Here is a 142,492-nt window from a genome sequence, read left to right on the forward strand (position 1 = left end):
CAAATCCTGTGGTGGTGTATACCTGCAATCCCATCACACTGGGAAAGCTGAGGCAGGAGGATTGCCTTGAGCCCGAGGCCAACTTGGTTTACAATAAACAAACGACCCCCCAAACACAGCTTTCTGCCACTGACCCCAAAGTGCAGGGGGGAATCTTGGAACTTCCTGGCACTGAAGGGACCCAAAGACTAAGTTCTCAGCACAAAGGAGATTTACTTGCCTCAGAGGAACAAAGGGCAGGGAACAAGAGACAAAGACAGGAGACCCAGCAGGAGGGAGAAGGGGAAAGGTATATTGGTGGGGGCAGGGAACGGGGACAAAGGACTGCCTCTGGATAGAGAGGACACAGACATAAGCCAACAGGCAAATGGCAGTTTATAAAGGTAAAAGGGGAAACCCCAGGTTAGAATGAGGTGTTTCATTTTGATTGGGCTTGTTAATGGGACAGCCAAAAGGGGACTTTTGGTTGCTGGACTTCAATACTTTGATAGCTGGACCTTAGTAGTCGCCCAGCTTGGGAGGAGGAGGCTGGCTCTGGCTAGCTTATGGCTTGAATGTGAAATGTCCAGCACTGACTCATGTGTTTGAACACTTGATCCTCAGCTAATGGTGGCTTTGGGGTGAGTTGTGGAACCTTTAGGATGTCGGTCACTGCAGGGCAGGTCCAAGAGGTACAGCCTGTCCTGCTGAGCTCTTTGCAGTTACCTCACACTTTTGCTGCCTGAGAAACCCCACAAGCTGTCGGATTCATGATCAACTAGGAACCAAAGCAAGTCCTCCCTCCCTGATGTTGCTTTTGTGTTTGGCCACATAGGCAAGAAGAATAACTAATGTAGGTGGTTGTAGAATATTACATTAAGAAGTGTTACTTTTTTATATGCTGTGGAATATTTGTTTAATGATGCAAAGATCTGTTGCATTCTTTTATTGTTGCATTTGTTTAACTCTGTGAAGCTGAGTTACTTTGCCTGTCTAAAACACCTGCTAGTCTAATAGAGAGTTAAATGGCCAATAGCGAGGCAGGAGAAAGGATAGGCAGGGCTGGCAGGCAGAGAGAATCAATAAAAGGAGAAATCTGGGAGGAGAAGGAGAAAGAGCAAGAGAAGAAGGAGGATGCTAGAGGCCAACCACCCCGCCAGCCACGGAGTAAGAGTGAAAGTAAGATACACAGAAGAAAGAAAGGAAAAAACCCAGAGACAAAAGGTAGGTGGGGTAATTTGAAGCTAAGAAAAGATGGTAAGAAACAAACCAAGCTAAGGCCAGGCATTTATAATTAAGAATAAGCCTACATGTGTAATTTATTTGGGAGCTTGGTGGCAGGTCCCCCAAAAGAGCAAAAGCCAACAACAGTAGGTTCCTTAGAACAATGTTTATTTTCTCTGGGGCAGAGACATAGAATCTGTATTTTTCAGAGCAGCAGCAGAGTTGAGACCTCATAGATTCTCAGGCACAGTGCACATGTGCTGTGGCAGGCCGAAAGTGAGAGGCTACAGGTCTCGGTTGCTAGAAGAGCTTCAGGAGGCCTCCAAGCCCTAAGAGTCAAGTGTCCCAAATTTCTATGCCTAGATGTTGTAACATTAGCTGCTGTAAGAACCAAGGGACTTGACCACCTATGACTCAAAAACTGGAACACTAGCTGTGGTGTCGATCCCAGTACCTAAGGCTTGGGAGCTGCAGCTCCTGATACTGGCTGCTACCGCCACCAGCTCCTGTTAAGAGCAGGGGATTACAACTGCCCCCAATTGCTCAGGGAAGCAAATCACAGAGTAATAAGCTCCCACCCCAAACACCGGGAGCAGTACGTCTCTGGACTGTCCAGCCCATAGCCATACGCCTGTATAGTCTTCTAGACTTGCAGCTATGACAAGCGCTAGAGCCTGTCACCAGACCATAACCCTGTGACACTCAAGGGCCAGAACTAGAGACACAAGAAAAACGACTTCTCCTCCTTCAGTTTCCCATCTGGACAGAAGAAAGTGCTGCAGTCAGCTGACCACGAACAGCGGGCTTTCTGTAGGGCTCTTGCACTTCTGATAAAGATCAGGGTCTGTTGCTTTTTGACACTTTGTCCTGTTTATGTGCTTTCAGATTTTAATTGTTAAGTATAAATTAATTTTATAAACAGAATTGAAAGGGGGAGGGAGGGAGAGAAGAAGGGAGAGGGAGAGATTCCTCCAGAAGCAAGAAGTCCTCTTTTGTAGGAGCGTGGAGGGCTTGACTAAATGATCAGAACGAAGGGACAGAGAGGCCTGGCCCCAAAGAGTCTACAAGCTGGGCATGATTGCAGTACCTGTATTCCTAGCTACTTGAAAGGCTGAGACAGGAGGACTGGAAATTCAAGGCCAGCCTGGGCTACATACATAAGTCTGTGCTTTAGATCTGAGCAGCAATGTGTCTACAGTACCACCTGATGCTTTGACTAGTATCAAGAAGATTCTAGAACACTTCTGAGAAAACCAGAATGTTGAAGAAGTAAGTAGTAAGGTCAAGCAAGCACATAATATGGACTGAAAAACATCACTCGGAGTCCACTGCTGCTGGTTCTTTGATTATTTATTGATCATTATCATGAGACAGTGTTAATAGGGATAAATTTAAAGTTGGGAAGAGTCAGGGTGAGAGTGAAGTGCATCATCTGGTGTGAAGGACATCTGTGACTAGGAGCCAGAACCCAAATTCACTAGCAGAAAGGCACCCAGGAAGGCTCTGGTAGGGTCTTATCCAGAGGGGCCTTGGGGCCTACCAGGGTAGAGATGGCCCTCCCTTCATGCCAGGTAAGGTTTCTGCTCTCAGCCTTCAGAATCCCCTAAGAAAACTACAGGATGGTGTGCCACCAAGGGGGCTAGACAGAAGAGCTTGACAAAGCATTCCCAGCTTGAGAGGAGAGGAGGCTGGGAAGGGAACCAAAGGATCTTGCTACCCATTTCCACTTTCTTTAACTGATCGAGACAGTGAGTGATAGATTAGGACCTTTAGAGGGGTTGCTTTTTTAGATGAATGGGATTGTCTGGATCATCAACTCTAAAATATGACTTCCTTTTGGAATAGATTAGGAAAACTTGATATAGCAGAGGCAGATATTTGGGTAGAAAGATTCTCTTTGACTTAATTTTCAATGCATGTACACGTCTACCACAGAGACCCGTCTGTATACATTCATGCAGAGCTGTTCACACATGCATTAGTAGGGACGCAGGTAGTGTTGCATGCTCTGGTCATCTGGAGGCTGGTGATGGAGTGGAGCAAAGACATTCTTTGTAAAGCATATCCTACTGGGTACGGGTTTGGTTTAGGTACTCCATGATGTCAGACTGAACAGTGCTAACAGGAGTCATGTGGAACCAGCGCATGACAGGGACCCCATCAGACCCCACCAGGAACTTCTCAAAGTTCCAGCGGATGTCATGGACCTTCATGGGATTCCAGAAGAGATATTCTGAAGATCCCAAAAGTTCAGAGGTGGGAGGGCAGGAATTCTGGAGCAGAGACATGAAAAATAGAAAGATGATCTCATTTCTGCTCCTATGTTGTCCAGCCTTCTCTGCTCACTACTGTACATCTTAATGGTTTAAACTCCACATGCTTCTGGCCCTTCCCAGGCCTCTTAATATACTACCACCAGCACATCAAGGACATTCTAAACAGGGTAGAAAGTATGGTAGTCAGTGAAAAGCATCCCACTTTCCTGCCTCTCCCCTAGTCTCATGATTTCATCATGATGAGTAAAAGAACACCTTCAGTGGGGGCATGATGGCATGCACACACCTTTAATCCTAGCACTCAGGAGGTTAAGAAGGCAGATCTCTGAGTTCAAGTCCAGCCTGGTCTACAGAGTAAGTTTCAGGACAGCCAGGGCTACACAGAGAAACCCTGTCTCAGTAGAAAAAAAAAATCTCTTTCTTTCAGCAAGTCATGATTTCTATGGTTTTAGTTTCCATAGGTGAAAAATAATAGGTTGGTTTTAGAATTGTAGTTCCCAGGCTTTGGAACTTCATAAGCCATAAAAGTTCAATAGCTATTTTGGCAATAAGGAAATTAAAAATCTGTTATAACTATAAATTTAAATCTTAAGATATTTTATTTTATTTTTTTTTTTTTAAAGATTTATTTATTTATTATGTATACAGCATGTATGACTGCAGGCCAGAAGAGGGCACCAGATCTCATTACAGATGGTTGTGAGCCACCATGTGGTTGCTGGGAATTGAACTCAGGACCTCTGTAAGAGCAGTCAGTGCTCTTAACCTCTGAGCCATCTCTCCAGCCCTTAAGATATTTTATTACTCACTTTTTCTTTTCTCTAGATTTATCTTATTTTTAAATTATGTCTATATATGTGTATCTCAGGTGGGTATGGACGCCTGTGAGTACAGGTCCTGCAAAATTCAGCACAGGTTGTTGGATCCCTGGCTGAACAAGTGGTTGTTCTGGGAACTGATCTGGAAGATCAGTATATGTTAAAGGCTGAGCTATCCCTCCAGCTCCATACTATTTAGTTATTTAGTTAGTTTCACTCAAAAGCCCAAGATGGTCTGAAACTCAGCGTGTAACCCAAGCTGACTATGGACTCAGCTTCCCAAGCACTAGGATTTCAGGCATGAGTCACCACATCAGACAGGACTTTTAAATATTAGACAGCTCTGTAGAGATGATATCACTGTTTTGCTTGTTTTGAGACAGTCTTGTTGTATAGCTGTGACTTGCCTGGATAGGACTATTTAGACCGAGTTAACCTAGAATTCACAGCCATTCCCCTGCCTCTGGATCCTGAGTTATGGCATTATAGGTGTGAGCCACCATGTTTTGTCATGGTCATCTTTTGTGCTACAAAAAGCAGTTCATGTGGTGTAGCCTGACCATAACTTATTATTGGAATAAATAATTGTTGTTTATATTTAATAAGTAGATCTTTTGTTTCAGTTTGCTGTGGATGAGTGGAAATATCCACAGGGACAGCTTTGTTCTGCAGCCCATCCTCTGGGAACCAGTGACTATGTGATCCTTGTTGGGAAGGTCCTTCTTTCCTGGTCTTCTTCTGCAGTTATAACACACTGTGATTCTTCTCCTTTGGCACTCTCTCCTAGCCATGTCCTCTCCTGACTATGTAATAGATCCTTCAGGTAAGAGACTAACCTATTAGTAACTGTTAACTTGTATTTCACAGTCCCTTGAACAAAGTAGAGATTTGATTAATGATTATCGATCGAATAAACAAATCATTAGCATTCAGCAGGGGAGGTTAATCCACACGAGAGCTATCATGTGTGTCTCCTCTGCTTGGAGTCAAGGCCTCATGTCTGTGAATTTACTCCTTAAGGGGTCCCTCCTCATCACAGACACCAGCCCCATTGCTCCCAGAGAATCCTGTCTGACTGATCCACACCATGTTTGTTCACTCACCTTTAGAAAAGAAAAAAACTTTTGTTCGTTTTCTCCATTCACATCCCCTTTCTCAAAGAGTTGGAAATTGGGGACATAGCCACCTCCTGGACGCACATATCTGCAGCGAAAGAAGGTGTTCTCAAGAGAATCCAAACGAAATCGAGGAGGGGTAGGAACGGCCACCAATGGTCCTCACAAAGGGATGGAAAAGATTATAGAAAAAGAGAGGAGGAAGAAGGGGTTTCTCTGGGATCAAGATTCCAAGTAGGAGGCTTCATAGAATCAGAGCATTTCAAGACACTGGGGAGGGGACATTTTGAGCTCAGATTTCCTGGCCCATCTCCATTTCCTGTGTCCTTCTTTTCCCTGAATGTTGTTTCCTTAGATCTTCCCTGTTCTCACCCTTAAAGAAGACAAGTGTGAAAAAAAAAAAAAAAAAAAAAAAAAAAAAAAAAAAGAAGCCAAGTGTGGAGAGAGAACTTGGGCATTTCCTGCAGGGCTGGCTGGAACTCCAGGCATCATGATGACAGGCTTCAGCCCACTGTCCCATCACCCACCCTAGAAGACTCCGGAATGGAAGGTACCCAGGCAGATGAGGAAAGGGCTCCTCTAGGACCCCACATAGCACTCACTTGAGTCCAAGGAGGATCTCTGAGTTTTTTGCAGGTTCTTGTTTTCCAAACTGGTTGCAAGGAAAGCCCAAAACAATGACATTGAACTGCCTCAGCTCCTCCTGCAATGTGTTCAGTTCTGTGGGTAGAGGGTGAACAGCATGGGTTGACTCCCTGATCAAGTCTCAAAGGACCACAAGGTTTACCTTCTCATCCTGCGAAGACACTGAGGACTATGAAAGGCTACAGACATTCAACAGGCAGAGCAAACAGCTGTAACACAAGTCTCTGGGAACTCATCTCAATGGCTGCTGGTTTTGTGGCACACCGGTTTCCCAGATCTCCTTACTGTTTGCCTTACATGCAAAGAGTTTGGGTTAGACTTATGAAAAAATCATACTTGATTCTGAAAGGCTAGACTCAAAGTGCATTGTCTTCGTTAGCTGGTGGAGAGGTTGACCAGATGTTCCATAAGGAAAAGGCAAATGAAAGGGGCATGCCTCTCCTGTCCTCCCCCACCGCGTCTCACGACGACCTCTGATGCTACAGTCACCTTCCCAGAAGCACGCTTTGCTGTTGCAAATTAGAAGTAATAAAAGGGAACAGAAAAAACAGAGTCTGACTGTAGTGTTCACCTATAATTCCAGCACTTGGAAGATGGAGGCAGGGGGGATAGCCCTAAGTCATAGGTCAGCCTGATCCATATAGTGAGTTCCAGGCCAACCAAGTCTACGTAGTGAGATACTTTCTCAAAAAGAGGGAAAAGTCCAAACCTAACAATAGCATTCTCTACGCTGACCTCAATACCAATAAACTAACACCATGGCCGCCTCAGTAGGATCCCAGGCCACACAGTGTAGACTGTTCTTCATTCTCCAAGAGCCTCTTACGTGTCTGCTCAGACCTGTGCCACTGCTATCTTCAGTCATTTTCGGTTTGGAGTTCCTCCTCAGAACCAGTCACGAAGCTCCTTTAGGACTGCTCTGTTTGCTGTCCCCCCAAGAACCTCTTCCTAGATGAGAGTGTCTTCAAGTTTTAATACATTCCTTGTATATTTCATGTGAAAATATATAATATATATTTATCTTCATAAAATATAAAATTAGAAAATAGAAAATAAATATATATTTAATAAATTTAATATAAAATTTATTTTTGAGTTTCATATGTGACCAGGATGGCTTCCAGCTAATTGTGTAGCCAAGGATGACCTTGAACTTCTGACCCTCCCACCTTCCCCTTCCCCTACCCAGTGCTAGAATTAGAGATCTGCATCACTATACTTGGTTTATGTGGTGCTGCAGCCTGAACCTAGGGCTTCATACAGGCTAGGTAAGTACTCAGCTAACGGAGCTACACCTCCACCCCCTATAAAAATACTTTATATAGTCTTACCCATATCTTCAGTTGCTGCCTACATTCACCCACCTCTCATCTTCAACTTCCTCCTGGTAGCATAAACTCAGTAGACCTCAACTTTAGTCTCTGGCAAGCTCTGAGCCCTCTCAATTTTTTCATCAAGAGTAAAATTTGAGGTGTTCTCCAAAATTCTCACTAAGTAGTTTAATTCAAAATGAGTGAAGTAGCCAGGTATAATGGCTGAAGCCTGTAATCCCAACATTTGGGAGATGGGTCAGGAGGATCAGAAGTTCAAGACCAACCTTGTCTCCTGGAGACCTTGTCTCAAATAAACAGAGAAGTGAGGAAATAGCAGGCACTGATGAGGAATAACATCCATGTATTTTATTATGTAAAAGAGCAAGGTAAAGAATAATTTGTGTATATGTACACCTATCTCTCTTTTACACACACACACACACACACACACACACACACACACACACACACACACACGAGGAGAGAGAGAGAGAGAGAGAGAGAGAGAGAGAGAGAGAGAGAGAGAGAGAGAAAGAAGGGAGAGAGGAGATTGATTTCAGGAAATACATACTATAAACTATTACAAGTTATGTAAAGTAAAGGGGATTTGGGCAGTATGCCTATTAAACCCTTTTGTATCTTTTGAATGCTGTGAGGTATTTTATACTCAACATATGTATTAAAATTAAATTTAAAAAATTCCCTCAGACCTAAACAAATGCTAGTCAAGCATTCTACCATGCTTTTAGCCCTAAAATTAAATTATAACAACTATCCAAATCTACCATATTTTCAACTTTTTGAAGGAAAGAAAATCCCCATTTGTTAACAGATACTAAACTGATTTTTGCCTCTTAAATTTAGGTTCTTAGGTTTTAAAAAAAATTAATATATATATTTTCAGGTTTTCCTTAAAGCTGATTCCATGTAAGAATATAGAAATATAGTAGTTAAGAGCACTGACTGCTCCTCCAGAGTACTTGGGTTCGATTCCCAGTGCTTACATTGTATCTGACAACTATCTGTAACTCAAGTGCCAGAGGATTCAGTACCTCTTCTGGTCTTTGTGGGCACTGCATGCATGTGGTTCACATACACAGATACATACATACATGCATACATACAGACAAAACAATCACATACATAAAATTAAATTTAAAAACAAAAGACAAGAACAAAAAACCTGTAATTTCACCACTAAATTGAAACAAGTCTTTAGCGTCTCTTGAAATCTGAACCAGTTGTTTGGCTATGATTTGTATCATGTGGTAATTTTTCTTTCTTTCTTTCTTTTTTTTTTTTAATTTTCTTGAGACAGGACTTCATGGAGCCTAGACTGGCCTGGAATATAATATGTAACCAACAATGACCTTGAACTCCTGAGTCTCCTACCTATACCTCCCAAATGGGGTTATAGGCTGTACTATTAATGCCTGCCTGAGGAAGTGGCATTTTAATATAACCACAGCTAAGCCAAACATCTTCCTCTGAACCTTAACTTCAAAATAGCAAAATTTGATGACACATGTGTCCTAGATGAGACATTGCAATATACATCAATTTAAGTCATGTTTAAGAAGCAGAAAATTCTGGAATTTGTAATTATTATAGTTGCATTAAAACAAATTGATGGAGTGTAATAACATTGTTCACATGTATAATCGAAGCATTTGGGAGGCAGAGGCAGAAGGATCATGAGTTTGAACGGTGAGATCTTATCTCAAAAGTTATTTTTGAACAGCACCTGATAGTTTTGATTAGTCAAGTAGGTAGCAATGTCTACATGTGGAATTTGTAAAAACTTGTTCCCGCATTATTTTGGTCCATTTATCTGTAGCATTTGATTCAATAAACCTTTAGAAGTTATCGTGGATATTCTTAAAACAATAATGTTCTTAGCATGTCAAAAATTCTATCTATCACTTGTACAATTCATATAGAAATTTATATGACCTTACTTGGATTAACAAAAATATGAAATTCTTTCATGATGAACACAATAGGGAGATGGAACATTCTCCCGTATTTACCACTTGCTCTAAGCAGCCTTCATAGCGGCTTGGATAAAAAACTTCATTCTCTGTCATTTGCGGGTGCCTCCCAAAGATAAAAGACCAGTCTTATTTCCTGTTGTTGTTGTTGTTGGTGGTGGTGGTGGTGGTGTATGTATGTGTGTGTGTGTGTGTGTGTGTGTGTATGTGATATGTACATGTGTGGAGATTGGGAGTAGATGTTTGGTGTTTTCCTCTATCCCCACATTATGTTTTTCTACTTTATGATATATGACATATATGATATTTTTTGAGATCGTCTCTCACTGAACAGGGGCCACTGTTTTACCTAGACTGGCTGGCCAGTCAGCCTGAGGAATCCACCTGCTTCCTCGCCCCTTGTCTCCCAGTTATAGGCTTACAGGCTTGTGCCTCTACTGTGTTTGGATTTTTGTAGGTTCTAGGGAACTGAATACAGGTCTTTGTGTGTTCAACAAGCACTTTATGCATTGAGACATCTCCCTAGCCTCCTAATGTTTGTTTTTGTTTTGATATGGGGGTCTTAAGTAGTTCAATGGTTGAGAATGACTTTGAACTCCAGATCCTCCTGTCTCCCACTCATAAGTGTTGAGATGACAGGTTTGGACCACTGTTATGCGATGCTGAGGACCAAACCCAGGACTTTGTGTATGCTGGGTAAGCACTCTGCCAACCGAACCACATCACCAGCCACATAATCTGTATTATGACTCCCCATTTCACTCTTGGTTTAATGCAAGCCAATCTCCACTATTCTAGGTTCTGGCCTATGAGTCACAGGGAGGCTTTGGTGTTCTGTCAATCAACCCTACAGAACATCAACATCAGAGTATGCAACCATGGTCAACCATGACCAATCAAGACTGCTCTTCAATCATGTCTGAACACACACACACACACACACACACACACACACACAGTGTCTAAATCACAAAATGACCACTCACCACCCTGCCAATATAAATGGTTGCAACTACTTTACCAGTTACAGCTTCAGCCTTTCTGTTTCTCTCACACTATAGATATGATTTCTTAAGATAACCAATAACATAATTGTCCCCTTCTTTATTTCCTGACTGCTTTTAATCCAGAGCAAAGGTTCAGTTCCTTGAATCCTTTCCCACACTACCTGATGCTAGCTCAGGTGACCTGAGTCTTTTTTATCCCTTTCTGAGAAGCCTCCTTATTCCCTGTGGCAGATGGGCAGCAACTCCAACTCGTTCAACCACGGATGTGTTTCTTAGTGGTTGTCCAACACATCTCGGGGAAAACCTTAGTGCTCAAGGATGGAGATAATTCTGGCAGGAAAAGCAGCGGAATAGGAAGGTTTAGAGGAGTAGAGTCAGTGTGCTTATTCATTCCCCAATCCCAGCAACACAGAAACACCTTCTCCCATCAGAATATGGTCAGGGGGCAAGCTAGTTGTGAGAGAGAGCTGAAATTTGAGTTCTTACCGGGATAAGTAGCTGTCAGGCCACAGAAGGATGCCACGTTGACAAAGAGGATGTGCTTCCCTGCATACTGCTGGAACGGGACATACTCCCCACCGTTCAGGGTCTTGGCTCCATACTCATAGATGGTGCCAGCCACCCCTTTGTCACAATCCACCTGTAACACAACACAAGTGACTCCAGTGGTCTGACCTAATAAACAAGAATCCTCAACATCTGTCAGCATTTTCAAAGCACTTAAAGATTTTTCATGCAATATCTTAAAATTGGAAGAACTGAAGGATTTCTGTTTGAGGAACTCCACACTCAGGAAGGCATTGGTGGTGAACACAGACCTGGGTGCCCCTAGAGGGTGCCCTCTCCAGTGGGCTGTGACCTCACTTGATAGTAGGTAACCTGTGACTTTACAGCTGCCAATCAGAATTTTACATGCATTCTTACCCTTCACATGCCCAATAGCAGAGGTCAAAGCTCAAAGGTCAGACTTAAGGACTTGCATCATGGGAGCATTTTAGGCATGTTTGGGCTCCCAAGAAGACATACTGGATCAAAATCTCTAGGAATGGGACCCAATCACCAGTGGGTTCTCAGTTTAGCTAAGGTCTGAGAATTACTGTGCTCTATGATAAGATTGTTCCTTACCTTTTAACAGAAGGGAGCCAGAATTGACAAAAGATATATAAGTAGCTTAAAGCCACAAGTGAGGTTGGGGTTTTCAATGAGTTTCGCTGATTTTAAAGTTAAAATATATTGGTCCCTCAAGTCATCTGCATTAGCCCTATTCTGCCTTCTAAGATGTATGCATGCATTTTCTTTTAACAGGGGTGGCTACTGACTCCCCATGTGGACATTTTTGGATACCAGTCCCTGCTCCTGGTTCCTTGTGAGGATTTTTGGCTACTGCCCTACGGTGTGATGATTGTGCAGCTCCTTGGAGCAGCACCAAGATCTGAGGAGAAGTCATTGTACTGTGCAGAACCCTGTCTTCATGCCTTCCCCCCCAAAAAATCAGCCTCTGTGTCTTAATAGTCACTAAACAAAAGCCCCCCTTCCCCTAACTGGGTCTCTCTCTCTCTCTCTCTCTCTCTCTCTCTCTCTCTCTCTCTCTCTCTCTCTCTCTCTCTCTCTCTCTCTCTCTCTCTCTCTCTCTCTTTCTCTCAGTTTGGTCCAATTGGTCTGAGAACAACCAGCCTCCCAATTCACTTGCTACTTAACCACTCATTTCCCAGAACCCATGGGCTGCTCCAGGTTACAGATCAGCATGGGACAGGGCAGATTCTGAGTTGTCAAGCAGAGATCAAGGAGGAATGGCAGAGGCAGCTGGGGGTGGGGGTGGGGGGGTAGGGGTAGGAGGTGGCTGGCTATATTCTGCTCAAAGGTCCACTGGGTGCAGAGAAGCAGAGAAGATGCGTGGAAAACACGGTAAAGCAGACTGAAGAGAGACAGGAAAGGTGCTGTGGCAGAGGGCATCGGGGGCAGAAGTCTGCAAAGAAAGGCTGCCAAGCAGCCCTCTCCCTTCAAGAACAGGATAGGCCCCTGAATCGCTTGGTAGCCACGTTATTTATCAGATGTTGAAATCAGCTTAGATCCCCGGGCGGGGGGCAGCGGGTCGGGGGTTGCTTACCTTTGTTTTTTGAGGATCCATAGTTCCCTGAGACAAGGCAGCTAGAAACAGTGGGAAAAGACAGGAGGTCCAGAACTGCTTGGCCATGGCTGTACAAGGAACACTGGGTGAGTCTCGAACCTCAGGAACTGTGATCCCTTTTGAGTATCCCCAGCAGGCACCAGTTTGGAGAAGCACAGCCAATCACAGCGCTGCTTTCAGTCTCCACTTCTCTCCTTTTCTCTCTTCTGCTCACCCTTGCTCTTCTGATGCAGGAGACACGTGCGTAGGCACATGCTCTGACAGGTGAAGGTGAGATGAAGGTCTGGAACCTGAGATGCTGCACCTCCCCTCTCCAAGTGACTGGAGGAACTCATGCCACTGAATCGCAACCTACTTTTCCACAACATATTCACGAGGTTTGCATGCAGACTCGAGTTTGAAAAGCATTGGCTCAGATTCTCAACAGTGATGCGGCCTGGAGACACAGGCACTCGTTCCCTGAGGAGTTCTCTTCCGGCTTAGGGACCTTTGCTCCTGCTCAGGTAAAGCCAGATCCTTGACTATGCCCCAGAAAAGAACTCCAGGACCAGAGAGAACAAAGCAGTTAGTACAGTGGGTATTTAGACAAAGAGTCCTGGAGGGAAGGGCAGTGTACAACCCCAAAACATAGCTGTACGTGCTTCTGTGGTTTGCTAAGCCAGTCCTCAAAGCTTGCAACTTACAGCAAGATTAAGTGAAGCTCGGAATGTGAGCAAGGTCTAAAAGTAAACACACACACACACACACACACACACTAGTTTAGTTGGTAAAGACTTACATTTTAATTTAGTATTTGTGTATGGCATGTGAGCGTGCACCGGGAGGTCACAGAACAGCTATGTGCGCTGGCTCTCTCCTACCTTACATGGGCTCCAGAGAGTAAATGCGGGTCAGGCTTGTGAGGCTGACACCTTTACAACTGGAGTTTTCCTGCCATCCCTAGTTTGTTTGGTTGGTTTTTTGTTGTTGTTGATTGGTTGGTTGGTTGGTTTGGTTTGGTTTGGTTTTTCAAGACTGGGTTTCTCTGTGTAGTCCTGGCTGTCCTGGAACTCACTTTGTAGATCAGGCTGGCCTCGAACTCACAGAGCTCTGCCTGCCTCTACCTCCCAAGTGCTGGGATTAAAGGCATGCACTACTGGTTTTTGTTTTGTTTTGTTTTTTAAAGGCAAGGTTTCATGTATCCCAGGCTGGCTGGTAATTGATTTGCAGCAGATGACGACCTTGAACATCTGACCTTCCTGACTCTACCTCTGGGTTTATATAGATGTTTGCCATCATACTTGATGTTCTCTGATGTTGGGGATTAAACCCAGGACTTCTTGCATACTAACTAAGCAAGTGTCTACGAGCTGAGCTATTACACATCCCCAGGCCTATTGTCTTAGTGAGGGTTTCTATTGATATAACCAAAACAGCTTGGAGAAGAAAGGGTTTATTTGGCTTACTCTCCCACAGCACAGTCCATCATCAAAGGAAGTCAGGACAGGAACTCAAGCAGGGCAGGAACCTGGAAGCAGGAGCTGATACAGAGGCCGTGGAGGAGGGCTGCTTACTGGCTTGCTCCTCATGGCTTGCTTATAGATGGAACCCAGGACCCCAGCCCAGGGCTGGCCCCTCCCCCGTCAATCATTAATTAAGAAAATGCACTACAGGCCTGCCTACAGCCCGAGCTTATGGCGGCAGTTTCTCAGCTGTGGCTCTCTTCTCTCTGATGACTCTAGCTTGTGTCAAGTTGACCTAAAATTAACCAGCACACCACCTGCTTTCTTTCCTTTCTCCCTCCCTCCCTCCCTCCCTCCCTCCCTCCCTCCCTCCCTCCTTCCTTCCTTCCTTCCTTCCCTCCTTCTCTAGTCCCTCCCTCCCTTCCTCCTTTCCTTCATTTCTGTATTTTATGGGTATGAGTGTTTTGTCTTAATGTATGTAAGTGCGCTACATGCATGCCTAGTGCCTGCAGAGGCCGGAAGAGGGCGTTGGATCCCCCAGGACTGGGGTTACAGGCAGCTGTGGGCTACCATGTGGGTGCTAGGAATCAAACCTCTACAAGAGCAGCCAGCACTTGTGACTGCCGAGCCATCTTTCCAGCCTCATATTTTTCTTAAAGAGCCCCACCCCCTTTTGTAAAAATGAAGTTAAAGGTTGTTTTTATGAGACTGACTGTTTATATTTAGGGATGAATGCCGAGTACTGACACAATAAAGCTCAGAGTTACAAACATTGTGGCCTTAAGTGAGCAGAATTCATTCATTGCTTTTAACATCCTTGTCTGAGATGTTTTTAGGAAAACACAAATTATTTCTGCAGGCAGTTTGGGATTGATTTGTTGTGATGAGATTTCTTGACTTTCAGGGAGCAGAAAGGGCAAACTGGACCCCAAGGTAAAGTGGTTTCTTTCTCTTCTCATGAACCCTTAATTTTCCCACCTTTTTCATTCTGCCCCAAGATGACTGTCATTTGTTCTGTCTCTTCAAACTTCACCACTTAACAAACAAACAAAAATTGTTAAGATTTTAAAATATGAAGCCAGGCTATTGGTCCTAAGCATTTCTGCTTTGCCCCTCACCTTGGCACCTGGGAAAGAGTTCCTTAACAGAGGATGGACAAACTGAGGGACACACATCCACAGTGGAAAGTTATCAGAGAGAAAGCTTTAGGCCGTGAGTCAGGAATGGCGTGACGGGCTTCAGTCTCCTCCTCTGCAGATACTTGTATTCATCTTTGCCCTGCCTAGTCTAAAAATGTGTTGTTAGGCCGGGCAGTGGTGGCGCACGCCTTTAATCCCAGCACTCGGGAGGCAGAGCCAGGCGGATCTCTGTGAGTTCGAGGCCAGCCTGGGCTACCAAGTGAGTTCCAGGAAAGGCGCAAAGCTACACAGAGAAAGCCTGTCTCGAAAAACCAAAAAAAAAAAAAAAAAAAAAAAATGTGTTGTTGTGAAGTTTTAACAGGATAACAACCAGCATGTTGTGCCAAAATCTTTGAAGTGGGTGAGAATTGTATTTCCCCGCTGCTTCCTCTCGCCTTCTCTCCCACCCACCCGGTTTTGACTGCCAGCTTGGGGTCATGAGAAAGCCTTCCTCTCCATTCTAATCCTCTGTCAGCCAGCCCCGCCACCTGCTCTGCCCCTTCCAAGCTCACACAAAGGGCCTTCTGTGCCTCTGAGAAGTGGGATCTGGATGGAGTTCCAATTCTTGTGAACTCTTAGAAGGCACCCTTTAGGTTATCTGGGACTTCTGTGTTCCTCTGCAGTCCGGGACCTGATCCAGACACCCAGTGCAGCCACACCCCTCTCCGGGGCCTCGAGGCAGCATGCAGAAGGTGCTCCTCTAGTGCACGGCTCCAAAATCTTCAGCCCTCTCCCAGTTTTAGTTTTAAGAGTAGCTGAACCTTAGAGTGAGTGTATTTTCCCACTTTACTTGTGAGCTACTAATAAACTTATAAGAGGTCACATTTACGTTTTTCTGTTTGTTTTTGTTCTTCAGATGCACTAACTGCACATATTAGTAATGTGAAGACTGATATTTATTTATTTATTTAATTTTTAAATTTGTTTCAGGATCCTACTCTGTAACCTTGGACAGGCTGCAACTTACTGTGTAGCCCAGGCTGGTCTCAGAACTCATGGAAAGTTTCATTGTTCCAAGTGCTGGAGTTACAGGTATGAGCCACCATCTGGCTCAACAGTGATACATTTGCTGTAGTTTTCTTTTATTTACATTTTTGTGCACGTTCTGCCTTGTACTGCCTAATGCTTGAGGAAAACTCAGATTCAGGCTGACTGTGGCTCTAATCCTGAGTTTTCATGATGTCCACTGGCCCTAACTTAAAGTCCTCCTGAGACTGTCGTTATTACCAGAAATCCTACCTTCATCTGCTTCAGAAAATAGTTCTAGTAGTTGGTGACAGAAGAGAGAGACTATGTAAAGATGAACATGTGCCTTCCTGGGTACTGTTCATGTCCATTGTTCTCACCACAATGTTCGTCGGAGGACCCACCATGTCCCCATATAACCATAGCAACTGAAACACTGACTGGCCTGGATGGAGATGCTCTAAAGATGTAACCAAAGGACACGAAAGAATTAAATCCCACCCCCACCCCCCGGAATCCTATGCCAGGTAAAGGGAAAGCCTGAGGCCCAGCTATCAACCAGAGGAAACTTGACTCTCAGGTAGAGATTTCACACAGTGCTGACAGCTTGCTCAACAGACCAGAGTTGAGACAATGATGAGTGAGTGATGGGAGGGACTGCACATTAATCGGAATTCTTAGGAAGAACCTCCCCTGCCCTCTATGTAAACCTAACCCCCAGTTCAGTATTCCAAAGACGGCCCTGGGGTCGTTAGACCGCTTTACTTGTCCCTCTCCCCATGTGGCCACAATGAGTAAATGAATCCCTCCCTCTCTGCTTTTCATTGTTGTCTCTTCAATTGGCCTGCTGGGGGGCGGTGGCTGAGTCTGTCTTATCGGGACTGCCAAGGCCCAGGTTTTAACCATAACGACTCCAGTAACGATGTCCATAGTGCTCACAAGAGCTATTGCCTCATTTGGTCACAGGACCAGATGTCCCCCAACAAAGCATAGTTCCAAGGTTGCGGTAACTTAGGTCTACTTTTCTCTTGGAAGGAAGGAGAACACTTATATTAATATGACAGGCTAAATTCCAGATATTTTCCTAGAGCTAAAGATTTGAAACTAAAAGATGATCATATTTACTTATTTTCAATTTTTTTCTTCCCTCCTATACCCCTTTTCTTCTTGATGGGTCTCATTCTCCACACCAGGCTGACCTTGAACTCTTGGAAATCCTTATGCCTCACCTTCTAATACCTGGGCATGCAGGCATGCACTACCACATTTGTCTTCAAAGTCTTAATGTTTTCTCTGATTTTGAGAAATTCAGCTCTTTTGGTCACCTATGTGACCAGGTTTTCTCATCTTGAGGAAACCAGGACCTGACAGTATTGACTCAAAGTCTAGAATCTCAGCATACATATATTCCAGCTTCTGCAATTTATGCATGGGAAGAACAAGGCACAGGAAGTGGAGGGGCTGGCCATCCTGACCTTGCACAGCCCTGGATAAAAGCCGAGTCTGCTTCTGTTGCTGTAGTGATCGAGTTAGGGGCAACTAAGACACTGGAAATTTTTTATTTATATTTGAATCTCTGGGGTTTTATTGTTTGTATTTGGCTTTAGAGTCTCAACCTCACTGTCTTTTTTGATGTGTGTGTATACATATGTGTATGTGTGTGTATATGAATATGTATGAGCATGTGGAGTCCAGAAGACAGGCTTGGATGTCATCCTCAGGACCATCATCCACCTCCTTTGAGAAAGGGTCTCTCATTGACCTGAAGCTACTAAACTGGGGCTAGACTGGTGGGCCAGGGGATCCGGCTGTAAGACAGGATGTCTCCATGTAACCCAGGCTGGCTTCAAACTCACTATGTAGCCAAGGATGACTTTGAACTGCTCCTTGCCTCTTCCTTCTGAGTGCTGGAACTAAAGGATGCAGCACCACACCCAGTCTGTACGGTGCTGGGTATTAAACCAGGGCTACATGCAAAATAGGCAAGTACTCTACCCACTGGGCTATACCCTCATACTTGCTTTCCCTGGTGTGGGATTCTTAGAAAGAGAGACAGGACACCAAAGCTTTCTGCAGGAAATCCATTGGTTATGCCCTGCACTGGCTTGGTGGATTCACATGCATAGGCTGAAGCCTTTCATAACCTCCATTAGTTTCCCCTGTACATTTCAGCACCTTTGTCTCCCTTAAGCAGTAACATTATACGTTCTGGTGGTGTGGCCTGTGTTACAGGGTCATTACAGAATCGATCATGTGCACATCAATACTGATTATGCTACTTAGCTTCTCTTTGTTCTGAGAAGGTCTTTACCCCATCACTAAGTCTGTGGTAATTTGTTACAAGAAAGTAACATGGACTTTAGCAGAAAGTGAGGTGCAACCATAACAAATACATAAGTAAAGTCTTTGGAACTGAAAAATGGTCACAGACTAGAAAAAAAATTGAGGTACATGATAGAAAAATGTATAGTTTGCCTGACTATTGATAGACATATGGATATGACAGATGTTTCTGGTGAGGGCTCAGCAAGAAATGAGGAAAATATTATTAAAAGCTGAAGGAATGGATAAAGGAGCTGAATAGATATGTCTCAAAAGAAGACAGATAAGGTGCATAACTGTAACCCCAGCACTTTGGAGCCTGAGGCAGAAGGACTGTTGAGTCTGAAGCCAGCCTGGGCTACATTCAGAGACCTTGTCTTTAAAAAAAGAGAGACAGAGAGAAGAAATAAGTGACCAACAGTGTATGAAAAAATCAACATGACTGATCAACATCTAATTTCAAGTTGAAACCACAGTGAGGCATCATTTCATACCTATTAGAATGGTTATGTAGAAAGGACTGAAAAGTCCTGGAGGGATGCATTCTCTTAGTGAAAGTGAGCATTAGGATAGCCCTCACCTGCACCTCTCCAGTCTTATGTAGTAAAATGTCCCTCTGCCTCCCTCACGGATATTTGTGGCTGCATTTAGGGATAATCTAGATAATCCAGCGTAATCCTCCATCTCAAACTCCTTATCTTAATCCCTTTTGCAAAAATAGTTGCCCTATAAGAACATTTACAGGTTCCAGAGATTACAACTGTCTTTGTGTCTGGCCGCCCACTCCCACCCCCACCCCCCAAGCCTCCCCTACACACACATACACCTTCCTTGCTTATGTCTTTCTCATTTACTCATCCCCTACGTGGTCCAGAGAGCCCATAGACTTGGCTCCAACAAGGAAAGACTCAGAACTAAGGGACTACCAGTGCTAAACCCTTGACAGGAAGGATCCAGTGGGCACACTGCTTTCTGAGCTCTCTGCGATGAAGTCCTGATTTAAAGGTCTCCTGTAGCTAAGAGAGGTAAGTGAGTCAGCAAACACCAACTTGGTTTTCATTTGTTTGTTTGTTTGTTTTTCTTCCAGATCTTACAGACTAAAGGTTTGTTGCCTCAAGGTTTTCCTGCGTTAGGAGCTAGTACCAAAACCCAAAAGGACCACCTGTGTTTGTGATCAAACAGCAATAAATTTTGGGTTCCTATAATATCGTCAATAGCATCAATGCTTTCTTTAAATAACTCAAGAACTTGAGAAGACACTTTATTCACATTTACTGGGTTATTATAAAAGATACAACAGAGGAGCAGCCGGATGAAAGGACTGTGTAGGGAAGGATACGAGGTAGGTAGATGCAAGCTTCAGTATCTTTTTGTGTGTGCACACTTTTCTCAGCACTCTGAGAACTGGCTCAGAAGCTCTCTATGCCCTGCTGTTTAGGGCATTCTACATTATTAATTAAATTACTAATTACATTGGTCGTTGATGATTGAAGTAGTTCTCAAGTACTATCCCCTCCTTAGAAGATGGCAGAGACCACATCAAGTTTCTAATAATCATGACTCGATTGTTCTAGCAGCTAGCACTCATTTTGAAGAGATATTTGTGTCATCTCATTAGCAAATAAAAGGCACACCTGTCACTCAGGCAATTCAGAGGGCTTCTGGACCTTTGTACTAGGAACAGGGACAAAGACTAAACATTTTCTAATATACTTATAGACATGTTCTCACCAAGTATCTGAGGTTGGCCTCAAACTCACACCCTCCTGCTTGATTACAGGCACGTGTGCCATCACACCAACTACTTCTTGACCTTTTCTTAAAACCATATTGTAGAGATAAAAGAAAAGGAAAAAATCCTCACGTCTGTCACTCTGACTAGCCGTAGCCTGACCCAGTGACTTGTGATGGGCTATGCAAACATTTAGAATCCACTCCCAGTGACTTATTGCCTGACTCAAAATGGCTAATCTCAAGAAAAACAAAAATTTACCACATAATATGATAGCAGAAGTTTGTCCCACAGAACCTGGAGCTCCCATTTCAGCCAGGCTCTCTGACTGGCCAGTGGACTCTTAGGGTCGGCCTGTCACTGTCTTCTATTACTAGAGTTGTAACCATATGCAGTCATGCCTGGCGCTGGGAATTCAGACTCTGGTGATCACACTGGCAGGGCAGGTGCTCTGGCCCCCTGCACCATCTCTTCAGCACCTACAATAAACTAGTTCTAAATGGAGATTTTCAAACTTATCCCAAAGCAGGCGCATTGTCTTATGTGTCTTCCCCATCAGTGCCAGGGTTTTCCCCCTCCCTCTTCATCTCTTCTTTTCTCTCTCCCCTAAATAGCTTTGTGTTTCTCTATTTTCTTCCATAACTACAACATCACCAGCATGCCCTACAAAATCAACAGCAATTGTTTAGTGTTATTTAGGATGCAGCTTAGGTTCAAACATCCTTAGTTATCTCAATGTTGCTGATTCTTAAACAAAAACACCCGAAGCATGAAACAATTTAATCACTGAAGTGTCACATGATGATCAACAATAAATAATACATATGACATACACATATACATGTATATATGACACACACACACACACACACACACACACACACACATATATATATATATATATATATGACAATTTGTTTATTCATTCTCCTGATGCTGGGTGTTTGTTTTATTTCCATTTACACTACTGTGCATAAGACTTGTTTGAACATTCTTACTCAAGCTTTTTTGTAAACACATTTTCATTTTTCATGGGTAAATATTGGGATTGTTGGGTCATTGATTATATGAGTTTAACTTTCTAAAAAATACTAATAATTCCCCAAAGTGATTTCACCTATTTAACTTTTTATTTTGGTTTTGGTTTTTTTTTTTTGAAACAGGTTTTCTTTGAGTAGCCCTGGCTGTCCTGGAACTTGTTCTTTAGACCAGGCTGGCCTCAAACTCAGAGATCGGTCTGCCTCTGCCTCTTGAGTGCTGGGAATAAAGGTGGGCACCACCGCTTGGCAACCTATTTAACTTTTAATGATCCTATTTCTCATACTCACTTGCCCACAGCACATCCACACATCTGAAAACATAAGCATGCTGGACTACATAATCTCAAGATTCTTCCCTGATTTAAGCAGTGAGAGATGCCAAGTCATTCAAAAGTAGAATTGTTAAAGGCCAAAGGTTTGGCTTAGATTTATATTTTGCATTGTCCAGATGACATAAGCTATAGACATTTCAGGGAAGAGGGACCCCGACTTGAGAAAATGGCTTCATCATATTGGTCTGTGGACAAGCCTGTGGTGCATTTTCTTGAATGATGATTGATGTGGTAGGCCCAGTTCACTGTGGGCAGCACCATCTCTGAGAATGTCATCCTGGGTGCTGTAAGAAAGCAGACTGAGCAAGCCATGAGGAGGAAGCAAGTAAGCAGCACTCCTCCATGACCTCTGCATCAGCTCCTGCCTCCAGCTCCTGCCTGCCTTTTCTTACTGATGGAGTGTGACATGACAGTTGTAAGTTGAAATAAAGCCTTTCCTCCCCGAGTTGTTTTTGGCCATGGTGATTTATCACGGCAATCCGAACCCTAACTAGGACATACATCTTGTAGGCAAAAGCAGACTAAGTGTACTGCAGGATGACCATAAAGCTCCTAAGAGGTGGAAAGTAGACTAGAGGGCATTTCCGTGTTCTGTGGGTGCAGAGAGGCACAGAGGCAGCTGCTGGGATGGAGGCGGGGGGAAAGGGACGTTCAGGCCACAGAGGCTGAGATACCGAAGTTTAGAGGTGGAAAGCAGGACTAGAGGGCACTTCCATGTTCTGTGGGTGCAGAGAGGCACAGAGGCAGCCGCTGGGATGGAGGCGGGGGGGAAAGGGGCGTTCAGGCCACAAAGGCTGAGATACCGAAGTTTAGAAAAGAGTAGGAAGGATTGCCAGCTGTGGGGGCTCATGCCTGTAATCCCAGTACTCAGGGAACTGAGGCAGGGGAATTACTGTGACTTCGCCTAGCCTGAGCTACAGGGTGACACTGTCTCAGAAACAAGGAAATGAAGCAGAGTCTGCAGGCAATGGAAGGCCCTGCGGTGCTTTGTTGAGGATAAGACACTCAGAAGCCTCTCTAAGACCGCTGCTCTAATAAGAGGGAGTTGGGGGGAGGATTTGAGATAAACACGGAAATAAGATAAGATAAAGTTGTACTCATCCTAATCCCATTTATTAAAAATTTAAGCTCATAATCACATACTTCTGTGTAATACAGTTCCTGCAGAGTCTTGCACAGGCACAGATTCTGTGACAAGGCAGTGGCTGCTGTTGGACTGTCTGGTGAAGAGTGGCAAACAACATTGGAAATGATCCTATCCCCTTCCGGAAGGGACGGGTTGCCCGTATCCTGTGGGTAGAGCTCATCTCTATCCCATGAATCAAAGGTACACATGCTTACTGCTCTGGATGAAGCGTTCAGGTCCCCACAGACTCAGCATACCTTTCCTGAAATGCAGCCCTTCAGAAGGGAGGTGTAATCTCACCTTCTTTGGTCACTCTTTTGAGACCTGGGAACTCAGTCTACATTTAAAATGCACGCTGAGCATTGTGTGCTGTTCTGACGTAATAAACTGCCTCCTGTGCCCGTGTGTCTTCCTAGAACCCACAACATGGTAGGAAGCTGACTTTTAGCTTGCAATTGGGACAAAAGTTGAATCGCTTCAAATTTCTTTCCAATTTGTCAACAAGGGGAGTTCCTCCTAACACCAGAAGATTAAAAAAACTAACAAATAAAAAAACCACAGGAGCTCAACTACAGAGGTTCCTCAAAAAGCTAGAAATACATTTACCACATGGCCCAGTTATACCACTCTTGGGTGTATACCCGGAAGATTGTATATTCTACTAGATTTACCTGCTTATCCATGTTCATTGCTTCTCTCTTCACAATAGCTACAAAATGAAAACAACCTAAATATCCTTCAGCTGAAGAATAGGTAAGCAAAACACAACAATGTACACAATGGAATTTCATTCAGCTATAAAGAAATATGAGATTTCCATGTAAATGAATGAAAAAATTATACTGAGTGGGGTAACACAGACCTGGACAAACACCACATGTTTTCACTCATATGTAGTTCCCAACTTCCAATCTTCAGATCTGTATGTTTGACTTGGATTGCCTATAGAAGCCAGAAAACTAGAAAGGGGCCTTTCAAGGTGGAGAGATGAAATGCCAAGGGAGCGGGGACACACAGGTGTAGGAAGGGGTAAGGGACAATAACAGGGTGGTGGTGAGGAGGGGGATAGGAGGGTATGGCAGAGGAGTGGGTAGGAGTAAGGTTAACACTAAGGATGTTTGGGGAAAAACATAGAAACATACTATTTTATAAGCCTCCTAAAAATAAATATTTTAAAAAGAGTTTAATTGGAGTTCTCCTGCATGGGAGTTAATTCTCCCCCTAGAAACCACAGGTTATTAACAAAAAGTCCAGTACCAGGTGGAGTTGGAGGGTGGTGGAGTACCAGAGACCCACAGCACAATGCAAGGACTGCCATTCCTCTTGGCTGTCCACAGAATTTGACGGTAAAACCCTATTGGTGAAGACACAGCATATTTTTTCAGTATGTTGTTGATTTCTAAACTTTGGGGCTCTGGGACATGCATTTCCTTTTTTTAAGAAAGTTATTTCTTTGTCACATGTTGAGAGAATACAATCCCTTTGTTCCAGGAAACAATCCTATCAAACACCTGTCAGACCTTGAAAAGCAAAAAGAACCAAATGCACCCGAAGCTCCTAAATCAGCAGTGTTGTCCAAAGGTCAGAACAGTTTGCACTGCAGCACTGGACTGCTCCAAACCCTTCTCTCCCGTTCTCCCTCCCTCTAGCCTTCTCTCAAATAGGGGTCAGAATGGTGTGGGTTACTTCAATTCCTGCAGTTAGACATGGAAACAGCATTCTCTCCCCCACAGCCTCCTCCAGCCCACTAAATTGGGTGTAATGGACAAGAACAAGGCCTCAGGAAGAACACATTATTCCTCTCACTACCTCCCTACTGCAACCTCCAAGAAGCAGACTTCCTTTTGGAGCCAGTTGGAGGAGGACACTTGGCACTAATGACAGATCCATCAGGAAGTCTGTACTCAGTCAGCTGCTTCAGTGAACACTCAAGTTTAAGGCACAGATTCTGCCCAAACTTTATCAAGTTGGGCAGGTGGGCAGGGGAAGGGGGTGCTCAGAAGGTTTAGAGTACATGAGCTTGAAGATCAAATACCCAAGTTAGTTTGATTCCTGAATCTCCAAGAGTGCATTATGGGGAAGTTCCACCAGGTGGTGGAGGGACAAGTAGATTTGAATAAGAAATCAAGTTTATAGTCTGGATTTGTCCCACTGTGAGACTTCAGTCAGGTCATTTTGCCTCTCAGAACTTGCTTTTTCCACTGCAAATTTGAATAGCGATGTCTACCCCGTCTCTAACTGGCTGGCTGTGAAGCTGAGTGAGATTATTAGCGTGCAGCATGTTCATGAACTATGACTTCTGTGCAAATGTAAGTGGCATTCCTTTACAGTGGCAGATTGGAGTGAGTCCTGCGTTTCACTCTTGCATTCTAGAAAATAGGAAGACCCTGAATGGGGATCTACAAAAGCAACAGAAGGACCCAGTTCAGAGTAGCCAAGAAAACAGGAAGGGAGGATGGAAGTGCCTGAGCTGGACATGGGTAGCTGCAGAAGATGCCGCTTGACTCTGAGATGGAGAGGTACACTCCATCTCAAAAATGTTGTTGTGTATTCCCTTTGTGTTCAAAGGAACTGAAACCAGAAACCTAGCATTGAACTTCAGGTAGGATTATGTCATGAACAAAGACTACAATCTAGACTACCGTTAGCTGAGTGTGTGACCGTGAGCAAATCCCAACTTTCAGGAAGACCATAGTCTGACTGGGAAAAACAGACTGAGGTTGGGATCTGGTTCTTCACACTCTGGTCCCCCACCACATTTAAGATATTAGGAGTTTTAAAGTCAGGAGATTTTTAAAGATTTTTTTCAAGACATAGTTCAACTTAGTGTTGGATTGGCTTTTTACAGACTTAATATAAGGCACATGTCCAACTATTCCCAGCTAAAATCTTATTTGTTAAAATTATATTCCTTGTCATTTCAGTGGAAACTTCCAGTCCCTTAAAATGTTTGTGTGCATACATGTAAGGTTGTCTCCATCAATGGTGGGCCATCTGTGTGGAGTGTCCTCACAGCTGGCTGGGAGTCCTTTGCTCTACCCAGATAGAATTGGTGGGTAGGCAAGGACAAGTTCAAGAGCACTTCCCTAGCAGTGTGTTTCTCTTTGTGTTGGGAGCCAGCAGGTGATGGCTGTGGGCCAATGGGGAGCCAGCAGGTGACAGCAGTGGGCCAATGGGGAGCCAGCAGGTGTTGACTATGGGCCAATGGGGAGCCAGCAGGTGCCGGCTGTGGGCCAATGGGAGTGGCAGCAGGTAGTGCCCTCCAGTGTCGCAGTTACTCTGCAGGTCTTGGGTGTTGGGACCCTTAGCCCTTAACACTGGCCAGGGTTACTGCTCTTGGCCCGGGGTCTGAGACCCTTGTCCTTAAAGACATTACAGTCCTCTAGAACCCCCTGACAAGCAGGCCTGCAGTTCTTCTTCCCTGGCTCTTTACAGCCCTTTATTTTCACTCATCTCTCCGCCCTCCTTTTACCGTCTCTGTCCTTCTCCACATTCTTTCTTCCCTGGCTTCATCTTAACTGTTCAATCGCTTCTTCAGCTGTCAGACGTTGGGGGCCTTGCTCTTCTGCAAGATACTCGTTCACAGGCACGCCTACTGCCCTCACTGTGCTGGTTTTCTCTGTTACCAACTCAGCCCTCACTACAAATGTGTGCAAAAAAAGTTCACTCAAGAGAAGCCTTTTATTGGATCTAATGCTACAGTACCAGGACAGGCAGTGCAGAAGAATGTCTCCCAGCCAGCTCACTGAGCTCGACTATAACTCAGGAAGGGAAATCTGGACCAATCACAGCCTCTTGTTTGGGCAAATCACAGCTTTGCCTCTTAACATCAGCCACAATCACTGAAGCTTCTGCTCCAGTCTGATCACACAGCCTTTTTTTTTTTTTGGACCAATCATAAGCCTTGCCTTTTTATCATCAAGCACAGTAGTCCCTCTGCTAGGCCATCGGGAAAAATACCCCTCTGGCCCCTCTGGCCCTCCTGGGACAGGGAGAAATGGTTGCAAGGTCACCTAGAATTCATCAAGGCTTGTCATAGAAAAGTCTGGTACAAACTGTTTCAAACAGCCGCGGCTGAAGATGTGCCTTTCAGGGCTGAGACAAACAGTTACCATATCAATAACTATCATCATGTTTCCAAGATGTCTGTAGCGTGTTCTAGGTGCTGATGTTGGTAAGGATCACCTGGCTAACTATTAGCCCTTTAGCTCAAAGCAGCCATGGCAGCATGGCAGAGTCCAACAACTGCTAATTAGAGAGTCAGGTGGCCTCATGATCACTCCTTCCCTTCAATTCTGATGAACATCAGAAAGAGTGCTTATAGTGAGAACTTACGCTAACAATGATAGTGATTTTAGTGTGTTTCGCCAGTGTTTTCATAGTGTTTAATACTCACCCAGTACCCCAGAGGTTCCATCTCAACTGTCTCAAGAGATGTCCCTTAAGATTTATCAGCAAGTGATTCCATGCCTATCCTTGTATACAGAACTCGTGATGTTGAACTTGGACTCTGTGATGTTCCCATGGTGATGCTATTGACTAACAGCAGATTTCTTAGAATGCATCCCCGTCAATAAGCGAACAAAAGTCTGTGCTCAAGATTGAGAATCTAAATCCAAAAGAGTGCTTTGGGGCATGAAACTTACCTCGTTTCACTGGGAGTAAAACTAAAGGAAGCTGAGAGCCCCGAAAGGCATCGTGGACCACGCTGGGGTGCCAGTCTGGAGATCAAGTACACTGGTTAACATGCCTGGCTGGGTGTCAGTCAGGTTATCTTCACAGAAGTTTTTAGAATTTCCAGTTGACATACATAGGGCATAAGAAAAAGGATTGTAGAGAAAGAACCCAAAAGAGAGAAGGTGATTCCACCATCTGGAAAGGAAATAATAAAGACTTGATAACTGTGTCTGGTGGGAGGTGTGAAGAGAATAGGCAGCAGCTAAGACGGGCAGTCTGGCAGTTGGTAGGCAGTGCCCTGCCTGTGGCCACCTGCTGAGTCTGGGCTCCCAAGAAAAAGAGAAGACCCTGCAACTTTAGTCAAATCATTTTTTCTAGTTAGGCATTACTTTCTTCAGGGTCTGTTAAATTAGCAACCTGCGAATCTATTTATTTCAGGCTAAAAGCAGAAATGAATTGTGTCGCCTTTATTTTTTAAATTAACCCCTCATGCTAATTAAGTTTTGTCAGCCTGAAAAATCAGAGTCACCTGGGAAAAGGGAACCTTGACTGAGGAGCTGCTTCCATCGGATTGGCCTGTGGACAATGATTGATGTGGGAGGGGCCGGCCCACTGTGGGCGGTGCCAGTCCTGGGCAAGTGGTCCTGGGTTTTGTAAGGAAGCAAACTGCGAAGAGCAAGCCAGTGACCGGTGTTTCTCCGTGTCTCTCTTTTGTCTTGGCTTCTCTCAGTGATGGACTCTAAGCCAAATAAACCTTTTCTCCCCAAGGTGCTTTGGTCAGGGTGTTTTATCTCAGCGACACAGAAGCAAACAAATACACTACATGAAGTTTATAATCCCCCAGTTCAACAGATAAGGTCCAAAGGTCCAGAACACAATTTAATCAAAGTCTGGGTGATTGGGAAAGACTGAGAAATCAAAGTATGCTGTTCCAAGATTTATTATTCTAATCTTTAGGATTATCTGAGCTAAGACCTAGGGGGAGGACAGGACTGTCAGTGTCTTTGGGCAGGGAGGTGCCTCAAAGAATTTGAGGAGCTCTGTAGCTGGACCAGCCTGTCTTTGTTTGAGGCCCCTCCCCGCAGATTAGAGGCTGCCAAGAAGAGATCCGAGGTCTGACATGAGGAAAGACTTCAGTTTCCCAAGATAAATCATGAACACTTGGGCTCCACCAGCATCGAGAGTAATTCCCACTCAAATTTCCCTTTGGGACAGGAGGCGGCTGCTTTGGTGTGAACGTGAGGAGAGAACTGCAGAGGGGGCCGTTTGGGAAGAAGGCTTAGAGCTGGAGAGACATCGTTTCTCATCTGGTAACCATGCTCCTGTGGTCCCCAAAGCTGAGCAGACGGTGCAGATCCCACGGGTGGAGCGGCCAGAGTTCAGTGTGGGAAAGGGAAAATCTGAGAACCTTTTGTTAGTCAGAATACTTTTCAGTGTCTTTTTGTTCGTTATCTCATCAGAGTCTGGTTAGTTGATGAATTTGCATCATTCTTAACAACTCCAAAACCTTGCCAAGCAAGTGGTGCCCGCCTTTAATCCCAGCACTGGGAAGGCAGAGGCAGGTTGATCTCCGTGAGTTCAAGTCCAGCCTAGTCTATAGAGTGATTTCTAGGACAGCCAAAGCTCTCTCTAAAAAAGAAAAATAAATAAATAACATAATATAATTCTAAAGCATCTTGAACAGCTAGCACAGATCAATAGCCACCCTTCTTTATTTTATATCTTTTCACCATCTCAGTCAACGTAGGCAACAGTTTGACCAAGTGTCTTGTTGCAGTATAACCAGCATTGTTATCTTCCCAGAGTGTAGTAGTGCTGTGGGATGGTCTGTATGTCAAATGTGTTGCTGATTGGTCAATAAATAAATCACTGATTGGTCAGTGGCCAGGCAGGAAGTATAGGCGGGACAAGGAGGAGATAGAGCTGGGAAGTGGAAGGCTGAGTCAGAGAGACACTGCCAGCCGCCATGATGAGAAACAGCATGTAAAGATACTGGTAAGCCACGAGCCATGTGGCAAGGTATAGATTAATAGAAATGGATTAATTTAAGTTGTAAGAACAGTTAGCAAGAAGCCTGCCACGGCCATACAGTTTGAAACCAATATAAGTCTCTGTGTTTACTTGGTCAGGTCTGAGTGGTTGTGGGACTGGTGGGTGGCAGAGATTTGTCCTGACTGTGGGCCAGGCAGGAAAACATTAACAACAAATGGCGTCCAACGTGGTGGCAAGAGTTTCCACCTAAAAACTGAGAGAAAGGATTCTAAAACGGAGCTTAAAACAGCTTCCTAATTGTCTCTCTTAAATGAGCAGCAGCTGCCAGTTTGAGCTACTGGTGGGTTCCTAGCGTACGTGCTCGACCTGCAGTATGGTGGGAATGAGGCCTCTGCAAGTGGCACATTAAGCTGTGTGGTGGATTTAGACTTTGCTAGTACAAAAAAAAGAGGTTTCTGGGCTACATGCTGCGTTGATAGAAGCATAGACCCACTATTTCTGAGAGTTGATGGCTCCCAGAGCTGGCGGAAAACGTATCACCGCCATGTTGGGAAGCTGAAGTGGGCGGAGTCAGCAGCGCCAGCACCATTTCAGGCTTAGAAGGCTGCAGTTCAAAGCAATAGGCTCAAGCTAATATAAAAAAATAAGCCACGTAAAGATGGCTACCACACAAAGAATCTGGATTATGTTCTCTTTGATATTCGTAACTAAAGAAAAACATTTGATTACAAAAGCTGTTGAGTTATGCCAAAATGTATATTTTAAAGGTACCTTGACTTTAAAATTTGGATATAAGGATATGTTGCTTTGGAAAGGAGATTCTGCTTTTGTTCCCACAGAAAGCCAGACGCTATGGATTTGTTCCAGATTAAGATACATCAGGTTTGACCAGCCAAGACCCCCTGAAAGGTGACACCAAGGCCCAGATGATCCAACATCCAGAATGGTTTCAAGGCAACTGGCTCAGACGATACAGCCTCACGGACTACTCCATGACCCTAAAATTTTCTTTGTTTCCCCAGAAGATACAGTGCCCCCCTCCAGCAGGAAGTAGTAAGAGAAGCTACGCCCAAATTCCCAAATATACTAAGCTGACTTTGGAGATGTGTAAAGGTTAAAACCTTCCTTTTTAAGAAAAGAAAAGGGGAAGTGCTGTGGGATGGTCTGTATGTCAAATGTGTTGCTGATTGGTCAATAAATAAATCACTGATTGGCCAGTAACCAGGCAGGAAGTATAGGCGGGACAAGGAGAGAGGAGGATTGAGGAAGGAGGAAGGAAAGGGAGACCAGCTGGTGCCACTGCCAAGACAAGGAAGATGTAAAGTACTGGTAAGCCACGAGCCACGTGGCAAAGTAAAGATTAATAGAAATGAGCTAAATATAAGAGTGAGAGCTAGACAATGATAGGCCTGAGCTATGGCCAAGCAGTTTAAATAATGTAAGAGTCGGTGTGTTTGTTTTATAAGTGGGCTCTGGGACTGCGGGACTTGGTGGTGAAAGCTGAAGAAAAATTCTCCAGCTACAAGTATCTGTTTCCTTGATACAAAAGTGGGTGTGGACTAGAGATAATATTTTTTTAACTAATGCAGTAATGTGATGCTGATGGAGTTAAACCAAAGGCCACAACTTTGAAATGATTGCCCTAGGAGTCCATTAGCCATGCTGTTTCCCAAGCTTTAACTCCTAAGCTTTAACTACTGCCTCTGTGAGTCTGATATATCTAGGGGGAAGCAAGAAGACTGCTTTTGCCTCTCAAATGTCAGCAGAGGGGGTGCTTGACAAAAGGCAGTGCGTTCCACAGAGGGCCAATCAAGAGGTCTCTGCTGCTGCGGCTGCGTAGCGCTATTACGAAGCTCTCTAGTGGAGCACCAGAAACTTCTTCAGAAGCAAGAGTCCTCCAAAAGTGGTATTTGAGATTAAGCCCATCCACAGCAGGCCACCTAATGAGCTCTCCAAACGCGACCAAAGCGATGCCCAAACTGACGGAGACGCAAGTTTTATCACTGAAACAAAATAAATGTGAAATAGCAGGGCAGCATGACCCCAAAGGACAAAACTTCTCCAACCACGGAATTCAAAGAAACTGAAATAGGCGCAGTGCTGGGTGAAGGTTTCAAAGTTCACCAGTAGAGCCACCAGTTGCCTGAAAGAAAATGGAAACAAGCAGATGAATTCAACTGACGACCTAGAAGGAAAATCAGCAAAAATAGATGAAAAAATCAACAATATGGATAAAAATGGAAGTAATATGGAAAAAAATTTTAGCAAGAAAATTGAGATTTGGGGGGAAACCCAGACAAATAGAAGTGTTGGACATGAAAAGCTCAGTGCATCAAATAAAAACAGTGGAAAACATCATCACTTGACTCAACCAATCAAAAGAGCATAAGGGCTGGGGGACAACGTCAATAAAATACTATATTTAAACATCAATTAAGAAATAAAATGAGGCCAGGTGTGGCAATCACACACTTGGAAGGCAGAGGCAGGCAGATCTCTGTGAGTTCGAGGCCAGCCTGGTCTATAGAGGAAGCTGCAGAACAGCCAAGGCTACACAGAGAAACCCTGTCTGGAGAAAACAAAGAATATAAAATGAATGAGCATTGCCGCAGCATCCAAGATATCTGGAACACAATTGAAAGACCAAATCTACAAGTTCATGAGATAAAAGAACTGAGATAAAAAACCAGAGGCAAGAGAATCTATTTAATGAAGTTATAGCAGAAATTTTCTCAAATTTAGAGAAACAAATGGACACCTCTATTAGTCATGTTTTGTTGCATTGAGACAACACCATGACCTAAGCAACTTGTGGAAGAGCGTCTATTTTGGCTTACAGTTCCAGAGGGAAAGTTCATAGGGTATGAAAGGCATGGCAACAGGCAACCAGAGCAGGAAGCTGGAGGTCACCTCCAGCCACATGAAGGAAGCAGAGAGAACAAATTAGTGAGTCAAGGCTAGGAACTCTCGAAGCCCACTTCCAGTGACATATTTCCTCCAGCAAGGCCACACTTTGTAAAGGGTTCATAAATTCCCCAAACAGTGCCACCAACTGGGGACCAAAGGGCCCAAATATGTGAGCCTGTGGGGGACATTTCTCATTCAAATGCCACAACATCCAAATACAAGAGGCATTTAGAACCCCAAAGAGATATGACTAAAAAAAGAATCTCTCTACAACATTCATAGTCCAATTCCAAAAATATAAAGCAAAGAAATGATATTAAAGGCTGTAAGGGAAAATGTCAACTCATGGCAAAGGCAAACACATCAGTAACATCAGCTCTCTCACCAATGTCTATAAAAACCAGGAAAGCGTGGAATCTCAAGTCCTGAAAGTCACTAACTTCCAATCAAGAGTATCTGTCGTGACAACCATGCCAGTACTACAGAAGACACTCAGAGGAGAGCTTCAGTTATGAAAGCACAGAAAACAACACATTTAATGGGAGGAACCTGAACAAAGGAGAGCTAAAATGGAATCTACCATGTCCCACATGGTAAGCCAGCAATCTTTCATGGTAATGCAGAGTGAAGCTAGGAACAATTACCCAGAAGGCCAGAAAACTGCCAGTAAAGTAGTAGGAATTAGTAAATGTCTCTGGCTGATAATTTTAAATGTAAATGGCCTCAATCTAGGAGCAAAAAGAAGCAGACAGGCTGACTCTACAGCAAGAATGAAATGCAGGCTGGGTGTGGTGCTCCATGCCTTTGATCCCTGCTCTTGGGAGGCAGAAGTAAGCTGACTTCTGTGAGTTCGAGGCCAGCCAGGTCCACACAGTGAGTTCCAGGATGTCCAAGGCTACCTAGTGAAACTCTGTCTCAAAACAACAACAAACCAAAATCCAATTCCTGTCTCTAAGAAGCAAGTCTCACTGATAAAGACACTCACAGGCCAACTCGAAGGATGCTGTACAATCTACTGAAGAAATGGAAGCCGAAAGCAAGGTGTTCTGGAATCAGATAACCTTCAAACTGCTGTTAGTAAGAAGAGATGAAGATAGTAATATTACATGTTAATAAAGTGAAGGATTCATCAAGAAGACACAACAATGTTAAGTATATATGGATTAAACATGGAGGCTCTCAATTTCATAAAGTGAATACTAAGGGAAATAAAGTACCTGACAGATCTTGACACAGTAATAGTGGGAATAGTGTCACCAAAAACAGAAGCTCATGAAACCTCCAAAAGAGATCACATCCTAGGTTACAAGTCTTTTCTTTTAAAACAAAATTAAAACCGTATTTTTTGTGTAACAATGTAGTTCACAAATTAATAACACCATGATAGTATGATTTGGTATAGTTTCAAACAGAAGAAAAGTGGATGGCTTTATAGACCCTTGCATTTTTTTACATTATAAAGACTCTTGCAATTTTTTTAAAACATTTTTTTTTATAAGTGGGCCAATGTAACAAATATATTCAGTGACTCATCATCTCAAACTTCTTTCAGGTCATCCTCTAATTTACACACACACACACACACACACACACACACACACTACATGAAATGTAATTTTTAAAGGTATTTTTTAAAGCATATTCATTGCTGAGTGTGGTGGCCCACTCCTGTAATCCCAGAATTTTGGAATTGGGAACAGGAAGAGTTCAAGGTCATCCTTGGCTACATAGGCATTTAATTCAGTCTGAGCTACACAAGATCCTCTCTCAAAACTAAAATAATAAGTGAAAATGTTCAATATACTTAGGCATTAGAGAAATACAAATGGAAACTACTGTGAGATTCCATCTGATCTCAATCAAAAGGGCTAAAATCAGCAAATGCTAGTAAGGACATGGACAGAGAGGATACCTTTTATTTGCCCATCGTAAAGACTGTAAACCAGTGCGGTCACTATGAATCTCAGTATGGCCTGGCGGTGGTGGCACACGCCTTTAATCCCAGCACTCGGGAGGTAGAGGCAGGCGGATCTCTGAGTTCGAGGCCAGCCTGGTCTACAAAGCGAGTTCCAGGACAGGCTTCAAAGCTACACAGAGAAACCCTGTCTCGAAAAACAAAAACAAACAAACAAACAAACAAAAAACCCTCATTATGGAGGTTTCTTGAAATCCAAAACCAGACTCACAATGTGACCCCCCCATCTGTCCTGAAAATATCCCTAAAGAACTAACCCCTACTACAGAGCTACTCACTCATCCATGTTTATTGCTAGGAAATAGGTCCAGCCTCTAGATGTCCAATAACAGACACATAGGTAAATAAAATGTGGTACATACACATAATGGAATTTTATACAACCATAAAGAAAAATAAAATTGTGACAGGAAAATGAAGGGAACTAGAAATTACTATGTTAAGCAAAGTAACTCAGATTCAGAAAGACAACACCAGATTCTTTCTCTCCAATGGATCCTAGGTTTTCTCTTCTATATATGCACGTGTGTGTTTATGTGTATAGAGGGTTAATATAGGTCATGAAAGGGGAAAGAGGGATCTTAGGAAATGGGGAGAGATTAAAGATGGGTAACAGAGCACATACATCATGCAAGTGGGATGGGGACTATTGAGAGCAGGAAGTGGCTGACAAAGGCAGGGGACAGGGAGTGTGGAGGGGCATCAAGAAAAACAGTGTATGCCTGAAAACGTGATCCTGAAACTCATTGCTTTATATGATAAATTAAAAACAAACCCCTAAATGAGTAAGTTCAAAAATAAAAAGCACTGCTTTCAATGGAGCCACCTAAAACGTTGAGAGTTTTCTTATTTCCCCCTCACCCATCTAGTGTGCAGGAGCACCGAATGCCAGGCTGTGCCCAGGCTGGGTCCCACCAACACTTTTAATTTGTGCCAATCTGATAAACATGGATGTATCTCTTCTTATTCATAACTCTTTGATTATTGTTGGGAGAGAACATTGCATCCTACCACAGATACCACTGGGTTTCCTGGGCTCTGACCATTTCTCTCTTGATCAGATAATCTAAAAATTACTGATTTATAAGTCCTTGAGAGCATTTCTAGAATGAGCATATCAATGTGCTGTGGTTTATTTTCAATTCCTGCCCCACTTCCCGCCACCAAATTCTCTTGAGCAGATCAAAGGTGGGGCTATCTTTTAGGGTTTTTTTTAAGTTTATTTTTTAAGATTTTATTTTACTTATGTATGTGTATGCGTCTGTCTGTACATCTGAGCATGTGTATGTGGGTACCCTCAGAGCTAGAAGAAGGATTGAGATACTAAAGCTGGAGTTATTGGTAGTTTTGAGCCACTAGATATGAGTGATGGGAACCAAACTCAAGCCCCTTGCAAAACCAGCAAATACTGTTAACACTGAGCCATTTCTCTGACTTCTATTCTTTAGTTTTTTAAAAGCTAAACAATAGCCAGTGCTTCTTTTACTGCCCAACTCTTTGTATTATAGCAGTGCAATAAACAAATGTTTCTTTAAAAAAAAAAGCTAAAATCGCAATGTTAGGTAAAGTACTTGATTGGTTGTGTTTGCTGTTGCATTTTTATGCATTGAACTCAGAGCCTTAAGCATACTAAATATACAGCATACCACTGAGCTATATATCTCCAGCCCTAGAAATGGTATTTAGAACATCCACACCAACTGTTTGGCAAGAAGTCTGTCTTTATCTCAACATTCACATCCACTCAGGAAAAGCAGCTAAGGCTTCCAGGATCTATAAGGGCTTGCCACAACATTTTGATATTCCTGCCAGGATTTATATGTGTTCCAGGTCCTCACCACACTAGTGAATTCTAATGCTCATGGGGGCGTGTGTAGGAAGGATATGACTTAAAAGCTCTAGGTTTGCTGGACTGCAATACTTACTGCCCTTTTATTGGTCTCAACAGGTGTGGGCTGGTCTTTGTCAAGGTATCAAAAAACTGGGGAGATACAAAGACCTCAGGTGCTCAGACCAGCGATCTACAATACGAGTCATGACTATGCAGTTAAGAGTCTTCTATCTTGTCCCACTTCTTCTGGCCAGTTACGTGCAGACAACCCCCAGGCCGGAGAAGATGAAGGTGAGTAAAATCCATAGAGAGCACAACAGGACTGAACACGGTCGCAGCTTGGGTGAGAGATAAAAAATTACAGGGATGCACATAATTTGTTCTATAAAAGGCAGCTCTGGGAAGATTTTTATCTCTCTTTGAACCTGACAAGAAAAAGTTGCTGGGTAGATAGGGTTTTTGTGCACCCAGAGCTGCCTTATTATATGTGGAGACTCAGAGTTTAATAAAAAGCTGGTCTGGAGGCATGGAGATCTAACATTCAGACTCAAAAACATTTGGAAGAGCAGAACAATCAACATCAACACCTAAGTGGAGGGGCTGGTGAGATGGCTCAGCAGTTAAGAGTGCTTACTGCTCTTAAAGAGGACCAGGGTTCAGTTCCCAGCACCTCCATGGTGGAATGCAACTACCTTTAACAACTTCTTCTCACCTCTGCAGGTTCCTACGTATACACAATGTACATCCATACACACTCAGGCACACACACGCATGCATTAAATAAATAAATACAATTTTTGGAAGAAAAAATAAACTGAAATAGATAGGCATGGGGGCTCATGCCTGAACTTAGCACTCAAGGAGCTGAAGCTAGAGAGAATTGCCATGAGTTTGAAGGCCAACCTGGTCTAGATAAAATCAGACCATACCTCAAACTCTCCCTCACCCAAATAGATAAGATGGACTAAAATGAGTCTTCAAGTACAGAGTCTCTCTAAGATATTGCACTGTAGTACTCAACATGATTTTCATTGCTGTAGCTCCCTGCCTGCCTCCTCAAATAGTATGGCTTGGAAGTAGGCATCAGGAAGGTGAGAATGAATGCTTTTTATATGTTCTGTATATATACTTGAGTATTGCTGGTGCATGAGTGTGTGTGCGTGTGCGTGTGTGTTTAAAGAAAGGCTCAAAAGCTTACACAGAGAAAGTGCCTTGCCCCTCAGAGTAGGACCTACAACCTCAGGTGCTAGTGATGGCATCATCAGTGGTGTAGGATTGGAAATGCTGGGGTTTGTTTTTCAGTATTCCTTCTGGCTGGGAGCAGATGGTGCTGACCACATCCTTCCCAGCACTGCATTTCCAGGAAGTCTGGTTGACCCTTGTCTAAGCTGATCTTCGTCGTCTGATAAGGAAAGCCCATTTTGATTTTTTTTTTCTAGCCAGCTCAGCAGGGCTTTCTTGGTTGATGGCATGTAGCTTTCTTTTCTACTCTTTGTATTCCATGAGCAATTTATAGCTGCCTCCCCAGCACAGTGAGTGGATCTGGTTGTGCTGGTGAGCATCTATTCATCCACCTCCTCCTTGCAGGGACCGAGCCAAGGCAGAGACAGAAATAGAACCTAAGACTTTCCTTATAGAAAAATTTAAAATGAGGATGTGCAATGAGAATTTCATGTAGAACTTATTTCTATTATCTGGAAATCTGCTCCAAATTCTTCAGATATGACAGGCTGTTTTTCTCAATCTGAGATAGGCTTTAAGGCTCTCCATAGCCTTTCTTGGTACATACCCATAGTTTGTTTTCACGGTGTTGGCATATAAGACAGCCATATGAGTAAGAGAGTGATAGAAAGAGAAATCCCATTACCTGGGAACGTCTGTGTTCTGTTTTACTTTGGGGGAGAGGAGCTCAGAGGCCCAGGGACGAGAGCTGCCCAGATTCACAGACACTCTAAATAGTAGATCTTATTCCAGACTAGAAATCTTTCCATTCTACCATGTTCATGAGTAGAGAGAGAGGCCAGAAGACCTAGAAAAAGAGAAGCAACTAGGCCATCTTGAAACATTCAAACAATGAAATCTGGCCCGCTTGGAGAGCAACCAGGCAGTGTGCATTTAATCCATGGCTGTTCTCAGCCTCATTTTCACAAAAGCCAGGGTCCCTTTCTTTTTCATGCCATTTGCCCTCAGTTCCCCTCAGTCAGGTTCATCCACACATGGCCTGGTCTCCTGCCATGTCAGGACAAGAGAGGAGTGACAGACAAGCCGCCTGCCACTCCTTTCTCCACAAAAGCAATAGATTTCACATCAAGCCCCACTCATCGGTTTTCTCACCTCTTACACAATTCCTGTTTGTTTTCTGAATCCTGGTTAACACCTTCATTGTTCGCGTGTGCTTTGAATGATCAAACAGACATGGGGTACTGTCACTCATAACAAAGCCCTCAAAAATTCTTCCAGATGAATTGCTACAAAGACGTGAAAGGCACCATCTATGACTATGAGGCTCTCGCTCTTAATGGGAAGGAACGCATTCACTTCAAGCAGTATGCAGGCAAGCACGTCCTCTTTGTCAACGTGGCTACCTATTGTGGTCTGACAATTCAGTACCCTGGTAAGAACTCAGAGCCATACGACTTCATGACAAAATTTTTTCAGCTGACTATATTCTAAATTACATTGGGAATTTGCTGGAGAGATGGCTCAGAGGTTAAGAGCATTGCTTTCCCTTCCAGAGGTCCTGAGTTCAATTCCCAGCAACCACATGATGGCTCACAACCATCTCTAACGAGATCTGGTGCCCTCTTCTGGGCTGCAGAGATATGTGCAGATAGAACAGTGTATACATTGGGAATTCTATTCCACGTCTATGTGTCATAGTAATTTATTTCATTCTCTGATGTCTTAAATCGGCAAGCAATGGCCCACATGTCAAACCTAGCCAGTTTATTTTTTTAAAGGTTTTATTGGAGCACAGCATATCCTTACCTATGCCTGCTAAAGCAGAGGTCAGTAGTTATGTGGACAGCATACGATCTGCAAAGCCTGAAACACCATTTGGCTCTTTACAGAAGAAAACAAAACTGCCAGCCCTTTCCTTGGGTAGGCCTGGTATCTGCTTTGCGATTGCCACTGGAATCAATAAGTATCAATGAATTTGATACTTCTCAGAAAATTCCAGAAGTGTCCTTGGCAAATACAGGAGAGAAGATCCATATTTTTGAGACTTTTGTGGGGAAATCTACAATGTCCATGAGAGGAGCTCGGGGGCTTTACACCTGGTGTAGCGTATGAGGAGAGTAGAACCTGGTGGAGGAGGCTGCTGGCTACTTGAACTAATAAGGCCTCTTGTGAATTATATGGTGTGCAGTGTGCTTTGCAGAAGTAATGTATTCAAAAGGAACAGAAAGTCATAGAGTGAAAGGCTTTTTCCCTTTGCCGCTCTGGGAATACTATCATGTTTGTGAAAGACGTTCTTTCTTCTGAAGGCCCCATCGTCAATAATGTAAACACTATTTGATGACTTCTAACTTAATAAAGTACATTTGAAGCCAGTCCAACCCCTCATTCTTTTTCAATTGAACAAAAATTCATCTTATCCATTTATAGAGACCTTAAGAGTGAATTATATCCTGGCATGGTGATGCATAGCTGTGACTCCTACACTCCAAAGGCTGAGGAAGGAAGGCCATGAGTCTGAGGCCAGCCTGGGCTAATAGGGTGACCGAATCTCAAAGAGAAAAAAGAAATCTGCTTATTTAATTTCCACTTAGCATGTAACAGAAAAGTAATCCTGGGAAGAGCTGCTAAAGGGCTGACGGCAGGCTTCCTAATTCCGTGTCTCTTTCCTGGAGACAGGGATTGCCTGGTAAAGATAAGACAGGGAGGGAAAGAAAGGAAAGTGAGTGGAAATGGGGAGGCAACGTCCAACTTTAGAAAGGGGCTTTGAGAGATGCTAATTGGCCAAGCTGAACCTAGTGTGACAGAAGAGTGTTTATCAGGGGACTAAAGGCATAGAACCCAGAAAGGGTTAACAAAGAGCAGGGCAATTGGAACACTCCATGGCAGTGGACAGGAACATTGAGGTTTGTGCCTTGGTTCAACTCTGAGGACTTTTTTTAATGGTAGAATTCGTCTTTGACTTCCCCAGGACGGTTGCTAGGTATCAGAAAGTTCAGCTTGAAACTCTCAGCTCCTGTTAGCCTGTACCCAGGAGAGAACCTGCTCAGCATGAGCTATCCTGTACCCAGGAGAGAGCCCCGAGTCTCATCTATGCCTGTTCCTTTAGGAAAAGAATGGTCCATTCTATCAGTCAGCCAACAAGGAGGGCTAGATGATGAGCTGTGGTATTCCTAGCTGGCTTTGTTTAAATAGTGTCAGGGTTTTAAGCAACGAACATGGGTGGGCTCCATCTCAGGGGAATGGAATTGGAAATGGAACTTAGGAATCCCTGTTTGTAAAAAGGACTGCATGTGAGTATGAGTATGAGAAGTGTTGTACCATAAAAAGGGGGCTCAGAATGCACATCTAACTTAAGTCAGGATATTCAGCCTTTCTGATCTACAGATGGTTTTTCTCCTTCTGTTTCATTGTCTGTAAAATGACCAACCCATGGGGTATTCCTCCGGTCAGCCTGGGCTGTATAAATGTCCATATGTTGGTTATAGTAGAAACATAGCTAAAGGATCCTTTCTGGATGTGGGGTCTCCAGGTCAGGTCATCGTGTTGTCCTTTTTCTAACCACAGAACTGAATGCACTCCAAGAGGACTTGAAGCCATCCGGCTTGGTTGTGTTGGGCTTTCCCTGCAACCAGTTTGGAAAGCAAGAACCAGGAGAAAATATAGAGATTCTTCCTGGCCTCAAGTAAGTACCTGCCTAAAGCCCCTCAGAGGCCTTGTCACCTTTTCTGTCTCAGAGGCCCTTCAGGCCCTCTGAACCTCCTGGGAGGGTGCTGATTCATAGGCTCAGGGGCACCTACAAGCAGACTTTAGTTGATGAGAATCTGACGAGGTCCATAGGGCTTCTATTCACTCCTGACTGAGACCCAGATGGATAGTGGAGAAATCAGAGACCAGCTCCTCCTAAGACAGAAGCAGTGAAGTGAGAGGAGACAGACAAGAATCTAGAAATATAAAGGGAATCAGAGACCAACATACAAAACAGGCCTTTGACTTCTGCATACCACCACCACCACCCTACCAGATCTCCGCCTCTTTCTGTCCTTCCTCTCTCTGCATCTCTACTGTCCTGCCATAACGTTTACCTTCATGTCCCAACCTTTGACTTGTTGCAGGTATGTTCGTCCAGGAAAAGGATACGTACCTAATTTCCAGCTTTTTGCAAAGGGAGATGTAAATGGTGAAAAGGAACAGAAAATCTTCACCTTCTTGAAGGTGAGTGAAGTGCTTGAGTGTGTATAACTCCTTTCCCCTAATCTTCCTAGCATCACTTGGGGCTTAAAATTTCCATTAGATGGTTATGGGAGAAACAGACCCAAGGAATTATTCCTGCAAAGGGGTTGATCTTTCTGGATGAAATCTCCTGCATAGCATGGAGATGTGAGCTAGTCTTTAGCATCTGCAGGACTCTGGTTTGGGGGGGAATCGACAGCTGTGTGCAATGGTAGCTTTTACTTAGCCCAGTGCTCATTGGCATTCATTCTCTCATCCACCCAAGGTATTTTTTGATGAATGCCTGCCACCTATAGGGCAGGCTACTTAGTAACAACATAGAGAACTCAGAGCTGGAAAACTGCTGCATGGCTCTCCCTGTACTGATGAAACAGGACAGTGTAAGGGGCTTCATAAATTCCATCCAATTTTTAAAATTGTCCTTTATTTGAAGGTCATGGGCCACATGCAAGTTATTCTTATGGTGGTCTTTTTAAAATTAAGTGACAAAATGTGGTTTTGTCTTTTTTCTTCACTGATAAAGGTTTAGTAGCCCAAAGTTGTCCCCCAAAGGTATTTTTTGAAATTCCACTGGTCCGTAGAACTCTAGACCTTAGAAAGAATATCCTAGTCCAAGCCATATACTTTGCAGAAAAGGAAAATGAGCCTACACGGTGGTATCTATCTGTCATCCCAACACTTGGGAGGTAGAGTCATGAGGATCAGGAATTCAAGGTCATCTTCAGATACATATTACGTTTGAGGACAGCATGGGCTCCCCAAGACTCGTCCCATAAAACAAACGAGCAACTAGAAGAAACGAAAGTTTGAAAGTCAATACATCTTAACCCACGTAACTGAACGTGAGGTAGACTGAGAGAGTACACTTGGACTACGGTATCAGCAACATTCTTGGTGATTGGCAGGATGGTGATTAGGAGAATATGTGGGTTTTTGCAGGAACCACAGGAGGCTAAGATGTCTGGGTCTCACAGGGAGGGGATCACCTGTGAGTGACGATGTCCAGGATCATCTGGGAACAGAAATACTGTGTTTTCTTTTCTCTGCTTCTCTGCTGTAGCGCTCCTGTCCTCACCCCTCAGAGATTGTCAGCACACACAAACATATCTCCTGGGAGCCGGTAAAAGTCCACGACATCCGCTGGAACTTTGAAAAGTTCCTGGTGGGACCCGACGGAGTCCCTGTCATGCGTTGGTTCCACCAAGCTCCGGTCAGCACTGTCAAGGCTGACATCCTGGCGTACCTAAAGCAATTCAGAACCAAGTAGGAAGGCCGGTCTTCACAGCCCATCCCACTTCTCCCTGCAAGCCCTGTTCTGAAAAACATCCATCTTCCCACCACACTCTTTACTTAAATGGACTCTACCTGCCCAAGTCACCCCTAAATTGACTAAACCCTTCCCCTACACAAATTGGGTTTATGTTTGGAAGCAGCAGACATTTTTCCTTGTAAGATATATGAGTCAAAGAACAAAAGAAAAGGAGAAAGCTAAATCCAGAGACCCCAGTTACAGATTTTTTTTTTTAAGCTGGGTGTCTCAGTTCTCACCTGAATGTCAGCACTCAATGGGTAAGACAAGAGGAACATGAATTCCAGGCCAGCCTGAGCTACAAGAGACCTTGTCTCAAAGAACTCTCAAAAATCCATCAACAACAACATAACTATTTTGAACCACTCAAATTCATCAAAGGATATGAGAATGGCTTGGTTGGACATTGTATTCAAGGAGAGAGGAAGACTCTCCTTGGCCATTCTGACTCCTTCTCTTTCCAGCCTGAAGGTGCAAAAATAGTAATGGAGGATGGCGTGACAATCTAGGTTTCTCCTCCTAAAACTGTTGTCTCCTGATACAAATGTGTTGTATGTTCCCGCGTCTTTCTGACTCAGTCTTTACCTCTCACACCATCCCATGAGCCCTTCTGTGGCCGATCTGAGGGAGAATGGGCGCAGATTGATTCACACAGGAGAAGCCATCTCTCTCCTGCCAGGACCCTGAACTTGTCTCTGATTCTACAAAAGTGTTCCTTCCTGTCTTATCTTTGTGGTTCAGCTAGTGCTTCTGAGTGGTGGTGCCTTTCATCATCTGAAGGATAGGATTCTCCCACCCCAAACTGGGACTCCTCAACTTCAGAACTAGACATATTATTTCCAATAAAATGTTTTCTGAAGCATTCAAGATCTCTGGTTCATTCCTAATTGATGCTTATATTTAAATCTCCCTCTTCCTGCTTCCAGTACAAGTGACATCCAGATTATGAACCTCCTCGGAGACAGTATTTATCCTCGCCGATGTTTGGAAAGTTGTCACCCGATGGCTTGTGGTGGGAAGTTATCTTTAGAAACTGCCTCAGGCCAAGTTTGTCCCAAGAAGACTTGGCCACAGAGTTTTAACTGAGACCCCATCAGTTCCAGGGATGTCTGGGGAGTTGGCTGGTATTGCTTTGTCCTTGTCCTGCAGCCCAGTCTTTCTCACTAGTAAAGCCGACTCTCTTACTTGCTGTATGTTCTAATCTTCATTCAGAATGAGCATCAAATTCAGAATACTCATCTCAATGGGAATCCCAAGCCTAGGTGTTGACAATTCACTAATGTCCTAGCAAATTTTTTTTTTTTGAAATGTTGGGTGTCATGATAGGCAGATGCTGTGGACACTGAGTCACACCCCCAGTAATCCAATAATCAGGATGGATTAATATCTCTATTTTAATCCTCACAGTCATCTTTCTAGGAACTGCAATGTGCAATTGTCAACACAGGAAAACAATGCACATCTGAGGAAGAGATGATAATGTAATTTTTTTAGGTTAAATTATCTACCACTTGGTCAGTAATTAGAAAATGAATGTGGCATAACTATGTGATTATTGAGACTTCCCTCCAAGCCGAGTGGTACAGCTGACCATGGAGGGATACACACTAGAAATATGCTGGTACTGAAAGCTGTGTGTGATAATAGAATGGCCATTGATGAAGGAAATCAACAGTTTGGAGAGACACGGTGGGAACAGTTGTGGTGGCACATCATGAAATAAAGCCTAATGTGAAACCATGCATCCTGGATCCTTTAAAGAAAATCTCAGGCCTGATGTGCTGACGACATTTATCATCCCAGTATGGAGGAATTGAGATAGAAGAGCCTCCCAGTCAAGGTCAGCCTGAGCCACATAGTGAGAACCCGTCTCAAAACAAAAGTGTGTGTGTGTGTGTGTGTGTGTGTGTGTGTGTGTGTGTGAGAGAGAGAGAGAGAGAGAGAGAGAGAGAGAGAGAGAGAGAGAGAGAGAAACAGTAACATCTCTCATGCTCTGCTACTCAACAGCACGAGAGAACTAAGTTAAATTCTAAATTTAGACTGTGCTGCCTCTGTGTCAGTTGAGTTGCTGATTGGGAAAGGATAGATCATCTAGACACCAGACGCTTCGATGCCTTGGCGTATCCAACTTCCATAAAACTGAAGTCCCTGGATGCAGGCTTACTCACTGATTTAAGATTCCCAGAGCATTGTTAGAAAGCCTCTTGCAGGAACAGGGAAAGATCCTCCATAACTGTAGTAAAAAATGGTCAGGGCTGACGTGAGAAAGCGGAAATAAGAAATCAGGGGTGAGAAGGTGGGGCACATTAGAACGCACTAGCCAAGCAATGCTGGGGACCCATTGTGGATACGGTTCGCAACAACGCTGATGAATCTTCAGTTTGAAAAATAAATGTGCTGTGGAATAGGTCACTTCAGTTATGTTGTTGAATAATTCTTATGTTTCCATTTTTTAAAATCATTGTGTGTGTGTATCATTGGGGGTGGGGGGCAAGTATATGCTATAGAACCCGTGTGGCTATCGGAGGATAACTCTGGGGCCAGCTCTCTCCTTCCACCTTGACAAGCACCTTTAAAGTGGCTGAACCATCTCCCTGGTCACCAACATTGTTGAATACTTTTAACAAAAAAATTTTTTTGAAAAATGTATCTCTATGTTACGTACATGGGTGTTTTGTGTGCACGTACATCTGCACACTGAGAAGAGGGCATGGGATCCCATGGAGCCACAGTTATGGAAGGCTGTGAGTACCATGCGGGAGGGGGGGGGGGTTGGGATTGCATGTGGGTCTTGGTAATTGAACCCAGGACCTCTGGAACACTAGTCAGTGCTCTTTTGTTGGGGCATTTCTCCAGCCCTAACAAAAAAGTATTTTAAAAAGGTTCGTCTTAATCTGAAAATATTCACAGAAAAAAAAAGAGGGGCACAAACCCGGAAATGAAAATAACAAATGTAGCCCTCGTGGTGCATGCCTGTAATCCCAGAAATTGGGAAGCTGAAAAGGAAGTATTGCTGAGACCAGTCTGTGCTACATAATAAGTTCAAGGATAACCTGGGCTACTGTGGGGCTGCCTAAAAAAGAAAATTAAAATTTTAGAAACTTTCAAAATTATGGTTTTATTGTCTTTCTGCATTTGTTTAGCCACATTGCATGTATTAAGTGTTTTTCTCTTACCAATGATAATGATACTAAGTAGTGGTAGTATTGGATGCTGAGAGTCTAAAAGTGTTTAATGTTTCACGGTAGCAGAGTATCTTCAACAGTCTTAGGTCAAACCTTAAGGAGAGTGTCTGGAGGAGCTGGAGCTGCCACCCATACTGCAGAAGAGAGCTGAGCAGCTGAGGCATATGCTGAGGGGCTGCAGAGTGAGGACCATGAGGACAGGCCACAGTGGACAAGCATCCGTTTCCCAGGAGTGGAACAAACCTCACAGTGACAGACAGGACTGGTTTGCATGCACCTAACCGACTCCATCTTTTGTTCAGCCAAGGTGATTTCTAGGAGCATTTAGAGAATTTAAATGCTGTATTTAAAGAAGCCATAGTAAAAACCAAGGCTCTGGTGTCAGTGGTACGAACTCTTGGGGGCCCCAGTGTTGGTAGGAAAGGCTTAAGATGACAAATTTTGATAGCAACAGATCATGCGGAGCCCAGCCCTAACTGATACATCTATATCTACTACAGCTCCTGTTTCTATGGCTCAGGAAACGTCACTGAAGAGGGGCTGGAATGACGGTGAGAGCCAGAATCCCGGGAAGTCTGCTACGAAACAGTCTCTCCTAGAAATGACTGCAAAGACCAGACTAGAATAACTGGCAATATCAATGGACATGAACATGGAAAGAAAGGAAAGTTTGAGGGTCTCACCCCTAGACAAAGAACTATGGCCAACTAATGACTGCTGGGAGGAGAATTAGCCTCTCCCAGTGGTCAGTCTTGAAACTTTATACACACCAACAAAAATGGATTCAGCAGGTTCCACACACATATACGTACACACATAGGTAACAATAATGGTCGAAGAATGTATATGTAACAATAATAAGAAAAAGATGATATCAACTTGAGTATGGAGGTGGGAACATGGGAGAGATTCAAAAGAGGGTAGCTGAGGGAGACTGGAGGGAGAAAAGTGGGGAAAACAATATAATTAATTCTATTTTAATTAAAAACATATTAAAGAAAAAATAAGAAAATGCCTCTACCACAGTGCCCTATGTGTTCAGAACATTTTCTTTTCTTTCTTTTTCTTTTCTTTTCTTTTCTTTTTTTTGTTTTGTTTATTTGTTTGTTTAGGTTTGGGGGAAGGGATCTAGATGATTGATGTATGCTCCTGTAAACAAGAGGTGGAGGCAGAAAAATCAAGAATTCAGGGTCATCCTTGGCTCTACAAAGAGTGTGGAGAGCAGTATGCCTACAAGGTCCCTATCTCAGGGCGCGCGGGGGGCGGGGGGGGGGGGGGGGGACACGCGGATGTGTGTGTGTGTGACAAATAATCCAATTTATTTCATCACCTAAGACTGTTCATAGTGAACTTGAATGTAAGTTGACTCACCATATTGTTCTAATAATGTGTCCGTTTCCTCTATTCGAACTCATCTGTTCAGATCGGTGTCCTTTTCAGAAGGTCTCTGACTTCAGATGTTTTGGGTTCTCAGACTCCGACACATCCACCTGATTAATTAAGTGGGCGATGCAGCTCCTTTGAAGTGCGAGAAATCTTCCTTTCCAATGGGGCGACCTTTAAATGGACTTGAAAAATAAAATTCTCCAGGCTCATAGAGCTGCATACACGTGCAAAGTATCGACAACTGTGTGCCCACTGCAACCCCAATACACACTTCAGGGACCACATGATGCAGGCTTGTAACCTCCCGTCCCGCCCGTTATGACCATCACACCCCACAGTGCGCGCCAGCTCTGCGTCCGCCACACAGATCGTCTGGACTACCTACGGTTTATTTCCAAACTCGCGGACCCGCCACACCCGAGACTTCTTAGAGAAGCGTGGCTGCCGCTGGAAAGATAAAAGTTGTAAGGATGGTTGTAAAGGGTAAAGCGGGAGGTGGAAAAAAGCCAACCACGAAGGGATTCGAACCCTCAATCTTCTGATCCGAAGTCAGACGCCTTATCCATTAGGCCACGTGGTCCCACAGTAGTACATGGATGAAAAAGTATCCCAAATGTCTAGAACTTAAGCCCCTAGCTGTCTACATTTCTTTAGTTTTAGCTGAATAATGCATTCTTTGCTGTGAACATTACTCCAAAGATGTAATTAACAATCTAAAAATCTGAGTCACTTCTTGGATATAGCACAGTAACAAGCAAAATGCAGATCTCCCACCTTTAATCCCAGCACCCTGGAGGCAGAGGCGGGCGGATTTCTGGGAGTAAGGACCATCTTGTCAACATAGTGAATTTCAGGACAGCCCGGACTACAAAGAGAGACCCTGTCTCAAAACAAACAAAAAACAGCAACAACAACAACAAAAAAGAGTAGATCCCAATGTTCTCCAAACGCCCAAAAGTGCGTAGTGCTCCACGTGCCTCTCAACCGATAAGGATTTTAGTAAGAAACAGAAAAGGGAAAGTATTCGTCATCCCTCTGTAATCCTTGCTACACGTGGTTGGCCAGTTTAGTCAGGTCTGAGACCCTCTGGGAATAAACGGCAATCCTGCAAAGGGAGAAGAAAGACCCTCCCTGTGACCCTGCCCTGCGCGCCTGTCCCCAGCCCACCAGGCGGTCAGTAAACGTTGCTATGTGTTCTCCAGTGTGACCCTTGGAGAGTTAGTACAGTGAAGTGGTTGGTTCCTTGTCAACTTGTCACTCAGAATCACGTGGGTGGGGAGCCTCACCTGAGGAATTATCCTGATTGCCTTAATTGATGTGGGAAGACTCACCCGGATTGTGGACCTTACCTTCTGGTAGCAGCACTGACTTAAAAACAAAAACAAACAAATAAACAAACCTACGTAGTAGAAGGAAGATTCTTCCCCTTGGCTGGTTTGGACCAGTGTTTCCAGGCTTCCATCGTTGACCGAGGACCAAGAATCCTCTAGGTTTTCCATGCCAGACTGTGACTGCTGAGGTTCCCAGCCCTGTGGGCTCTCCGATGGGAGACTGCCACACTGTAGGATGCACCACCGCGGAAGCACCCAGCTTCCAAGCTGATATGTATAGGATATATATTCATCCTATCCGTTCTGAAGCTTAGAGAAATCCAATACAGACCCTCGTCTTGTACTGCCAGCCCCTTGTGCTTCCGACGGCAGTTACAGCTGCCAAACTGCACCAGGAAACACCATGTGATTTCTTTCCCCAGCCAGCCTGGGGTTCCAGTCATCTGGGACTCATTTCAAGGCTTTGGAAATGTGGAAGAAACTTGATTTTCTGAAAAGCTCGGCCAATCGGAGACTGCCTCCCTGGCTCTGAGGTTTCTTTCTCTTGAGCTCTAGGAAAGCAGGGTCTAATACTCTGTGAACACCGGCCATCTTAGTGTCTGTCACCCAGCCTGACAAGGGCCAGTATACAGCCAGGATCCAAACTTACTCTGAGACCTAAAAACATGAGAGTTTTTTGTTTATTTGTTTGCTTTTTAAGGAGCAGATTGGAGTGTATCGATCAACATGAACACTGTTGGAGAGAATTTTGCCCAAATAATTTGAAAATTCAAATGAAATCAATTACGTAAGAAATTGTAAGTTCGAAGAAATGGAAAACATCTCTAAAGCTGCTACATAAATTGAATAGTCAGAATTTCTCAAAGAAAATGTTAAACCCAGATATGTTTAGTGGGATGTTCTTTAAAATAATAGCAGAATAATGATTTCACTAGGCTCAACCGCTTCCGAACACAGCAGCAGAGAGAAGACTTTTCTGGTTTACGAACACCTCCCCGCATCCTAACTCTCAAACCGGACAGACAATGTGTGCCAGTCAGAGAGGGGAGCCTTATTCATGGTGCTTTAACTAGCATTTGAGTGTCCCCCAAAGGTCCACATGTGGTCGGATTGGTCCAGTGTGACATTCTTACTAAGCAAGACTTCTACACTGCGTTGACGAGATAACTGTCACCCTTTGGGGGACTGCTGACATACTTGCACATTTCTTATTTGTTTCAGCTGGAACTCTTAGGAGGAAACGACCTGGTCACTCGATCACCCGGACTGATTTTGTGTGTGTGTGTGTGCACCTGGAATAAATAAACGTAGCATGAGCATTGTCCTCCGTGTGTACTCATGTATGGGTATATACGGTAAATTTCCATTCCTTCTTTGCTGGGCAGGGCTTGGCTTTGCAAAGGACCCTGTGTTTCTTTTCGTGCTGTCGTAAGGCGGTTTCTTCTTCCGTGTCCTTTGGCTGTTTCTCGACTTTGTACTCACCATGATGTGAACTCACCCCAGAAGCTTGATGCTCCCTCCAAACTCCGCAGTGCTGTCTCCACAGAAGCAGTGTCCAACTCGGTCATTGTTCTCCGCCATGTTCATATTTTCTGCTCTACTAAGCATATGTGTATCCACAAACAATAGGAAGTGTTGTCTTTAAATGTACAGAAGGGAAGTCATGCCAGAATACATGATTATTCTGAGTTTTTGTTTTTCCCCTCAGTTTTATGAGAAAATAGAAATACTGTTACTATAAGATTGTTCCGTTCTTGTAAGACAATTATTGTGAAAAACAAACTCCCTGGCCAGATGTGGTGGGGCACGACTTTAATCCCATCACTCGGGAGGCAGAAGTAGGAGGATCTCTATAAATTCAAGGTCAGCCAGGGCTGCACAGAGAGACCCTGTCTCAAAAGCAAACAAACAAACAAAGAACACTCATTTTTAAAAAGCATCCCTGCTAAGGACAGTCTCCTCAGCACAGAAACCTGAGCAGGAGCAGGAAGCCGAGTGGACGGGAAGCCGAGGGACCCTTCTGTACTTGCGAACCCTTCTGCACCGGCGCTGTACGACTAGCTTAAACTAACGCTTCCTAAATCCCCAAGCGTCATCAAGACCTCAGGTGACTTAGACCCAAACCCACTACTGCATCGCAAAGTAAATTAAAAGAAAATTAAAGGAAGCTGGAAGGAGGTGGATGAGAGAGAGGCCTGCCTTTAATCCTGACAGTAGAAAACACAGAGACAGGAGACATCAGTTCGCTCACTCGCTCACTCAACAAACGACGCAGCCGCAGCCTCCGAACTGGGTAGCAGAAAGTGCTCTTTCCGAATTGTTAAAATTGGCCATTGGTCAGGAGTTCCCTCAAGTCTGCTCCAGTCTCCAAGTCCCACAGCACTTCCAGGCTGGCAATAACCCTTTCCTGGCCTGGAACATCGGATGCGGTGTCCCGAGCCCCCTCCCTCCCACTGCCGGGCCACGGTGCGCCCCGAGGGCGCGGGCAAGCCAACGCTCCTAAAAGCGATTTGAGCACGCTCGCTCGGTAGGTACCCTTTTCATTCTCGTACGTTTTGGGGGGCAGCCTCGCTCGGTCTCCTTTTTCAAGAAGGCGAGCTGTTCCTTCAACTAAAGAAATGTTCGGGAAGAAAAGAGAGCTCAGCAGGCCCCACTGGGATTCGAACCCAGGATCTCCTGTTTACAAGACAGGCGCTTTAACCAACTAAGCCATGGAGCCAACTGCTGTGTAGGGTCTCAAAATAAACCTCTATTTAATTTCTAAGGGTCACTTTGTTTAATGTTTTTAAATAATTCGAATGTATTTTTAGGATTTTTTTTAAACTCTAGATTCAATTTCAATTTATTGTGTATTACGTGGAATGTTCTTGAAAAGACCAAGAATAACAATTGCCTATGAAAACGCTCAGCCTTGACTCAGTTCCTGTCCCACAGGGCGCCTCCTCCCACAGAGCGAGTCCGGGCGGGAACGGAGAGAGACACGCGCAGGACAGCTCCCAAGCCTGCAGAAGTCACTTTCTGACTTCTGAATGCTCGCACCAGAAGTCTTTGGGACCAGAAATGTATGAAAACCTATGTGTGTGTGGGGGGGGGGGGGGCGGGGTACATTTACCCTACTCGCTCTCTTCCTCCAGCTTTCCTCTTTGATCCAGGGAGGCTGCTTGCACTTAGTAAACTTATTTCCGTTTTGTTTTGTGTGAAGTAAGGTCTCACTTTGTAGCTCAGACTCGCCTCCAACTCAGGGCAATTCTCCTGCCTCAGCATTGTGAGTGCTGGGGTTACAGGTGTGAGCCATCACACCTTGCCTATCTTCTTTAAACGTTGGGAAAATTCTGTTGATGATTTATTTAAATCTTGACGTACCTTTTCATTTTAAAATCCCCCCATTTACTCTTATTATGCCAAAGTTTAGGTGACTCCTTTATCAAGTCAGTCAACATATAGAAAGGGCACATTTTCAGAATTAGGAGCAGACAATTAAGTTTACACACACACACACACACACACACACGCACACACACACACACACACACACACACGCACACACACACACACACACACACGCACGCACGCACACACACACACACACATACACACAAACTTTCAAGTGGTTTCTGGGGGATCCAAAGATTGCTTTCAGCAGGCAGAATGAGGATAGTCTGCGATTTCCATCCAACACGACTGCATCAATTCTGTTTACATTTCATAATCCCAGCATGAGTCTAGCTGGCTCAACAGATGGCTGTGCAGTGGGCAGAGGAATCTCCTCCAGGGAGAGGCAGCAAATACTTCTGGTAATGGTCTACTCTAATGAGCAGCCACTGATTCAGTTTGCAATACTCAGAGATACTTTGTTCACTTTTCTTTTATGTCTTCCTCTCTCACTGTGTTGAAAATGTTGGGTGTTTTTTGGCTTTAAACTTGTAGTTTTGAACACATGAGCATCAATTCTGTAAATGAAAATTGAATTCTATAGAGGACCGTGTTGTGTATCTATAATCGCAGCAATCAGGAAGCTGAGGAAGGAATATGGCACCAGTCCAGCCTGGGCACTTAGGGAGCTCCAACGTGGGTTACAAATACTCTGTCAAAAAGAGGAGAGAAGAAAGGCGAGGGGGAGGGGGGAGAGGGGAGGGAGGGGGGTAGAGGCAAGACAAGAGAAGCTAGATTCATGTGAGCCCCGTGGGGAATTCAGTCAATACAATCTACAATTGATACCTGCATGTGGCAAAGGGAAGAGTGGAGAGGAAAAAACATCAAGCTGAAGCCAATGAAGAGAGACGAACAAAGGGGGTTCTTGAGAGCCTGGCTGAAAAGGACCCGGTGCAGAAAGGAGAAGATAATTAGGGAGAAATGGAGTCACTTTTGGAGGAAAAAAAGAAAGACGGAAAGGGGGATGGCTAACACAACACACCCTGAGTTACTGCAAGAGCTCTGAGGCAGGAAGCCACGGGAGGGTTTTTGCGTAGAGGAATGAAAAGTTAACCTCTTATCAATTGTGCCGTGGAGAACAGATTGAAGGAGGCTGCCTTGGTTGGTTTATAGCCAAAACAATAGACTGGGTAGCATATAAACAACAAACATACTCCAGCGGTGCGGGTATAAATAACTCTCCACTGTTACCAACATACTTGTACGGTAAGCATGGGTTGAGATGGCCCACACTTGTTGCTTTACCTGTGATTCTTCTCTCGAGCTCAGCTTTTTCCTCTTACTCTTCCAGAGTCTTTTTGGGTGGATGGGATCTCACTCTGTAGCCCTCCGGCGGGTTTGCTTTTTTTTTTTTTTTTTTTTTTTTCAACAGCTGCAGCAGAAATACAAGTGGAAAAATACTTCCCCAAAACTAAAAAATAAGCAACCTAATACAGAGCAAGCCACCGGCCTCCGTGGTGCTGAGGAGTCCCAGCAGCATTAATAAAAGCCGTTCAGAGCTACTTGTTCAGTAAAAGCTTAACAGTTGTCAAAGCTCTCGTGAAGCTTTTGAAAACACTTTATTCTGCCACAAATCACCTACTGTCGGCTCTTTGCCACTGCGATAGTTGATGTTTAAGTTTAGTTTTATCTCTTTTGCTTTGAAATTGTTTTGCAGCTTGTAGATTTGGGACTTATCAATTCCAGAATATTCTGACCATTGATCTTGCTTCTCACCTGTTCTCTCCGCTCTCTGAGCAGGTAACAGACCTCTTCAGCTTCCTCCATAACTTCAATGCTATTCTTCTTCCTTACCTATTTTGCTTTGGGGATAATTCCTGCCAGATTTGAACAAAAGATTAACTGATTCGTTTACCTTATACACACTGTAAATTACATAACAGAATGTATGTGCAGGTCACTTAAAACACAGTGCATGGAATACCCCAGTAGGCAGCATCCAAATTGGGAGCAGAACATGAACGTAGTGACCCTGCCAAGTGGCCATCCCTCTTCCTCTTCTACTCAGCAGAACCAAGTCCTCCTCAAAAGTTTGCAATCACACGTTGAGCACTTTCTCTTTATGTTTCTATTCTATACTATCTCAACTTATGCTGCAAATTTTTTCACCATTTATGGTTTTTATATGAAAGGAACAATACTTGTGTATTCTTCTATGACCTGACTTTAAAAAGTAATATACCTTAAATGTAACCCATACTGTAGGCCATTTGTACTTACTTATTTTTCATTTTTATTTGTTTACTACTTTAAGACAGGTCTTGCTGTGTAACCCTAGCTTGCCTCAAATTCCCTGCAGTCTTTAAGACTGTCTCCTCAGCTCTGGAGGTGCTGGCCTGGGCCATTGTCTCACTTAGGCTTTCTCTGCTGTGGTAAAACACCATAAACAAAAGTAACTTGAGAAGAGAATGGTTTATTTCGTCTTACACTTCCAGGTAACAGTCCATTACTGAGGGAAATCAGGACTGGAATTCAAATAGGGCAGGAACCTGGAGGCAGGAACTTAAAAGCCATTGAGAATTGCTGCTTGCTGGCTTGCTCCTCATGGCTTGCTCAGCCTGTTTTCTTTTCTGTCCAGGAACTCACTGTCTACTCACTCTGTAGACCAGGCTGACCTCAAACTCACAAATATCCACCTGCCTCTGCCTCATGAGTGCTGGGATTAAAGGCACCACCACCACCCAGCTTGTTTTTTTATAGCACGCAGTACCACCTGCTCAGAGGAGATACCTGTACCCACAATGTGTGGGCCCACCCACATCAATCACCAATCAAGAAAATGCACCACCAGGGTTGGAGAGGTGGCTAAGTGGTTAAGATCCCTGGCCTTCCACATAGCCCAGGTTCAGTTCCTAGCACCTACATATTACCTCACAACATCTGTAACTCCAGTTCCAGGAGATTAAAGAAGAAGAAGAGGAAGAAGAAGAAGAAGAAGAAGAAGAAGAAGAAGAAGAGGAGGAGGAGGAGGAGGAGGAGGAGGAGGAGGAGGAGGAGGAAGAAGAAGAAGAAGAAGAAGAAGAAGAAGAAGAAGAAGAAGAAGAGGAGGAGGAGGAGGAGGAGGAGGAGGAGGAGGAGGAGGAGGACGAGGACGAGGACGAGGACGAGGACGAGGAGGATGAGGAGAGGAAGAAGAAGAAGAAGAAGAAGAAGAAGAAGAAGAAGAAGAAGAAGAAGAAGAAGAAGAAGAAGAAGAAGAAAATGCACCACAGACTTACTTACAGGCTAATCTTCTGGAAGTATTTTCTCAAGTTAGGGTCCTTCTTTCCAGATACATACTGTAGCTTGTATCAGGTTGACATAAAATTAACTGGCATGATTGACCCTTTGTCAACTTGACAGGCAAACACATCACCTTTCCTTTCTCGTTGTCCCCAAGATGCCATTGATACCAAAATCACAATATAAAACATATTCTAAATTTGAAAGGTTACATAGTCTTTAAAAATTAAAACACTTTAAAAGTTCAGTCTCAGCCAAGTGATGGCACACAGCTTTAATCCCAACACTCGGGAGATAGAGACAGGCAGATCTCTGTGGGTTTGAGGCCAGCCTGGTCTATAGGGTGAGTTCCAGGACAGCCAGGGCTACACAGAGAAATCCTGTCTCAAAAAAAAAAAAATTCAGTCTCTTTAAAACTTCAAAGTCTGACAGTAGCCATGTCAAAAATATAACAGGTGGCAATTGAAATCCAGGTGTCAGCCCACCAGAAGAAAAACTCTCTGATGGGTATGTCTCGTTCAAGCAAGGCTTACAAGAACACAGACTCCAGAATGTCTTCTGATTCTGTTATGCCTTCACATGCTGCTGTTACAATCTTTCCTCTGGTATTTGATATGATGTATATGATTGTGGGGAATCCCCCACTGCTTATATCGTAGGTGTGTTTTTCTCGTGAATACAATCAGATCTACTGGGCATCTAATTCTGTGGATTGTCAGAAAGATGATTTCTTAAGCTGAATTGTCTATTGACACAAAGTTTTGATGAATAAAAATAAATACTAGGATATGTTTTATAACCTAAGGCCTACTGTTCCTTGAGGTCTGTGAGTCACACTTAGGAGCTGCTTTAGATCACAGCTCAGATTTATGATTTAGGAGCCAGGCTGGCTAAAATTCCTTTAACTAGACCAGATTTCTTGCTAATGTTTTTTTAAAATAAACTACCTCAGATAAGCAAGGACACGTAACTGAGCTGTCTGGTTAAGTTGTAAATATAAAAAAAAAAAAAAAAAAAAAAAAAGCCCAATTACTGCTAGCTGAAAAAATGATTAACTCCTTGTACCCATTCCGGACCTCAGTTTGTGAAAATATATTCTGGCTAGTCAAGGCTACAGAAAATAACTTGACTCTGTAGCCCCAAATAAGGGACTACAGGTGTTCTTAGATAATTAGAAGTTACACACAGGGCAGAAAATACACTTTAAGTTTAAGGCTTTTTTGGCTATTAGTTTCATGGAAAGTGCCCAGCTGAGCTGATACTAAAAATATACAGTAACCTGGGCCTGTACTAGAGAGTCTCTGACATCCCTCTACCCCCATTCCCCCATCTCTCCAGCCCTGTGTCTCCTCTGTGTCTCCACACCCTGAGACAGGCAGTCTCCAGAGCACCTCTGAGATCTGAAATAAATCCAAAATTTATGACTTCTGATTACAAAATGGCTGGTTTAAAATGTTCACATAGTCGTGAGTTCTATAATCATTCAATTAATAATGAAATGTAGGCTTTTGTGACCCCTGGATTGCCTGAAAGAGTTTGTTGAGATATATAAAGCTACAAAAAGACACGAGAGGAGTAAGACAATGTAGTAGTACAGCCCGAGAGAGAAGAGGCATGATGAGAATAAAGAAAAGAAACCACTGAGAGAGTGCGTGAGTGTTTTCTTTCTCCTCAACTCCTCAGAGAGAGAAGTCGTAACTTCACCACACTGTGGAATTCCCTTTGAGGCCCCGAGTGCTTGGGGCGTGGAGGGTAGACCTCCAGACAGCAATAAAAGTTTTTCTAAATTGCAGAGTGTCTTAACTATTGGCTCCTGTAAAATCAAAATAAGTTAAGAATATAGTTATTTCAGAGAGGAAAACCAGAGCATAGTCATAATCAAATCAAAGCAAAACCAAGTCCAGCAGTATAAAAATCCGTGTCAGACTTCCAGGATCCAATGGTCTTGGCAGTGGCATGTCTTTGGCTCTGTCATCCAAAGCATACATGGCTTTTCTCCCAGGCATTAGGTCAGCTCCCCTTCATGGCTGCTGCTGTTCTTAGGGGCCATTCCATGGCAACTGACATCTCCAAAAGGCTGGGATCTGCACTGCATCTGGGCTGCTGCTTCTCCAATAGCCTCTCCTGGACTCTCTTCAGGGATTCCAACCCTGCTATATGGTGCCAAGCACTCAACTTCTGCCCATGGCCCCTTCAATCCTGGTCCTTCTGCTGCACCTGAGGCTGCAAATTCATCAATGTCCTCTCCTGGTCTCTCTCATGGTGCGAAGCCTCAGCTGCTCTCCATGATTCCTACATTCCTTCAAAACCAGTACCACCAGGAAACTCATACATTACCAAGTTTAGCTACCATCACAAGCAAAGTACAGCCTTGGTCCCCTCTAGCCCACAGCTTCTGTGTGATGATAACCTTGACTTAAGGATATACTCCTAGAAATACAATCCTTGATGCTGCTGGTTTTGTCTTAATCATCACTAATTCTCACTCAACAGTCATCAATAACTAACCAGCATCAATAAAACAAGAGTGTCACATTAGTGATTCCAGTCTTTTATTAATCACAGTCGATTCTTTAGTCCCAGCTGACCAGAACTATAGATTCTTAATTCAAAGGATCAATGGCCCCAATAGAGTTTTTAAGGGGCCTTTCAAAATTCCCTCTGGAAACTTCACAAGCCTCTATTGTATGCATCATTCTCAGTGTTTTTGTCTTCCAAGCTCCAAAAGAACAGCCCATTAAGTTCCAGCCCAAAAGTTCAAGATGCCACCACAACCCTCCCAAAAGCACATGGTTAGGTCTGTTACATAAGACCTCATGGCCTAGTACCAATTTCTTTCTTAGTTTAGAGTTTTCTACTGCTATGATAAAATGAGCCTAGACGTAGTGGTCCACCACTTTTAATCCCAACATTTGGGAGGCAGATGTAGATAGATCTCTGTGAGGTCAAGGCTAACCTGGTGTACACAGTGACTTCCTGGACAACCAGAGCTATATAGAGAAACCCTGTCTCCAAACAAGGAAGTCTGGTACACACTGAATAGAAATAAGTGTCAAAAAGATAGCAAATTCTTAGATTTGTTCTTAAAAGAATTTCAGCCTCTGGGATTATTCTCATCTTCATGAGTAATTCTGATATTGTGAGCAAAAGCAAAAGTTTCTTTAAAAGTTTTATTTTCCTGGCAATTGAAATTCTGATTTAATTATCTATATTCAATATACTCAACAGTTCAAAGAAACAGGCCTGTACTCTCCAACTGAAGTCTTCAAGTATGGTTTCCCTAGTACTGTGTGCCACATAAAGTTGGCCAACATGCATTCCTGCAAAATTTGATCTCTTGCAAAAAAGTCTTGTAGAAACATATTGCATTCAAAACTAACTACTCAGCTAGTTTACCTTGTCAAATTTTCTTAAGTAAGGCCAAAGAAAACAATGTGGGTTTACAAACATAAGATCCAATGTAAGAAACTCATCAACTCATTCTCGTACAACTAACTCAAAATATCCAAGGAACACAACTCACACCCTTCCTGGCATTTGTAGGTTTGGGTAATTCTGAATTTTGCCCTCATCCACATGACATATGATCATGAGAATGCTTATGTGCTCTATCACACAGAAGACATCATAGTACACTCTCTTCTCCCCACTCCCCTATCTCTCCTTTGAGACATGGAGCAGCTCAGTCTGGCTTCACACTTGAGATCTTCCTGCCTCAGCATCCAGATGCACCAACACGGTTCAGCTGTCATTTCTCCATATACTTTTTGACTGTATGGATTGCAAACATTATCCCAGCTGGCCCTCCAGTCTCTAACACTGTAGCTCTGGCTGGCCTGGAAACTCCGTATGTACACAAGACTGGCCGTGAACATGTGGTGATTCCCCTGCCTCTGCCTCCAAAGTGCTGGGATTCCTGGAAGAGTGCTGGATTAAACCATCACACCCAGTTTATAGTTCTCTCATTTCTTTCAAAACAGTTTGCAATTTCAAGGTTTGTCTTCTTTTACAGTCACCACCAAAACTTCCCACTAGCATGCTTCTGTGGCACTTCCAAATCCTCCTACTTCCCCACTTTCTAGGAATATAAAACAATTTAGCAAAATGCACAAAGATGGAAATTATTCACACAAACAATAACACCAAGTTAGAGGAATGGTGAACAGGAGAAATTGCCGCTGTGTGGGGTACGACACGTTTTCGGGGGCTTGTTGTTTTTGGCTACAGATACTTTGAATTTAGTTTCTTTTACTTCAAGTTCCAGTGAAAACGAATGCATGAGCCAGCACAAATTTTAACAGTATATTGAGTCATTTTTAGAATTACACAGGTCTCATATTAAAGATTTTGCATTCCAGAAACACATCTTAACATACCAGACTATACGCATTAAAAATTCATTAAAAAATATCTTAAGTAAATGCCTGGACACTGTCATTGCAGAAATGTAAGGGTACCTGGAAATATATATAGTATTCTTAAATTATTGTTATAGAAGGCAAATATACCAGTAAAAGTGATACTTTCTTTCTGAAAATTTCTTTCTCTGAACCTCATGCTTAAAATCTAGGTTTGAAATGTCTGCCAGTGAGAGGCGGTTTATCCTGGCTCATCAGGACATACTTTTCTGTGGGAAGCCCAAGGATCCTGTTTTGCCTGAGTCAGGTCACTAAAATATTAACAGGATTCCTCACTGTTATAGGAAACAGTTCAGAGCTGTGCCCCTCCCTGTCTTTGCTGGCACTCACAGGGACACTTTGAGAATTCAGTGAATCACGATTGTGGTTACCAGAAAATCCTCTGGTGGTTCATGGTATCCCCTTCTGGGAAAAGCATTTGGTGGTGTTCGGGTCTGGCAGTGTGAGGCCGGATGCCTCTATCCTGCAAGAAGAGAGGGCTGTAGGCCACCAGTTTCAGCCAGAAGACCCGGGCCATATTCTAGCCTGGGATTCCACTTTGCCCTCCTCACCCAGCATGTCCCACAGTCTTACGAGTACTCAGTAGACAAGAGATGCTAGAGAGGCTGCTGATTGGCTCTTTCTCTTTCCTCTTCAGTCTCTATGTTGATTGCTCATATTTTGACATTTCTAATTTGAGCAGTTTTTAACGATCAGAACATTTCCCTCTAAATAGATTCTTATGAGGTCTGGAACTGAATGGTCACTAAACCCAGTTCAATCATAGATAAGCATTTTGCTCAAGCCCTCTGATTGTCAAGAATGAGACAGAGCATCCCATTCATTTTCCTGAGCACGGTTAACATGCTGCACTCCTCCACTGTGCTCTTCTAGCTCTTGCACATTCTGCACGGCATAATCACAGCCATGATTTGCACAGCAGCAGTCAACATGTAGGAAATGTGACTTATAAGAAAACCTCATACTGAGGGACATTTTTTGTACATTTTTATTGAAATTACTAAATTGATATATAGTTGCAAAAAACCCACTAGAGTCAAACATGACAAACACAGCAAAAGGTGAAAATTACTTCATCTCCAGGGTGAAGCCAAAAATTTGATATATGTCTCTTCAATCTACTTTGAAGTGAATGCATATCTCATATATTACGACTTACAAAATGTAACGCTATTGACAAAGACCAAAAACACAAACAAAAACAAACAGACAAAAAAAACCCACAGCTCTCACATCAAAAGAGATGAAATAGTGTATTCTGAAGCCAAATATGAGTGATCATGGCCCTGGGACACAGGTTTAGGCTACCCCAAACTCCATGTTCCAAAGAGGAACAATGTAGTTTCATAGCAACAGAGGAATGTTGTAGATCAAGGCACTTTTCAAATACAGATGTGGAAACATGGGGAAAGGTGGGTTACAGCCAAGTGCAGAAACGTCAGCTATGGGCCCCGGATGCTGTCTGATAGCATTCTTTGTTGAAATGGGGTTTGTTAAGTTAATAAATTCCAATTGGTTTTTATCTGTTAGCCAAAACATAGGTGGGCAGGCAATGGCTAGTTAGAGAGCTGTAGGTAGCCCAGGATAGACTGCAGTTAGGCTCTAGACCTGCAGCATTCCAGACTCCCCACATCACTGAAGTTCTATCAGTCCATCCACCTTGGCAGACAGCCTTTTCCCAGAAATTCCCCTTCACACTGTACGCTACACTTCATCAATAACAGAGTCTTGTTTGTTTAAACTTAAATCCCTGTTACCCAACTTCCAAGCCATCAAGCAGCACATACAACTGTCCCCTTCTTTTTAGGGGCAATTAAATAATAGACCTGCATTATTTCAAGTTTGTAGGACTACAAATTTTTATTCTTTAGACATGCTTAAAACATTCCTGGACAAATTTTAGGGGAAAAAGCTGCAAACATAGATTATTAAATTCAATTTTTGATTTGCGTGTGTGTGTGTGTGTGTGTGTGTGTGTGTGTGTGTGTGTGTGTGTGTGTGCTCGCGCGCCTGCCTACTTGTCTGAATGTGTATTGCATGTGTGCAGTAGCCCTGGAGACCAGAAGCCCTGGAGACCAGAAGAGGGAGTCAGATCTCCTGCTTCTGCAGGTGGTAGGGAGCTGACTGTTGTGGTGCCTGAGAACTGAACCCCGGTCCTCCACTAGAGCAGCCAGTGTTCTTAACTATTGAACCATCCCTCCAGCACAGAAGACATTGTCAAATCACACATTAGATTGATATTTCTCATGAGTGTTAAATGTCAAAATTTCTCTTCTGAAGGACACTTTCCGTGGGCTTAGTAGAGGTTACTCTATGCAAAGTGCATTTTTTGTAAAATTTGCAAAAGTATGTATTATAATGGAAATTACCTGAGACTCGGCAGGAAATCTTTGCTCCAGTTTTACACCCATACATCACACAAGCTTTGGAATGGCCGTGTCTAATTTTGCTTGGTGTCTATGCTTTCTCTTACAGACGTCCAAAGTTGTGTAAGATGTGGGCCTCTTAAATCTAAGTCTACCCTGCTGTCTTCTCCAGGCTAATTTATGCCCGCAACGAGAGAGAAGGGAGGGAGGGAGAGAGGGAGGGAGGGAGGGCGAACTGCGATTTCTAGTATAATTAATGTGTTGCCGTGTCTCTCCCAATAAACAGCTTTGTTAAAATTGAAGCTTAATCTAGTTCTTCCGACATGTAATTCATACAAAGTTCCATAACTGTGGTTACATATTCACTACTTTTTATCGGTCCCATGGTGTAATGGTTAGCACTCTGGACTTTGAATCCAGCAATCTGAGTTCAAATCTCGGTGGGACCTGTAAAAGCTCTTTTATAAAAGGCCTTTTGTAATTTCCAACCTGCCGGCTAAACGTGGAAACACTTGTTCCTCTCCTCCACGTGACATTGGACTATCAAAACACAGACACAGAGGTAATAAGCCCTGGAGAAAATTTCCTTTCCAGGCGGAGAGGCCCCAAGAGCTGTGAGAAAAGCCCCTTCCTGTGACTGCCTGCGACCTCCTCAACTCAGCCTGTTGGAGTCTCCTATTTCTTTTTGTTTTTTTCCTGGTTCGTGACCCGGCATCGCAAGAGAAAAAACTCATCTCCCGCGAGGTGGAGCCGCGACCGACCGTAGCTGGGATGTCTGTGCCTGGACCGCAGGCAGGGCCCTGAAACTGAGCCTCTCCCGGGTTCCCCAGCACAAAACGCTGCCGCAAGAGCACCCCTTCCAAAGGGACAGGTGAACAAACACTGTATGGCGTCCCTTGGCAAACAGTCTCCTGGAGAAACAACAACCTAAACCTGCAATGTAGACTAGGAATGAGCTGATAGACAATCCTGGGAGCTTATGTTTTTGTCTGTTTTGTTGTTTGGAATTTTTTTTTTTTTTTTTTTTTTTGAGACAGAGCTTTATGTAGGCTACTCTGGCCTCCATCTCCCAAGTGTGAGGGTTACAGGCAATGGGCCACCACACTCGCCTAAAAGGTGACCTTTAAATCTGGTGATCTGTTTTCTGATGCTCTTCTTACCTTTGTGCTTTAATTTTCTTGTACATAATGGGAAAGTAAGTTCTGTTTCAGAGTCCAATTGCCCATTAAGCCATAAATACTTCACTAACTAGTATTATGAGTTACCACTGGTTACACAAAGAAACTATAACATCATTTGCTAACTGTGAAAACAAATCATTTGGATTCCTGTGGTGCTTGTATGTCCTTTGTGTGGACTGTGATGGTGTTACCTTAACTGCCGGAGGAAATGACTTTTTTTCTGGTGGTATTGCCTTAGCAGAAGTGCCCGGAGTGGTCCTGTCTTCTATTTCATTGGTGCTATGTGGATGAGTTCTCAAAGAACTCTCTTTTCTGAATGGCCTAACAGCATCCCTCCATCCTTTGCCACGCATGATGCTTACAACCCCAGGCATTCTTACAACCAACACATCCAGTCTGTGGTTCTCTGAGGGACCCGCAGCACGGGTTTCCTACTGCAAAGTGACTCTTCAAACAGATCCCAGTGTCCCAAGTACCTTCCTGGAATATTTTGAAATGATAGAAACAAAAGGATCCATTTTCAAAACTTAAAAGATGATTTATTTAGTGGTGTGATCATTACATTCATATCTATCAAGCATTCACTCCTGGTTCAAATCTAATAAGTCAGATTTTATCAAAAAGCCTTCAAATCACTCTGACAGAAAAGCCCTGACTGTTTGTGGTGCCTGACCCTGGCGGGGGGGGGGGGGGGGGGGGGGGGGGGGGGGGGGGCGGGGGGGGGGGGGGGGGCGGGTGGTAGAACAGTCCCAGCAAGCCTGGGAACACACAGGGATGCTTCTCTGACTCCCTCACATGCCCTAGAATTCCCTATTCTTTCGGGAAGCTGAGAGAATTCCTTGGCAATGGGATGGGATGCATGGTTACAAGGATGCCATCTTTGGCCAAACTTTAATCAGGCTTCTTTGAGCCCTCTTCTCAACTAGGTCCAGTTCGGGCTCAATTACCTACCGTTGATATCTAATCAGGTCTCTCTGTAACCTTGGTATCTAGTCAAAACTACTTTAGGAACTTCCTGTCCAATAACGCTTGCTTATCTTCCATTGACTGTGACTCCCCAGCTGTCACTGGTGTATCAGGATTTAAGTTCAGTCCTTCTCCCCTAGTGTAGTACCCTAGCATAGAGCCTCTTGCCTGTTTAACAACATTTGGTACAAATTTTGGTACTTCTCTCAAAGAAATCCAACTCATGGTTTAGGATGTGATCAGCTTTTCAAAGAAGACATGTCAGGCCGGGCGGCAGTGGCGCACGCCTTTAATCCCAGCATTCGGGAGGTAGAGCCAGGCGGATCTCTGTGAGTTCGAGGCCAGCCTGGGCTACAGAGTGAGATCCAGGACAGGCACCAAAACTACGCAGAGAAACCCTGTCTCTAAAAACAAAAAACAAAAAAACAAAAAAAAGAAGATATTTCAGGAGTGGTTGCCTAGACAAATTCATAGTAGCCAGTTTCCTGAAGAAATCAAAGCAGACTCTGGAACCTGTTCTAAACAATAAAGGTGATGACACAATAATACAATAAACGATAAAGATCTTACAATAATCTCAATATAAACATAAAATATTCACTCAATTGAATTCAATGTCCTTTCAAGATTTAAAAACGAACAAAGGAAAACCTCTCGACAAATTAGAAGTAGCAGGAATAAGCTTCAACACAATAAAGGCCGCAGAGGACACACCCCTTGTCAACATCACACCACACTCCATAAGGAAAGTTTAAAAGGCTTTCCTCGGTGTGCGGTCAAGAGGCGCTTACTCTCACCAATTCTTCTCAGTACAGTATTGGAAGTCCCAGCCTCTAGCCACCAGGCAAGAGAAAAATAATAATAATAAGAATATTCATTGGAAAGAAAGAAACGAGTGTCTTTCAATCCCAAGCACCACAATTTTTATTTTAAAAAAGAAGAAATAAAGAAATTATCTATATTTGCTAGAGATAATTTTATATAGAAAAATTCCAAAAAATTCCACTGAAAAACTGTTTGAACTTATGAATTCAGTGAAGTTGAAGGACATGAAATTATTTAATAAAATAATAGTGTTCCCGTGTAGTAATGCTATAGTGTCTGAAAAGGAAATTAAGAAAACGCTGGCCAAGCGGGTGGCAGATGGCTTGCCTTTAATCCCAGCACTCAGGAGGCAGAGGCAGGCCAATTCCAGGACAGCTAGGGCTACAGAGAAACCGTGTCTCAAGAAGAAAGAAAGAGAGAGAGGGAGGGAGGGAGGGAGGGAGGGAGGGAGGGAGGGGAACTTTGGAGCTGGACATATAACTCAGTGGTAGAGAATTCACGTAGAATGAGCAAGGACCTGGGTTTGATCACCAGAACAGCAACAATGAAAAGGAAGGAAGGGAGAGGGAGGAAGGGAGGAGGAAGAGGAAAAGGGGTGTGAGCAACAGCTTCAGGAAAGGACCGGTGCCTTCCACTGTTAACGGCTTAAAACCTCAGTGGCTAAGCCCGGAGCCATATTATCTTGGGCCATGGTTAGCTCCTTTAATACCCGTTCACTGCCCTCGACTGTGCCTGACCTAGCGACTCTGTGTCCACTCGGTATATCCTTTGAATGTACACCAGGGCACTAGTTTTCTACCCAACGAAAAAGTTAAAACACGATCCCATGGCGGGCCTGAAGCCTGCAGCAGCAGAACTTCCTAAAACCCGCCCATTTAGTGTTTCCGCCACTGTGATTCAAAAGCATCTTTATTTATGATTATGTTGCTGCTCTGTTGTTATAAAAACTTTGGGAAACTGCTTCTGTGTTGGAATATGGAATTTGAGGTAGCCTAAACCCGTGTTCCAAAGCCGTGGTCACTCACAGCTGGCTCTAGAATAGCTTATCTATCTCTTCTCCCCTTTGAGGTAAAAGTTGTGGGGTTTTTCGGCAGGGCTGGGGTGGTGGTGGTGGTGGTATCTTCTATTTACAATACAACAACAAAAGGATAAAATTCTTACGTCTAAATTTAATCAACGAGGCAAAAGACCTGCATACTGAAAACTGTAAAACATTGATAAGTTTAACAAAACAGAACTAAATGGAAAAACTAACATTGCTAAAATTCCCATACCACCTGAGATGATCTTCAAAGTCAATGCATCTTCATAAAAATTGCAATTCACAGAATAGAAAAAAAAAATCCTAAAAGTGTGAGAACCTTAGTAGCCAAAGTGACCTTGAGTAAAAGGAACACAAGGCAGAAGCATCGCATGCTCTGGTTTGAAAATATGCTACACTGAGGTTGGGATCAGAATAGACACGTTAGCCAATGGACCGGGGTGGAAATCACAGACAGAAGCCTGCGTTCATGGTCAGTCGACCTCACTCCGCCAGGGTGCCGGGACACAGGGGTAAAGACAATCTCTTCAATAAATGCTGTTTGGAGAACTAATGGCCCACATCAGCAGAAACTAATATGCCATTTTCTCACAAGATTTACGAAATTCAACTCAAAGTAGATTAAGGGCTTACGTGTATTAGAAATAGACAAAGAGTAATCTCATCATTGCCCAAAGGAACACACAAAGAAAGCGAAAGTAGTTTGGCAAGGCCTTTTTAATTTTAAGAGTGCAGCAGAACTCTAAGTATACCAGGGCCAAGGTGGCATCTGTCTTTTACCCCTGACCTAGGTAGTGACTGTGCCTCATCCCATCTGTGAGAGTTCAACTTCACATTTTGATATGATTGGCTAATCAGTGCAAAGGAGATAGGGGAATACTCAAGAAATAGGAGTTCCTGCCTGGCTAACTACCTTTGACAGAAAACAAATATACAAAACCACAGATTTCTTACAAGCTCCCTCTCTTTATTATAATGTTTTTAAAAATTTAGCCAGCATATGTTGACCATTTGAGGTCTCTAATAAGAGTAAATCATCATGATACCTGGTGGCTTAAGCATGGATTAAGGTATGCCTGCCTTCCTAGAGTTGGTCCTTTGACTGACTGACTGACCTGAATGGACTGGACCAGAAACTATTCTCTTTTCATATTGCTGTGACCAAACTCCTGATAAGAAAAAACTAAACAGAGGAGAGATTCATTTTGGCTCACTGTAACAGGACAGAGGACAGTGGGAATATATGACACCTGTTTGCTCACAATTTAGCAGGACAGGACAGGAAGCATGGCTGGACTGTGAAATTTACCATTCAGCCACTGGGACCTGCTTCCTCCATCAAGATCCTTCCTTAAAAAGTGTCACCAGTTGGAGATCATGTAGAACATGGGGGAAACTTCACATTCAAACCATAACATCTGGTTAAAGCAAATCCCATTTCTATGTTCTCCTAAACACCAAAGGCTCTTTATCACAGCCCCAACATTACATTTATGTTTGTTAGTATGTAATTAACTTCCACTCCTTTCCTCCCGAATGAGCTTTTATCTCCTTTGGGTACAAAGGTCACTTACTTTTCCACACTTAATATGGGAGGGCATTCAATTAATTTTTTGAATAAAAGAGGGACTGAATTGATCTCCATAATTACCAACTGAAATAGATAACTGTGTATTTTCCAATAAGATGAGGTATAAGAGAGGTTGTATACTGCAAAGACTTCCTTCCAGAACTCATTGCAATCACCTCTCATTCAGAAATAGAACTTTGTGGATTTGACCTGCTGGTCTGGAACCTTGGTTTCCTTGACTAGGAATGTGCCTCAAATTATCCAGTTTTTATCAGTTGAGAATGAAGGATGTGGTTCAGTGTCCATCACTTTCCACACACGTGTGGGACTCCCAATTCCGTGCTCAACACTGCCAACCAAAAACAAAGTGATATATTTTCCTAGATCAACTTAAGAGCTTTGTAATATTCATTTGTGGTTCTAAAAAATATTTGACATTGCTTACCAGTACAGAGGTCACCAAGGGCCTCCCTCACACAGAGCCCAGACCCTGTCATCAAGCTGTCTTCCTAGCCCTAGTGACTGGGTCTTGATTTGTGATTGTCAAGGATATTTTTTTCTTTGGCCCATGATGAACACATGAGAGTTTAAAGAAATCAGTCAACACTTCAAAAGACCTGCAAAAAGTGTAGCCATGTTTTTGAGTATGTGAGCAAGCTTACAGAAAAGAAAAAGCTGCCTAATCAGTCTATGTGCCAAACAATTTTAAACATTCTTCTTCCAAGCTATATTGGATGCTACTTTTATAAATAAGATGTTGTGGTATTTAGGATCAGGAGAAATACTAATTTTAAATTCTAGCCTCATTATTTTACTGGTTGTGAGATTCGGGCAGATTGCCTCTTTTCTATTTTCATTTGCTTTACCTGTAAAGTGTGCACAGTAATGCTCACTTTAGTGCTTTGTCTGTTTCATCTGTTTAAGTAAGATGCTTAGAGTTTGGGAACTCAGTAGAATATTTTGTAAAGATTAAATTGAAACACTTCCAATTTTCTGTTAGAAATTCTCCTAGCCAGGTTCTAGAGCATTAGAAGTGGTTGGAGAGGCTAAATTTCCAAATAATAGATTTGGTTGTATAACTAAACATGATTTCAGGCTTAGAATTTGTCAGGGCAAACGGCCGGGTTTCAAAATTACAAGGAAGGCCCCACTGGGATTCGAACCCAGGATCTCCTGTTTACGAGACAGGCGCTTTAGCCAACTAAGCCACGGAGCCACCTGGCCGACCCGCTCTAGTTTTTGATCAAATCGCAGTAGATTAGGTGAAATTTTATGTTAATTGGTACTGTGTGTGTACTGTTCGGATAGGTTGACACTGCTACCGAAACAAAAGTGCTTCCTTCAGGCCAACAAAACACTTGGACACACTCGACTATTTGGAAAACGCACAGAGCGAGTCCCTGAAAGCGTGCTAGCCAGGGACCCGAAGAGAGTCTGAGAGATTACCGTTCCGAGTGAGGGGAAACCGGTTTCCAGTTTGGCAATTCAGAATCACCATGCGCCTGGATGTTCACCAAGCGCTAGTCTCAAACCATAGTCGTCAAAAGTTTTAGCAAAATCAATTGGCATTCCTGGCGGGTTAGAGAAAAAGCACACTTGAGTGTTGATAAAACAAAACCCAACGCTTTGTCTCCAAACAGGCTTGACTGAAATGCAGAAAGCCCGGGCGCTGGCCCTACGCTTTAAGATTCAAACACCAGAGGCCAGTGCTCTCCTGCGGCTCATTGGAAGGCGCTGAGATGGATGGCAAGACCTACATACAGCCTTGGGGAGGGGTCAGGAGTCCTGGAACTGCTCCTTCTCAGTTCTGCCTTCTTCATTTGGGTGGTGGTTCTGGCATGCTCCCCACGGACCCTCTCGTGGAGAAGCTAAATCTTGGAGAAGCTAAACGCAATGCTGGGTATTTTACAGGGGAGCTGATTCCAAGACCCTGCGGGTGCCAAAATCTGAGGACGCTCAAGTCTTAGTACAAATTGTGTATTCTTAATTACTAATGTACAACTTTACGTGTACTTCAGATCATCTCTAGATTATCGGTATCTCTAATTCTTGCATGTAGGTCTATGACTTACTTTTAGTTCGTTTTTACGCATGGTGTGAGATTCAATTTCATTCTTTTGTATGTGAATAGTTTAGCTGCTCCACCATCTGAGATAATTCATTTTCGTTGTCAATTTGACTGGATTAAGGACCCCTGTGCTTTAGAGAGGGCATTTTCAGAGAGAGTTAACTAAAGAAAGCTCTACCACCTCAAATATGGATGGCACCGTCCCAAGGACTGAGGTTTCAGACTACATGGAAAGGGAGAAAGGAGACATGCAGCTGAGTGAAGGTAATCCCCTTTCTTCGCTTCCTCATCTGCTGGAATGGGAACAAGCATTTCCACATTCCCTTCACCACCGACCCAGGCGCTCCTGCCACTCTGCCAGGGTGGACTATACCTGAACCATGAGCCGATATAAATCTTTCCCACCTTAACTTGTTGAAGCTGTCACAGTGATAAGAAAAACACTTTTCTCAAAACACCTGACGAAAGCAGTTTAAGGAAGGAAGGTTTGTTGTGGCTCACAGTCTGAGGGTACAGTCCATGGGCAATCCTGAGGGCAGAAGCTGAGGCCACACCATATCTGCAGTCAAGAATGCAGAGGGAAATAGATGCTCCGGCTAGCTTGCTTCTTAGCTAAGTCCAGAAGGCTAAGAGTCCATAAGAACTGCAGTGGGGAAGCTGGCCGCAGGCAGTCAAGGTGACAGGAGCAGGCTTACATCTTGAACCTCAGAGCCTGCTCCCAGTGATGTCCTTCCTCCAGCATGACCAGACCTCTTAAAGCCCCCAAATAGCACCACCAACTGAGGCCCAAGTAAGAATTCAAATGTGTGAGGGTATGGGGAACATCTCATTCAAACTACCACACTACTTGACAGAATTATATGGGAAGAAATCAAGGGACTATGGTGGTACCTCCTTGGAGACGACACTGGGCAAGTAAGAGCGGGATGGACACTAGACACTTTGTTTCTTGCTGAGGAAATGTTGTGGGAATCTTCTGGAATTAGCACTCTGGCACCAGTGAGAGTGGACGAGAGGAGATGTCACCAGTGAACCAAAGCCAGGATAACTCCTGAAAGGCTCCAATGCCAGGTACAGTTTGTGTTCTCATTTTGTACTCTAAAGCCACAAGATGGGGTGGGCAAGCAAGCAAGATTTTACAGAAGCGTTGGAGGCAGCCAGCAGGTTGTTGAGGGCAACACCCCATTGTTTCTGCTACTTCTCCAGGTCACTCTGTTCCAGGCAGCAAGCGAAGCCATGCTTGACAAACAGGCAGGACAAGGAGTGCTTTAAGTAAATCACAAATAAACAATGAATCCATATCTAATAATTGGTCATTTCTTCCTAATTCTACTTCAGGACAAGTGTACAGGGGTTAATGAAATCTAAAGCAGTTGAGGAGCAAAATAGCACCATGCGTTTATAACGCAGACTTACCGGGAGCATCTCTTAGTTACTTTTCTACTGCTGTGATAAGACACCCATGACCAAGGCAATTTACAAAAGAAAGAGCTGATTTGGAACTTAGGGTCTCAAAATGATTAGAGCCTATGACCATCGAGGCTTCATCTGAGTGGAGGTTTCTGAAAGAACTCAGGGTGTCCCAGGGCAGTAGAAAGAAGAAACTCGCAGACTCACTTCCTGTCGGCAGGTGGGAGCTGCTGCCCACGTAGGAGTCCCCCTTTTATACAGCCACTAAGGTGAAACTGGGCTCTTGACTTATGCCACAGAAAAGACATCATTATGAAGCAGGAGGATTTGTTAAGAAATGTGACAGAGCCAGGTAGTGGTGCCTGCACACGCTTTTAATCCCAGCACTTGGGAGGCAGACACAGGTCGATCTCTGTGAGTTTGAGGCCAGCCTGGTCTACAAAGTGAGTTCCAAAACAGCCAGGACTGTTTACACAGAGAAACCCTGTCTTGAAAAGCAAAGCAAAACAAACAAACAAAATATGACAAATATAATGCAAGCTTTAGATATGAGGGTAGGTGTCCAGAGAAATGCCTATGTGTTGGAACAATGACCATGTATGATTTCTTAGTTTTGTTTATTTGTTTGTTTTTGAGACACAGTCTCAGTGTGTAGCTCTGAATGGCTTAGAAATCTCTATGTAAACCACACTGCCTTAAACTCTCAGAGATTTGCCTGCCCCTGTCCTCAGAGTGCTGGGATAATGGCATGCATCACCATGCCTAGGCCTAATACAGCGGTATTATCAGGATTCTATGGAGGAACAGAACTGATAGAATGATGCCCAGCTGCTTGGGTTTTAGTTAGTTCCAGATGTATTCAGGTTGACAGCCAAGAACAGTGAGCAGTGTGAGTGGAAGATGAGCAGATGTGGAAAAATGACAGATTCTGGGGGTCTCCAAAAGGTTTGGAGCTGGTGGGTGGTGGTGCTGCTCTTTTATCTCAGCACTTGAGGGACAGAGGCAGAAGGAGCTCTGTGAGTTCGAGGCCAGCCTGGTCTACAGAGAGAGTTCCAGGACAGCCAGAGCTACACAGAGAAACCCTGTCTCAGAAAAAAAAAAAAAAAAAAAAAAGGAAGGAAGGAAAAGACAAAAAAAAAGAAAAAGATTTGGGTTTTGGCTCCAAGAGGTCCAGTCCCAGCAGTGGGTGGACCCACTGACAGTAGGTGGAGGAGACTGAACTACCTCTAGGATTCCCCCCTGGAGTTCTGATTGGAACTAGAATTCCCAGGCCTGCACAGTGGGTAGGGGTGGTTGGTGGGCAAGCTGGGGGAAGTGGGGACACTGTCTCTGGGAGTCTCTTAAGCAGAATGCGAGGTCCGGCTCTATTTGGTCCTGGAGCCCAGGGTCATCATGAGGTAGATGGGGAAAGGAAGGTTGGAAAATGCCTCTGGGATTCTCCGCCTGGCACTCTGGTTGGAACTCTGGGTTCAAACACCAAGCATCCCAGCGTGGGCACAGTGGATCTGTAGCTAAATTTCCAAGGGTCTTTCTCATGTTTTCAAATATTGGTGCCACCCAGGTTTGGCCTGGGTCTTTCTGAATCAAATAATCTGATTAAGACAATCCCTCACAGCAATGGCCAACAGCTTGTGTTTTAGTTGAGTCCATATGCAGTCAAGCTGACAGCCAAGGTTAACCATCACAGTCGGATTCTGCTGATGGCCGAGAAGTGATAACAAAGGAAGGCAGGGTGGGGAGTGGAGTGAAGGGAAGCGGGGTGGGGTAGGAGCAACCACAGCCTGAAGCTAGTTACTAAGCCAGGAATGGTGGCCAGGTCTGAAATCCCAGATACTTGGGAGGCTGAGGTAGAAGGACCTGAAATTGGAGGCTAGCCTGGGCAATTTAGTGAGACCTTGTCTCAAAATAAAAAGCAAAAAGAGGGCTGGGAATACAGCTGAGGTCAGAGATGGAGTCATTGCCTACATGCACAAGACCCTAGCTTTGATCTCCTGTCCCCACCCCAAATAAAACAAACAACATCAATAGCAACAAAATGCCATTAAAACTGTTGAGTAGACATCTTTGTCTTTGGCAAGTGCCAGTTAGACTGTAAGAGAATGACGTAGCACAACAAAAATGCACTTACGAGGAAAAGGTCTGTGGACTCCTAACCTGTGATGTGGAAAGCTGAAAAATGGTGTGGATATTTTTGAATTAACTATTTAAAATGTCCTTGTATCGCTAATACTTCGGGGTTGCATTTCTCAGGCCTATAATACTGGTCAGAAGTGAGCAGCACTGTGATTTAACCAGAAGTCCAGTCTAAGATTCACACCTTAGTGTCTTCTCTCCTTAGGGTCAAGTTGCTTGAGCATGAGACCCTACTATACCTGAATGTCCAAAATGCTGTAGTCAGATAGAAGAAGAGCCGGTGCCCACTGCTCTCTTTAAGAACTTAACTAACCTCTACCCCTACCCTTATACCTCCAGGTTTAAAAGCAAGCTCTTGATTTAACTGCAACCAGGCAGACTGCCAGTGATGGTTACTGCTGGCTTGTTTGGGGGTGGAGGGTGGGGCGGGAAAAAGCCATTGGAAAACTTTTCTAAACTCCCTTTACTTGTTAATGTCACAGAATGTCGCAAGTTGAAAGTTGAGGCAAAAGTTCAAAGGAGGTATACCTCTTAGACAAAGGGGCCACCATACAAAGCCCCTTCCAGAAGTGCTACAAATCACTAACTGTCACAAAGTGGTGGGTTTTCCAGTGTGAGAGGAGGGCGAGGGGGAAGGAGAAAAACCATCCCTCCGTGTTCAGAGCTGTGAATCTGTTTGCCATGATCACAGATAAGGCAAATGAACACTTTATCACAGCTATCACCATGTCGCTTTGTGTATAGCCCTAAGTAGACTAAGGAGAAAATTAGAATTCTAAAAATGAAGGCTCATCTTTTTTCTCAAAAGACCTGGAGATGCTGGGGATCGAACCCAGGACCTCATGCATGCTAAGCATGCGCTCTACCACTGAGCTACATCCCCACCACCCAAGAACTAAGAATTCCAACTCATCTTTATAAAATTCAAGGTCCTTTTTTTTTTTTTTTTTTGTCATCTTTTTCCTTTAAGGAGAAAAAAAAAAGATCCTGTTTCCAGGCTATTCTAATCAACCTGCACTTTCACAGAGTCTCAATAACGGATATGAACAATCTGGGGTCGGAGATCCTCCCTTCTTGCGCCTTCCTCTCCTTCAGGACTAAGGAGAGATCCTTCCAGAAAACACCGGAAATGCTTTGCTAAGTCTTATCTACAATTAAAGAGAGAAAGAAAGCAAGCACCGGTCGGTGCTTTCCCGTCTCCGTATTCTGTTCCCGGACTTCAAAACCCAATCAAAATTAGGAGCCTTGGAGGACAGGGTTCTCCAATAAAAACCAGCTTCCCTGTCTCAGCCACCGGGAGAACAAAGGATCAAGACGTTAGACTGCCACCCCCACTGCCCCAGGCTTTATCCAAAGGATGCCAATGAAACCCGTAGGCTCGGAATCTCAGACTCCTCAGCGAGTCTTCAGAGCCGGCAGGGATGAAGTCCGGAGCGCACTTCCTCTGGGACTTTGCTTACTGTGCACGGAGTGTCTCTGCTACCTTCGGAACGTTCCCTCTCAGGAAGTCGGATCTTATTCCTCCCTGGAGAGTTCAGGGAAATCCTCATATACACAGAGAACTGTGGGCAAACCAGGAGGATGGGAACACTAGGGAAACTGAGGCAAAACTAAGGATTCAGAAGGCAGAGAGAGTAATACCAGGAGAGAACAGTAAGCTGAGGCCGAGGATAGAAAACTGTGTGTGTGTGTGTGGAGAGAGAGAGAGAGAGAAAGAGAGAGAGAGAGAGAGAGAGAAAGAGAGAGAGAGAGAGAGAGAGAGAGAGAGAGAGAGAGAGAGAGAGAGAGAGAGAGAGAGAGAGAGAGAGTGCATGACACATGGATCCAGCCAAGGATGGGCATCTGACTCCCTGGAGCTGGAGTTTCAGATGATTGTGAAACCCTCGGTCCTCTGGAAAAACAGCCACACTCTTAGCCACAGCGCCACCTCTCCAGGCTCAGTAGTTCGAAAAACAAAGCAAAACAAACGATTCTCTTATCTGAAATTGTGCAATGTACACCATTTGATGGGTTTACACAAATGTGTGTACAACGGGAGCCATCGTCCTGGTCACGGAAGTCAACACACTCATCAACTCCCACAGTTTCCTTGTTTTCACCTACGTGTGCACTTGTGTAAAGAGCACTTAACTTGATTTCTGCTCTCAACATTTCCAGTGTGAAACACAGTATTGTTACTGCAGTTGCAACTTTCTCTCACAGTTCTTAAAAGCAAGACCTCAAAGAGTCTTCTGAAGGGATTGCACACTCTACACAGGCTTGGGGAGTGCAGGGTAACCCCAAGTTCTCAACAGTACAGAGGGGTGCACAGGCTACCTGGCCACGGTCACCTGACAGCTTACTAGGCTCTCCAGATTCCCTGTCTGGACCGCAAAAAGAAAGATGGTAAATGCACTGAGAATAATAGTATAAATAATCAATTGCCCCAAGAGGTAGGATTTTGAGTGGATCTGTTCTGGAGGATAGTCCTGTCATGTTCTGAGCAGCTTTTCTGGAAAACTGTGACCACGGATTGGGTCAGATCAGTAAGTTTGTCTCATTGTGTTTTGAAGATAGTTTCGGTTGCTTGAAAGTCTCCACTGAACTCAAAGAGCAAAGGAGAGAGAGAGAGGCTGTTTAGGTGAAGCAGACCGAGGTGGATTTTGTGTGTGTGTGTGTGTGTGTGTGTGTGTGTGTGTGTGTGTGTATGGTGTGTATGCATATGTGCATATTTGCACACAGATGCACTTACCCAAGCATAAGCACATGGAGGTTAGAGGTCATTCTCTATAACTCTCTGCCTTGTTTTATTTTTTTAATATTTTATTTATTTTGCTTTTGTCTATGTCAGGAGACAATTGGCAGAAGTTGGTTCTCTCCTTCCGCCATCTGGGTCCTGGGGGTTGAACTCAGGTCATTGGGCTTGGCAACAGGCACCTTTACCAGCTGAGCCCATATTTTATTATTTTATTTTATTTTAATTATTTTACATATGACAAGGAGGATTTACTGGGCTGGCTTACATAGTTTTCTGAACCCAAAAGAGGCTAAGAACCTGGTAGTTACTTAGTGCCAGTCCCAATCCATTCACCTTAGTTTTCAAGACAGGGTCTCTTACTGAACCTGGAGCTTGTTATTTAGGCTAAACTAGCCAGTTACAGACACATGCTACCATGTCTGGCTTTAACGTGCATATGGTGGAATCCAGACTCAGGTCCAATATTTTCATCTCTTTGTCAGATGATTGTTTTTGATGTAGCTAGTTTGGCTGTTCGTTTGAGATAGGGTCTCACTCTGTAGCCCACGCTGGCCTTAAACTCACAGTGATCCTCCTGTATCAGCCTCCTAGATGCTGAGGTTGTAGGTGTGTGCTTCCTATTCTATTCCCTGCTGAAGTAAAATCTGAGTGATAAGGAACTAATCACATCAAAATACAGAAATGGTGCATCCTGTGGATGAGGAACAGACAAAATAAGAAGCCGTATTGCAAGAGAACCATTTGAAAAGGTCAGGATGCTTTAAACTTGAAAACACAGTGTAGAGATCAGTATTTTAGGACTTGGGGAAAGGCGAATAAGAGCTTAGGTTTCATGTAACTACGTGTGATGGGCAGGGCAGTGGCCCTTGGTTTTTTTTTCCAACAGTCTTTCCTTGGTTTTCATTATTAGTCTTATGAACTTAGTTTTGCTTAGGCAGCCACATCTCCATCACAGATGGTGAACGGTCGGCCATGCAGATAAGTCATGTTTCTAAACCCAGAAAAACCAATACCCTTCTTTTCAACAAACATTTCCTAACTTGTTCTTTATTATCCTGGAATAAAACACAGAGTTCATTTAATCTAGATACATAATTTTTCTTCCAAATCAACAAACCCCTAGCTAGAATGAGAAATAAAAGCAAATTAGTTTGACATGCCACGAATAAAAAATTACATGAATGCTTAGAATGACTATTTAGAAAACAGCATTCTGTAGTTGTGTTCTTATACATGAAGCAAATACAAAGAGATGCAGATACTTGGTGCTAATTAAAGCCAAGCTCATGCTCACCTTGCCCGGGCTGATTTCCAAAGTAACCAGTGATTCTTAGTCAAGTTTCAAAGCCTATTTCCACAAGGAAAGGCAAGTTTAAAAACAAATTCAAGCAGACGTAATATTCCTGGATGATTTCCTGATGTGAAAAGTGTTCAGTAGGAAAGGAACGTTGAGGTTCTATCCACTTAAGCTTCAGAACTAGAGCTCTCGCTGCTCAGGTTTCAGCTTTATTTTGTAACAGTTACAACACAGAACCCAGGAGCCCGAAAATGAGTGACTCGGTGTCCAGAATCCAAACCCAATCAGGCTCTCAGGACGTCAGGCTTTCATGGGTTTCGGTCAACTTGCTCTACGGCTGTCTTCTGTTGTTAGGATGGTGTTGCTGGGGCCTGGACCCAGAGCCTGCTGCCAGATAGGCAAGCTCAGCTCCTGTGGACCATTCACCTGGCTTTTTAAAGTTTTATTCTAGGTTGCTTAGGCAGGCATTGTTCAACAGCTTTTGGTGCTTTTGCCTCAGCCTGCGAAGCCGGGGTTCCAGGCTCAACTCCACCATTTCCCTAGACCTCTCACACTAAACATGATTAGCTGTCCTGTACAGAAGCTGTTAATAAGGCCAGAGTCACTGTAAGAAATAAAATTGGTAATTGGAGCAATGTGTGAGAGATTCTCTATTCAGGGGACCCCTAAATTCCTATATAGAATTCTCAACGAATATTAGCAATGGATGATATTAGTACCTCTTCCGTTCCCACTATTTCCAAAAAAAAAGTAATAAGTTGGAGTCATTTTATTTTTACTGATTGTATCTTCCTTCCGGATGCTCTCACCGGATGACTTTCCACCTGACTTCCAACAACCACCTCAGCGTTCTCTCTAAGAAGGTCGTGGTGTTTAGATAGCCATATAAAAACGAAATAAACATAAGGACACGAAAAGCTTACAGATATTATCGTGGGAAAGAAATTTAAATATATATTATTGTGAGAAAATAGGTAAAAGCTTGTGGAGATGCCGGGGATCGAACCCGGGGCCTCATACATGCGAAGCATGCGCTCTACCACTGAGCTACATCCCCCAGTGCGTGAGAGGGGTCGTACACAATACCTATCTTTTAAAAATCCCAGCGTGTTCCGCATAGCTGTTCTGTTTTTGGGGAGTCACTATTGGACTACTAAGGATAAAGTCCGGCTGCACCATAGCAGCTCCTTCTGAGACCTCGACAAACCTCAGTGTCAGAATCGCCAAGAGGAAAACAAGTTTCAAAACCTTCCGCACTGCCGGTTCTTCTGGTGACCAAGTCGCATCCCAGGCACAGGCAGGAAGGATTGAGGGAAGAGAGATTCCTCACCCCTATTCTGGAGCGTTTTCTGCAACTCAAAGGCCCAAATTTACAAATGTAGATTGGCCTCGCCCGGAAAAGGAACTGTGAAAATATTATAAGATGAAAACGTGAACATCTGCCTTGGTCTTTGTCCACACCGGCAAGGGCTAAGCCCACTTGACCGCAAAGCACAGACCTGTGGACTTCAGCGTCACCAGGGATCCTAGAAGGTTCTGCAGCCCGTCGAAGGGATCTGGCTGCAGCAACCTCACCCAGGATCCACACAGGTGCAGCCGCCACTGACAATCACTAAGTGCCACCTCTGCCCAAGGCTCTGCTGCCGCAGTAGCAGACACAAAGGTTCGGTTTCTGCGTTCAGCAGAGAACAGTGGCTGAAATGAGCACCAAAGACACGATCTAGGAAAACGCTCATTAATATATTGGACTTCATTAAAATTAAAAAGTAGCCTGTGAAAAACTCAGAACAATAGGGCACGCACCAAGCTGAGAAAAAAATACTCTTCACTCACAATAAATAAATATGATATCCCAAATATCCGAAGCATGGTGGCGAAGGTACCTCCAGAGGCTGGAGCATCAGGATTGCTGAGTTTGAAGAAGACTGGACCACATATTGAGTTCCAGGCCAATCTGGGCCACAGAATCTTGTCCCTGACACAAAATAAACAAACTAAGAGTTGTCATGAGTTAGCCCATTGGGTTAACGTCCGCTGTCTCTGAAGTTAAGGCCGTGTGTGCGGTGTACTGGTCTGTAAGTCCGAACAGCACCACTTCTGAGCTGTGGAGTCTCCTCCCTTCCCTCAGAGCCAAGTTTCACCAGAACTCCGTGGGCAAATTCTCTGAAACCACATACATGGCTTTTTAAAATCAGACTTTTATCTATAGTTTTACAGTTGACTGATATATTTTGCCTGACGCCGAGGATATACCTCCGTGGTAGAGTGCTTGCCTAGCATTTATGAGGCCCTCTCTTGGCCCAATGTCCCTTACTGCAAAAATCAACTTTGTCTGAATCCATTGTTGCATGACGGTCAGAATTCTTTCTGCATTTGTGCATTGGCATGATATCACAAGAAAAACCTGCCTTTCCCTCCTTCCTTCCCTCTGCCTTTCCCTCCTTCCTTCCCTCGCTTTCTCTTCACATCAGTGTAGACTCGGGTATTCTTATTGACTTTTATTGTTCAATAACTGGTTTCATTCTTGGTGTTTCTAAAACCTACAGTAGATCCTGTGACCTTTTGAGCATCCCGTTATTTTCGGAGCACCCGAAAACATTCTGGCATGGAATGACATTCTAGGTTCACATTGTCCTTTCCCTGTCCTAGCACCTCTTGCAACTACAAATTCTCCCAGAACACTGGTTTCCTTTTAGTAGTATCCATACAGAGTAATCAATACCTAAGGTTAGTTCTGCTCATCGTCTGTGTACAACTGTTCATGCGCTGTTTTAGTAGACAAAGCTAGGCCAGAGCTGTTCTTTGCCTTTGCTGAAATTTGTGTAGCCTCCGTCTTAGTTAGGGTTTCTGCTGCTGCAATGAAACACCATGACCAACGGGCAAAGTGAGGAGGAAAGGGTTTATTTGGCTTACACTTCAGCATTGCTATTCATCCCTGAAGGAACTCAAACAGGGCAGGATCCTGGAGGCAGGAGCTGATGCAGAGGCCATGGAGGGGAGCTGCTTACTGGCTTATTTCCTTGTTGAGTCTTGTTGAGTCTACCTTTTTACAGAACCCAGGACCACTAGCCCAGGGATGGCTCCACCTACCACGGGCTGGGCTCTCCCCCATTGATCACTGAGTGAGAAAATGCCTTACAGCTGGATCTCATCATGATGTTTTCTCAACTGAGGCTCCTTCTTCTGATGACTCTAGCTTGTGTCAAGTTGACACACAAAACCAGTCCGTACACCCTCTTTCACAGTGAGAATACTAGCTTCCAACATCGGCTTTATTCTTACACACTCACACACACTTAAAATTACATACTAAATAGAACTCAGAATTCAAGTGTGGTTCTATTGTATCTAACAAGCAATTGTGTCAAAGATCTGCACAAACATTCACTTGGGTTCACCCTCTTTTTTCTATGGTGTCATATTTTAAAAATATGTTTAGTTATTCTTTGACAACTTCATACATGTATACAATGTATTTTGATAAGTGGTATATTTCTTAAGATTTTTTCCCTGTTGGTATTCAAGTTTAAAATAGTTTCTCTCTCCGTGTTGAATTGATTTTTAAATTTTAATGTGTAAGACATAAACATGGTTCCAAGAAGCAAATCTATAGAGAAATATCAAGTTGCTCAAGTTGTAGATGATTGCTGTATCTAGGGATGCCTTCAGGTGGACCAATGGGAGTGCCCTCTGGGCATCATCTTGGGAGTTGACTTTGGGCCAAGAGTGCAGCACCTAGACTAGTGAGCCTCGGCATTGTTAACCTTTCCTTGGTGTGACTTCGAGACAGAACGCAGTCTAGCAGGTTCAGAAGGAACAGAGTTGTCTAAAAGGGATCTACATAGAAAATACTTTTTAGGGTCTGGAAAGTCACAGATAGGAAGACCTCACTGGGGTATTGATGAAGCAAGTTTTGATGTTGCTAGTGTAGCTCAGCAGTGGCATGCTTGGCATGCTGAGACACTGGGTTCAGTCCTGAGCTCCTCCATCTACTAATCTGTCTTTTAGGCTGAAGACCTTGCGCCCAGATTTCCTACCTGCAATTCTTAGTTTACTTACGTATTGGCCATCTTTCTCAGCATATTTCTTAACCCCTTTGAGATTTAAAAAGCTATTTTTGCTTATTTATATAAACTTGGACTTTTCTCATGGGGTATAAACATTTTATTTTTTTAGACATTTTATTTAACTTGGTAAATTATGCATACTTACCATGCACAATATGATAGTTTTAAAAACATACATTTTATACATATATGTACACACATGAATTTCAAAATTCTTTGCCCTTGTAGTGAACTCCCTCCTTCCATGTGTCCTTCCTATAAGTAGTTGAAAGAGAGGGGTTCAGGAAGGGAGAGGGGGGTGGTCAGGAAGAGAGAGGTGGGGGTTCAGGAAGGGAGAGAGAGGGGGAAGAAGAAAAGAGGGAAGAGAAGGAGCAGGTGGAGGAGGAAGGAGGGGAGGGAGAGAAGGACAGTCTGCCAGGAGCCTTTGTGGAAGTTCAGAGGAGGGTATGGCCACACAGCCACACTTAGTTGGGACATGCACTTTGTACTTCTGGATGATTCTACCATTGTCTACTAGCAGTCTAAACTTGTGACCCTAACAATAACTTTGATGGACCAATATATTTTTGATCATACAACTCAGTTTATGAAGTAAAATTGTTTCTGTATATCACCTAAGTGAGGAGAAAGTGTTTTAGAAAAACTAAGAGTAAAGCGAGGTTTGAGGAAAAGATAAAGGACCTTCAATTTCTAATATCTGACACCATGTGAAAACGGCAGTGGCTTGGTCTGCTACAGCAGGATGAAGTCACTACTGATGACACTTACCATGTTATTATTCAATAACACGGTACTTTCAAAGCTCTCCACAAATTATCTTCTGCTTACGGTTTCATCGTTTCTTCTCCTCATTCAGTGAAGCCTCTTTTTGTCACTCTTCTAATTTTTCCCTCACTAGTAGAAAGTGTTAGAAGATTTTACCTCATGCTTTCATGAATTACTGTTTCTTAACTTCTTAAAAAAAATCTCATCTATAGTTGTATCTTATAGATGACTCATGCAGTTTGCTCTTCAATTGTTTTGAATTGTCTTTGATTCTGAATGAACTCTGGAGTAATATTGGTAACTTCCTGTAGTAATTAAACATCAGGGGAAGTCATCCCACATCATTTGCTTATGTCTGAAATTACTTACTGCTTTCTTACCCACTAACCTCAATTCTTTGATAGATGAATAGTCTTATCAAAAGACTAATAGTTTTAAACAGATTAATATTCTTTGAATACATTCCTTTGGCTGCTGCAATTAAACAAAATTTATTTACCATATTATGGCAAACAGTTCCTTTGACTGACTAACAAATTAACCAACCAAAAACTGGCAATCTTATTTTCTTGTTTTTTTTTTTTTTTTAAAAAAAAAGAAAGAAAGAAAAAGAAAAAGGAGGAGGAGAGGAGATGGAGAGATGGAGATGCTCAGTGGTTAAGAGCACTGGCTGCTCTTCCGGAGGTCCTGAGTTCTCTTCCCAGCAACCATAATGGTGGCTCACAACTGTCTACGGTGGGATCGGATGCTCTCTTCTGATATAAAGTTGTACATGCATATAAAGCACTTAAATACATTAAGTAAAATAAATAAATCTTAAAAAAAAATCTTGAGCTGGGTGGTGGTGCAGGCCTTTAATTCCAATGGGTGCATCTCTGAGTTCCAGGCCAGCCTGATCTACAGAGTGAGTTCCAGGACAAAAATCTTGTGAAGAAATCTGGTTGTGATGAAAAAAAAAATCGACATTTTTAATATTTTTGTGTAAGTTTGAGATTTGGTGATGGATGCTCAGGCTGGTAATGTTTACATATAATCGTCTTCTTTCAGCAAAGTTGTGCTGCCAGTGTCTTTGTATCTTTGAAGATTATGAATGACTAAAGACATGGATTAATAGAAAAATGAGCCTCAAGAATTTTTTCTTCAGTTTCCTTAATTTTCTGAGCTGTGCCTTTAGGATGTGGAGGCTCAGAAAGGCATGTGGATTCCCGTCGGCTCTATCATCCAAACGGGAATATCATCTATTCCCCACAGACAGGTGGGGCTCTAATCAGCACTGTGGGCCAGAATAGACTCCGGGTCCTTCTGAATGGGGAAGGTGGGTGCGTCAAGGACACTTTGAAAAGGAAAAGAGAAGGGAAGGGAAAACTGACAAGAAAAGATGAAAGAAAAGCCCTTTCCTGCGAGGCGGAGACTGTTCATCCGAGAGAGCATTGTGGTGAAGACCCGAAGGCTCTTGGTTCATCCCTGAATCTTGGCAAAGCTGGCATCTAAAGGCAACTTTACAAATCAGATGATAAGATTATTCCTCTGTGAGATGGGAATTCGGAATGTTTAGTGAAACAATCCCCTGTACTGCTGGTATCACGTAGTATGTTGATGCTCAAGTCTTCACCCAGGAAAACTATAGTTTGACTTTGAAATGATTTTCTAACTCTGTAATTCTTTATTTTCCTCTCCTTTCCACCCTCTCCCCTTTCCTTCCTTCCTTCCTTCCTTCCTTCCTTCCTTCCTTCCTTCCTTCCTTCCTTTGCTTTTTTGTTTTTGAAATACTGATGACTCAGCTCAGGGCTCAATGATTAAGTGATTAAGACTTTTATAATTCAGTAATGAGCTGGACAATCAAAGCCCAATTTTATTGTTTTAATTGTATATGCATTGCTAAGGAAAAGTAGCAGAATGTGGTACACAAGATACGTGACTCACTATCTTGTGAGTGTTCAGTCACTACGGTTCAAAGGGCCCACAGCAACTCCAAGGAACCCAAGCTGTCTCGGTTGCCCAGTCATCTGTACAAGAGGAACGGTACGCTTTTGATTTCCAGGTACTTACAGTTTCTGCAGCACTGCCTACCTGTACTCTTTCCTAAGTGGAAACCACCTTTCCTCACAAGGGCTCTGTGGCTTAGCTGGTTAAAGCGCCTGTCTAGTAAACAGGAGATCCTGGGTTCAAATCCCAGCAGAGCCTTACAGTGAACTGGTGGTTCACTTTTAAAAGTTGGGGCTTTATGGTGCTGTTTTACCACCAGCCCCTCTACACACCCTACTATGTCCTTAGCTGTTATCAACCGAAGACTTTGCAAACAAAAAACAAGCCAATTTTGAAGCATCAGGCCCAACACAACGCTGCAAGGAAAAAGCAAAACGTGGATCAGCTGGGCGGTGGTGGCGCAAACCTTTAATCCCAGCACCCGGGAGGAAGAGCCGGGTGGGTCTCTGTGAGTTCAAGGCCAGCCCGGTCTACCGAGCGAAATCCAGGACAGGCACCAAAACTACCCAGAGAAACTCTTGTCTTGAAAAACCAAAAAAACAAAAACAAAAACCGGTGGATCAGTGCTATCCAGATTTTGTGGGGTTTTGGGTTTGGGCAATGGTTTTTGTGTTTATTTGTTTTTGATTTGTTAAAAGTTTTCCAAATTAGATCTTCCACTGGGATTTTCCCATTCAGCGTTATCTTAATTATTCTAGTTATAATTTCATATAAAGAACTAAGAATGAGAAACAAATTCAGAGAAAGTCTATAGCCCTTGCACGTGGATTTTAGTGAAATGCCCAAAACTTGTTGTAGTGGAATATTATAAATATTGATTTAATATGACGGAGGCCAGCAGCCTGTGTACCGGCCCAGTATGCCCAGAGCAAAATGAAAATACCAGTTCTTATTCTCTCAAAAAAAATTTTTTTGAGAAAAACAAAACAAAACAAAAAAAGAAAGAAAAGAAAATGCTCAGTGGCCATGCCCCAAGTTTCAGCTCAGACTGTAGAGAGCATATGGAAACAAGTGTGTCTTGTTTTCAATGGCCTGATTTTCAGTAGTTTGATTCATAGCAGTAGATAAACTCTGTGTTGTTTCTCCAGTATCTTTTGTCTTGCCGACCGTTTTGTATGTGGAATTCAATGCAACCAGAAGAAAAATAATTGACGCAGAGCACATTCTGGTGCCCTCCCTATGGGAGGGAGGGATCTCAGGGAATCCCAGGAACGGGTCTTGGCGTGCAAAGTGGGAGGAAGAATGATGTCTCCTAAAGCAGCACTCACAACGAACGGCATACTCGCAGGTGAAAAAGGATTGAGTCTGGGTTTCATTCTGGAAATCAGGAACACAAATCCTTCCTATAAAGCCTGAGAACAACCACAATCGAGACCAATCACAGTCGTTGCTAAATAGATCAAGCTGGTTGTGTGACTCAGAGGTAGACTGACTGCAGGCTAAGCATGCAGGAGTTAAGTGATCTTGGTTTCCATGTTGCTTTTCCTTCTCTCCATCAACACTGTGTATACCTCAGTAAAACATCCAAGTTTCCCATCTTTAAATTGTCTTTAATCACGTTTCCTTGCTCATATCTAAAATAAATCCACCACTGAACAGACTGTTTTTGAATGTACCCATTTCAACGCTAGTTCCCAGCACCTGCAAGCCTTGCTGCATCAGCACGTGTATGGGGACGTCCTCCAGCCCCCACTTCACAGTTTCCTGGAGTACCGAAAGTACGACGCTGAAAGTACAGTTCAGTGGTGTAGTGCCGCGTTCAGTACGAGAGGTCCCGGGTTCGATTCCCAGCACAATAACGGGGTGCTGCACGGTCCATCTCTGTTAACACTTGGCTGTGTCTCTGTAAACTGTGATTATAGAATGAGGAGTAAAACACCTGCTTTCCCCCTCCCGCTCCCCTCCCTCGCTTGTTGATGAGAGTAGTTGGAAACAAATGGAAAAAAAAAAATTGGAAGGGATGACGGTGCACATACCTGTAAACCTCACACTTGAGAGGTGGAGGCAGAAAGACCAGGGAGTTCGAGGTTATCCTCTGCTACACAATGAGCTGGAGGCAAACCTGAGCTACACATCACTGTCTCAAACAAACAAGGTGGTAGAATACACAGCCTGTAACACCCCAGCGTATTCAAGATGAGACAATGAGAGAATGTCCTCTCTGAAGGAAGGTTGTGATTTCCAAATTCCAAAGTGGGGGAAAGATGTCTGTGAGAGTAGACGGGTGGTCAAAATTGCTCAGGGACAGGAACTCCAGGTGATTTCAGCTCTGGGCTGCAATCGGTGATCTGGCTCCATAATCTGAAAGGTCCAAATTTTATGTCCAAAATAATTTCTCAAAATCTGCCCCTCCACACTATTCTTCTGAATTCATTTCAAGTAAATCTTCCCAAGACCTGGGTAAGAAGGATCAGAATTGAATGTCTTTAATTTTCCTACCTTTACCAGGATAACCTTAGGTTCAACATACTAAGCCGTTAACTAGCTAGGTTTGTTGGTACAGAGCTATAATTCCAGCCACTCTGGAGGCTGAGACAAGAAGATAGCAACTCAAGAACTGCCTGGGCTACTGACTGAGTTTGAGGCCAGTATGGGGAATTTAATGAGATCTTGTCTCAAAATAAAAAGTAAACAGAGGCCTGGAGGTATAGTTCAGTGGTGAGTACAAAGTCCTATGTTCAACCCCCAGCATCAAAACCACTTTTCATTAGTTTTTTAAAATCTACTTGCTGTGGGATGGTCTGTATGTCAAATTGCTCTGATTGGTCAATAAATAAAACACTGATTGGCCAGTGGCTAGGCAGGAAGTATAGGCAGGACTAACAGAGAGAAGAAAAGAAAGAACAGGAAGGCGGAAGCAGCATGTGAAGATGCCAGTAAGCCATAAGCCACGTGGCAAAGTATAGATTTATGGAAATGGATTAATTTAAGCTATAAGAACAGTTAGCAAGAAGCCTGCCATGGCCATACAGTTTGTAAGCAATATAAGTCTCTGTGTTTACTTGGTTGGGTCTGAGCAGCTGTGGGACTGGCAGGTGACAGAGATTTGTCCTGACTGTGGGCCAGGCAGGAAAACTCTAGCTACATCTACTTAAATTAAAATCATTTCCATTAACATCTTAGGAAAGAGACTTAGAACTCTGTGGAGGTTGGCATTCATGTACAGGACACTAAAAGCCATTCCGTGACAGAACAGTCACTTCCTCAGTGTTGGCTGGCCTCAGATAGTCCAACCCTATCTGCTTTGTGTTTTCTATGACTTTTTAACACGATCTACCTTTCTTTGAAAGCACTTTTTGAAGAATTCAATGATTATATGGTTTTATTCCTACAAATACCTGCTGTATATTTCTCACAGGTTTTCCCATTGCCATGCTTTTGCCAAAGTCATCCACTGGGCTTTGGAGATACACATTGATAGGTATGGGTTCATTTCCCCCATAAGAAAGAATATGATTTGTAGACAATGGAGAGCTGTGCATTATATGAGAGAGAGAGAGAGAGAGAGAGAGAGAGAGAGAGAGAGAGAGAGAGAGAGAGTTTATGACAGGACACTTGCCTAGCCTATGTGAGACCAGCACCAGAAGGAGAAAATTGTTTAATTACAAAATTTAAATTTAATTTATAATCCCCCCCCCCCGAAATCCTCTTGTGAAGAAACCTTCAAAGGAGGGCCACACCTTTCCCCAAAATTTGCTTTAGTCATATTTCATCATACCAATACTAATCCAAACTAAGACCCAGTCTTTTCTGGTACACTGTTGGAGAAGTTAAGCTTCTAAAATGCCATCAGATGTGTTGAGTTTGGAGAAGTGCGCTATAATCCCTAAAGGGTCAGAGTAGAGTAGAAATCAATGGTGAGTTTCCTCCATGACTCAATCTCTGGACAGAGTTTTAACCAATGAAATCATAGCGCTCTCTACCTGGCCACCTCTGTCTACCCCTGTCAGGGTCAGTCTGCCTGGGGTCATTTTGCTGATCAAACTATTTGGGGGCAAAGACTAGAAGAATGAGCTTCCATTTTCCTTAAGTCTCATTTCCTGAAAGGGACATAGAGCATTTAAAGCAGACACTATTACCGTGCATTCTGCAAAGTTATGAGGGCATCCTTCCTCTTTTGCTCTTTCTCATCTTACTTTTCTTTTTTTTTTTTTTTTTTTTTTTTTTTTTTTTTTTGGTTTTTTTTCGAGACAGGGTTTCTCTGTGTAGCTTTGTGCTTTTCCTGGATCTTGCTGTGTAGACTTACTTTTCTTTTTAAGAAAGTGTCTCTCTATGTAATTTGGCTATATATTCACTATGTAGGCCAGGATGGCCTTGAACTCACAGAGATCCGCCTGCCTCAGGGAGAGACCAATGTGCGGGCAATTTCTCTATTTTGGCATGGAACAAACTTTGGAGAATCTTCCAAGCTATTAAAATCTATGGGAGTCAAGTTTCCACGAGTAACACAACTCGCACTATTGTAAGTCTCCAGAGAACCAACACTGTGGGCACTCTTTCCAAGAAAAGGAAATAACTGAATCTAAGGATCTTGGGGCCTCAGCATGAATAATACCAAATCCAGTGGCCACAGGCTGGACCTCCTGGTAATCCCCAGTATTGTTAAACTGCAGAATTCCCACACCATGACACCAGTGTCCCACACAACAGCTTCAGGCTGTCAACACAGCAGAACTGCTAAGACGCCAGCGCGAAAGAACAGAACCAGGAAAGATGTCTCGGGGAGCTTAGACACAGATGGCTTAAGATGCTGACTCCTGAGTGGCTGACCACAGGCAGCAAGGAAAAGACACACAGACACTCATGCAGAAAAGTTGGGATCCCCTGGGCTGTGTTTTCTTTGATGGAACATATCTACTTCTCAACAACCGGGAACCTCAAGAGTTGATTATGCGCAGCACAGGGGAAGAGGTAGCTGGTCTTGAACGTCTGTAGGCAAGCAGCCTCGGGCTGTAAACATCCTGGAGGAGGAAACCACAGCTGCTAGTTTTTGCACACACTGATCAGTCGTTAGTAGCACCTGTATTTGCACACGCTGTCAATATTTGCACTAGGACAAGAGAAGCCTTTGCCATCCCCTTAAGCCTTACCCATACGGGGGAAGGCTTTGCCACACCTGTTGGTCTGAAGCATTGGTCCTTGACATGTCCTCACGGTGTCAAATAATACACATCAGCTCCTTACACACTCCCCAAATTGAGAAAAAACAAACACCAAGTGAAATTTTTACGTGATGCTGCGACAGTCTCTGCACTCAAACATGCCCAAAGGGATCGTGGTGGAGAAACCTGGGGCAGCCTTCACTTGGGGTGGTTGTAGTTGCTTCTGAGACCCACACAGAAATAGAAGGGAGGCATTTCAGATCCCGAGTAAGAACTGCACAAAGAGAATTAAACTTTTGCAATAACCTTCTCAGTCCTAATCTCCAAGCTCCTGAACAGATTCTCCAACCGCAGCTGGCACAGAGGTACAAAGAATAGATGTTTCCTGCTATTTCCAAAACTTCGGGTTTCCTCACATGGCCCGGGGAATCTATGTTTCCTTTCATTTCAAGCTACTGCCATAGCGTTAGGAAGACTAGTCTCTCTTCCTATCGCGGAAAACAATTCCCTCAACTGAAGATGTGGGAAGCACCTTTCCTTGGGACAGCATCCTAAAGACTGGTACCCCAGGGAAAAGATTGGTTCACCGGGAATGGATGCGTGTTGGGAAAGTCCTGTTCGTTCGCTATGTGGGGGAGGTGATGGAGAAGCGGGTCCCCGAGGACAGATGGAAGAGAAGCCGGGCTGAGGGCGCCAGGACAGGTGGTTAGGTTGACTTTTTACGTCCACCAAGATTCTGTGTGGTGCGGGTGGAGAACGCAAAGCTCAGGGGAGATTTTCTTCTGCATTCGGATCTGCCCATTGTAGCAAGGCAGGAGAGAGAGCGCGGGGCGCGGGGTTGGGGCCCGGTGTGTGTGTGTGTGTGTGTGTGTGTGTGTGTGTGTGTGTGTGTGTGTGTATGTGTGTGTGAAGTTTTTCCGAAAGCCTTTCTCTCCTCTTTCCGTCTTTTTCTTACTAGTATCTTAATAATAATGAGAAATGAGCGCACCGGGGAATGTGACTTTAGGATGGCTTGCTTTCAAGAGATCTTGAGATCGCAGTTGTGTTTCCGTACATCGTCTCACAGCCCTTCCCTTGCGCAGAGGCAGTCATGATATGGGCAGAGAGGAGCCCTTGGAAAGATGAATAAACAACGAACGGTTTACATTGCTGCGAGTGGGAGAAGCGTGCACAAAACATAAGGTGAAACAACCTCTTCTTATCGGTAGAGGTCACCGAGAGACACACAGTGAAGAACAAAGGTGGAGGTGCTGGGGATCGAACCCAGGGCCTCGTGCATGCTAAGCACGCGCTCTACCACTGAGCTACACCCCCGTCAACAAGCACAGCCTTAGACTATTCTATATTATGGTTTAATGTCTTTGATTTTACTTTGGTGCCCTAACTTGGCATCATGAAATTTTGTTTCTGAACTTTTGAATTGTCGGCTTCTGTACGAAAGACCTCAGACACTCTTCCCGCAGTTGTCCTTATCTTCCGCAAGGCAGCAGAGCCCAGCGTCCATCCAGGGAAAATCCCAAAATAGAATCTTTAAATGGGCCTTCAGAATCTTCCCTTTTACAGGCTCCAAAGGGAGTGCCAGGAATTTTTTCAAAGGAGCCCATGAACGTTCTGAGAAATGTAGATACAGGTGAGAAGATAGGAAATCAACCAAAAATAAGAGTTAAGTCTAGCACGTTTAAGACCCAATTCCATAAAGCTTCTGGAAGGAAAACAAACCAAAGCCCCTTGACAGGGCTGGGGCTGTGATTCAGTGGTGCAGCACCTGACCGCACTTGACTAAGATGTACAAGGCGGATGGGGGTCACGGGTGGGGGCAGGTGCAGAAGCCACAAGTATAATGTCTCACAAATAGAAATATTTGTGTGTCAGTGTGACAACATATAGGACATACTCTGAAGAGCAAACAAAGTACACAAGACTGGTGAAAGACATCTAAGAAAATAGACGCACCGTGTCCACAGTTTGCATGACTCAGCGCTCAAAGATCTTCACAGGCAGGCTTAATAAAACTCTTATCAAAGTCCGGCAAGAGTCGGGTACGTGTGTCAATAATAAAGTGCTTGATGAGAATGCTCAAGGCCCAGGATTCTATAATTCTATATTTTATTCTAACAGTGTGTGTGTGTGTGTGTGTGTGTGTGTGTGTGTGTGTGTGTGTGTGTGTATGCACGCTCATGGGCGTTTTGCCTGAATGTATGTCTGTTCCTGGTGTCCACAGAGACCAGAAGAGTGCATTGAACCTCCTGGAACTCAAATTATACAGGCTGTAAGCTGCTGTGTGGGTGCTGAGCATTGAACCTGGGTTATCTGAAAGAGCAGCCAGTTTTTTTTGTTGTTGTTGCTGTTTTTTGTTTTTAACCATTAAACCATCTACCCAGCCCCACAACCATTTTTTTAATCCCAGCAAGATATTTTGTAGATATAGACTAGATAATTCTAAAAATGTGTATATAAAGTCATAATAATTCTAATAAATGTGTATGGAATTATAATAGCTGAAATTCTCCTAAGCAATATAACACAGGACCAGTCTAGCTAGTTTCTATTTCTACTTCTGTGTAACTGCAATCACTAGGACTGTTTGGTCATTGTAGAGACATAGGCACATAGAATAGACTAGAACAGAAAAACCAACTCACACAGATATTCCGAACTGTTTTTAAACAGAATGGCAGGAGTAATTCTGTTGAGGGAAACAGACTTTTAAGAAATGGTGCTGGAAAGTTTAGACATCTGAGGAAATGAATGAAAGGGTGAACTCTAACATCTTATATGAGAATTAAACCTAAAAGGATTATGGGTATAAACTTAAAACTTTTGGGGAAAATGGAAGGAAATCTTGCTGTTTGGGGAGCATAGTTTTCTAAAGAGAATCAAAGAATGATTCACTCTTCAGGTAGGAGGAAAAGGAAAAAGAAAAGGGGGAGGGGGAGGAGAAGAGGAGGAAGTGGAGAGAGACCTGTGACAGCTTTGGGCTGACACAAGTTTTAAACAGCCCGGGCAGTTTCCTGGCAAGGTGTCCTCAACAGTCACAACTATAAGGGCACTACCAACTGAATTCGAGGTCTAATGCCACACTCTGACCACAGAAGGGTGTTAGGATCTGTGGTCCCAGCTTCTGTGTCTCTTGCAAAGTTATGACTCAGGTTGAATCGGAACAAAAATAGCGGAAGTGGAGGTGCCGGGGATCGAACCCGGGGCCTCATGCATGCAAAGCATGCGCTCTACCACTGAGCTACACCCCCTGCTCTTGGTGGTGAAGTCTTAGTACTTCCCTAGAAAGGAATTCTGTTTTCCAGCTTTATTCCATGTATCTACATGGAACACAGACAGTTGGAGCACAGCACCCTAAATACAGGAACAGCTTACGAACCTGTGTTAAATAACCACAAGGAGCTAACTTTGAGTCGTAAGCATCTCCTACTGTGCTTGGCAAGGAATCAAGTTCTGGATTCTCTTGATGTCTTCTAGAATTCCTTCACCTGAGACACAAAGCGGTGGAAACATCCCTTTTTCCCCACCCAGGCGACTTTATTTCTGTTGCTTGCTCGGTGGAAATAGGAATTGCAAGGCTCCTGGAAGAAAGGCACCGTCAGCAAACACTCTGAAAGAGACTTCATTGTATTTTCCTCATCTAAGCTTCCAGCTTAATTAATCTAACACAGGACACCTAGCTAATAGTACTAGAGAGAAGTTCACCAGTCTCTAGTGAAACAGTGTTGTAGTTTTTGTCCTTGACACAAGACAGACGTGGGAAGAGGGAATCTCAGTTGAGTAATTGCTTCCAACAGATCGGCCTTTGGGCATGCCTGTGGGGCATTTTCTTAATTGTTAGTAGATAGAGCTGTGTCCAAACAGGCCTCTGTGAGCAGTGTCACACCCGGGCAGGAGGGCCTGAACTATACAGGGAAAGCTAGAGGATCGAGCGAGGAAAAGCCAGTGAGCAGCTTCCGCCACGGTCTCCGCCTCACTTGAGTTTGTGACTCCCCGATGGACTGTTGTTCCCTGGAAGATTAAGTAAACCCTTTTGTCCCGAGGTTGCTTTTGGTCATGGCGCTTATCTCAACAACAGAGAGGCAAAGAAGGACAAAGCTTCAGGAATACAGGTGGGTTGAACAGGGAGAGCAACTGAAGACCGGATTTAAGGGAGAAACGCAACGGAATGCTGGAAGCGCTTACTTGTTGAGTAAAGCCAACAAGGTATCCCAACTGAAGGAAGAACAGTCAGTTGAGGAGGTGTAGCGCTTTTGGGGTACCTTTATGAAGAATTAACACCCAGAACTCAGGCTATTTCCCAGCCTCAGTTACTATAACTATCCACGGAGCAAATCAAAATTTACAAATTTAAATGCGAAAGAATCAAATACTTGTGCTTCTTTGGAGTTTTTGAGCCCCAGTATTTGTCCAGATCAAAGCTGTGTTTGAGCTACAGGAGAAAAGTAACAAGAAAATGTATTTCTGACACCGGCTTCCTAGAGGCTAGAAACTTCCTTTTTGTCTACATACGGGCCTATGCTGGTGTTCCTAACCTGCCCCTTAGGAACTGGCAAGTGAGAGCTGTCTGGCGGCACAGAGCTTCCAGTTCATGACGCAATTTTTATAATATAAACAGGACATAATGAATGGTAGGGTTTCTTAATTTTAAAGGAACAATTAGCAAAGTGTGTGGTGGTATTGTGTTCCCCGAAATATTGTGCACCCTAATAAACTTACCTGGGGTCAGAGAACGGGACAGCCGCAATATTAAACATAGAGGATAGGCAGTGGTAGCACACGCCTTTAATCCTAGCATTCCAGAGACAGAAATGCATGTGTTCAAGGATATAGACAGGCATGTTGACTCACCCCTTTAATCCCAGGGAGTGAAACTTTAATCCCAGGGAGTGATGGTAGAAGGCAGAAAGATATATAAGGCGTGAGGACCAGGAATTAGAAGCATTTGGCCTGGTTAAGCATTTGGCTGGTTAAACTTTTAGGTTTTGAGCAGCGCAGTTCAGCTGAGACCCATTCTGGATGAGGACTCAGAGACTTCCAGTATGAAGAAACAAGACGAGCTCCGGCGAGATGAGGTAGCTGTGGCTTGTTCTGGTTCTCTGATCTTCCAGTTCACCCCAATACCTGGCTCAGGTTTGATTTTATTATTGAAGACTCTTTAAGAATCCTGCTACATCAAAGTGTCATACACAAAACTGATAATGTGTGCTTGCTTGTTTCTGTGTAGGCAGAGGCAGGAGAATTACCTTGGTGTATTATCTTAGAGTTATGATGCTGTGAGATCACTATTGGAAAGGTCTGCAGAAACACTTCATCGTACTGTGTGGCTCCTGGAGAGAACTGTTGGTTAAATTCTTAGGAATTCACAGGAAGAAGGAATACTTTATTCATGTTTGTTTTCTTCATGAATCAAAAGGTTAAATGTATTTGACAACATCCAGATTGCAGCATGATGCTTTCATCTTTCATGAATACCAGCCCAGAAGTATGATATGAAAATTCTAGAAAAAGGTACATACTGAAGAAATATCAACAAGAAAACTCGGGATATTCTTGGGACTGTTGAAAGCTCAATGATGTTAAACAAATTCCCTTATTCCAGTAGCTTCTAGGGGCTAGTAATTCTTTCCACACACTGAGCTTTACTCAAAGTGCAAACCCAGAGTGTTCTTATTGAAAAACCTTCTTTGCAAATGCCAAGCCAGCCATACATGCTCACACTGTATAATTATTTTTCTATAGGTATTTTGGTCCACAATTCTTCTGATAAAAACACCTCTTCTACATACATACACAATATCAAAGTAGAAATAAATTCCAAGTGCAACAGCATGTAGCACATTGGACTTCTTAATCTTTAAAGCTAACAATAGCCTAGGTTTAAATAAAGCTTTAAATAATACTTTAAATACCGCTCACACTATGTCATCTAAGACTTTACAGACGTTCCTCTTAGTGGTACAGACAACCAAAAGAGTGAGATGAGCACACATCCTTTTGATCGGGTTTTCAAAACAGTAAACTCTATAGTTACATAGTATATAAAATCTACTGTATACTTTAGGATGTGAGATACAAATATTAAAGGTATCATGCCTGTCAATTAAGAGGTTGCCAAAAGGAGAGACCTTTAGATCAGTATCCTCTCCCAGCTGAGCTATTTCAACTACCTGGAGTCTGCTTTCTTAATCATTCTCTCAGAAAACTGAAACTTTCATTTGTAGGATCATGTATTTTTAATGTCTTATCTTTGCATCAGGACCACTCGCCATTCACACCCTTCATGTGGGTTCTGCTGTTATCTGTGTCTGAGAGTAGGATCCCTTTTGAAGAGAATGGGTAGGTTCCTTTGCAGTTGTTGGGGGTGGAACCCAAGGTCTCTCGTGGCTAGGCAAATGCTCCGACTCTGGTCTCATCCCCAGACTCCTCTTCCACCCTTCAGGGACACAGTAGAAAGAAGTGGAGAAACCAGGCGCGGTACTCTGATGTGCTTCCTTCCCGCTTCCAACTGAAGGGACCCAAAGGTAGCAGGTCCCCTTTGCTATTTTTGTTGTTTGTTTTCTCCCTGTCATCTGCCCTAGTTGCACTGCCAGTCACTCGGGGTGATGCAGAACACTGGGGTTGAAACAGGAATGGTTGTTTGCATGAGTACATGCTACCTACCGGCAACCAGTCACACAGCTTCAGCAGAAAATGGCATGAAACTCCTCCTGAAAATTTAATTAAAGTTCATCTTTCTTGCTAGTTCAGGAAGGAAAATGGCTGAATACTTGGGAACACACATGAGGAGGCATTTGTGTGTGTGTGTGTGTGATTCAGGAATCTCTGGTTTTGGCAGCTTCTGAGGGAGCGGGGGATTTCCTAACGTCCTGTGGAGGAGACAGAATCATCGATTTTGCTGGGTTTTACTTCAAGTGAAGAAGATAAGAAAGAGCTCGCTTATAGATTTGCTGGACTCCTAACTCAGAAATCCACTGATAATTGAATTTCAAAGAGCTCCGTCTATCCTCACACTCGGCTCTTGGCCCAGAAGGACTCAGAGGAGCCTCAGAGAAGACGAGGCGGGCCAGGGGAGGTAGTGTCTCTCTCCTCCATCCTGACATAGGCCCAGAGGCCACACAGTTGGGTCCTCGTGGCAGTCAAATGGGTTGACCTCATATTGCCCTTATTCTGGAAGACCTTCGGGCTGCTTGGCCCCTGTAGAAAGAGAAAGACTGTATTTCTGCTTTGTGGGTGTTTAGTTCCAGATTGTTCTCTTTGATGAAGATGGCTCTAAAAAGAAGCATTGGTTCAGGGTCTTGTGGAGTGTCATGCTGTGAATTTCTCCCTAGCACTGTGGTTACAGGATGGAACTGCAAAGAGTTTTCCTTTGAGGATGGTCCAGAGTTAGATGGGTATTTCCTGGAGAGTCGGTGAAGGCAAGTTAGAAAAGGTGCGTTGTAAACCCGGCATGGTGGTCCATGCCTGTAATCCAACACTTGGGAGACCAAGGCAGAAGACTGCTAAAAGTTCTTAGTGAGACTCTGTCTTCCCCCACCCCCTAAAAAAGCAAAGCCAAGAAACAAACAGAGCCTCTACTGTGGCTGAGACTCGTTAGTTACCTTTCGTAAGAGCTAAGATGGGAGATTTTCAAGGCCTAGCTCTGGAGCTCCGAATGTGTGTGACTGCAGACAGCAGATCTTCTCCTCAGGAGGGACACAGGGTAGCAGTGCCTCTCCTAGACGGCTGTGACCTTTGCCTCTTTTGTCCTGTTTGTAGTTGAGAGGTGATTGTGTTAATTCCAGTTTGCAGCTAACAAAAACTGAGTCTTGGCAAATAAATGACTTGCTCTCTACTCCATTAAAGTGTCTGGGAGCATTTGGAAAGAATGAATGTGTAGCAGAGTTAATAGCAGTGGCTTCCATGAAGACACACTTACTGCTTCCCCATTGATGCCTCAACATCACCTGGCAGGGCATTTTGAACAGCAAAAGCAGGAAGCTGGAGGTCAAATGAAGGGAAAACCAATAACAGGTAATACTTGCACCCAGATCCTTGGGTACGCCAAGCATGCACTCTGTAACCGAACTACACTACCCGCTGGCAGGGGATAATTCAGAAACCTTTCTCATTCTGTGCATTCTGTGATGTCTTAGGATTAAAATAAACTCCCTTTGTGTTTTGAAATTTCCTGTAGTATGTGTTCTTAAGCACAGACATGCCAGCTTTCAGATGGAGGAAAGGAAGAGGAGGAAGAAAGGGTGAAGGAGGAAGAGGAGGAGAAAAGAATTATTGTTCTTGATCTATGGTCAGCTGGTAAAAACCTCACCAGCAAATTTCTGGCCATTTGTTATGCTGACTGTATTAGCCAGGGTTCTCTAAAGACGCAGAATGGATAGAATGAGTGTATACATATTGAAAGGAGATTTATTAGAGTGGCTTACAGGCTGTGGACTGGGTAGTCCAACAATAACGGTCTCATGATGGAAAGCCCAAGAATTCCTGGAGAGAATTCTGCTGGTCCTTGGTCTGCATTGCAATCAGGAAGTAGGTTCTAATGCCAGCAAAGGAATGTCTCAGCCATGAAATAGATGAGCCTGCCAGCAAGTATGAAGACAAGCAGATAAAAAGCAAAGGCTTCCTTTTTCCCTGTCCTTTCCTGGGGGCTGTCACCAAGAGTGGCTCAGATTTAGAATGTGTCTTCCTATCTCAAATGATCCAGTCAGGAAATCCCTCACAGATGTGCCAGATGCTTGGGTTTTAGTTAATTCCAGTTATAGTCAAGGGATGACAACCATCCCTCTGACTGTAGGAAACTAAGAGACTGTGTGTGTACATATACCTTCTACTCTGCCATCTGCCTAAACAGTTTTTGTGGCTCATATGGTCTGCCCTCTGCTGCTGTGATAAAGCCATGACCAAAAGCAACTTAGAAAAAAAGGGATTTATTACATCTTAGAAGTTAGACTCCATCGTAACAGGAAGCAACAGGAACTCAAGCAAGAAAAGAAGCAGAGACTGAGTAGGAACCAGTTACTGCCTTGCTCCCCATGGCCTGCTCAGTGGACTTTCTTATAGGAGCCAGGACCATTTTCCGAGGGGTGACACTGGCCGCGATGGGCTGGGACCTCTCACATCAATCATTAATCAAGAAAATGCCCCCACCAATTTGCCTATGGGCCAATCTGAGGGAGGCATTTTCCTAACTGAGGGTTTCTCCTTTCCAAGTTACTTTTCTGTCAACTTAAAAAACAAAAACAAACAAACAAACATACAAAAAACCCAACAGCACAAGGTCTAAATAGTGTAGCATTAAAAAGAATGTTTTGTATCATGTGTTGACTTCTTTTGTGAGCAGGTAATGGAAACCATTAAAAAATCTGAGTGTTTTCTTTCAGAGGGTGTTATTGGTATCAGGAGCCTGCACTGAGCTACTGAGTACCACCCACACCTATCTCAAGGGCAGTATTCAAGGTCCTTCCAGAAACATCTTGTTGTAGTTTTTGGGCCCCCATTCTTGGGTTAATTTCTCATGACAGGGCGTGTAAAGATGCATTTGTGGCATAAGATCGAGGAACCAGGCATCATGTGAGACCCTGATGATTTAGTCAGTAGAGCTTGAACTGGGATGAGTGATACAGGAAATTTGTTAGAAAACTGTCCACCTCTTCCTAGGCTAAGAAGTCATTTTCCTCCTTCTTCTCTGCTCAGTGCAAATGTTGAGGACATTGTTTCTGAGGCTCTGATGGAGACACCCAGATCAGAACACCATGATCATCCTGCTATTCTTTCCCAAGAGTCTGTTTCATTCCAGCAGGAAGGCAACTAACTAAAGAGATTTGTGGGAGACTTCCCAGTGCTCCAGGGACAAACCAAAGAGCAGATCTGGGGGGTGGAGAAAAGTGAGGAGTTCTGAAAGCATTTTAATAGGTAGCTAGTTCTATAAGGTCTTATTAGACGTACAATACAGACTGGAAAGCGGCAGAGATGAGAAACAGCCAAGTTTCTCAGCAGTCAGAAAGAGACTCAAAGAAACTGTCTCTTCTCCCTTGTTCTGAGGTGCTGGGGTCAAACCAACTCCATCACGCTAGACAAGTGCTATTCCACTAAGCTGCATCCCAGGCCTTTTCTTGTTGTTGTTAAAATGGGGAAACGATAGGGGGAGACCAGTTTGATTTGAGATGGGCTGAACTTAATAAATTCTTCTCTGGGTTTCTTCTCATGGATGTAGCCCAAGGTAGGCTTGGCTATTTGAGACCTTGTCTCAAAAAGAAAACTAAATAACTTGCTAAATAAATACATGCATACTTGTGGGTGACAGTTATCTAGAGGAGCAGGAAAGAGAAGAATTCCCCTGGCTGGAATGTGTGGATAATTTTCTTCTGACACAATGATGACAAGTGATACTGTGAGGCTCAACGTTGGGAACGAGGAAGGGAGAGGAATACAAATCTGGCAACGTTGAGAACAGAAAAGCAGCTACTGGTTTCTCGACAGCAGCTGAGCCTCTCCAGAACAACAAATCCCAACGGCAAGGCACGTTATTCTGAGAATGAATGTCTTTTGGAACTTTTCGGCTTTGAAAATTCCCTGCTGACGTCACAGAACAGTGGTCTGATATGGTCCCTGTTGAAAGTCCCTGTTGAAAAGCAGGGACTTCCCAAATCTGAATCTATCCTTCAGCCCACATTACAACTGCAAAAGATTTTAAATCAAAACGGAATCTTTCACAGCTTAAAACAATGTTAATACAAACATTCCTGAATATTAGAGATGCAATCAACAAACACAGATTTTATCCTATTTACAAGGAAAATACAAAAAACAAACGTTCCAGTTCACATTACAAGTTAGCACAATCTTTATACTGCAACGTTTTCAAAACTTCTTGTATTAAAAAGAAAATGAATTTCACATATTCAACTACGGTACAGTGATTCAGAAATTATAAGCGTCTTAATACCACGAAATGGTAAAACAAAGTCAAAGACAGGAGCAGGAAGGTTATTCAGGAATAGAAATACGTATTGTCTATTCTTTTAATCTTTTGAGAGCATTCAAGCTGATGCCTCTTAAGCTTTAGTGTGTGAGCTATCGTCATGGACTACAATTTAAAATGCGATTTTATTTTTTTGTAGAGTCTAGATTGCAATTTCTCCCCAGGGGTCTGGACGCCAGCCTTCCCACAGAGGGCGCCACTGTCTCAGGTGAATCGATTCGGTGGATCATCCTAGAACAATCCAGGAACCTCAGTCTATGGCAGAATGAACTTCGCTCGCGGACAGGGCGATGCTGGTGTTCACCGGAGAAAACAGCTCTCTCGGCAGGGAAACTGGAGAAACTGTTCAGTTCTCCAGTTAAATCTTTGATCCTTTCTCTCCTGGAAACGCAGGTCACGTCACCTTCAGAACCTTGCAGTTTCGGACTGGGAGTACCGCTGTTCCTTGGCTGCATCTTCGGACTTCCTATCTTCTCGTTCTGATAATATGGCCTTGGGATGGTGCCCCAGCTCGGCGGCCTTAAAGTCGGTTTGCTGCTTTCAAGGAAAATTTTCTCTCGTGGGGAGAAAAGAAAGTCAGTAACCCACAAGGGCTTGAAACCAGTGGAGGTGCCGGGGATTGAACCCGGGGCCTCGTGCATGCTAAGCACGCGCTCTACCACTGAGCTACACCCCCGATACAGTTGTGCTCTTGGGAATACATTCAAGACAGAAATCTGATTTTTGCTAGGTTTTGGAAACATCAGGTGCAGAAGCCTAAGGCCACACTTACTTTCATCATTTTAAAGTCCAAGCGGAAGTCGGGTGTCTGCCTATCATAGAGCAGCTCACTTACCGGTCTGGACCAACGCCGTTTGCAGCTCTTGGTCCTGTGTGCGTGCGTGCAGCCACCTCTTTCAGTCCAGGAAGAGCCAGGATGAATGCTTTCGGTTTGTCTTTATTCCCTACTTCCCCTCTGCCTTACTTTTAGAGGGTTGCAGAGCTGGGAACGATGGACCTCCTCTGTAATTCCAGCGCTTGAAAGGCATAGACCGGAGCATTGCCTCGAGTTGCAAGACAAGCCAGGACTACACAATGAGACTGTTTACAAAATGGAAAGAAAAATGCGAGAGAGATGGGGGAAGAGAAGGACTAAAGGTGGTTTTTCAGATCGACAGTTGTGACTCCAGATGATAAATCAATGAGAACAAAGACATAGGTATACACAATTATAAATGATCACAGGTAACACAAGAGTGGAAACATGGGTTCTTTGGGGGACGGGAGGAGACCAGCCAGAGAGGACTGGGGCAATGGGGAAGGGGTGAACTATATGAAAATGCCATAATGAACCTCTTTAATTTGTGTGCCAACATAAAAATTAATAAGAGTAATAATAAAGTATAGTAATGTATGTCTCTTCTCATTTCTCCCTTAAATGGTTTAGAATGCAACTAATGGATGAGACTCTAACACAGGACTGATATATGTGTGTGATACATTTGCCAGTGGCAGTACAATGGATGTCTTCACAGCAAAGCAGTAGTGGGCTAAGGAAATGACAGGTACTAAGGCAATCAATTATACCAATATAAATTTTAATTTACAACTGACAAATGTAATGTGTATCACAATACCACAAAAGCAGAAAGACTAGAGCTTGTAGGCGTTACTTTCCGATATACGACTGGAGTTAAATTTTTATAAAATAAGGTGATCCCAATAAGTGAACTTGTATACTGTAAATGGAAAAACCACCCAAAAGAAAGCTTAAAAGCAGTGAATACATCATTAAAGAAATCTAAATGCTACATTCATTAGAAAGTATTCACTTACTACTAAAAGAAGATTGGAGAGAAAAATAGTCATGAGAGATGTTGAAAACCAAAAGGGAAAATGATGGCACAATCCCGACTATTCCAATAACATTAAATATAAATAAACTAGCCGGGCGGTGGTGGCGCACGCCTTTAATCCCAGCACTTGGGAGGCAGAGCCAGGCGGATCTCTGTGAGTTCGAGGCCAGCCTGGGCTACCAAGTGAGTTCCAGGAGAGGCGCAAAGCTACACAGAGAAACCCTGTCTCGAAAAACCAAAAAAATATATATATATGTAAACAATCCTATGAAAAGGCACAGCCTATAGGACTGGATTTAAAAACCATGCTCCAAGTGAGTGACACCAGCAAGATGGTGGAATTTAAATTCCTTCTCCCATGGAAGTGTGAGGTTAACAATAATGTACAGAACAATATGCTGAAAGTTCTAGAAATTAGTTAATAGTTTCCTACCAAGACTAGTACCATGCTACCATCCCAAAAGCAGGTGTGTGGGGGTGGGGGGATCATAGCAGTTCTCTTCTCTGCAGCTGTTCCTGCCCTCCACTCCCTACTTCTGCCCTATCATTGGTATTTGGAATGAATGAGGGAATTCCCAACTTGCCTCTTCTTCCTGGGGATGGGGTGGGAGTAGTTTTTTTTTTAAAGTACAAAATATTAAAAAAAAGTCAATGTAATACATATATTCACAAAATGAAGGTCAAAACATAATCATTTCAAAGATGCAAAGAAATATTTTTTTCATTCAACAATTTTTTTATTTACTTTTATTTTCAATTGAGATTAAGCCCAGTGATTCACATCAAGCTATACCCCAAGCCCTCAACAGTTTATTAGTGTGCTGGTTTGAGAATATCCCCTACAGGGATTGCAGGTCAATGGAACCACATGCCCGGAATTCTGTGGAGATAGGAGAAACATCGACACAGAGCTGATTAGAGTCTTCGATAAAGATAACGTGGAAACCATAGTCCTCAGAGGCTGTTTTTCCAGATCTGAGCCAATGTGTCTGGGGGGTCTCTACTGAAACATGGAGATGGGTCAGAATAGAGAGAGGAGTGATTTGCTTGAGATAGAACAACATTTATCCATATACTGTGCCTGGTGCTATGTAGCCATGTTTTACACACACACACACACACACACACACACACACACACACACACACACGCACCCACACGCACACATGCATGCACAAAGAAATTCACAAGACTGTATGGATTTTGTGGTCATCTGGGGTTTCTGGTTAAATAACTAAAAAAGAAACTTGAGTTTAAACCCACCTGGCCCTTTCCAGCACTCACTCTCAGGTGTGATTTCAAGTATTTGTTTGACGGCTTTTAACATACTCAAAGCGGCATCATGTCCCTGGATGTTCATCTCACACTGCTGCATTTGCTATTCTCAGAAGCGGTCCGAGAACACCGTTCTCTCTCGTAGCGAGGATAAGGTACCCAGTTCCTTACAGTTCAGTCGTCAAAGCCAAATGTGGTCCACACCTTCAGTCCTAGTGCTTCGGAGGCTGAGACAGGAGGACTGCTGTGAGTTCAAGGCCAACTTGGGCTACAGAGTCTCTTTTTAAAGGAAAATGGGAGACTGTCCACACTTAATCTGTGAGATGAATGGATCCCATGGGGACTTGTGCCCTGATGGCGAATGGGTTCATTTTATCACGGAGCTTGGTTCACGATAAGCAAAAAGGAACCAGGTTTCCTTGTCAACAGTTGGGCTAGTGACATCAAGACAACCACAACCATGTGATTTCACTGCCATCTTGGTACAACCATACTACATAAACCAAGATGATGGTGCACAGCACTTCCCAGTACCACTGAAACCTCAGGATCTTCATATCCCTTTTTATAACAGACTGAGGCGATACCAGACCTCCACAGTGGGTTGTCCTTTTTAGTTTTAGCTGTTTTGTTTTTATTTTTGACACACTGTTTCACATCATGTATTGGCTAGTTTCTAGAGGGGATTTAAGACTTTTCTCAGCTTATAAAGGATCATCCCAGCTGGTTTTGCTGATTGTTGATGTCCCTTTCTAGAAGGAGTGCTGCAGGCCGCAGGAATATATCATAAGAACTCAGCTGGTTACTACCTGGAGGAATCAGGGAATTCCTCCAGAGGAAGCCAAATCCCAAGGAGTTTTTGGTGTTACTTGGCTTGTTATATATCAGCTGTGTTCTGTTATGAAAATCATGTGTGCCTTCATAGTTTTCCCAATTGACTTTTCCCTAAGAAGGGCTAACAGTGTGGATCACTGATCACTCTCTGGACATACACATTCCAGGTATTTAGAGAACTGCCTCAGGAAAGGCTTTCTCTGGAATCAGATATCTCCCTTGGCCACTTTCAAGGACTAGCAGTAATAACAGTCCACATGCAAGTCTCCTGATTTAAGACAAATTCCACAAGGAGACACTGCCTAGGTCAGGTGGGTGTTCAGTGATAGCTTTATACAATTTAGCTCAGACCCTCTTTTCTTACAGCCTTACTAACTTTATAGACCTCTAACTCCTTTTCTTTTTTTTTTTTTTTTTTTATTTTTAAAGCCTACAGCACCCGGCATTCCCAGGCGGTCTCCCATCCAAGTACTAACCAGGCCCGACCCTGCTTAGCTTCCGAGATCAGACGAGATCGGGCGCGTTCAGGGTGGTATGGCCGTAGACCTAACTCCTTTTCTAACCACTTCTAGGAATAGTTGGATAACCTTCTGTGCTGACAGCTATGCTCAGCCAGAACCCCAGTTCAAGCCTCCCTGTAATTATCATCATTAGCAGCATCCGGCCAGGTCCACCCCAGATGGAGGAAAGTACTTTATCAGAGATACCTCTGTACTCTCAAAGAACAGACTTAACCATCCAGGCTACCTGTTTGAGAAGGCCTGGCGGATGTGCCAATTAAGCCTTACTTCCTCCTTTCCCAAACCTTAACTCCAGTTCCAGATCTCCCTTTAACTATCACCAGAGGTACCTAGCTGTACACAGGTTGCCTAGCGACTGAGCACACTTTTCCCCACCCTGCAAAAAAAACGGCAGATAGCTTGGACAGATAGCCACAGGAAAAAAGAAGACAGTTTTATTTTCTCCCATTGACCTAGCAACTTACAGATTCTTAACATTTTCTACCAATCACGTTTAAGATTATAGTTGAGCACATAAGATTCCCTCTTCTTAGATATTACCTGAATTTAGCCTTTAGTTAATTCATTTCCCCATTAGTCACTTCCCTTTGGGGTTGCAAAGGATAATTAATGGTTATTGCCTTCCTATGTGATTCTTATCACCCCTCCATTTGACCCTGGAAGCCTGGTTTTGTACTGCTAAGGGAATACTGCTTGTAAGTGTATATATACCAGGACTCCCAGGGCATGAGAGGACAGAGAAGAGAAAAGAGAATGGAAGAACTAGATGGGTAAGAACTTGAGAGGAACACACTGAGATGGGGAAGAACTAGACTGAAGGGCTAGAAGAGAGTACTAGAGGAATGAGATGGAAGATGAGGAAGAGCCAGATAAGGAAGTACTAGATGGGGAAGAACAAGTTGAGGAAGAACGAGATGAGGAGAGAGAAGAGAAGGAGATGGGAAAGGAGATGATATGGGAAGGAACAAGATGGATGAGAACCTAGAAGGGGCAGAGCTAGATAAAGGAATTAAGATAAAACCTAGAGGGGACCACAGACAAGTGTAGAGAGAAATCAGGCTAAAAATGAGCTAAATATGATAGCAGAATATAAGCTTGTAACTGACACAGAATAATAAAGTATATGGACTAAGGAGTTTCGTGTACATAGATTCATTTCTTCTCATCAAAGATTAATTATCAGCTGGTTGTAGATTCTTCCCAAACCCTGGGAGGGGACTATCGAGGGGCTGGACTCCCATAGTCCCCGATAGAAGGAGGGGACAGGCAGTGACCCTGGACCTTCGCCTCAGTATCCAACCACTGCTCCAAGTCATTGCTACTTAACTCTGCCCTAACTGCATACAGCCTTGGCATCTTGGGGAGGACGTAGAGTACACAGGATGGGAAGACTGCAGAGAAGGAGATCCACCTATGCAGCTGTCAGTAAACTAACATTATCCATACTGGGTGAAAACTTGCTTTGGGGGCACTCACCACTCACTCATGCCACTCACTCAACAAATCCATTGGTCCTCTAGGCTCCAGCCAAGGACTTTCTTTCCTCCCTACACATGGCTGGTACTTAAATCAAACTACCAATGCACTTTTGGAGTCTTTAAGATAAGCCCATTGAAGGGATACCCTGAATGCCATCCCAGATGATCCCATCCAGCTGTAAGAAGACAGACTGGCCATCACCCCAATGTCATAATAGTTAGGGTTACCTCTTTTGGTGTGGGATGAGAAATGAAAAAAAAAATAGGGGATAGAAATTGGTTAGGCAGTTTAGGATTAAAAGACTGTAAAGAAAAGCAACCAGTTTCTTGGCTGGAAGTTAAAAAAAAAATATGCTTGGGATTCTTGGCAGCCTCGTCCTTGCCCAGACCAGATATGCTGAAAGTGCTTTGGGAGCCCTGATCTCTGATCTGGTTCCTAAAAGATTCTAGGGTTAAGGATGACACACATTAAACAATGCTTAAGCCATCACTTATCATAAGAATTTTTGCACATTCTAGACACTTCACATGATCCACATACACTGGCCAAGGTAGTTAGCCTAGCAAGGACTCACAGTTCCTGAACTTCCCTTCCCCTTTATTAGCCAGTATCATGACACCATGAAATAGAGTCCCCAGCAGTGGGATGAGACTCAGTCACCACCTACATCTGGGAAAAAGATGGAGGCCCTTTTGTTCAAGTGTGTTTGTTAGCCCAGTTTGGGTCTTGGTGTACCTCTCTGCAAAAAGAATTGCCTGATTGAGCTATTTGTACTTGGTTCTTGTGTTCCTTTGTGCAACATCCAGATTATTCTTTGTATCTAACATAAGTATAACTTTTTAAAAGATTTATTTATTTATTATGTATACAGTGTTCTGTCTGCATGTGTGCATGCAGGCCAGAAGAGGGCACCATGTGGTTGCTGGGAATTGAACTCAGGACCTCTGGAAGAACAGCTAGTGCTCTTAACCATCTCCCCATCTCTTAGCCATCTCTCCAGCCCCATATGTATAACTTTTTAGCACTATGATTTGAGCATGACACCTTGCTAAAGTGTTAAATCTGTACTGAAGCACAGGCACTCAGGAAGCAGAGGCAGGCAGATGTCTGTGAGTTCAAAGCCAGCTTGCTCTACAATGAGTTCCAGGACAATAGGACTGTTGCACAGAGAAACCCTGTCTTGCAAATCCCAAAAAAGAATAAACAACAAACAAACAAATAAACAAACAAACACACAAATAAATAAATAAATAGTAAAAATAAAAATAAAAGAATTATACTAAAATGGTATATTATGGTGGGTTGTTCATTGTTGGGGGGACCACGTATGAGTATAAGGACTGTTAACTACTTTGGTCACCTCAATCAAAATGGGGTGGTTATATTATCTACTTTTTTATTGTGATAAAAAAAATAACCGTAGGTGTTTTTTTTTAATTCATTTTATTCTTTGTGGGGCCCACCATCCAGCTCCCAGATAATCACACGGAGACTTATTATTTCTTATGGCTGCCTGGCCTTAGCTTGGCTTATTTCTAGCCAACTTTTTAAATTTAAATTATCCCATCTACCTTTTGCCTCTGGGCTTTTATCTTTCTCTATTCTATATACCTTTCTTTACTTCTTACTCCCTAGCTTGCTGTGTAGCTGGGTGGCTGGCCCCTGGAGTCCTCTTCTCCTTTTCTCACGCCTTGATCGATCTTCTCTTCCCTCTTTTCTCCTTCTATCTATTCTCTCTGCCTGCCAGCTCCACCTATCCTTTCTCCTGCCTAGCTATTGGCTGTTCAGCGATTCTAAAATTAGAGCTTTTGAAGCTAAAGTAAGGACTCATAAGAAAAAGCTGTCAGCCTGCTGCCATGATGGGTCTCATGCACGCTCGCTGGAAGCTTCTGTACCAGTCTGTGCTGCCCCATCACTGTAGTAACCCTACCTGGCTAAAGCTGATATCTGATGATTATTTACAAACTGGTCAAGAAAAGCCTGACTCCCTCCCAAATTGGTATGCTCCTGAGGGACTCACATGATGTAGCATGAGTCAGTTTTGTGACTGGTAATAAGATCTTGAGAATCCTTAAGTTCAAAGGATTGTCCTGATCTCCCTGAGCATCATTATAACTTGATCAAGAAAGCAGTAGCTGACTGTAAGCATCTTGAGATGAACAGAGGTGATAAGGGTGCTAAATTCTCCCTGATTCTGGTAGATTCTGGTAGAGAGCTAATTCTGCTCTGGCATATAAGACTGAGTGAGTCCTGCTGTACAATTGGAAATAAGAGTCACCACACCCTCTGCTCTAGTGGCATAAATTTCTCATGTATGCATGAGCAATAAAATCATTTAAGTTGGGTGGCGGTGGCACTGCCTTTAATCCCAGCACTCAGGAGGCAGAGGCAGGCGGATCTCTGTGAGTTCCAGGCCAGCCTAGTCTACATATGGAGTTTCAGGACAGCCAAGACTACATATAGAGACCCTGTCTCAAAATAAATAAATAAATGAAATAAATAAAGTCACTTAAAACAAAAGCACACATTAGATACTGCGCAGGTGGCACTTTCTTGGGAGGCTAAGGAAAGGAGATTACTGTGAGCTCAAGGCGAGCCTGGGCTACATAGTGAGTTTTAGGGTAGCTCGGGCTACAGAATGAGACCCTGTCTCAAACAAACAAACTAGAACAGACTAACAAATACAGGAACACACACAGAGGGAGAGAGAGAGAGAGAGAGAGAGAGAGAGAGAGAGAGAGAGAGAGAGAGAGAGAGGGAGAAGGAGAGGGAGAGGGAGAGGGAGAAGGAGAGAGAGACTTGAAAAAATTACACTGAACAACAGTATTGTAAATATAGTTTCTTGATATGGTCTTATGAGTCAAAAGAGACATAGAGAACCCTCAAAACTTATACTTAACAAAAAGTTTTGATGCTCTCAAGACAAACAGATATTTGATGGGCTGAGTCATTCTCCAGAATATTAAAGCATATACTAAATGAAAACACACATAATGGCAGAAACAATTATGTCTCAAAATTTCAAAATTATTGTCATAAAAATTTATCCAAGCAGCTGATAGTAACCACAGCCTCCACTCCAAACAAAACAAGAATCCTAAAGCTGGCTGGGGAGATGGTTAGGCAAGGGCAAGATGACCCACTACATCAGTGATTCTCAGTCTAGGGTCAAAACCGCTTTGGCAAACCTCTATCCCCAAAAATATTTACATTAAATTACATTATAATTTATACCAGTAGCAAAATTACAGTCATAAAGTAGCAATGCAAATAAATTTATGGTCATGGATCACCCCAACATGAGGAACTGTATTAAAGGGTTGGGGCATTAGGAAGGTTGAGAACCACTGTTCCAGATAAAGGTGCCTGCTGCCAAGCTGGAAGACGGGAGTATAATCTTTGGGATTGTCACCAAAAAAATGCAGCTCTCATCTTAAGGGAAATAAGAGACAGTTTACTCTGGAATCGTTTTGAGTGACCATGGCTTGGGAACACAGACTTAGGTTACCCCAAATTCCATGTTCCAATGTAGAAGCAGTTTCATAAAGTTTTATCATGTATGGAACAAAGAAAGTCAAAAATCAAAGCAAGTTTAAAATACATTGGTAGGTACATCAAAGAGGTGGAAAATGTTATATAGGCCCAACATGCTGGGTGATGACTGTCTTAGCTTTTGGGTTGGTGGGAGCCAGTGGGTCTGTTAAGTCAGTAGGTTCCGACTGTTTTTATTTATAGTCACAGGATGTTAGTTACCACACAGAGGTGAGCAAGGAATGACTGCCCAAGATAAGATAATTAGCCTCTGGATCTGCAGCATTCCAATCTGTCCATAGCACTGACTGAACTTCATTCTAGGTACAACCTTTCAGGAGTTTTCATTCACAGGACCCATCTGTTGGAAAGAGAACTCTTACAGGTTGTACTTGGATTTTGATGTGTCTGCCTCCCCTAATGCTCACACACCAAGTAAATAAAGAAATGTAAGGACAACCATTTGAAACCTTTAAACTCCAATTTTCCTCAAGGACTATTTGGACATCTACAAATGGATTCCATGAATAATTCAAGTATTTGAAAAACTGAGTGTGCTGGCTAGTGTTCTGGTTTTATGTCAACTTGATACAAGATACAGCAATCTGAGAGGTAGGATCCTCAATTAAGAAAATGCCCTCATAAGATCAGGCTGTAGGGAAGCCTGTAGGGCATTTTCTGAATTAGTGCTTGATGGGGGAGGGCCCAGCCCATTGTGGATAGTGACACTCCTGGGCTGGTGGTCCTGGGTTCTATAAGGGAGCCAGCTGAGCAAGCCATAAAGAGCATACCAGTAAGCAGCACCCTTCCATGGCTTTTGCATCAGCTCTTGTCTCCAGGTCCTGACTTCCTTAAGTGATGGATCATGATGTGGAAGTGTAAGACAAATGAACCCTTTCCTCCTCAACTTACTTTTGATCACGGTGTTTTATCACAGGTGTTTAGTAACCCTAAGACAGACAGACACTGAGCATGTTTTATTATGTTAAAAACAAAATTGATCTAATTTTAGTTGTATTGAAGTCTTCTCTTCCAAAAGATGAATACTGTTGTTAAATACAATTTTTGTTACAGTAACAGAAACCTTTTGCCTATGATGTCCAACTAGTAGCTCTTAAATGCCTCATGTAGCTATTTATTGCACTTTTCGAACATGATGGTACAATAGCTCTGTGATTGGACATAGGAAACATAGCTGCGCCCCAGCAAACCAGGCTTAGCACCTGTCCTTAATAAGCCATTTAAAGGATCCAAATTAATAGTACCAGGAGAAAATGGACATTTATTCAATGTGGCCATATTAGGAAGAGGAACAAAGAGAAATAGTGACACAGTCCGTTGTTGGGGTCCTGATAGAAGGATTGGATTTAAATAAAAAGCAAGAAATATGCATAACTAGGCAGTCTGGTCAGGGTGTGGTCTCTTGCACACAGCAACCTCAGCTCCAATTCTCTCTGCAAGGTCAGTCACTGCTGTGACTAGCTGTAAAGTCTTTTCTCTAGGAGGCAAGTTCCCCCTCTGAATGTTCCCAGGAATTTCCAGCCATTTGTCTAATTCTTGGGGTCTATTCTTCCAATAGTCTGATAGCCAAAGAGAGAGCACAAATGTCTCTTTAGAATACATCTATTCCTGCCAGATAGGCTGCTTATAGCTGTGTTAACAAAAATAATAGCATTCTTAGCATTTGGGAGACTGAGGCAGGAGAATTATCCTAAGTTTCATGCTATCTTTCCTACAGAGTGAGACCGTATCTGAAAAACAAAACAACAATAATAAATAGCTTTAAAAGCATATAGATTTCTCTACCTGGAAAATCCACTACCATCCTTTATGGGTAAAGAAATCTACATTAATGTTGAAATGGCTAAGATTTTTCTCATGTAGCTCATGAGGTGGAGTGTTTGCCTAGCATGCACAAAGGCTTAGGTTCAATCTCAGGCACCAGAGAGACCCATTGTAATGCACAGGCTGGCTTTAGGAGGCAGAGGGAGGAAGGAAGGCTAGGTGTTCAGGGGCACCCTAGTTATAACGGATATGGAGGCCACCTGGGATACAGAAGATACTGTCTCGATAAAAAGTTTGGTTTTTCCTCATTTAAAAAAAAATACACTTTCTCATTAAAAAATTATTAGTCTAAAAAATAATACAAATTCACGTTTTTAAAAATCAATATTAGTTGGGTGTGGTGGTGCGTGTCTTTAATCCCAGTACTCGGGAGGCAGAGGCAGATGGATCGGTATGAATTCAGAGCTAGCCTGCACTACATATCAAACTTCAGGCTAGCAAAGTCCTTGTAGTCAGACCCTAAAACAAACAAACTAACTAGCAAACAAAGGTCAACATTTTCAAACCAGGTAGGATGTCAAACTACTCCCATCCTAGTACTTGGAAGATGGAGGCTGGATCAAGTGTTTGTTTTAGGTCATCCTCAGTTACAACTAAGTGTAAAACCAATCTGAACTACAGGAACCCTAGTCTAAAAGAAAGAAGAAGAAGGAGAAGCCAGGCGGTGGTGGCGCACGCCTTTAACCCCAGCACTCGGGAGGAAGAAGCAGGCGGATCTTTGGAGTTCGAGGCCAGCCTGGTCTACAGAGGGAGATCCAGGAAAGGCGCAAAGCTACACAGAGAAACCCTGTCTTAAAAAACCAAAAAAAAAAAAAAAAAGAGGAGGAGAAAACAAATATTTTAAAATAAATAACTGCAACCTAAATATAAAATTATTTAAATTATTTTTCTTAAAAGGCTTATTTTTTTAAACTATGCGTATATGTGCATGTGTACAGTGCGTGAGTGTGGGAGTCAGCCAGAGGTGACTGATCTCCATGAAGCTGGAGTTAGAGGCAGTCTGAGCCATCATGGGTCCTCTGAAAGAGCAGTAGGAGCTTGCAAAGGTTGAGTCGCCTCTCAAGCTGGTCAGTCTCAACCCTCAGCAATTGTTCTCTCTGTCTCTCTGTCTCTCTGTCTCTGTCTCTCTGTCTCTCTCTCTGTCTCTCTGTCTCTCTGTCTCTCTCTCTGTGTCTGTCTGTCTCTCTCTCTCTGTCTCTCTCTGTGTCTCTCTCTGTGTCTCTCTGTGTCTCTGTCTCTGTCTCTGTCTCTGTCTCTGTCTCTCTCTCTCTCTCTCCTCTCTCTCAACTGCTAGGTAAGGGCCCTCTAAAATCTTTACAGTTCCAGTTTTGCCCTGAGGCTCCTCTCTCTGCCTGGAGCAAGTGTTTCCATTTGGAAGGAATGCTGCAGTTCTGAGGAACATGCCTACAACAGTGGGTCTTTGGGTTTTGAAGTCAGCCTGGCATACTTAACAAATTCCAGACAGCCGGGACTACACAGCAAAACCCTGTCTTAAAAGAAAAAAAGCAGGGCGGTGTATATTAACATCACACCCCGGACATGGAGTGTACATCTTTAAACTTCTAGAACTACCTGCCGAAGCAGTCCTGGGCTGCCTTCCCAGGGGCAGGGCAGGGCAGGGCACACTTTGGATGTTCTGATCTGAGGGCAGACCTTTAATGTTGGTGTCCCTCATCCCGGGAGGTAGCCCAGTGTTGTGCATGAAGTTTGCAAGTGTGTAGTGAAGTACTCACACAAGCATATGTGAGGCCCTTCAAAGTATGAGATCAAAGTCGGGAGCGAGTGAGTCAAGGAGTGTGCTGTGCGGCTCCTGTCTTTACCTTGGGCTTGATTAAACTTAATCAGCACAACCAAGAACTTTTATCTGGGTCAAAACCTAGCATTATACTTTTTTAATTACTGGAATGCACACAAAGTACAAAAATGGAAGACGACCGGAACCGAGTGGAGGATCAATGGAGGGGAAGTTGTCGTGGGAGAAGTGGGAGAAATGAGAAAAAGTTCCCAGTTTCCCACTGTGGATTGCTCTTTCTTCCCTCCCTCCAGTCTTTCCTATTCCCTGCCTGCCCCAGACTGCCTCTTTGCTCTTCTCCATCAGGGCCTTTTGCCATGCTGTATTTGGGATTGAAGCGCCTCGATATAAAACGCAAGACCAGTGAGACTGACTTTTTTTTGTCTCCCTTGGTCTTGGTTTCTGTCCGTGTGGATTGGAATTGGCAGAAGACACACCACACCACACCAGACCCGAAAAAAGATGTCTACCTTGTACAATGCCTGTGGTACCTTGAAAAGTGGAGGTGCCGGGGATTGAACCCGGGGCCTCGTGCATGCTAAGCACGCGCTCTACCACTGAGCTACACCCCCTCGCAGGCAAACTTACTCAAAATATTCCTATGACTGGATATTGTCACTCCGGCTGGCAGGTGTCCTGCAATTAATTTAGGACGAATACTGAGCCCCGCGTCTCGGATACTATGTGGAAGACAAACTAGAAGAAGGAAAAGATAAGCAATGTCTGGATCTCGACCAGGGACCGTCTATGACCTGTCACCTGGGGCGGATAGCAGGTGTTTGTGCCAAGCTGCTCCAGAGAGGGGTCTGAATGATGATTTCTGCTGGGAAAGGTGGCCGACACCCGCAGTACGATGCGGGAAGGTGAAGAGAACAAAGCAAGCTGGGAGGAAAGCTCACTCCCCGCTGTGGACCGGCTGGCAGCCGGGTGCAGGCTCGTTCTGACCCCGGGATGTAGACCCTGGGAAGCAGCAGGCTCCAGTGCACCGGCCGAGCCCCACCACCCCACCTACTCATGGCGCCGACACCCCACCTCCCCCGCCCCACCCCGGAAGGCTCCATCGAGAAAAAGATGCAAAAGTAGTAGTCTGAACAACCCTCAGTGCCCAGTAGCGTCAGGGTCCTGGGGACCCTCCACTCCTTGGAGCGCAAGCACTCTCTCCCGTTCTCTCAGCCTTGTACAACAGTCGAAATTGGGTTGGGGGTCTAATTAAAGGAAATAAACTAAGATCCTGGGAAAACATAAGATAAGAGAGGAGAAAACCGGAAAGAAAGAGAGGAGACCTGGGAGCGGGAGGAAAAACAAGAGTATGTATTAGACAGGATTCTCTGGCAGAACAGAAACAATAGGGTGTATATATTATAAAAGAGAATATATTGAATTGGCCTACACAACCCGGACTGGGTAGCCCAACAGTAGCTAGCGGCATGCTGAAAAGGCCAGTAGTTGCTCAGTCCATGAAACTGCAAATCTCAGCTTTCCCAATGTTGGTGCTGAAAGCTGGGAGCTCCCAAGTGTCGCTGGTTTTGAATTTATGTTGGAAGTTGAAGTCTGATGCCACCAGAAGACAGCAGCGGTAGCGATAGTTACACTCCCTCCCGGGGAATCAGACCTAGCAGGTGCACACTGCTCTTTCCTTGGACCTCCATATCTTGTGCAGCTCTTTAGGAAGATGCGATCCACTTTGAGGATGTATCTTCCTCCTTCGATTAATCCAGAGGCGTGCCTCCTATGTGGCCAACCATTCCTGCTGACCACTAAGACCGACCATCACAACGTAGAAGGAAGTATGGAGAGTGGGACCCTAGAGTTCAGAACAGGAATGACAGCTCTCAACAAGCCTGCCCCGGGTCTCCATTGTCCCACGCTTCCTCCAATCATCAGAAGACCGCTCCGTAAAATGTGGAATCAGAAAGCTGGTCCTTCTAGTCCATCTCTCACCGAGTGTAGGAACACTGGGTCACCAGGAGGGGTTTGGGGCCAGAGTTTCTGCGTCAGTTGATCTGGGTGGGCCCTAAAATCTTGCGGTTCTAGCAAGTTTCCGGTGATAAGAGAAGATTCTGAAACGTCCTTGCCTAAGTAACAAGTCAGAACACGAAGGAAAGTAATCAGAGTACACTGTATCCAGAACCGCTCCAAGAAGAGCAATCCTTTCATAGGAAGTGGGTTGCCAACCAGTAGAGAAGTCTCTCCCAGGGCACCTTGCAGAAGCAGATCTGAGATCGCTATCAACCAGCCTGATTGAGACTTACTGCTTGGATACACAGCTCTTGATGCCTATTACCAGCTCTTCAGTGACAGGGCAAGACAGTGCAAATGCAAGACCTCCATCTTGCATTCTTGCTGGGGACATTTCAGGTTTAACTAGAGTTTAAACTCCATCATGGAGAATTCCACTGAAAACCTAGCTAACAGCTTCTGTTAAATTTCCTGTTTGTTCAAACCTCCCTCTCCAACTAGCCGACTATCTTAGCTTCTACCAAACTGCTTGCTTGCACAAAGCCACCCCAATCTCCTTAACCTACTGAATGAGATGCCAGGATGTGGTGTCTGCCTTCAAAAACCCCGTGTTATGGACACTCTAGGCTACAGGTAGGTCTCTAAATACCTGGGTGTCGTTCCAGCCAGCTGGAATAAAGACTTCTGATTGACTATAAAATCGCACTCCCCCTTCACACAGATTATGAATTATGCAGTTGCACCAGAGTGTGAGTTTGAACTCTCAGCAGTGGGGTGAAGCCCTCACCGTCACCACTGCACTAGAATAAGAACTAAGAGAACTTCCCACCCATTGTGCTTGCTCCTCTGGTTTGGGTCATGGTACATGCTTTTTACAAAAAGGAGCTGCCTTTTGGAATTATTTTTTGTCTTGCCCATGAGTTTCTTTGTGAAAGACCAAAAGTATTATTTTCCAAAAGTTTGGGTGTTCATTCTAGATTGCAAAACTGCCCAGAGAATGGTCTGGTCCCCTTCTTTGAGGAAGATACATCCCCACAGCTCCATTATGGTGGCCACAGGCTCTTGTGTGAACGACACTCTTAGATCTGAAATGATTCCCAGGACATAGTTAATTTCTTGTTAATGGGGGGAAGGGCCCCCAGATAAGTACCTTGGTGACCAGGCAACTGCATGTAGAGACCAAGGTAAAAAATGCTGTGAAGAATGATCAAGCGACTCTGGTGATGAGGACATTCTGGTGGCAATTTGGAAGTAAATAAGTGATTCAGAGTACAAGAAACCTCCTCCTTAGGGGTGGGGGTTGAGTCTCTAAGGACCAGAATGGGAAGTAACCTGCCAAAACCAAGCTCCAAAAAGAAAGAAGAAAGAAAAGAATGAATTTCTCAAGACAGGGGGCAACCAACTCCTCTGGCTGGTCCAGAGGCTCCCCAACCAGATTTAGTACTCTCTGGCCTGACTAAGGAGAGACTGAACAATGAGAAAGAGACCTTCAAGATTTAAATTTAACTCCATATCCCTCTCTCCCTGGGCATAGGATTTACTTTTCTTTCCTTCTGGTCATGGTTTCTTCTTGTCATGGATTCCTCAGAGAACCTGGGAGACCATCAGATGTGGTGGAAAACGGAGGGAAACAGCCTCTTGGTATGGTAAAATCCAACCCTGCTTTAGACCATTAGGTCCTGAGACAATTGCTTTTCTAGCTGGATCACAGTGCCACACAAGGCCACTAAAGCTTTAAATCAGGATTCATTATTTTTAACAAGCTAGTTAATAAGGGACTTTAATCAACACACAGGGTCACAAAGTATCTGCTCTCAATCCACGCCATGCTTGAGTGGGACAAAATGGTATCAAGGTCATGTTCTCCTTTCCAATTTGTCTATGTGCTCCCAGAGGAACAGTGCCACCGATGAGCACTGAGCACTTCGCCAGTTTCTTTTCCATCAAGAGCTTATACCTAGGATCCAAGGGGAGATCAAACAAGAATCAGGTAACATGGCTTGGTGGTCACAGTTACAATTTATGAAAATATGTATGGCCTCCCTTTCATTGGGTAGAGAAGAGACCAGGGGATGCATTCTTCTGTTTTTACTTTGCTATTTGGGGCCTGTATACCCGAGGGTAATTTTTTCTGTTAGAACTATGTTAATCTAACTTGGATGCTTATTTGGAAAAACAAAAGGGTGGTTGCCCACAACTAATCTGAGAAGTGTGTGGATTCCACAGGGACTTGTGCCTGTTGGAGACTGGGCTCATTTTATCATGGAACTAAGTTCACAATAAGCAAAAGATAAGACTATGGCTCGATGCCATATTGACTGGTGACCTCATCAAGACGTAGGCAACCATGTGACTTGGTCATCATCATAGCTAGTTACATCATCAAAACAGTGAAGGCAAAGTGATCTCACTACTATCTTTACTCATGAAACTGTGCAGCATGAAACAAAATGGTGGGACCCTTAAAGGGGATCTGCACCCCTAGAATGTCCTGCACCACAGGCATTCAGTCACATGTCCCAAGCCTCTTCTCCTTTTGGGTTTTCATCTTCTTGGATGGGATCATGGCAGTAACAAACCCAGAGACACCTCCAACAGAAGCTCCAGTTCCAGGGGATAAGTTCAATGCATTTTTATATCGAACTACCGAAATCATACCAGACCTCCAGGGTGGATTTTTGTTTTAACCCTGACAACTGTTTTGTCTGATGTATTTACTGGTTACTAGAGGAGACTTATAGTTTTCTCAGCCATGCCCCTCCAATACCAGCCATCTGCCGGGTAGGAGCCAACAAGTTGAGATGGCTTGACTGGGAAGTTCGTGGAACTTCGCAATGACCCAGAGAAAACTTGAGAAGGCACATCCCAACCAAGACCCAAAGAACAGAATGCCAGGCTCTAGATACACTGTTGCCGGTGAGGGGTGTAAAAATGGATTATTTTTTATTTTTAGAAAAGAAGTACTTACATGGGAAGATTGAGATGGCTGGATGAAGCCAGGCATGGTAGCGCACACCTTTTATTCCAGCAGCTGCCAGGCAGAGGCAGTCAGATCTCTATGGTTAGAAGCCAGCCTGATTTACAGAGTGAATTTCAGGCTAGCCAAGACTGTGGTGAGACTCTATCTATAAACAAACAAACAAACAGGTAGGTAGGTAGGTAGATAAATAAATGCTAGATGATTTTCTATGATGGAAAAGAAAGCTGGAAGCAAGCAAGCTACAAAGGTCTGTGGAAATTATATAAGGAATGTGAAAGATGAGCCTTTCTGTGTATGAAACCTCTATTTCACAGTCATTGGTCTCTTTGGAGGGCCTAAGAGCTGAACAGGCTGAGTGGACGGCAGAGGAGACCATGCGCATGCGTGTGTGTGTGCGTGTGCGTGTGCGTGTGCGTGTGCGTGTGCGTGTGTGGAGAAGCTGGCAGGCTGACCAGTCCAGCTGACACCCAGGCCCAGGACTGAGGCTGTGGGTTGGCCCACTCCAACATCCACCTCATCTATGAACTGTTAGAACACGAGAAGGGGATGAACCCACAGATCCAAAACTGCAGGGCATCGGCCGGAAGTCCAGGAGTTGGGGAGAGAACCGAGGGGAGCCAGGAGGAGATCTCATTGTCGATGGTGTGACCGAGGCCTCGAACCAGACCTATGACTCATGGCAACGAACACTTGCAAATGAAGACTACAGGGTGACATGTGTATGTGACCCACCGGGACACACCACAGCTTCCACAGCGAGATTCTTTTTTTTTTTTTTCTTCTTTTTTGTTCTGCTTTGTTTGTTTAGTTGGTTTGTTTTTTGGTTTTCTTTTAAATTTTGTTTTGTTGCAAGGGGGGGGGGGGGGGGTGTTGCAAGGGATGGGTGGCGGGGATGGGGAGATGGAGAGATGAGTGGGATCGGGATGCCTGATGTGAAAACCACAAAGAATAAAAGATAATAAGAAAAAAACTATTGCATGACATGAAAAAAAAAAAGAGTCATTGGTCTGATCTGTGTAATAATTACAAGGACTGGTTTAAAGAACAAAAAGTAGGTCTAATTAAAATTTAAATGGCCTTGATAGTACCAAAAAAAGGTAATTAATTTGGCCACCTATATGGTTTTAACCACCCAACAGTGGAAAGTGTAACCAAAGATTAAAATTATTTGTATGTTTCCTTAACAGTCCAAGGGATCACACTCCTGGACATTAGACATAAGCCAGAGGCTTATTCAGACAGCTATTTTTCATTAATGATGTTCTTCTTGATAAGGAAATGCTGCCCAGATGTAAGATCTTGGCTCATGCAGTACCTACCTGCAGCCAAGATAGACAGACTCTCAATTGTTTGATCCTAAGAATTAATTGTTGGCTAAATTTATTCTCTCCCTCTCTAGGAGCCGTTTGGGAGGGATGTCACTCTGATTCTAACCATCTTAATAGCTGTCAGAGTGCCTAGAAACAGATGCTCAGTTCTTCACTCTAGAGACCAGTCTTGGAGGCCAAAGGGAAATGGGGAGCCGGTAGATGGGTGCACCTGTGAGCCCACCAAGAGGTTCTAATGTTTAGGACATTTTAAAGATACCATCCAACCTGGCTTCTCCTGGTTTCCTGCCTAGGCTTTGAAATGATAACTATTAATTTTGCCCTTGCCTTTCCCTCACATCTCTTTCTAGGGACCAGTCAAGGACTTTCTTTCCCTTCTAACTTGTCTGTTATACCAATGGAACTACCAATGAACTTTCAAGGCCTTTTAGATAGGCCCACTCGTGGGGATCCCATATTGCTGCAACCCAACACCCTCCATGTCTGTTGGAGGAATCTGGATTTTCAGTCATCCCGATTTCATACAGGACTTTAGGTGACATCTTCAGAAGCAGGGATGATGTAAACGGAATGTAAAAATAGCCCAGGCAGTCTAGAATACAAAGACCCCAAACAAATGTAACCAGTTTCTGTCTTGACTAAAAGCCAGTAGTGTTCATGGGCAACTTGGCAGCTTCATCCTTGCCAGAGATGCCAGAAATGTGTAGGGTTCTGATCTTTCATCTGCTTGCTAGCTGATTCTAGGCTTACTTCTTCAGAGGGAGGAATGGAAAGATATCAGTAAGAGCCTGTTAAAGAGAAAGTGCCTAGCCACAAGAGTGGAATCTCTGGCCTGGGTGGGTTCAATCATTCTCTTGGCCAAAGGATCACCTTTAGCAAAAAGATGTACTCACCTTAAGTTAGGCTAAAAAGACAGGTGAAGTGATTAATTCTTTCGGTTAAGGGCCTCATCTAGAGGCTTGGGTGGGGGCTGGAGAGGTGGCTCAGGCCCTGAGTTCAATTCCCAGTACACACACAGGGCCTCATAACTGTCTATCATGGGATCTGGTGTGGAGGCAGACATGCAGACAAAGCAACCATATACCTAAAATATATAAATCCTTAGAAACTTGTCCAGAGTCTCACCAGAATTGCCTTCACCAAATAATCCCCAGTCACTTAACAACTTACTGTTACTAAAGACTTCAGAAAGTTAGCATATGTTGGCTGAATTTTAAGAAAAAAAAATGTATTAATAAAGAGGGAGGGAATTATGAGACACATTTTTTCTATCAAAATTGACTAGTCTGCAAAGGGTCAGTATTTCATAAACCTCCTCTACCTGGAGGAACTCTGTACAGTGTCTGCCTGCCCACCTTTGACCATTCCTAAGACTCGACTCTTTATTACACCCTTCCACTTTGGGCTGATTATGAATTCACCAGCTGTGTTAGATTTGAGGTCAAGCTCCCACTGACAGAGTGAGACACAATATAGTCCTCCAAGACACTTGAATAAAAAGAAAGTGAACTTCCTCCTGCTGCGTGGTTGCTGGCCTGGTTTGTGTCAAGGCATACCCTATTTTCAACATGAAAATGCCTTGCCTGGTGACTTTCACTTTGTTCATGTGTTTCTTTTTGTGACAGCAAGAATATGACTTTCCTACAACATCAACTTCCTAACCTTGCAACCATGTAGTCATGTAAAACTCTTTTAAATTTCTTGAATTTGTCACTTTAGGGAAAGAAAAACTTTACCCCACTCTGTAGATTCAGTAATCAAGTCTATGAATTAAGTTTACAGTGTGAGGATTAAGAGGAGAAACGATACCCAAATTTATTATATATGTGGGGAAGGAACATCATAGGTATGAAAAGTAAATATTCCAAACGGAGTGAGACCTAGAAGCTTCTTCACAGGGGATGTGGGAGGAGATGTAGGCAACCTGGAGAAAGGAATGATTTATAGAAAGATGAAAGGGTCTCAGGAGAACAAGTCTGAACAGCATTTGAAAAGTCTATCTGGATGTGTAGACCTCTGGCCTCCCGTAAAGTGAATTAGTCCATGCTTGATGAGACTCTCAGAGGGGTTCAGGGCCACTGTTCACTGTTTTAGGTTTGGAAGGTTGGGTTTTATGTAGATAAGGGCAATTCAGAGGAAGCTCTGCATTTGCTGTTTGTCCATCCCTCCCTCTGGTGTTCGAAGAAATTAACTTGGAAAATTATTGAGAAAAGAGAACAGGGAAGCTTGGGTAGAGAAGGGAAATCTGCCATCAAAAACAAGCTCCTGGTGTGGGGACTCGTGGCAGTGAAGGAACAGGGAGAATGTGGAAGAGCTGAAGGGGAAGGCGTTTTAGGTAAAATAACACAGATGTGTCAAAGGTCTCGAGAGTATGAAATGAGCAAACACCGTTCTGACACTCGAGTGAAATATATAAACAGTTAGATTTTTGTTTACCAAGCTTCATGGCTCTTGCTTTATTTCTGCAAGAGTGACAGGAAGAGATCCACAAGAGAATTATTCCAACTGCCTTAGTTAGGGTTACTGTCGTTGTAATAAAACACCATGAACAAAGTAACATGTGGAGGAAGGGGTTTATTTGGCTTACACTTCCACTTTGTGGTCCATCATTAAAGGAAGTCAGGACAGGAACTCAAACAAGGCAAGAGCTGATGGAGAGGCCGTGGAGGGGTGCTGCTTACTGGTTTGCTCTTCCAGTTTGCTCAGCCTGCTTTCTTAGAGACTCAAGACCACCAGCCCAGAGCTTGGCCCTCCCCCATCAATACTAATTAAGAAAATGCTCTACAGGCTTGCCTACAACCTGAACTTATGGAAGCATTTTCTTAATTGAGGCTCCCTCCTCTCAGATGACTCTAGCCTGTGTCAAGTTGACAAACTATCCAGCACACCAACTAAAGTCAGGATCTAACCACAGAATATTTAGTTGTGGGCTTACACATTCTACCAAATACCAGTTTTCTACAAACAGAACAAATGAAAGTGATTATCCCCAAATAATGGGTGTCTTCGTGATGAGGATGCATGTACCCCTGATTGGGAGGCTGAAGCAAGATCGAGGGTTGTATACTGAGACTCTGTCTTTTATCATTCTTTTAAAGTAAACTGGTAAGTTAGTTACAAAGTAGTAAACAGAGGAGGAAGTCCACCAACGGGCATTCTTTGTACGATTACTGATTACCGCACCCAGCACAATTAGAAAGTGTCCTGCACAGATTCCAATTTCTATTTACAAGGGACTCAGTCTGTGGGTTGGATATCAATCCAGGTTGGGTAAGCTGACTCGTGCTTAGAGGTGGAGCTCTTATTTAACTGTGTACTTGGGGTGTTTACTATGTAACAAGCGCTTTACTAAGAAAAAGGCAAAAGTACCGCAGGGTTTCCTAAACAAGACGTGAACAAGGACACCAACAGACTACTAACGTGGAAGCGAGAAATCTTACCTGGCCTCAACCAGCTGCCCATTAGAACATTCCAGGAAAAATAAAAGCCCAGAAAGCCCTCAAATCAAAATAAATTGGCGGCCGAGCCCAGTACTGCATTCACAAGACTCCAACTGCCACTAAAGAGGTGATGACTTCAGATCCTTGGAGTAGAATGCTCTTTGTTTTTCACATTGCTCTTTTGTTTTGTTTTGGGGACAGGATCTCTTGTAGCCCAGACTTGTATCCCAGAAGGGCCGTGAACTCTTGGTATTTGAGGCTGATGACCTTGAACTCTTGGTTCTCTGGCCGCCACCTCCCAATGATTCCATTCTTTGCGTCCTTCCTAAACTGACTTTGCAAACTTAGTAACCGCCCCCCTTTTTTCCCAGTCTGAAGCCAACTTCACGCGTTCACACAAGCTTTCTTTAAAGCTTGCCAACTGATTCCCACCCTCCAAACATCAGTGCGCCTCTCTCCCTCCTTTATCTTATAAGGTCCCCTGAATTCTGACTGGACACCCCTGTGGTTCTAGGGTCGTCGGAAACAGCAGCGTTCACACGGAGGAAGCATTGAGCTACCTGTTTGCCTACAGCTCCCCAAATATACATTTTGAAGTCTCTGTAAAATTTGATTCCAAATTAGAAACTTTTTTGTTATGCTGAATCTTTGTTATTTCTGTTGGAAGGCCCACCCTTGTCACATTTCGTTTGACTGTTACGTGATTACCCTTTCCCCACCGCTTGGCCGCGTGGCCTAATGGATAAGGCGTCTGATTCCGGATCAGAAGATTGAGGGTTCGAGTCCCTTCGTGGTCGTTGTGTTTTAAAATTTTTCTTGTTTCGTTGTTCCTCCCTCAATTTTCTGGGGACTTGAAAGATGTTTTCCTTCCGGTAGCTCTCGTTTCTTGGCCTGGCTGCTGGCTCGTGCTTAGAGGTGGAGCTCTTATTTAACTGTGTACTTGGGGTGTTTACTATGTAACAAGAGCTTTACTAAGAAAAAAGGCAAAAGTACCCCAGGGTTTCCTAAACAAGACGTGAACAAGGACACCAACAGACTACTAACGTGGAAGTGAGAAACCTTACCTGGCCTCAGCTCTGAACAAAGAACTACAATCAACTAAGGGTGCCGAGGGCCGGAGAAATAGTTCTCCTCAGAGAAGAGACCCCTACTGGTTATCCAATGTCAAGGGTCAGTCCTGAAATAACGGTATACGGACTGAGCAGCTTGTAATTCATATAATTAGAAGTGTGTGTGTGTGTGTGTGTGTGTGTGTGTGTGTGTGTGTGTGTGTAAAACAAAGAAAAGGAGGCCATCAAATTTGCCCAGGTGGGGAAGAGTATATGGGAGAGGTTGGGTTGGAGGGAGGAAAGAGAAGGGAAAATAAATATAATTATATTTTAATCAAATAAATAAAATTAGCCTAGGTTCTCAAGGAACTCCTTTCTTGTGACCACAGCAATACAATCAATAAACACTGTGGTGTTGGTGCGGAGATGAAGAATTAAGATGTTTGTAGTCTTCTGTAAGAGTTAAGCCAGAGGCTGAGAAAGGAGCTCAGGTAGTTCATTGAGCATCCGGAGGCCCCAGGTTTGATTCTCTGATTGCCCAGGATATCCTGGAACTCACCAAGTTGGTCTCGAACTTATAGAAATCTGCCTGCCTCTGCCTTTCAGGTGAGGAAATTAAAGGCATGCACTAAATTCATACTGTTGTTGTTGTTGTTGTTATTTTGAGACAGGGTCTCATTTTGTAGCCCAACCTGGCAATCCCATCTCAGCCTCCAAAGTTCTGGGACTACATGAGCCAGCCTGTATGGTTTACATTGTAAATGAGTTTAAACATCCAATCTTTTCCATCTTTGGTCATTTATTTATGGTGAAAACATTCAAACTTTTTTTTTTCTGGATGTTCTGAAATGTGCAAAATACATTATTCATCATCTATAGCCATCCTCAAGTCAACAGAATGCCAGAATACCTCAGTCCTGTCTAACATATGTCGGTGCTTATTGATCAACTTCTTCTCATCCTTGTATCTTCCAGATTTTCCCATACTCAATAACCACGATTTTGTTGCCAATTGCCATAAGTTCGATATTTTATATTCAACATATGAGTGAAATTGTATGGTACTTATCTTTCTGTGTCTGCCTCATTTCACTTGACATAATGGTACTGACTAGGGACATAACTTGTCCAGTATGTTGCAAGGCCTTGGGTTTTCATGTTAGCACTGCAAGGAAAGAAGAGGAAGAGAAGGAGGAGAATGAGGAGGAGGAAAAGGAGGAGGAGAATGAAGAGGAGGAGGTCTTATCCTATCCATATTGTTGCAAATGACCAAGACAAGACCAAGTCTTTTTATGACAGAACACTATTCCATGGTGTCTACATATCACACTTTATTCATCTACTCATCACTTGGTACTTTCATTTCATTGACTGGAGACAAGTGCTACAGTCTCTTTAACACACTGATTTCCTTTCCATTGGCAATATACCCAGCTAGAGGATTGCCAAGTCTAATTTAGTTTTTGAAATGGGTCTCACTATGGTGCCCAAGATGATCTCAAGTTCCCGAGCCCGTGTGATTCTTCTGCCTCGGCTCCCTGAGTAGCTGGACTACAGGCCCATGTCAACACACTCAGCTACTCCTTCCCGAGGAGCCTCCAGACTGCTCTCCATATTGGCTGTGCTCATCAAGAGCATGGCTCTCCTCTCTCGGGGTCCTCACCAGCACTTGTACTGGTTTGTCACTTCTGCCACAGATGTTCTTACTGAGGGGAGGTGCAATTTTATTGTGGATTTTGTTCTTGCTCTTTGAAACAGGGTCTGGGTTTGAAACTCTGGCTGGTCTGCAAATCCTGACTCAGCACTTGACTGGGTGCTGGGATTACAGATGTCCCAGAACTCTCTTTGTAGACCTGGCTGACCTTGAACTCAGAGCTGCTTGCCTGTACTTCCAGAGTGCTAGAATGCTGGGATTAAAGACATGTGCCATCATGCCTGAAATTTTCTTTCTTTCTTTTTTATTTTTAAATTTTATTTATTTAAGATTTGACCTCTCAGCTGGAGAGATGCCTCAGAGGTTAAGAACACTGGCTGCTCTTCCAGAGGACCTGAGTTCAATTCCCAGCAACCACATGGTTCACAAACATCTATAACAAGATCTGGTGTCCTCTTCTGGCCTGCAGTGATACATGTAGGCAGAACACTGTATAGCTAATAAATAAAATCTTAAAAAAAAATTGACCTCTCAATAACAATCATATGACACAGATTTTCTGCCTTTCGGGAAACTTACCTCAAAATGAATTACAGACCTAATAAAAAGCCCTTGGGAAGTACAAACAGGCAGATCACTCTGCTCAGGCCAGCTAAAGGCTACATAATGAGATCTGGTCTCAAAACAATCAACACTTGAATTTTCAAGGCTACAGGTGTATCTCAACAACTTAGCATGCATAAGGTCCTGTCTGTATCAGTCACAGTGGGTACCAAGCATGCACAGAGAGTACATATACACATGCAGGCAAAATACTCATACACATGAAATAAAAACAAATTATTTTTTTTTTCTCGAGACAGGGTTGTCTCTGTAGTTTTGCACCTTTCCTGGAACTCACTCTGTAGTCCAAGCTTGCCTCGGAACTCACAGAGATCCGCCTGCCTCTGCCTCCCGAGTGCTGGGATTAAAGGCGTGCACCACCACTGCCCAGCTCAAAACAAATCTTTTCAAAAAGAGTAAATACAAGTATGTATTTGCATTCGGCAGATAATGTGATTGCTACTGTGTGCCAGTAATGAGTAAAGCAGACAAAACTCTGCTCTCGTGGAGGTGACATTCCAGCTGGAGTAGACATCATAGATTATGAGGGGGGGAGGCTGTGGCTACTGGAGGGTGGGCTAAGGCCTGTGGCTGGAGACAGCAGGTTATCAGGAAGTGTTCCCTCTTGACCGCCTGCACCTCACCAAGCTGCACACTCAGCATCTGGAACACACAGGTCTTGGTGGGAATAGTGCAGAATCCCACGGAAGTAGCCTCTAGGAAGAAAAACCTGCCGTTATTTTCGTTTTACTTCTGTTTGTAACCTCCTCCTCTCTCTTCTAGACATGTTTCTCTAAGCCATCAGTTGTAAGACTTTTAAGTATGCATGATAATCCCTGGAGCTGGGACCAAAATTCACACTACCAGACCTCCCCAGAGTCCAGGTTCTAGAGTTCTAGAGTAGGACTGCCCTAGTCAGGGTTTCTATTGCTGTGATGAACACCACGACCACAAACAACCTGGAGAGGAGAGGATTTGTTTCCGCTTGCAGTTGTAGTCCGTCGTGAAGGGAAGTCAGGGCAGGAACTCAAGGCAGGGACTGACTCGGGTTGAAAGAATAGAGCTTTGCGACTGTAGAGTTAAAATATTGCAGACCCAGAGCCAAATTATCTGGTGCAATTTTTAGTTCCATTCATGTCTTCCCCTCTCCCCATCTATCAGGTAATACCTCTAGATTAAACTTTAAGCAGACCGTTGGCTTCCATGAAGCCAGAAGTCAGAAATACTGCTGCAACATCTGAAGCCTAGAGCAGATGTCCCGGCTTTGCCGTCAACTGACTACCCGGTGTCCCCACCAGAATAACTTGGTAAAGGCCTTAATTTATTGCTTTCTTTGTTCTATGCATAACCTAAATCCATGTTCCTGGGCCATGGTCACTCATATTTGGCTCAAGAATAAATCATCTCTTATTCTCTTTAAAGTGAAGGATGTGTTTTTCATTTACAAAAGAAAATCAGAATTACTTTGTGTATTTCAGCTAACAAACCAACTGGGCTTGTGAATTGTTGTTAAATAAATTCTGACATAATGGAAAAATACAAAATGAGTTTGTGTTTCTGACAGTGTGTTTACAACAAGGAGCTACGTAACGCTGGGAAGTTGTAGCGTTTGGAAAAGTTTCTGAAGAAAAGCGATTTAAAAACAGGCATCGCCTCCACTCCACCGCACAAATACTTTACTTTTAAAAGCGGGAGGTGGGGGCGAGGCTAGTCATCCTACAAGCTTTGTGAAAGCTTTTCCAGAAGGTAATTAGGTCCTATTCTAGGAATATGAGCTCGCAAGAAAAACCGAGTAAGTCCAGACATATAGGATACGCACTAGAAAGAAACCGTGTGCACTAGAGTGGATTCTGGAAGGAATTTAAAATCTTTCTTTTACAGGATCTGTTTCGTTTTCGTGGGGGGAAAAAAAAGTTTTGTGGAGGCAAAGTATGCAGAGCACCAGGATTCCAGGGTCAATAAGGCTGGAAGGGAGAGGCAGGAAGATAGAAGGAAAGAGAGATGGAAAGAGGGAAGGACAAAAGGAAGGAAGGAGAGGCAGAATGAAGGAAGGAAAGAGCAAGCTTTTGTAGGGGAAATGGAAGGAATTCCAGGAATTTTTCTATTTTTATTGAACGTCTGTAACAGCCACAAAGTAGACGGCATTCATCCTACTGATTTACAATATCTCCTTCGTGATATTGTTCAGGTGTTCCACTTACAACCCAACAAATACTGAGTGAGAATATATCAGAGAACAATATGCATTGTTGGCCTTGCGTTTGTTAAAAACAACGACGAAACTCACCAAGTAGTTGATTACACCGGTGCCCGGAGAGAAGCCCCGCGTGAACCGCTGCCCGCCCGGGTTGTGGCGCCGGGAGGGAGGGTGCAGTTTGGGCTCCGGCGCTGCAACGACGATTTATTTACCCGGCGACCCGCACAGGGGGCGCTGTGGAGCCTGCAGGGCTCCGGCGTTGGGACACCCGCCGCGGACAAGGTGCGGGGCCAAACGCTGCGGTGTCGGGGAGGTCCGGTGGCCCGACCCCGGGACCCGCCGCCCAGTTTTCCTCGCTGTCCGCGGTCGCCGGTTCAGGCAGGCAGCACGGCAGAGCCAATCTCGCGTCCTCAAAACCACAGCCGTGCTTCCGCTACTATCGTCAATGTCGGCTGACCCATTAGAGAGTTTTCAAAGTCAATTTTTAAAAATGTGTGGTTCGAAATTTGTCAAGAATGTGCTCAGAGCGGCACATGTCTCCCGAAACTGAGTGAGGTAGAAAAAGAATCCTGTGTCAGAAGTGGGATTCGAACCCACGCCTCCATACGGAGACCAGAACCCCCAACCAGGGAAGCTGAGCTTGAGTCTGGCGCCTTAGACCACTCGGCCATCCTGACACACGAGAGCAAGTTGGAGATTTTTTCCTGATATAGAAAATACACATTGACGTAGCAACACTGGGATTCGTTGGTTAACCGTGACACAAGATGGCCACCTGTAGGCTGCAAACGGAAAAACGTTTTTTTGCCGACGAAAAAGAAGGGAAAAGTCCATGTATAAAACTGGATGTAACTGTTTCGAAGACAAAGCGTCTGTGTCCTCCATCCGTCTCATCCGCCAAGATTTTAAGGAAGGGAAGAAGGAAGGAAAAGAGGGTCCGCAGCCGCAGTCCCTGAGGCTCTGGTGCTTCAGAACTGCACCCCAGAGGCCGGGACACTGTCCCGAAGGGCGTCTGGTGGCCCAGTGCCACTCTGGGCGCAGCCCTGAACGTTCAGCATTTGAACCCTGGTGCTTTAACTGGTGTATTTGGGGCTAAGTTCGGGGAGGAGGAACACGGAACTCAAATTTTAATTAACTTTGATAGAATTTTGTGTTTGTTTTTATTAGTACAAAGACGACTTTTTTTTTTTTTTAAACCTTCTTCAAAGATTAAATCTTTTTCTCTGCACGAAGGGAATAATTTGGGGTCAGCATGCCTTATTTTAGATGTCCAGACTCTTGCTTTCACAATCTATTTCTAACAATAAGAAGAAAAAAAATCCAAGAGTTCAGTGAACAAGGAACCTCCATCCAATATACGGGGTCTGTTGTATTTTTTTTTTTTTTTTCAAAAGCCATTGCTCTTTGGGAAGGAAGTTATATAGGAAACGAAACCCAACAAGGCATCGTTATAATTAATGATTATAATTAATCATTATAATTATTTCCTAATTGCAAAGTCCAGATGAATTGTAGAAAATGGAAATAAGTCAAAGCTGAAAGTTGCCCACAATCTCATCTCTCAGCTATAACTGCTACTAACTTTTGCCATAATTACACTAATTCTTACAAAAACAAGCAAAACCCCTAAACGGCCGTGTGTAGGACTCACTTTACTCATTTGCTTTTCAAAGTAACAATACAAGCACAGATACATTCTAAGCCAGTGGTTCTCAACCCCTTGGGCAAACCTTTCTATCTCCAAAAATATTTACAATTCATAACAGTAGCAAAATTACAGTTGTGAAGTAGCAACGAAAACAATTTTATGGTTGGGGGTCTCCACAACATGAGGAACTGTGTTAAAGGATCACAGCATTAGGAAGATTGAGAACCACTGTTCTAAGTTGTCAAATACTCTTTTGCACAAATTTTAGTAGCTGAAGGTATTCCATGATGTGAGATCTGTCTTCTGAACTCCATGGGCTCCAGGCATAAAGGTATTGCACGTACACACATGTAAAACACTCATACACATAAAAAATGTTTTAATAAAGTTAAAAACAAAAGAACACACGTGCACATCATCATCATCTTTGCGTGAATCTTTTGTGGCGCTTTGAATGAGAACGCCGCCTATAGGCTCAGATGCTTGAGATGTTTGGAAGGATTACGGACGTGGCCTTGTTGGAAGAGGTGTGTTACTGTTGGAAGAGAGTTGGAAGTTTCACAGGCTTGTGCCATTTCCAGGCCCCCCCCCCTCCCTCTCCCCTCTCCCCTCTCCCTCTCTGTCTCTCTCTCCCTTCCTCCCTCCCTCCCAATCACAGTTGATGATGAAAACTCTTAGCTACTGCTGTAGTGCCTGCCTGCTCCCATGCTCCTGGTCACGATGATCATGGACTCTCTCTAGAACCATAAGCTTCAATAATTTTTTTTTTTTATTAATTGCCCAGGCTATGGTGCTTTGTCACAGCATTAGAAAAGTAACTTTTAATCCCAGCACTCCTGAGGCAGAGACAGGGGGATCTCTGTGAGTTTGAGGCCAGCCTGGTCTACAGAGCGAGTTCCAGGACAGGTACCAAAGCTATATAGAGAAACTCTGTCTTGCGGGGGAGTGGGGGGTGGGGGGGTGTGGGGGTGGGGGTGAGTAACTGAGATAGTTTTCAACCACTCATTATTTCTTTGTATTTTTAGCAGGGAAATCACCAGATTAAAGTTTATTGACTTTTAGTTAATACTGACCAACTGCCTGACCAAAAATATAATTTAGATAGTCTAAACTTGACCAAGAGAGGATGCTAGTATTAAACAAGAAACTTAAAAGAAGTCATACAATAAAGAGAAATCAAAACATTTTAAGAGATGAAACTGGATTTTTAAAAATAGATTTATAAGGTTTAGACTTTAGAATTGGAAGGATTTTTATACTTCCTCAGTAAATTGATTTCTAAGCTTTTATTTTTAAAAATCTTGGCTTTTTTTGTTTGTTTCTTGAGACAGGGTTTCTCTGTGTAGCCCTCCCTGGCTGTCCTGGATCTCGCTCTGTAGACCAGGCTGCCCTCAAACTCACAGAGCTCCGCCTGCCTCTGTCTCCTGAGTGCTGGGATTAAAGGCATGCGTCACCGCCGCCCGGGCTTATTTTTAAAAATTTTATTCATTCATGTGCGTAAGATGTTTTTCCTACGTGTATGTGTTGCTGCTGGAGGCCATAATAGGTCAGATCTAGAACCGGAGTTACAGACAGCTGTGAGGCACCATATGAGGACTTGGAATCCAACCCCAGGACCTCTGAAGAGCTCCAGGTGCTCTTAACTAACCACTGATCCACCTCCCCAGCTCCTTACTACATTTTTATTGAAAGTTCATCTTTCCTCACTAATTTGTAAGACTCGCTTCATGAGAAGGAAGCCCTGTGATACAGTTTCTTCTTGTCAAGAGCCCAAGTAGAAATCCTGAACTCTTATTAACAAGAATTTCATCAAGTCCCTTTGGACTGTTGGCATCCTTCCATCTGGTGGAACTAGGAGCTGTATGATCGACAAGGATTTTGTTAGTCTTTTCTTTTCCTTTCTCCCGTACTTCCTTTCTATCCCCGTCCCCCCTCCCCGTCTTCCCTTCTCTCCTCTCTCATTTTTTAAAATTGAAAATAGATCTTTTTAACAATATATCCTGATTACAGTTTTCCTTCACCCAAATCCTCCCCACCTCCCCACCCAGCCTTTCTTGCTATCTCATCAGAAAACTATCAGGCACCCAAAGGTGGTGGTGGCCCATGCCTTTAGTCCCAGCGCTTGGAAGGCAGAGGAGGACAGATCTCTGTGAATTCCAGGCCAGCCTGGTCTACAAAGCAAATTAAAAAAAAAAAAAAAAAAAAAAAAAAAAAGAAAGAAATTAAACAAACCAGCAGAGTACAAAACATAAAAACAAAAGAAAAAGCACAAGAAACACATACACACACTTACACAGACAGAAATACTGTGAAAACACACAAAAAAGCCAGACAAAGCATTGTTGTCTCTCATCTTATTTTGAGCCAGGGTCTTCCTCGGCTAACCTGGAACATACTATTGGGTCGAGGCTTGATTTCTTTCTGTTCCGCAACCAAAGTCTCATGTGTCTTCAGCAACAGTTTCTTGCTATCTAATTATAGGGGCTTGAGTGATAGCAATGGTCCGTGCTGCTTGGGGGTGGTCTACGGAGTCCCCCAAACAAACACGTGATTAGGAAGTTATCCCACACCTGGCATTGAAATTGTCACTTAATTACAAGTCTTTTGGAGAAAGCATTTTACACTCACACAGGGTACTGTGTCCAAACTTTCTTTAAAATCATGATTTTGTTTTTTGGGGGGTTTTTTTGGTTTTGGTTTTACGAGATGGGATTTCTCTCTGCGTAACAGTCCTGGCTGTCCTGGAACTCAATCTGTAGACCAGACTGGCCTCCAACTTAGAGATCTGCCTGCTTCTGCCTCCCAAGTACTGGGTTTAAAGGTGTGAGCCACCACCTGGCTAAAAATCATGTTTTAATTAGCTTATAAAGTAGCAATCCTCCATAAGGTTTTTCATAAATCCTTAGTTTGGTTTAACCTATTCCCATACTTTCCTCTCCCATCCCCATCTCCATCAATCCTACATTAATTTTTTTTAATATTTATTCTTCTGTTTCTGTGTATGTATCTATGTTGAGTGTATGCCATGCATGTATGAGTGCTCATGGAGGCCAGGAGAGGGCTCGAGTTACAGGTATCTCTAAGCTGATATGGGTGCAGCAAGTGGTCCTAACCATTGAGCCATCTCTCCAGCCCCCAGTCTTACATTTTCATGAAAGCATTTTACAAGAGGGGATTTGAAAAGTCTGGCAGATTACTGGAGGAAGTGGTGGGGACAAAAAAAAAAAAAAAAAAAAAGCAAGCTGACAGGTGACTGCACCAGTTAAAACAAAAAGAGCTGGGACACACTTGTCCTTCCTTAAGGCTGTGGCAGGAGGACCAGGAATTCACTCTCGATTTGGGCTACACAGGTTATATATAGTGAGACTTTGTCTCAGAAAACCAAACCAACCAAAACAACAAAACCCCAAAGCCTTAATTCTCTTCTCTGTCACAGAATGAATTATGGGGGCTGAACCCAAGTTCTTGCACAGGTAAGCAAGGACTCAGCACTGACCCGGCCTGAGACCTTCGACCTTTATAAAGCAGCTTATAAAGTACCTGGTTTTCCCATATTCTGTCCAGAATTTACTTTGGGGGTAATATGAGAAAGTTGAAATTAAGATGAAGTGAAATTCAAAATGGGATTCAACATGAATTGGTAGTTGTTGAAGTTGGGAGGTGGTGCAGGAGTTTTAGTGTATATATTCTTCATTTGTTACTTACTTTTTTTTTTTTTTTTCGAGACAGGGTTTCCCTGTGTAGTTTTGCGCCTTTCCTGGGACTCACTTGGTAGCCCAGGCTGGCCTCGAACTTACAGAGATCCACCTGGCTATGCCTCCCGAGTGCTGGGACTAAAGGCGTGCGCCACCACCACCCGGCTACTTAAATACTTTTACCAAGAAGGCCCTGGGTTTGATTTCTAGTATTAGATAGATAGATAGATAGATAGATAGATAGATAGATAGATAGATAGCTTGCTTTCATTTTCCCCTATTATTCTCTTCTTGTACATCATAAACCTTGAACTGGATTTAGAGATCACATCCCATAAACATTCTGCATATGCTGTGAATGAAGAACCAGGAAGGTACCCAACATGGATACCTCCAAATGTCTTCCTACATTTCAAGCTTTGAATAAAAAATTAACCCCACAAAGGCAGACCTAAATAAATTTACACTTCTCTTAAATATAGAAAAGGAGATGAGACCAAGAGCATCTATTTGGTTTTAATTGTCAGCTTGGCAAAATCTAGAATCACTCAGAAGGTCTCAATAGGGATTGTTTGGATTGGGTTGGCCGGTGAAGGACTTTTCTTGTTCATTGTGCGTATGTGGTTTTGCCTGCATGTATGTCTGTGTGCCATGGGTGCCTGGTGCCCAAGGGCACTGGATCCCCTTGAAGCTATGTGGTTATGAGCTGAAGTGAGCATACTGAGTTCTCTCTCCAGCCCTAGTGAGACATTTTCTTGATTGGGTTGAGCTGGGAAGATCCAGCCTGGGTGTGGGCAGCACCTTTTCATGGGCTGTGCCCTGGACCGAGAGAAGAGAGAGCCAGCTGAGCACTGGCAAGCATGCACGCATCTTCTCTTGGCTGTGGATGTGACTAGCTGCTTCAAGTTCCTGCCACCTCGACTACCCTGCTATGATGACCTGAAACTGGAAATTGTGAGCCCAAATAAATTCTTTCTCCCCTAAGTCACTTTTGTCAGGGTTTTTTTTTTTTTTTTTTTTTTTTTTAATCACAGAAACTGTCAGTGAAAGTAAAGCAGGGCAATACTGTCAATGAAATCTAAGATAACATAACAACCTAGTAGAGTCAATTCCTCAATGACAGTCCCTCCAGTTGGTGTGTTTCTCATCTCCCCACCCCACACAGGGACATATAGGATATGTCCTATATCCCCTCATATAGGAGGAAGTTCTGGGTTAAACAAGAGACAAGGGTTTAGTAATTTAACTCCATCACAACGGTTTAGACCTGGACTTAGGTATGGGTACCAGTCTCAAGGCCTCAAGAGAAAGAGCACAATGACCTATGCATTAGCTCAGTGGTGAGCTCCTGCTTTGAATGATTAAGGTTCTGGGTTGACAGAGTACAGCAGGGGGGTACAGGGGTACAGGAAGGATATACAGAAGTGCTGACCTAGCATTTCAGCTTCCACTGGTTACTGTAATGCACACAAAGGCCACCTACAGTGATGGTTCATTTATCCCCAGTTCTTTAGTAGTACTTTTTATCCCTGACCCTTGACTGACTTTTAACTTTTTCAAGGACAGAAGTTATCTTGTGCTTTCCCAGGAGTCAGCTTCAGCTGTAGCACCCAAAACTGGCTAACTACACATTTGAGTCAGAGACACCACCATCACTAGCAATCATTTAAGATTTTTATTGGAGTAGGGGACAGTGAGGGAAGTAATTTCTCTATTGTATACCTTCTTTGGTCTGGACTTGAGATAAATGGTAGTAACTAAGAACTTCATTAGCCTGACAAACAGCTGTTTGTCCTTAAATTCATAGTGCCTTTAAACGGTTGGAAATTACCATGCATATCCTCTATTCCAAATGTACTTGGTGGAAGGTAGGGACCATGCTTAGTTTCCCTTTATCCTCTGAGCAGCAATTCTAGGCCTCCTTTCCTCTTGGGGTGATGTACCAGGAAAAAGCAGAGTGCTCAAAGGCATGTATAGACGATTTCCTGTGGCAATAAAAGAATTAAGAGCTTCTAAACCCTAGTATATAATTAACTAGATGCTCCAAGGACCAGAAGCCTAAAGAGCCTTTCTGATCCTCATGTCTGCCATTAGAACTCATAGTCCGATTCAGTGAATGAAAAGGCACTTACCTTTCTGCAGATTAATAAATCAGAAATAGCTTCAGGTTCATTTAGATTTTTAAAATATTTTGTGTTTGAGGGTTTTGCCGGCATGTATGTATGTGCACTATATCTGTGCCTGGTACCTGTGAAGGTGAGAAAATGGCATCAGATCCCATGGGACTGGGGTACAGAGAACCAAACCAGTGTCCTCTGCAAGAGTAACAAGTGCTCTTAACTGTTGCACCGTCTCTCCAGGCCAGCTGAGGGCCATTTAATTCCATTCAAAATGGCAGGACTTTGGAAAAGTTTAAAATCTTAAATATTCATGACCTCACCACCACAGGAACCAGTGACCAATGACATCACCCTTGACTGTCTCCTCTTGCTCATCTTCTTACACACTCAAGTGATGACCACCTTTTTGTTCATAAACTTAACATGGCTGATACTTTTTCACGCAACATTAAATTCTACCTTTAACATTCAAAATCCCCTTTTATAAAAACATTTGTGTGAATGTGCTCTCTCTCTCTCTCTCTCTCACACACACACACACACACACACACCATGGTACGTGAAGAGGTCAGAGGACAATTTCAGGGAGTTCGTTCTTTCCTTCTACCAACTCAGTTTGTCCAGCTTGGCAGCAGAGACACTTACCTACTGAGTCATCTTGCTAGCCCTAAGCCAATCTAAAATTCATTATTACTGGGTCTGCATGAGCATGTAGGTTGGCATGCACGCCAATAGTGGAGGTCAGAAGACAATTTTGTGGAATCAATTCTCTCCTCTCTAAGTGGGTTCCAAACTTTGTGGAACTTTACATGTGAGTTTCAGGGATCACATTAAGATTGTCAAGCTTGCTCAGCCAGTCTTTTCCCTGAGCCATCTTGCTGGCCCAAGTCCACCTCTATAATGTTTTTACCCAAATCCGGAACTTTATTAAGTACAAGGCTACTTCTCTGCTCCAGTTCTGCTTCTAACAAAAGTACAGTGAGAAGCTGCAACTACTGTAGCAGGTCTACTGGGTCCAGTAAGACCCTGTCTGCCTGGAGACTGCCCCATCACACTTCCTTGGGTAGGTATGCAATGTCCTCTTTGTGGATTTGTCTTTCTCCCCAAGGACTAAGTGAAAGGCTGTGCATTTTTGTCTTAGATTCCATCCCATTTTCCAATTGCAGATCTTCTATAATGGACAGTTCTAAGGCAGGTATTCCAAGCCAGCCAATCAGCACTTCATGCAGAGAGCAGTATGTATATAACTATGTGGCAGAAGTTGATGTACGTGGCCATGTTGAATCTCACTTGGATCCTGACTCTACTGCTTCCTAGACACACACCTTAGATGGATCGTTGATCCTTTGTTTATTTGCAACACAAGGGCAACTGTATACATTTCATGAAGTCGTGATGAACACTAAGTTACTGTACAGAAAGCTTCAGTCAAGCACTGTCGTCAGTGTTTGAAACACGTGTATTATTCTAAGCATTCATACATCAGTAGAAGCTAATTCAGCCTTGTGCAAGCACCTGGGTCCCTGGTTGGTTGTACTATTTTCCTTAAAATCTAAAAAAATGAATAAAGAATTGGGGCATTATTCATTTATGAGGACCCATCTACTAATGGAAGATGTTAGACCAGGAATGAGTATGTATGAATGTGTATGTAACTAATAATCTAGTATTCCCAGGCCATGTGCAGAAGCAGCTAAGGTACGAATTCCTCAGACTTACTCTCCCAACCTCATATCTGCAGCACATGGTGACACCACCCACACGCTTGGGCAGGCTATATTCTGTGTTGGGAGGCATGTTTTGAGCCCTCCAATCAATTCCACTCAGGGCTGCATTATTTCATAGACAATAAAAAAAAAAAAAGAGAAAAAATATACTCAGGTGGGCATATGGCTTCTGCCTGCAATCCTAGCACCCAAAGGACCAAGGCAGGAAGGTCATACCAAGTGAGGTCAGTGTGAGTTCAAAGAGAGTCTGTCTCAAAAATAAAAATCTGCAACAACAGTAATAACCAAATAAATACACACAGGCCTGGAAACATTTCCCCAATGAAATCACAGCATCAGACAACACAGGGACTACAGGCCATGGATATGCACATTATCTTCTCATCATCAGAAACATAACAGGGCACCGAGAAACTAGCTGTATAAACTACTTGGAAGGAAGCTATTATGTAGGAGGGGATTAGGACCCATATTGGAATATCAATAGCCCCTACCTCCACTTTTCACCCAAGACCCCAGAAAGAATAGCAATGTAAACATACATATTTACTTTTATTTTTAAACAGTAGTAGCAGGACATGGTCCAGAACTGGAGCTGTATGAGGGCAATTCTGAGTGCTTGTGAGAAAACTCCAAGAAAACAAGACAAGAGTCTTAGGACCTCAGTTTCTTTGAAAACATGGAATTGTTCTTAGAATGTGTTTTCATACTCCTCCCAGGTGTAGTGGATAGGAATTTAATTATTCAATACAACTGGATATTGTTATTTGTTTATATGTCTCTGTGGAAAACGTTTTTGCCACATGTAGTTTGTTTCTTGTGATGTACACTTTACTCAGGTGAGTCTTCTTAACCCTCACAGTATAAAATGTCTCATGCTCTGAATAAAGTTGGCTAATGTATGATACTTTAGCCCACCTCATTATTGGGCTCCATTCTCCCACCTCCAAGCCCCAATTAGAGTGGTAAACACAGTAGGGCATGTATCCAAAAGGAAGCAGGACTAAGAACCATGGCAGGGCTTGTTCAAAGTGGCCTTAGCCTCTGACTCCGAAGACTGTGGATGGAGTTGCCTCTAATGGCACACATAAGGAAACACATTGTACCCTCCTCCAAAGGGATGCATGAAGCCCTAGGGTACTGCCTCACCCTTGCAGCAATTGAGTATGATGGCCACCAGCTCAAACACTCCAGGGATATTCTTAGGTGATATGTACATGCCTAGCACCAAGACAGACCTTTCAATAGTATGAAGGGAGCAAACAAAGTCATTGGAAAGTCACTGAGGCAGAGACACTGGTTAAAACATTATGTCACTACATAGGTGAGGTCATTTCTCACCACTAGTGTAAAATAATTATAACCAAAACATAAACTGCATTAATGGGTTTAGTAAAATAACTGGAAATCAAGGTAGAGCTGCTGTTCCATGAAAGAAAGACTAGAGAAAAGAAATCATTCCAACAGTCCGTGGTTCCATCCTGGGTTCTGAGAAGGGAGATGTTGTCCAAAAACTGTCTTAGTATGTTCTCTATTACTATGATAAAACACTGACCAAAAGCATCTTGGGTAGGAAAGGGTAATTTATTTGGCTTACACTTCCACATTACAGTCTATCACTGAATGATGTCAAGACAAGGGCTCAGGGCTGAAGGAGTTAGGAACTGAAGGAGAACCACAGAGGACCACTGCTTATTGGGTTGCTTTTTCAAACAGCCCAGTCCCACTTGACTAGGGGTGGCACTTCCCAGAGCTGGTCCTTCCCCATATCAATTATTAATCAATAAAATCCCCCATAAGACTTGTCTACAGGCCAGTCTGATGGGGGCATTTTCTCAGTTGAGGTTCCTTCTTCCCAGATTTTAGCTGGCTTCTGTTCCACATACCCACACAAATAGTAATAAAAAATTATTTTAAAGTTTTACAGTCTTTAAAAAATTCAAACACTTTAATCTCTTTAAAATGTTCTAAATCTCATTAAGTGGATTCCTGTAAAATCAAAATACAAGTTACACACTTTCCTACTCCAAGAGAGTAGAACCAGGGCACAGTCACAAACGAATCAAGTAAAACCAACTCAAATAGTTAAATAACTCAATGTCCAACATCTGGGACTCATGATCTCCCAGGCTCCAAAGGACTTGCATAGCCTCACCTCTCCGGCTCTGCCATAGGTAGCACAAACTCGTCTGACAGGCCCACGTGAGCTTTACTCCACATCTGCTGCTGCTGTACTTGGTGGCCATCGTATAGTCCTGCCATCTCCAATATGCCGGGGTCTCCGCTGCCACGGGCCATACCTTCACCAAAAGCTTCTCTTGGTCTCTCTTCAGGGACTACGATCCCACTACAGGAAACCAAACCTCAGCTTCTCTCCATGACCCCTTTAATCTTGTTGTTCATGCAGCCAAACCAAGAACCACATGGGAGATGCTTACACATTACCAACTTTTGCTACTAACTTGAGAGGCAGAATTAGCCTCTTCTGGCCCAGTTTCTGTGTGGAAGTATTTCCTCAGGGAAATACTTCCCAGAAGACTTCACCTCAACAGTGCTGGCCTTGTGTTAATCAGCTGATCTTCAGCCCCAGCTAACCAGCATCGACTGTCCCAATAAAGCAAAGGTTTCACTTCAGTGGTGCTGGTCTCTTGTTTATTCACAGCCAATTCTTAAGGCCCAGCTGTCCAGAAATCACACATTCTTAATTCAAATACATTACACAAATGATCCCAATAGTTTTTGCTTCCCTCTGAAACTTCACAAGTCAGGTCTCCATCATCTGCATTCTCTCAACACTCTTATTTTCCAAGCTCCCACAGCACATTATACTTCTAATATGCAATGGCTTTTCCAAACCAAAGTCCAAAACACTTCCATAGTCCTTCCCAAAACAAGGCCAGGTCTATCACAGCAACAGCTCACAAACCTGGTACCAATTTCTGTCTTCGTTTCTCTGTTGCTGTGATAAACACTGATCAAAAGCACCTTGGGAGAAAAGGGTTTATTTGGCTTACACTTTTACATCACAGTCCATTATTGAGAAAAGCCAGGACAGGAACCTCGCAAGTGGTTCTCTAAATCCTATCCATATTCTTTATCTACTTCAGTCATGTGTAAAAACAAAAAACATAAACAAAACAAAAAAAAAAGTGAAACACAGGAGGAGGAATCTGGTTTTTATTTCTGGGAAATAGCAATACTTCTCATTACATCTCACAATCTGCAGGGGAAGGAAAAGTGTAGTAGAGACCATGAACATCTTGTCTCTCACGGTAAGGGCATGGAAAATGGTAAGGACACCCAACTGTGATGGACAGGAATTGACAAGACAACAAGATCCCTTGTGCCTGGGGTAGCACTACAGCCAACAGCACTTGTGGTCTACGTTCACTTCCTCAAGGGGAGGTCTCCATGGAATGGCCGTGATTCCCAACATGACCAGAAAACCCATCAATCCCACTCATAGGGCAGATGATCAAAGGAGCTGCGCTCTTCCCTCCCGAGTAGCTTAGGCTGAAGTAGGGCCGGACTGGCCCGCAGAAGGTAGCATGAGAGAAAGTAAAGGTATGACATCTCTCTGTCACATTGTAGAAGGAGACCTCACCAGCATCATAGTCCAAGAAAATCCCTACCCGCTGGAGAGGGGTCCGAAGGGGGAGGGCAGTCATCGGGGAGGTAAGAGCCCAGTATTCTTTCCCATACCACAATGACACTGCCCAGAATCCATTCTGGGGGGCTGAGGTCACTCCACCTTTTCTGCACACTGAGTCTTCACAGACACCTATGGTCCACTTGGCTTTATCTCCCACCTCTACCTCCCAGTAATGTCTCCCAGCGATGAAACACGGAGAGCCCAAGACACAGGGAAACAGATTGAACCGCTCAGGGTTGTCTGGTAGGTCCTGTTGGAGGTAACTGTACCGTACTTGGCGAAGATTATCAGAAAGGATCAGGCTGGGGTAAGCTGTGTCTGGGTCCAGGGTCACATCAACTGTAGAAACAAAGAGGGGATGGTCAGCTGAAAGCCAGAAGAGCCCACTCAAGACCATCTGGCATTTTGCCTACTCCCCTAGAACACAGCATTCATTTTATGATCAAACACATCATAAAACTGTATATTTCAAAAATCACTTTTGGAACCAGGCATGGTGGCACACTCAGGAGACTGAGGCAGGAACATCCTCACGAGTTTAGACCAGCCTAGGTCACATGGTGCTATACAGCACTCTGTCATTAAATTAGCTGGTCCCCTGTTGGATAACAGTGAAAGCAACACAAGTGACTCCCATCCTCCTCTCCCCTAAGACTGAATTTCCATCACAGACTGCAGCTGAGGCTTCTTTATACACGCCTAATTCCTGAATTTGAAAATCCTGGTGGCCAACAGCTTAAGATGAAGCTGAATATTACCAATATACACAGCGAAGGCTAGCATTGCAGTGTACAATCAACCTCAACAGACATGCTTGGAAACATACATAGTCATATCACAACAGACAGAGGCTCTTAGTCACATAAATTCAGGAGTTGCTATTTTTTTAAAGATTTATTTACTTATATGCACACAGTGTTCTGTCTGCATGTACCCCTGCACACCAGAAGAGGGCGTCAGATCCCATTATAGATGGTTATGAGCCATCATGTAGTTGCTGGGAATTAAACTCAGGACCTCTGGAAGAGCGGCCAGTGTCTTAACTTCTGAGTCATCTCTCCAGCCCCAGGAATTGCTATTTTAATAAATTTACTGAAAAACAACCAATGAAATTTTGGTTTACAGAT

The 142,492-nt window shown here is 43.6% G+C and overlaps 3 protein-coding genes, 1 long non-coding RNA gene, 14 other non-coding genes and 1 pseudogene across 20 annotated transcripts in view; 6 read left to right on the plus strand and 13 right to left on the minus strand.

Moving 5' to 3' along the window:
- Window positions 1-5,807, plus strand: part of LOC128103866 (uncharacterized) — a 6,118-nt gene extending 311 nt beyond the window's left edge. Inside the window, exons 1-3 of the long non-coding RNA XR_008215786.1 lie at window positions 1-2,472; window positions 4,921-5,120; window positions 5,407-5,807. The exon at window positions 1-2,472 is cut by the window's left edge and continues 311 nt beyond it. This is a non-coding gene — a long non-coding RNA (uncharacterized LOC128103866). The remainder of the gene's footprint in view (window positions 2,473-4,920; window positions 5,121-5,406) is intronic.
- On the minus strand, window positions 2,536-14,205 carry Gpx6 (glutathione peroxidase 6). Its single transcript, XM_052728508.1, has 5 exons — window positions 12,476-14,205; window positions 10,855-11,008; window positions 6,015-6,132; window positions 5,401-5,500; window positions 2,536-3,476 (listed from the first exon to the last, which is right to left on the minus strand). The coding sequence occupies exons 1-5, from the start codon at window positions 12,560-12,562 to the stop codon at window positions 3,270-3,272; spliced, it is 666 nt and encodes a 221-aa protein (XP_052584468.1). The 5' UTR covers window positions 12,563-14,205; the 3' UTR covers window positions 2,536-3,269.
- Window positions 14,206-36,016: 21,811 nt separating this feature from the next.
- Gpx5 (glutathione peroxidase 5) lies at window positions 36,017-43,810 on the plus strand. Of its 2 annotated transcripts, XM_052728600.1 has the most exons (5): window positions 36,017-36,307; window positions 38,477-38,630; window positions 40,763-40,880; window positions 41,311-41,410; window positions 42,489-43,810. In XM_052728600.1, exons 1-5 carry the CDS (start codon window positions 36,221-36,223, stop codon window positions 42,693-42,695), a joined length of 666 nt encoding a protein of 221 aa, XP_052584560.1. In that variant the 5' UTR covers window positions 36,017-36,220; the 3' UTR covers window positions 42,696-43,810. The 2 variants fall into 2 exon arrangements, with proteins under 2 accessions (XP_052584560.1, XP_052584561.1); XM_052728601.1 differs by lacking the exons at window positions 40,763-40,880; window positions 42,489-43,810 and having other exon boundaries at window positions 41,311-41,372.
- Window positions 43,811-47,815: 4,005 nt separating this feature from the next.
- Trnar-ucg (transfer RNA arginine (anticodon UCG)) lies at window positions 47,816-47,888 on the minus strand. Its single transcript has one exon. It is a non-coding gene; the product is annotated as a tRNA-Arg (tRNA).
- Window positions 47,889-51,284: 3,396 nt separating this feature from the next.
- On the minus strand, window positions 51,285-51,358 carry Trnat-ugu (transfer RNA threonine (anticodon UGU)). Its single transcript has one exon. It is a non-coding gene; the product is annotated as a tRNA-Thr (tRNA).
- Window positions 51,359-62,454: 11,096 nt separating this feature from the next.
- On the plus strand, window positions 62,455-62,526 carry Trnaq-uug (transfer RNA glutamine (anticodon UUG)). The gene has a single exon. It is a non-coding gene; the product is annotated as a tRNA-Gln (tRNA).
- Window positions 62,527-68,803: 6,277 nt separating this feature from the next.
- On the minus strand, window positions 68,804-68,877 carry Trnat-cgu (transfer RNA threonine (anticodon CGU)). The gene has a single exon. It is a non-coding gene; the product is annotated as a tRNA-Thr (tRNA).
- A 5,206-nt stretch (window positions 68,878-74,083) lies between these two features.
- On the minus strand, window positions 74,084-74,155 carry Trnaa-agc (transfer RNA alanine (anticodon AGC)). Its single transcript has one exon. It is a non-coding gene; the product is annotated as a tRNA-Ala (tRNA).
- A 4,136-nt stretch (window positions 74,156-78,291) lies between these two features.
- On the minus strand, window positions 78,292-78,363 carry Trnaa-cgc (transfer RNA alanine (anticodon CGC)). The gene has a single exon. It is a non-coding gene; the product is annotated as a tRNA-Ala (tRNA).
- Window positions 78,364-84,248: 5,885 nt separating this feature from the next.
- Window positions 84,249-84,322, plus strand: Trnat-agu (transfer RNA threonine (anticodon AGU)). Its single transcript has one exon. It is a non-coding gene; the product is annotated as a tRNA-Thr (tRNA).
- Window positions 84,323-90,468: 6,146 nt separating this feature from the next.
- Trnaa-agc (transfer RNA alanine (anticodon AGC)) lies at window positions 90,469-90,540 on the minus strand. Its single transcript has one exon. It is a non-coding gene; the product is annotated as a tRNA-Ala (tRNA).
- A 1,862-nt stretch (window positions 90,541-92,402) lies between these two features.
- Trnaa-ugc (transfer RNA alanine (anticodon UGC)) lies at window positions 92,403-92,474 on the minus strand. Its single transcript has one exon. It is a non-coding gene; the product is annotated as a tRNA-Ala (tRNA).
- An 8,331-nt stretch (window positions 92,475-100,805) lies between these two features.
- Trnaa-agc (transfer RNA alanine (anticodon AGC)) lies at window positions 100,806-100,877 on the minus strand. Its single transcript has one exon. It is a non-coding gene; the product is annotated as a tRNA-Ala (tRNA).
- Window positions 100,878-104,572: 3,695 nt separating this feature from the next.
- On the minus strand, window positions 104,573-104,691 carry LOC128104841 (5S ribosomal RNA). The gene has a single exon (XR_008216137.1). It is a non-coding gene; the product is annotated as a 5S ribosomal RNA (ribosomal RNA).
- Window positions 104,692-108,004: 3,313 nt separating this feature from the next.
- On the plus strand, window positions 108,005-108,448 carry LOC128104343 (40S ribosomal protein S13-like; annotated as a pseudogene).
- A 5,365-nt stretch (window positions 108,449-113,813) lies between these two features.
- Trnaa-agc (transfer RNA alanine (anticodon AGC)) lies at window positions 113,814-113,885 on the minus strand. The gene has a single exon. It is a non-coding gene; the product is annotated as a tRNA-Ala (tRNA).
- A 9,859-nt stretch (window positions 113,886-123,744) lies between these two features.
- On the plus strand, window positions 123,745-123,817 carry Trnar-ccg (transfer RNA arginine (anticodon CCG)). The gene has a single exon. It is a non-coding gene; the product is annotated as a tRNA-Arg (tRNA).
- A 5,278-nt stretch (window positions 123,818-129,095) lies between these two features.
- Window positions 129,096-129,200, minus strand: Trnal-caa (transfer RNA leucine (anticodon CAA)). Its single transcript has 2 exons — window positions 129,163-129,200; window positions 129,096-129,141 (listed from the first exon to the last, which is right to left on the minus strand). It is a non-coding gene; the product is annotated as a tRNA-Leu (tRNA).
- An 11,676-nt stretch (window positions 129,201-140,876) lies between these two features.
- Window positions 140,877-142,492, minus strand: part of Trim27 (tripartite motif containing 27) — a 21,800-nt gene continuing 20,184 nt past the window's right edge. For both annotated transcript variants that reach the window (XM_052727906.1, XM_052727905.1), the window contains one exon: window positions 140,877-141,704. In XM_052727906.1, coding sequence (XP_052583866.1) covers window positions 141,109-141,704 — 596 coding nt within the window. In that variant the 3' untranslated portion in view covers window positions 140,877-141,108. The remainder of the gene's footprint in view (window positions 141,705-142,492) is intronic.

This window comes from Peromyscus californicus, unplaced genomic scaffold (genome assembly GCF_007827085.1).
Source record: "Peromyscus californicus insignis strain IS unplaced genomic scaffold, ASM782708v3 Scaffold_8__1_contigs__length_139910024, whole genome shotgun sequence".
In the NCBI taxonomy this organism is placed as follows: Eukaryota; Metazoa; Chordata; class Mammalia; order Rodentia; family Cricetidae; genus Peromyscus; species Peromyscus californicus.

What these genes read in the sequence shown, in the direction of transcription:
- Gpx5 (XM_052728600.1), top strand. Translation starts at nt 36,221, where the DNA reads ATGACTATGCAGTTAAGAGTCTTCTATCTTGTCCCACTTCTTCTGGCC. An exon ending in TCTGACAATTCAGTACCCTG is followed by an intron (nt 38,631 to 40,762) that starts GTAAGAACTCAG and finishes TTCTAACCACAG; the next exon opens with AACTGAATGCACTCCAAGAG. An exon ending in GAGATTCTTCCTGGCCTCAA is followed by an intron (nt 40,881 to 41,310) that starts GTAAGTACCTGC and finishes GACTTGTTGCAG; the next exon opens with GTATGTTCGTCCAGGAAAAG.
- Gpx6 (XM_052728508.1), bottom strand. Translation starts at nt 12,562, where the DNA reads ATGGCCAAGCAGTTCTGGACCTCCTGTCTTTTCCCACTGTTTCTAGCT. An exon ending in CCTGACAGCTACTTATCCCG is followed by an intron (nt 6,133 to 10,854) that starts GTAAGAACTCAA and finishes CTCTACCCACAG; the next exon opens with AACTGAACACATTGCAGGAG. An exon ending in AGTTTTTTTCTTTTCTAAAG is followed by an intron (nt 3,477 to 5,400) that starts GTGAGTGAACAA and finishes TCTCTGCTCCAG; the next exon opens with AATTCCTGCCCTCCCACCTC.